The 144,179-nt window shown below is 40.6% G+C and overlaps 4 protein-coding genes across 5 annotated transcripts; 2 read left to right on the top strand and 2 right to left on the bottom strand.

Annotated features, from left to right (window-relative positions):
- Nucleotides 1-8,330: 8,330 nt before the first annotated feature.
- TFPI2 (tissue factor pathway inhibitor 2) lies at nucleotides 8,331-14,705 on the bottom strand. Of its 2 annotated transcripts, none has more exons than XM_038129419.1 (5): nucleotides 14,324-14,705; nucleotides 14,055-14,234; nucleotides 13,402-13,581; nucleotides 12,001-12,174; nucleotides 8,331-9,463 (listed from the first exon to the last, which is right to left on the bottom strand). In XM_038129419.1, exons 1-5 carry the CDS (start codon nucleotides 14,403-14,405, stop codon nucleotides 9,363-9,365), a joined length of 717 nt encoding a protein of 238 aa, XP_037985347.1. In that variant the 5' UTR covers nucleotides 14,406-14,705; the 3' UTR covers nucleotides 8,331-9,362. The 2 variants fall into 2 exon arrangements, with proteins under 2 accessions (XP_037985347.1, XP_037985346.1); XM_038129418.1 differs by having other exon boundaries at nucleotides 8,331-9,466; nucleotides 14,324-14,698.
- A 3,085-nt stretch (nucleotides 14,706-17,790) lies between these two features.
- Nucleotides 17,791-21,374, top strand: LOC119697064 (guanine nucleotide-binding protein G(I)/G(S)/G(O) subunit gamma-11). Its single transcript, XM_038127147.1, has 2 exons — nucleotides 17,791-18,115; nucleotides 20,935-21,374. The coding sequence occupies exons 1-2, from the start codon at nucleotides 18,020-18,022 to the stop codon at nucleotides 21,058-21,060; spliced, it is 222 nt and encodes a 73-aa protein (XP_037983075.1). The 5' UTR covers nucleotides 17,791-18,019; the 3' UTR covers nucleotides 21,061-21,374.
- A 64-nt stretch (nucleotides 21,375-21,438) lies between these two features.
- LOC119697062 (probable acyl-CoA dehydrogenase 6) lies at nucleotides 21,439-102,719 on the top strand. The gene is made up of 9 exons (XM_038127145.1): nucleotides 21,439-21,628; nucleotides 33,691-33,811; nucleotides 73,001-73,130; nucleotides 76,952-77,058; nucleotides 83,006-83,173; nucleotides 88,383-88,556; nucleotides 94,607-94,768; nucleotides 94,892-95,042; nucleotides 101,922-102,719. Exons 1-9 carry the CDS (start codon nucleotides 21,506-21,508, stop codon nucleotides 102,010-102,012), a joined length of 1,227 nt encoding a protein of 408 aa, XP_037983073.1. The 5' UTR covers nucleotides 21,439-21,505; the 3' UTR covers nucleotides 102,013-102,719.
- Nucleotides 102,720-102,883: 164 nt separating this feature from the next.
- Nucleotides 102,884-108,148, bottom strand: BET1 (Bet1 golgi vesicular membrane trafficking protein). The gene is made up of 4 exons (XM_038127146.1): nucleotides 107,958-108,148; nucleotides 106,628-106,743; nucleotides 104,698-104,754; nucleotides 102,884-104,155 (listed from the first exon to the last, which is right to left on the bottom strand). Exons 1-4 carry the CDS (start codon nucleotides 107,974-107,976, stop codon nucleotides 104,000-104,002), a joined length of 348 nt encoding a protein of 115 aa, XP_037983074.1. The 5' UTR covers nucleotides 107,977-108,148; the 3' UTR covers nucleotides 102,884-103,999.
- Between the last annotated feature and the right edge of the window lie 36,031 nt (nucleotides 108,149-144,179).

Below are 144,179 nucleotides of genomic sequence, written 5' to 3' on the forward strand. Positions count from 1 at the left end.
TCAGATCTTTGAACATCTGCATATTTTTAAGTTAACTCTGTTAATTTCAGGTCTGCTGTTAAGATGCATTTGAAATTTCAACTTCCTTCAAAAAATCAGTTCTTTGTGTCCCAGCCTCAGGCCACAAGCTCATTCTGTAGTCTGCATCAAGCAAACTTGGATATCAAAAATATTCTGGTCTTGGGTCTCACTAGAACTGGAAGTAGCAAGGTAAAGGCTGTGTATTGCAGGAATCCAAACTATTCAGTATGTCAACACTGTTTGAAGAGCCACGTGTGAGTCATGTTCTTGTTTGCAAGCTAATTAGATTGCTTGTTTTGAAAGATGGATTAATGAATTAATCACAGGGTGCGGTAGATGTTTTTTCTTGGCATTCTGAGACTGATTTAATATAAAGTGTTTTATTTTTTTTCCATGTATGATTCACTTCAGAATTCAAAACCACATAAAACGGAAATGTAAAAATTATAGCTGTGTTAAAAAATGAATATTATAATCACTTTGGCACAGTCAGTTTTCATTTAGGTTATCTGAAACTGTTGATAGTACCATCAACCATGGAAAGAGGGAATATATGGGAGCTTTCTTGTTAAGAAATCAAAGCTGAATGGAAAAAGGTCTGGTTTTGATTGCACAAAATGTCAGATGGGTTTCTGGTTTGCAAATCTGAAAACAGGAGTGGTTCACATTTTGATGCTTTCTCATACTGCAACATTTATGGAATTTTTTTTTTTTTCAAATCAAATAAATGTTGGCAACTCCTAATATTGCAAAATTCACAGCCCTCAAATTCACATTCAAAAGCAGAAGGCAGCAGAGACTGGGATCTGGCTCAGCCTCTGCCCACTTCTGGCCACTCATTTCTGGCCAATTTACCAAGTCGAGCATTTATATGTACACTTTTCACTTATTTTCCTGTTTTTCAGCTTTCCCATTCTAGACAACTGCCCACCTAATGGGTGGAATTATGCACATCATTTTCATGGTGATCCAAGCCGCTGAGCACTGCACGGTGAGATCCTGGCCCTTGGTACACAAGAAAGGGAAGAGTCTTATGTTCACCAATGCCAAGTTGTGTGATTCTGAGCAGAATATTTAGCAGGAACAATGAACCACCTGGTCTTCAGCCACTTTGAAAATGAAAGGTGGAGCCAGATTTTCAAAGGTATTTACCTTAATAAATAAAGATAGATATAAATGTCCAACGAAAGAGATAAGGTGCCCTAGACACTTTTTAAAGTATTTCCTGGGAAATTCTTGGGAACTCTATCAGGAGGGTTTAGAAAGCTATGCACTTATTAAAATCACACAAATCAAACCTTTGCAAATGCAGTCTTTGTTTCCTGATCCCTTCTGTTTTCACCTTTAGCTATACAAACACTCTGTGCAGATACAGGACTGTGCAGTTCCTTCACCAACAACCTCCTTTTCCTTCTTCTTCACTACTAAAACTGAAGAAATGTAAGAGACCAAAGCACAGACTGCAAAATCTGCATTAGTAGTAAAGGAGACATTGTATACCCCAAACACATCCCATAAAGTCACGCCCTGAGTCAAGGCCAAGTCCCATACCTGTTGATTAGGAAAATAAGCATTTTTCTTGAATATTGACTAATAGTTACATGGAAATTTAGCAGAAATAACACACAAGAAGACTGAGTCCTAATCATGTATCAGAGCATGACTCTGAAGAAGACATTATCTTATTATTGTCTGAAGGGAACATTATCAAACCATAGTGAGTGAGTGCTAGCAATAATCCATAACACTGCTAGGTGTGGATTTAGTTATGCATTGCAATTGTTTTTCACATCTGCTTTGTTTGAAAGCAATAAAATAGAGAAAGCTGTCACCATCATCCACCTGTTCCAAAAGTCTCAAAATCATGCTTTAGCATGTTTTATGGAGCTCTCACTGCTGCTGAGATTTATTGCATCATCTGCAAAACAAAATTGTCACTATTTTATGTTTTCAGTTGTCTGACAGTGAAAAACACTACCCTTTAGGCTGTTGCTGAGTACAGTGGTGCATTTCAAAACTCTATTAATACCCTGTGCTCCCACCTGAGAGTCCAGAAAGCAGATTTTTTAATCTCTTTTGCTTTTTGTACATTACCTACAGTATGACCACATGACCAACAAGCTTACAATGTGGTGCTCAAAGAATATAAATCAACATTGCTCCTTGGAATAAAATATGCAGCTTTTATCACAGACCATACTGTACAGAACAGACAGGGGGATGGATTTGCCAGAAGGGGCAGGGAAGAAGGGCTCTGTCACCAGCCTCAGCGTTCCAGCAAGCCGGATCATGCGGTGGGAGCCCCCTGCTCACTCCTGCTCTCCCTCTCCCCATAGCCACTTCCCCATCCCCATCCTGAGTGATGCAGCCAGGGCTGTGTCCCTGCTCAGGGGTTAGGGTTAGGGTTAGGGTTAGGGTTAGGGTTAGGGTTAGGGTTAGGGTTAGGGTTAGGGTTAGGGTTAGGGTTTGGGTTAGGGCGCTGCTCCTCTTGCTCTGTACCTCTCAGCTCACATCCCTGGCAGTGAGCTCCCCTAGCTCTGCACAGCACTGGGACAGATGCCCTCCCCAAATCAAAGTCATACTCCTAGCACAGGCTCGTAAATGTTCACGGTGGATGTATAAGCACCCTGAAAGGACTCCCAGGCCTTGCACGCTGTGACTTGCACTGGGAATAGAGATTTCCCCAGGTAATGGCAATCCTAAGTGCCCTGAGTGTCCAGAAGTGTGGATGAACTCAGTTGTATCCTTCATTTCTCTGTGATGTCCCCAGAAGACTTATTTGCATTTTCAGTATTATGTTACTCTTCACTTGGGAGAGTCACTCACACTCATAGGAGAATTTGGAGTAAAGGAGCTCAGACCGTCCGGCTAATCAGCACAGAGAGCATGGTCAGGTCCTGTGGTCACTGGCTTTTTCAAGAACATGGGACAGGCAGAGGCTGCTCAAGAGGGCAGAGCAGAAGGAAGTGCAGTGAGTCAAAAAAGGCTCTCCCCTCCTCCTTCCAGCCCAGGATTCCTTAGCCAAGGAATGATCATCACTGCACAACTTGTAAAAATATCTCTTGTGATTAGCAGGGAGCATGCAAGAGCTGGGACTATTTTATTTTCCTCTGATTTACCTTTCTCAAGTGCTTAAGTTATGTCCTACCTCTTTTCTCTTCAGAAAGCCATTTGAACTGTTTGTCTGTGGTTTCTTCACAGAGTTGAGGGTTTCAGCAAAAAATAGTTTGTGGTCATTTTGAGGGTCTGAGATCTGAAGCCTCACCCTCTGCAGCTGAGACTCTGCATGCTCCTCCCTAACACTTTATGGGATGACATCAGGAAGTTATTTTGAGAAATCAGATTTCTCAAAAATGAGAAAAAAAATAAAACCTCCAAGTGCTGCCATACTTAAAGGCATATTTCTGTCTTTCGGGGATAGAAGAACTGCAGGTGTCTATACAAAAATGAGGCAATGAAAAGTTGGATAATCCTCTGTCAGCTCTATTGCAAGTTTTGCAAAGAGCTTTTTTACTGTATATCTGGACTTCAAGAGCAGCTTTCCATCTGCATTACTGCAGAGTACAGTCTGTAATCTTTTTTTCAGTCTCATATTAAACAAAAAAAAATAGAAAATTGGAAAACAAAAAGGAGGTGAGTACTACTTCAGTGACCCATTTACTTTATAGTAAACTAATTTTATTAGAACTTCTGTGATTCATACTGTACAGTTTTGTTTGAGTATTGCTTAGGTTAATCCACACTAGAAGGATACAAAACTGCTCTTATGAAACCAGTTAAGGAACTAATTTTAATTGCCAGTACCAAAGGGGCACTTAGGTGTCTACTAATGTGTAATCTATTGGAAAGAAGAGTATCCAAACTATCTGATGAATTTAAACCACACTAAATTCCTCCTTCAATATAAACTGATATCTAATTATCTGAATATTGTTTTAGATTTTAAAAGAAGTCTTGAAAAAGGTGGAAGGAACAAATCCTTAGAATACCTAATCAAGGAAATACCTTTAATATTTAAACAGATATTTCCCAGTGTTTTTGTAAAATAGGCTTCATAGCAGTTTTAGTTCTAATCCTATTTAAAGACATATTGAAGACATCCACCAGATCCAGCAACTCTGTGAGCACTAAAATGAAGTTTGGAAATTTTTTGTTTAGCCTTTGTTTATTTGCTTGCACCCACTGATGGACACAGGTGAAGTAGATCTCAGGTAAAGCAGATGCATGTGCTGCTGCAGGGGAATGCTGCTCTGTGCAAGATCATGTTTCTGCACTTAAAAGGAGGTTATTGAAGTCTTTGGATTCACTCCAGCTCTTGTTGAAATCATGGTAGAGTCCCTCTGGCTGGCACAGTGGAAATTGTACAGGCTCCTTATGCTCCAGTGCAGCAGCCTGAATCCATGAGAGTGCGGTAAATACTATTTGTCGTCACTTTTTTTCTCATTAGACTTCCCTCCCACTTTTAGAGAAACAAAAAAAAAGGGGGGGAGGGGAAAGACTTGCGAGTTGGGTTACTTTCTACTGGAGGCATTTCTATAAATGTTCTTTTTCAACATCAGTGAAAATCAAGATTCTCCCTGTTGAAAATTACTGTAATGATGGAAAGCTTCCTTCTGATTTGGTTGTGTGGTACATTTTTCACCCTCTACTCTCTTGACTTTTTAAATAACTTTTATTAGTATAATCTAACCTCTTTATTTTGCTTCCCACACAGAGGAAAAAAAAATCTCACAGACAACAATTTCATATGCATTTATTAGACACTATGACTTTTATTACTGCATTTCACTCTAAGCCTTAATATAAACAGGCATTGCCATCTTAGAAAAGCTGCTGCAAACTTCCTGAGCAATGCTCCACCTCCAAAAAAGCTCACTGAGCAAAACCATTGTAACTCAGCTGGCAGATATAGTAAAGATTTGACCTGTAGGTAATATATTAAGGCCTTTCATGGGGATCTGGCCTATGAAGTAATAAGGCTTAAGATTCCTGTATGCTCACCAGCTTGAAGTTTAGCCCCACCAAGTCAGACAACGTGATGTGTTTTGTGTAGCAATTGCATTTAAAACCTTTCACACAACAACAGATAGGCAGTGAATCTGATTTGTCTGGAAGAGCACCAGTTTTGTTCATATTAATCTGAAATTATGGTCAGTTGCCAGTACAAAGGGAACCTTCATTAAAAGTGACTTCTTTTATTCCCACATAATAGACATAATGCTCTACATTTCATAGATTAGTCTTTAACTTGCCTGAACTATCTCTTTTATGAATAGTTCACACATGAGCTAGGAACACTTATTTCTCTGGCATTTATTTGGAAATCACAGCTCCCAATCACACCAGTGGCTAATGCCTTTATGCTTCTTGCTTTTTAAATATCACTGCTGTTCATTAGGCTGTATATTCTATACTTAACAACCCTTCTCCTCAACAATTAAGTAATTTATTAGATACAAGACATTACTGTGCAGGACCACCAGACACTGAAAAATGAGGCTTACTTCAACAGAAGCATGTATTTCTGTGAAAATTGTTGTGATAGTCTTTCTTACTAGAAAGAAAATGAGGTAGATTTTGCTTTCAATAACACTGCTGTAAATGCATAATGATTCTGGCACATCCACAGCATGGTTCCTCCAGATTCATACAGTAATAGCTGGACTGTGTTTCTCTAGGAGAACAGAATTCTTGTCCCTGCCTGGGTCAGAACAGCTGCCCTCAGCCATATGGCTGACTGCAAGATTCAGGATAAAATCTGTCACCTCTGATTGGAGACAAAAGTTTAGGGATTTTTTTTTTTTTAACATGGCTCATTGTTTCTAAAAAATGCTTCTTTCTAAAAAAAAAAGTTCCACAGTTTCTACCTCCTCAACTGACGAGAAGTGACAGAGAAACAGGAATGCTTCTGGTAATCAGAAATCTGACTCCAGGCATACAAGCTGAACTCATTGTCAGTTCACTACTAAAGTATAGAAAGTATGAGAAAGCCATTTATTGGGGCAAATCACTGTTAAAATGATGCGTGCTTGCCATCATGTAGCTTATCAATAAAAAATATTACGTGATTCCACATGAATTGTTTTTTCTTTTCTCTTTTTGACATTTAAAGTTCCATTGAAATATAAAGATGAAGCCAATCTTCTACTCTGGAAATAATTTACAAAGCAAATCCTTGAGTACTGTCACATGATGAAGAATCAGTGCGGATTTTCATTTTTGTAATTTTTATACAGTTCTTTGCATTATATCACTAAGAAATTATCTGGGATTATGGGTCACAATGAAAGTTAAAGAGCAGAGATGTTGCAATGCAGTTTATTAAAATCTGCTTATTCCAGCAACTACTTTTCAGTGGCAGGTATGACTGTCCTGTGCAAATCACTAGTCAGGAGTTTCAGTGGCAGCTTGCCTATGCAAACCCAACTGATTATAATCACTGCTTCCCTCCTCTGCCGTAGAAATTTGCACTGTGACACACTATACCAGATGCTGGACACTGGCTACTATAATAAAAGTTAATTTGCAGGATGGTATGGGCTGCATTAATTTTCAATGTGGCAAAACACTAACAGTTGGCTCAACCTTGAGCCAGTGTTGTTTCATCAGCAAACTGAAAAAGGAAGTAAGTAATGAATCATATAAAGGGCTTTAGATGACAAGTTTAGATTAGTCAAAGTCACAGTAGGCTGAAGGGATGTAAGAGTAACCTAAGAACTCAAAGCAGAGCAGCACAGTGGCAACTGAAATTTTTCGTAGCTAAAGCAAAAAAAACCCAAACAAACCAAGATTAAGGCATTTACCTGGAAACACAGTACAATTTATGTAATAGCTTCAATAAGGAACTGAAAAAATCTACCGTGAGCACTTCCTTTCCCTGGCCCACCTCCTCCAGAACACTCTAGAACCTGCTCACTATGAAACCCTGTGAAAAACATGGTTTATGTTAAATTTTTATATGATACCAGGTAGATAAGGGATTAAAACCCAAGCCTGCGATATTTCACCATATACTTTAGCAGCAAGCCCTTAGGCTTTAAAAATTAGATTTTTATGCAAGTAAAGTTCCTACGGAGCAGCTGCATTACACAGGCTGCTGAAGTGGTCACTGCAGCATCCTGGCTCTTGCTGAGCCCCTGAGCTGGCATGTACAGATGAGTGCCAAACTCTTGGATCCTTTCCAGGACCTGAGCAGGGTATTGCATTACTCAAGGCACCCATTTCTGGATCAAAAACAAGAGTGGAGCTGCTCTCAGATTTGAGGATCCCTTTAAATTCTAGGTGCCCTTTTGTATCCCATCCAAAGATACCCCTATGAAAGTCAAAGACACAGAGAGATAAGGAGTAATAATAATTTCTCAAACATGATTCCTAAGATTATATATACTATATACCCCATGGTGTCGCTATTAAAAGACAGCCATCCTTTACAGTTATAAGCTGTGTTTAAATTGAACTTCAACTCCCTAAACAGGTTTATGTTTTTATAAGCCATGGTCTGAACATGAAAAAACCACAGCCCTAAATGTTTATATTATGTATGAAGATATTCAGAGGACACTCTGGGCTGCTGCTCCAAACAGCACAGCCAAAGTTCACAACCTACAGACAGGGATATAGGCAATGCCCACAGGTATTGTGCCCTGGCTCCCTCAAGGAGTTCATACTGGTCCCTTTCTGTTTGAAGGCTGGCTACCAAGAGGTTTGGCATGGGACAAGCACTCAAAACTGTGTCACATTGTGTGCCACAGTGTCCTCCTTCATCTGCACTAAGCAAGGGATGATTAAAATAAAAAGGGGTTTTGAGACCAAAAACCACAAACAGAGTGATAGAAAGACGATGGCAAGCACAGACAACTGCTTTAATTGAAAATCTGGCAGTGAGAGAAACATCAGTAAGAAAATCAGATCTTGACTAGTTTGCCCATCACGTTCCCTCTCTGAAACAGGTTTAAAGCACATACCTGAATTATTCTAACTGAAAGCCAATGTAATTTCAAACAAATAGCTTGTTACCTGCACAAAAGCTATTCAGATAGTGCAACATCAAACAAGAGACCAGCAGCAGACAATAAGCTAAACTAAGCACTCCTTTGAGAGCAGTTCTTTTGAGAAAGCCATCTGAGCTACGAAACTGCTGGGGATGATTAACAGCAATGCAATTTATTGGCTTTCTTCAAATAAAGACCTGAGTGTAAGGAAATGATTGAAGAGACAACTAAACTCTAACAGAGTCATAATTAACAAATTATGGGCTCCATTACACATATTGGTATATACAACTCATTCAGGATAATGACAGAACAAGCTTTTTTTTTCCACAAAAAGCATTTTATTAACATTACTTATGAATTTTTATTTAGAAAATATTGTAGGTGAAATTAACTGAAATTCAGACATGACTAAAATACAAAATAGAAAAGAATGTGCAAAAGTTTCACGATAGGCATAACCTACCATAAGAAATACAAAAGTGCCTCAAAAGAGGGATTACTCTTTTGCAGAAGAAATTTGCAGAAACTTCTGCTGCTCTGCGTCAACAGCTACTGCATTATCACAAATATCAAAATCCTCTGCAGATGTAATCAGCATAGCTCCATTAAAATCAGTGAAACTATGCTGATTAATGCCATATGAGGATCTGGAATAACTTAGCAAAAATTTCAAATGTCATGAAAAGTAATGGCTACACTTTTATTTTAACACTCAACTAGTTTATTCATTGCCTTTGTCAGAGTGTTTATCAAGGCATCCCTATTCCAAATTCTGTCCTGTGGGATGATCTGTATTTAAATTTATACTTTTTTACTGTTATGAAGGCTTCTGAAAGTCTTTACTCTGAATATTAAAGGTAAATGATCATCTATTTAAATGATAGGGCCAAAGTATGCAAATGGCAGGGCAATAAACCTCTGAACACACTTGTGAAAAGTTCCTTTTCTTTAGCAAGCAGAGGATGCAAAAAAAAAAAAATTAAAATTCCATGGTAGATTTTCAGTGTTGGACTCTTCTTAGTTATAATAAAACATTTGATTTTTCAAATTTTAACTGATTTGCAACAGCTGAAATATTTTCCCAAGGCAGTAGTAACATTCCCCCCATAAAAACATGGAAATCTAAACAAGTCTTTCCAATATATTATTGCAAAGACAACACAGCAGAAGAACCAAATTTAGGTTTGTTCTTCTATTAAACGCAGTTTCTTATAAAAAAGTAAGTTGCGTAAAAAGCAGCTCTGAAAGACAGAACTATGTCAGTATAAAACTTTGTGAAAAATATATTACAAAAGAATAAAGTGGAATCGACAAAAAGTGTTTCAAACATCCAAGTGCACATCAGCTTTAAGACTTCAGGTTATACATCTGAGATTTTTTCTTCAGTTTTCTCACTATTTTTCTGCGGGATAAATTTGTTGGCCTGTTGATACTCGGTTTCTGATTTCCTGCTAAAAAACAAAGGAAGCAGTTAGGGAAACTGAATGACAAAACTGTTACTACTTGTTAGAGTTTTGTTCATGTTACATTGTTCACTGTCCAATAATAATAAACATACGAGAAACTGTAACATGTATTCTGCATTCCCTATTCTCACACTGTAAGGTCGCCAGTGCATTCACTTTTGGCACTGGAATCCTACTTTGCTGCTCTTTTCCTGATCAGCCATCAAAGCCTAATCCAAGTGTCCTGCAGGGACAGCAGAATGGAACTAAATACACTACTCTCTATTAAAAAAAAAAAAAACCAAAAAAAACCCCAAAAACAAAACAAAACAAAACAAAAAACCACAACCAAAGAAACCCACAACAACAACAACAACAACAACAAAAAAAAACAAAACAAAAAACAAACCCAACAACCAAACCAAAAAAAAAAATCAGACACAAAAAAAACCCCCAACCTATTCTTACATTTCTCTGAACAGTGGGACAAAGGTTAAAACACAGCCAGTGCTTGTGGGAGATGTAAAATTATTTGAGCTTCGGCACAAAACTCACAGAAGCTGCAGAGTGGCCCAAGACAGTCAGAGCTAATGTCAGACATGCTTTCAAAGGCTGCATGAATTTTGTGAGAGCAGTTCATAAAACAAGTATTCTGTAATCTTGACTAAAATTCTTTGTCTTTATGCTACCTATTTGCCAGCACGCAGAGCCACTGTGGCCAGTTCCCAATTCTTTTGCTGTCACCCCAATGCATTTGCTTTCTTTTCCAGTATAAACTTTTAAAGATGAAATTAACCACAAACCTTTTCACTCAAAACACTATAGATCAATTTAACAAACAGTTGTATATTTTCAGAGGGAAGTACAACTGAATTCAACTTGAGACTCCAAGAGGTAACATGAAAGCTGCTGAGGAGGAAATAATGGAAGCAGAAGAGGAGGAGTGGCTTAAGTTGCCTGAATTATTTGCTTAATGTTGCTGTGCACTCCCAAGCTCTAGAAATGAATAGGCATAACACAACATTAATCAGCACTAATTATGCCCTTGACTTTGGTCTTCAGATGTACCAAGCCTTACTGAACTGTGAAATCCCTGAGTTGATGAAAAAGCTTGTAACTGATACTTTGCATGTGGCTATCTGGTGCTCTAGTTACAAGACAGACAGCATCTCCTTACCTCTGTCTTACACACACATACAAGAAAAAAAAAAAAAAAGAAAAAGAAAAAGGGAAAAAGACGTGAGGAAGATGAATCTGGCTGGGTGTGGGCAGGGGCAGTGTGGAGGTGAGCGCTGAAGAAGCAGTTTCCTTCCTCCTCTCCCTGAACTCTCCACACTGGAGCCTGGCCCAACCACTTCACAGGTAGCAATGGATGCAAATTAGATAATCACAAGCATCTCAGATAAACTTAACATACTATTAGAGACTCTCTCATAATACAATGGCAGAGACCCACTCAGACTTGTCATCCACAGAAATATTACTGTCATGACTAATGCCAGGCAGTATTTTTATTTCTGAGGACTGTGCCCAGGGCACAATCCGTGCCCCAGCCCTGGATTTCCAGCCCAGAACTGAAGAATCTTCTCCCAGCATAAGGCTTCTGACTATGCAACTTCAATACTGAGGTACTCAGATCTTGTGCTTATTATGTTTAAAACAGAGCTGCTTTTTAGTTTTCCCTTTTTCTTTTTCCCAAAGGCAATGTACATGCTTGATACAGCCTTAAATATTTTTCCCATTAGTATCCATTTTTAATATACTGCACTATGTCTGCTTTCTAAGTGTTCTGGGCAACAACATAAAATTTTCGATCTCTCTCGTTCATTTTCCTATCAAATTAATTAAACTAGAATATTAAAACTAGCATTAGCTGCAATGTGACTGCAAATAAAAGTACAACTGTTTTGATTTTCAAGCACAGTCACTGCTGGTTTGAATAAAAGCATTAAGAAAATTAATTATTCCTAGCTTTCCCCCCCACAGCCTGAGAAACAGCTGACACAGCACAACTGATGAGGCAGAAATCTTTAGTAATGCGAATAAGAAATGTGAGTAGGCAACAGGGAATTGAGGAAGGATGATAACTTCTGAAAATGCAAAGGAAAAAAGTGAATTGATTTCACAACGGACTTTAATCCTATTTAAAACTATCTAGAATAAAAGGGTATCCTAATCAGCGGTCGTGGAGGTACTGAACAGCTTAAAGAATGATTCCTTGTAGTCTCTAGGAAGTAGGCTTAGTCTTTTTGTGTGCCCTCCTCGTCATTTCATTCAAATATGGTGTAACCACCTCATATCACACTGATCTTGCCAGAAGGATTTAGCATTGCCTTTCAAATTTCCCTGCCCTTAAAAAACATAAGAGTCCAAAATGCAAAAAGCATACCCCTGTAGCAAGGCAAGGTGAGTGAAAGAACACTATCCACATACTTCTTACTGGTATGTGGATTTCTTTAACTGCTTGTGACTGACAAAATACAAAAAAAAAAAAAAAAAGAAGAAAGAAAAAAAAATCCCCAAAACTAAAAAACCCTTACCTTTTCTACAGACATTGTAGCAATCCATTTCAGTGACAAAGTTGTTGGCATTTCCACCACAGCCAGTATATCTGAACTCTTTACATGATTTAGTCTTGGTGTCATAGTAATAGCGAGGCACAGAAGAGGAACACAGTCCTTCATCCTTTGGGCTATAGCATAGCAAGGGGCCAGCTTGGGAAAAAAGGGCAAAGGAAAAAAAGAAGAGAGAGAGCGAGAAAAGTTACATAAATGTAATCTCTGTGTGTGGCTTCTTAAAATTGATCCTGAAATAAATTTTGTGTCTAAACAGCTTTTTCCCCTCGAACTGAAACAATTACCGGTAACTTCAGAGACTTTCTACATCTTATTCCTGTGAGCTGTGAATTTGAGAAATCAACTGACCATCCTAGAGAACAGGATTAGATCCCATAAGTGAAATTCATCAGCTATCCCCATTTGTGATGCTATACACATGACAGCAAAGATTTTTACATAATCTTATTCTGTATATATAGGAATATCGCAATAATTTCAGTAGAACAACCTCTATAGAGAAAAAGAAAGGCACAACTTTGCTATGATTTTCCCAGCAAATTCTGCTTGCAGCAAAAAGTACAAATCCAACAACTTTCCTTGAGAGCATGTTTCTTTTTGCCTCAACAAAATTTTATTTTTTTCTGCTGTAGCCCTTTATCAACTCATTGTACGTGCAACAGAAATAATTCAGTTTTCACCTAAGAAAATGCTGATAATCTGTCATCAGCCACAAATAAATGTCATCAAGCACAATAATACTTAGGGCAGTGACAGCTTTTACACATTCTGGTAGATCTTCAAAGAGCCTAGTTCTAGCCTTGAACTAGATATTAATCTGGTGTTCATGTCAAAACTTAGTTACAGTCACCTGCTCATAATTGCCAGCAATCTTATTTAAAGCTCAGATGGAGAGGCAGTGAAGAACCACATGAGGTGTCTCAGTTTTGTGAGAAGCTGAGCTGTTGAGTGCCAAAAACCTGAGCCACCTACCACCATCTCTCAGGCCTGAATTTTAGAAAGGTGCTTCTGCTTTACATTACACTACCACTTCCATGAATGTGACTGCAACAATCTCTGACACATCTTCCTCAACACAGATCTTCAACCTTATTATTTCTCTTCAGATACACCTGTACAGCTCTCTAGAAGTCAATAAATTGATTGGCTATAGCTGTGGGTGTATTTAAGATCTCAGCATTTTTGTTCTCCCAGTAACAGCTATGACAACATATTAAAATTAAAGTTGACAATATAAACATCTGCTTTACACAAGTCTTCAAAAATACCACTGTATGGGTATTAATAGGAAAATATCAAATGAAGTATCATTTTCATATCACTTTCAAACCATCTATTTTATTAAAAATTTGGAACAACCATTACTTTTTTCTGGCAGACAGTGGTCCACACAAGACTGCAAATCTCTGAAGTTGTTGCCATTTCCATAACAGCCACCATAGATGAATTCCTCACACCTCATCGAGCTCAAGTTAAAGGCATATCTTCTTAGATAACTCCTGCAAGGTCCTACATCAGCCTCCATCCGGCATAATTTGGGCACTTCTGCAGAAAAAAAAAAATCCTCCTCTGTAAAGCCAGCCCTTCATGCTTTGCATACAGAACAACACGGTAGTGTAGGCGAAACTGTATTACTTCAGTTGAAGGCAAGTCCCAGTTTGTCCCACCTGCTTTTTTTTCTGGAGGAATCCAATGCATTAATTAGCGAGTAAGTGCAATATTAAATCACATTTAAAATACTAATAGATAAATTCCACAAGTCATCTCTGGGTGAACTGACTCTGTATTTTCTCCCAAAATTGACATCAGCAAGAAGCCGCAACAAGCAGGAGAGTCATCAGTTGGACTCGATCATCTTAAAAGTCTTTTCCAACCTAAACAACTCTAAGATTCTAAGACTCTATGATATATCGGGTGCGTGCAAAGCGTCCCGCAAAGCCAAGCAGCCTCCCCGGTGTGTCCGTCCAGCCCCCTGCCACCCCGGGGCCCTCTGCGGCACTGCCGGTCCCTGGACTCACTCTTGATGGTCCAGCAGCTCTTCTCGCAGTCGTCGAAGGTGAGGAAGTTGTTGGCGTTGCCGTAGCATCCCCCGTAGGTGAACTCCTGGCAGCTCTGCGTGTGCCGGTCGTAGTACCAGCGCGGCACCAGGGCGCGGCAGGGCCCCTCCTCGGGGGGCAGCAGGCAGGCGCGCTGCTTCTCTGCGGAGACACCAGCCACCGGGGCTGAGGCCACCGCGCCGGCGGGGCGGCCCCGGCCCCGCGGGGTCCCACCGGGGGCCCGTTCCTACCTGTGAGGGGGCGCTGGGCCAGCGCGGCGCAGGCCAGCGGCAGCAGCAGCGCGGGCAGCGGCAGGCGGCGGCCGGGGGCCATGGCGAGCGGGCGGCAGCGGGGTCCCGGGAGCGAGCGGCGCTTCCTCTCCGACGGCAGCGCTTTATATGCACCGAGGCGTCTTCCCCGGGCCGCCTCCTTGCGCAGGTGGTGGGAGGGGAAGGTCTGATTCAGCGGGGCAGGAGGTCGCCGCTGACCCGGCCGTCACCGGGGCGCGGGAGGCTGCGCGATGCGGGAGTCCGGGAGCGCGGGCAGCCCCCGCCCCGCTCCGCCCGCGGGGAGCAGCGGGGGGCGCCGCCGGGGCTGCCTCTCCGCAGGGCTGCGCCGCCCATAGCCCACAGGCCTCCGCCCCGGGCTGCGGCGAGCTGGCTGGGGCCCACCCCCCGCCCCACTCACGTTACGGGATGATGCTCAAAGAGCCTGTCCTGTAAGTCACGGCGAAATCCGGGACAGGTCACTTAGCGAAAGCCCCCCTCTCTCCCCCCGTCATCCTCGCCTTCTCCCCCCCTCCGCCGAGGCCGCTCCCTATTCGGAAGCTCCGGGTAGAGGACGGTGGGACGCCGAAAACCAAACGCTGATGCTGCTGCAGGTCCCGATCCAGCCGGATCGAGTAGAGGCTGCTTAGCGAGTGCCGCCGAGACAGACACACGGCATTAGTTTACCTCCCTAGTGTAAAACGCTGATGAACTTGAGAAAATGAGGCATCATCAGAGGGCCTGGACTCTGGGGAAACTCGAGGGGCCGAATGGATAACAACTCTGGCAGTGCAAAGAGGGATGGATTTCAGGAAATACCATGACCTGGTTTATTCTACAGATTGTAACCCCACCAGGCAATGAGGTGTGATCTGTGGGAGGAGGGGGTGAGCAGCAAACAGCACACTTTCCCTCTCTAATCTATTAGACACATTGCATTAATTAGTATTTACCCCAGACTGAATATAGTAAGGGAGATAAGAGTGGCTGCGTGTTAGGCGTGCTCTCCATAGATAACGACAAACTAATCTGATCTCCTATTGTTCTTTTCTGCTCCCTTTACAGTGACATTAGGCCATAGTCCTGCAGGCAGGTACTGCCCTCCATGGGTTGCAATACAGGGCCCTGGAAATCTGTGGCCTGCGGGAAAGAAGACACAGTCTGCATGGGCTGTAAGCAGGAGGCGCTTCAGGGCACCCTGATTACTCCAATTGACTTTGTCACCATGGTTTCTGTGCTTTACTTACGTCGTGGAGGACTACAACCTAGCTTCCTGACATAGTTTTATTTTTCATAAAGGCAACAAAGGAGCAAGTCTAATCGCTACTCCACCTACATGACTTCTGAAAGGGTATAAATGGCACCTCTTTCCCTCCTTTTTCAGAACTGCTCTTTTTTTCAGAACCTCCAGTAGCTAAAGTATAAGTGGGTGCTTTAGTAACAAGAGTCATCATGATGGGATATATCTGCCATGTTTTGGATTCTTATAGCTACAGTGGTTACTAAAGGGTGTCCTCCTTTTTAGGGATTTTGTTCAGCATATTAGGCAGAGCAGCTATATCAAAGCTTATGTTCCTCCAGAAGAAAAGAACCAAGAAACAAACAAAAAAAACCCACATACTTTTTCTATTTCCAAAAGAAAGCAAAAGGTCATCTTTCTAATATTGGGAAACTAAAGTGATTTTAATATGATGTTCTTTAATATGTTGTCCTAGACTGATGTCCTTTAGTTTTCATGACATTTTTTGGAATTGCAAAGAAAGAAATTTAAATACCACTTTAAACAATAGCAGCAAAGTGAATGCTGTAATGCAAACACCATTTTCAATATTTTCAATTTCCTCTGTGCACAGACACGTAGAAATCAAAGTCTGATTTAAAGCCACCTATCCATCAATGCTGCTATTCAGCTTCTCCTTTTCTTTAACTTAGGTAAATATCTGTAAAAAATATATGAACCACAATAAAAAGTTAACACAGCGAGTGGCAGAAACTGCATTACTGACTGCCGTCTGCAGAGCCAGTCATGTCAGCAGACAGGTCAGTGAAAGCTTTCCATTACAAAGCTATGGACACCAAATTCTTCCCACCCTAACTGTGTCAGTGGTGTGCCAGAATCCACCTTCAGCTCACTCCTGCACCCTACACCTGCCTCCACCACATCACATGCTCTCTGCCTCTCCACACCACAATGTTTCTGCTCCCACCAACAGCCCGGGCTGTTCTGAGACACTGGCCAGCCAGCTCCTTCCACCTGTTTTGACTGGCCCAGGACCAGCAGCTGGTGGGATTTGGGAATGCAGCTGTCAGTGTAGGGTATGGGGGTATAGAAAGTGCATACCACCAGCTGGGAAGATGGTAGCCATAGGGAGAGGAAGAGAAACTGATTTTAGTGAACTGGCTGAAGTAAAACAAATAGAAACCCCAAGAGCACTATAGAAGCAGTGCTGGAGAAGATGTAAATCTTACATGCTGCTGACAGCTGCTCACATCTGGTGAGTAGGAAGAGGCTGGAGAAAAGAGTGTGTTTAATGGGAAAAAACAGGGGAGGAAAGAGGGAGGGCTAACTGCCTATAAAGATCTTTGAAGTGGCGGATAACAGAAAGACTGCAAGCCCATTTTAATGGCCTGTAGTTATGTTCTGTCTCAGGGGTCCTGAATTGTGCTTCCATTGCTATTGTAGGGAAGCAGCTGCTAGGATGAGAGCTGCTACGTGCTGTACAAACATGCATGGAGGGACCACTTGGTTTGTAAAAGCATAGAAACCTATTTGGGATCTAGACCTCAAAACTATATGCAACCACAGGAGAAGAATTTCCTAACTCCTTCTTGCATTTTCTGAATGCATCACTTCCCTTATGTTGGGTACTCCACCCCAACACCTGTCATAACTCCATGTGTTCAGAGACCCTTGTGCAAGCCAGGCACAATAACCCTCTAATGCAGTGTTGCAATTCTGCTTTGCAGACACACCTACCAAAAAGTTGCAATGTCCGTCATTGATGGGCTGGCCACTTGTTGAGGCATTTTATATGGGAGCAGTTTCTTCCCCTCTCCAGTCCAGCTTATCTGTCGTGGTAATGCACATGTATTGAGGAACGTACCCATGCACACCACCTGCTTCTGCCTTAGCAGCTGGGGAGAACACAGAGCCCAACGACGACGCAGGTGGCACAGAGCATGAATCATTTCTATGGCCAGGATGTGCATAGGGAGAAGGTGGTGGGGAGAAAGATCTCACTGCTGGGCCAAAAGCCCCAGCCGACCTCGCTGCTCTTGCCCTGCACTGGAGTCGCTGAGGGTGAAGCCAGGGAGGTCAGCACAGGAGGGTCTTCCATCTCCCGGCTCCTGCTGGGATGGCCGGACCTCCCTGTGCTGGCAGGGCCCGTGTCAACGCCCCGGCAGCGGGGCCGGGCCGGGCTCTAATCCGGTTAGGGGGGATTAGCGCGCAGGTTTAAAGGCCGGAGCGGCGCGGGGAAGGGGTGCGGGCGCGCCGGAGAGGAAGCGGCCGCCGCCGAGCAGCGGGGCAACCCGGCCGGCAGCGTGTGAGAGAGCCCGGGGGCGGGCCGGGGGCGGCCGTCCCACAGCCCCGCCACCGCCCGGGGGCTCCGGCCCCGGCGCCCTCGCTGCCCAGACGTAACCTTTTGTCCTCGTTCCCTGCGCGCTTCGGTGGTGTAGACGATGCCGGCCATCAACATCGAGGACCTGAGCGAGAAGGACAAACTGAAAATGGAAGTGGAGCAGCTCCGGAAAGAAGTGAAGCTGGAAAGGCAGCCGGTGAGCGGGCGTGAAGAAGGGGCCCGAAGCTGCCCGGCGGGCGGCGGGGCCGGGTGTGGAGCGGGGAGCGAGCCCCTTCCTCGGGCGGCGGTGCTGTGGGAGCCGCTCGTCCACAGAGCCGCGGTGGTTTTGGGACGGCCGCAGTTTGCACCGACGGGTCCTGCCACCACTTTGGGTCAGGGGCCGGGGACGGCGCTGTTGGCACAGCACCGCTAACACCGCGTAGGAGCGCCGCTCCTTGCCGGGGGTGGCTGTGGAGCCGGGAAAGGAGCGCACCATCCCTGGGATAAAGCGCCCCGAGGGGCTGGCACGGGCCTGCCCGCCGCGGCGGTTCCCGGTGGATTTGGCACCCTCTAACTTCCCCTCCCCTTGAGTGCCTGGCGCCCGAGGCCGTCCCAAGACCGCCTTGCCAGGCGAGGGAGGAGCACGTCGCGCTCCGTTCCCTTCTCCTGAAGGCAGTGCGCCCGGGGACGTGCTGGTGCTAGGGGCGCGGTGGTCCTCCCCGGGGAAGCCGGGGGAGCCCTGTCGCGGCTCTGCACCCTGCCTGGCCCGTAGCCGCCTCTCGGCTGCCCGCGTCCCCGCCCCGCTTCCCGTGCTGGGCAGTGCCCGGGCAGCAGCCAAAGCACCGCCCGTGCCGAGCCGTGACCCAGCCAGCCTTGTTCCATAGATATTTAGACATTTACGCTGATTGTTCCTTTCCACCAATACTTTCCCCTTAAAGGTTTATGGTTTTGTATATCTCCTATAGACGAAAGATGTGCAGAACTGATCTTGCTCCGTGATGAAACTTTTTTTTTTTTTTTTTTTTTTAATTCTGCATGCCAGCAGAGGCAAATTACACCTAAATAAACCCTTCAAATTGGGACAAAAAATACATTTGTATGGGAATCAGTAGCATTAGTCTTGATGATTACATTGAAGGTCTAGGTTTTGCCCCAAGAATAAAAATGCCAGAGTTACATTTTAGCTGTGAGTTGGGTATCAGTGATTGTAGATGTTACAGTATAGTCTAAAGCTCCAGCAGTATCGAGGGCTCAGCATCCAACTAGTGTTGATACCTATATCATCTCTCAGAGATGATTCTTAGACAACTGAAATACATTCTGCAGGATATAAAGTTTTGGAAATAATAATAATAATTTAAAATACTTATCTATGTTTTTGGAATAAACCAAAACCCTAATCGCTTTAGGAAAATGGGTATTTTTCAATTTTCCTGTAGTGAAGCATGCTTAATTCTACCAGTGCATTGTAACAGAAGTTTCACTGTGAGAATGAAATTTGTGTTGTAGTTGTCACAGTCCCCTGGCACCTGTATGTGTGTTACAGGAAATGCAGAAACCACATTACTGTTGGTACCAAAATAAAAATGTCAGCCAAAATTTTCTTGACCCTCACTAACCACTTTATGAAATAAAAAGGAACTGGCCTTTGGAATGAATAAAAAATTCTAAATTTTTTATTTAGATAAATTCTAAGCAGGCTTTTTTTCTTATAAGTGAAAGTGATCCTTCAGTGCTGACTGAAGTAAAACCCTGGTCCTTCATATGCTTTGGCGTGCAACTGTACTGTGATGTTAGGTGCTCCAGTTTGAATGAACAAAGCCAGCAAGGCACAGAAAAACAAGACACGTGTAATGGGATTTGTAGGTCCAGCTTCTTCTTTGCTCTAAGGCAGCTAGATCTTATTTTATGCACTGTTTAATTGGGAATTAACTCTGTTCTTTCTGATGGCTTAAAGCTTAATTTTGCACAGGCCATGCTCTGTTGTTTGTGATGCAGCAAGTAAATTCATTGGTTCTCTTGTTGTAGTTTTACCTTTGAAATAAAATATAGTTAACAGAGGAGGCAAGGGGCCTTAAATTAGAAATACTAATCATCTGGTGGCCTGGCCAACAGCTGGTTCCTGCTGCTGACTCTGCACAGCAGTACCACTGCAGGGCCTGTGGGTAGGAAGGGAGCAGGTGGGGACAGAGCAGGAGTGTGTCCTCAGGCATGACAGGTATTTGAGCATCTAGGGACAGTTTCTGCTGACACAGAGAGCAAGAGATGTGTGTGCATGAGGAACCTCAGAAGCCCCAGACATTCACTTGTGCACTCTCAGACTCCACAGACACCACTACCACATGTGCTGCATGTGCTCCTGTGTCAGTGAACAGAAACTAAACTAACTCTTCTTCTTCATAGGTGGGTTCTATGTAGGCTTACCTACATCAGTGCTAGTTTGGTATGAATGCTATGGGAAGTGTTTTGGTCTCAAAACACAATAGGGTCTTTTATTAACCACTGTTTGAAATAACCCCAGGTAACCAGTAAATAAATTGTCTTTGCTAGTTAGACTCTCATTCAGGGTGTGTCATTGCTATAGTAGAACTGCAAAGTAAGAATTGGTATTCCCACTGAAAAATCATTGCTGAATGTTTTGTTTGTGAAAAACACATAAAGCCATAAATACTTTGAAACTGAATTGAAAGCTACTGACCCTGAAACTATTGACCATAAGTCATGGTGGTGCTGAGGGAGAGTGTGATATTTACCTTAATAAAACAAATAAACTGGCTAATTATGAACACAAGGTTAACTATGCAGCAACGTCTGTTCGGAGTGGCGTTTTCATTCTCAGAGATACTCACATGTTCTGTCAATATCAGGCTGTGAAAAGAGAGGAAGGAAGCTGAGTATGCACGTGCTTAGCACTCTGTGGCCAGATATTTTATGCTTGGTGGGAAGGTGAGAGAGAATACAAATTCACGGGTTTTCTCCACTGATGAACATTTCCCACGGCCGTAACGCAGCCACTTTTCTGTCCTTTTCCTCGAGGTGTCCAAGTGCTCCGAAGAGATCAAGAACTACATCGAGGAGCGGTCGGGAGAGGACCCGCTGGTGAAGGGGGTTCCCGAGGACAAGAACCCCTTCAAGGAGAAGGGAGGCTGTGTCATCGCTTAGGAGAAGGAACCCCGCGCCTGCCCCTGGAGCAGACATTCCTCCCGTACCCGTAGGGAGTGACTAGCGTGTCCCCACCGCCGCCGGTCTGTGTCGAGCGAGCACAGGAGCGGATTTCTTTTTATTTTCTATTTCTCCTTACAAAAATACAGAAACCCTCGCGAAAGCTGCCGAGCCCCGCGCCGGCCGCTGGGCAGGGCCGGCTGCGCCCCGCTCCCCGCCGCGGCCGGCCTCTGTCGCTGCGCGGGGCCCGCTCGCCACCCGCTTGTCGGTCGCTTCATGGCTGTTCGTTGGCATTAAAGAAAACCTGCCCGTAACCCGAGAGCTGCCGTGACTTGCTGCATGGGCGAGAGGAGCGGGAGGAGGGGCGGGGCGGGGTCTGTCGGCGCCCCGGGCCGGCTGCCGGGACGCGGCGGCTGTCCCGGCCTTTGCCCGGCGCGGCGGGGCCATGGCGCTGCGTGGCGGCGGGCGCTGGGCGCGCCTGGGCTCGGCGCTGCGGGGCCGCAGCTCGGGGCCGCGCTACGCCGGGGACACCCCGCAGCACCGCGACCTGCGGGAGGCCCTCCGGAAGGTATCCAGGGGAGAACGGGCAGTGGCGGGACCGCGGGACACCCGGCCTCGCCGCCCCGTGCGGGGAACGAACCAGGGCAAGGGCAGCGAGCCGACAGAACGGCTCGGGGTGTGCTGAAATCAGTAAAGTTCCCTCTGGCAAGGCCAGAAACGGAACCGTGTGTTCCCTGCCTGCGTGTGACCCTCCGGGTGGCAGAGCCCTGCCCGGCGTGTGCTGCCCTGGGCGGAGCGGGGGCTCGGTCCTGCAGAGCGGAGCCCACGGGCACTGTCCCCGTTCTAGAGGCGCACGATGGACGAATAATGGGAGCCTCCTGCAAAACTCGAACGTAAATCAAGAGGAAACGGGGCGCTTCTGGTAACGTAGTGTGTAGCTTGAATGCCAAATGGCAACCTGCAAATAACAGTAGTGCTGGCGAGCTGTGTGTATTCCCTTCAGCGAGGTCAGTGTCACTTGTAGATCTCCGTGGTACTATTCATGGCACCTGCCAAAGCCAGAGAATCAGCCGGTTCGGCTGGTGGGAGCCCTGGTGTGGTGCTCACCGTGGGCTGAGCACCGGTGGGAAAGAGAAATCCACCTTTAACCTGTGAACCGCTGAGAAAAGTGCTGGAGTTCAATACCTGCTGCAGGGCCAAACACCATTATTGTGGCCACCACGTAAGAACAATGGGTTCTTACCCATACAATGGGTTCTGGAGAAGGGAATGTAAGGACTTATCTCAGATAGTAGGCAAGTTTCCAAATTCTAGCTGGTCGTGCAGTGCTCTGCTGTAGTTTTTTAAAAATAGTATGCTCTGGATTGCCAGATACTTTCACGTGAGTTTGGAGCTATGCTGTCCTATCTTTCATGGGTTCTTTTAAAAGTTCTTGCAGAATATTGCATTTCCCTGAATACACTTAATTATTTCCAAATTTCACCTCACCTCCAGTCCACTGTGGACAAAAAATAGTGGAGTTACTTCTGAATGAAGTGATATTTACCTTAGGTTTGATTTTTTAAAAACTTTCACACTTCCAGTGTTAAAATATCCCAAACCCAGTGTAATTGATCAAATTTTCTATCACTGAGATCTCTTATCATCGAGCTTTAGGAGAAGAGGGTGTATCTCTGTGTTATAAAAAAGAAAGCTGAGCAAGGAGGAAAAGAGACGCATGACCTGTCACTTTCTTACGAAATTAGTTTAATTACTCTACATTCCTGGACTCTTTGCAAAGCAGAAATAAGATGATACAGAAAGAACCAGAAGCTGGAAATGAATCCTCCTCCCTCACCTGGATTAATAGTATAGAATTTTGTAGCTAATACCATTGTGTAAAATTTGTGCTGATTCTGTCTGGAGAGAGCCTTCATATACCTGTGTATCTGCAGAGCTATCTGCCCAATGAACTTGTTCCCTGGCATGCTCCTCTTCCTTACCTGCCCAAGAACAACAATTGCATTAATTAAAAATTAGTCTCCTGAAACATAGAGGATGAGGCCAGACCTTGTGAAGGAGGTGATCTGGGAGATTTTAAGTCCCACTTCTCTGTCATGGATAGGTTAAGACACACATTGTTTTGTATCTCAAGTATTTGCAGCTGTGCATTTATTGAGGACAGGGGAAGTAGCTATATTAGTGTCTGCTAGTGCAGTGTTTGCTGCTCTGTTGTGTGACACAATGCTTTGGTTTTTTTTTGGAAAACTTACCCCTCCCTTGTTTTTATGCCCACCATGCATACTGAAGTGCAGATACAGTATGCTCTACCTTGCTGGGTTCAGTGCAGATAATTAAATCATGGGCTAAGAGGGAATGTGGTGCTACATTTATCACATAAAGCCCTGTGATGAATAAATTGTAGAATAAATCACAGTAGACAATATAAACCTGTTTTTTTCATTGTCCTGCTTTTAAAGAAAATATAGTGCTTTTAGTGCTTTATAGTGCATATAGTGCTTTTTTTAAGATTTGCTCAGATCATAATGGAAAAAAAGAAAAATCACTGTTTATGTCAAATCCAGTCTGATGTTGTTCACACAAAGCTTCTAGCAATGAGTGTTTGTTTTGTCTTAAGTTAAGCCTTTCCCCAGTGACTTCAGGATAAATTGAAAAGTGTCCCCAAAGTCTTCAGGAGAGAATGACCATTCAGTATCTGCAACAAGTGTTAAGTATACCTGTTATATATTCTGGGGCACCCTTTCCAGTAGCTAAATCCAGATGTGAGTACCAGAAAAATCAGAGAAATGAGCAGTGCAATTCCATGAGTGAGAACTGGGTTTTTTGTTTGTTTGCATTTATTTTATTTTTTAGTGTATTAACGTACTTTAAATTATCTATAATTTCCCAATTGTTCTGAGCAGGATGAGGAAGAGACTCTCATAATTCCAGGGGGCTGTTTTTAGCAAGGGTATTGAAATAATCCTGTGAGTGGTTTCCTTTACAACTTTATAGGTCACCACCCTTCCTCTTGGAAATTGAAAACGTAACTTTTCCTTAACTTGTTGAACAATGCTTGCAGTACACTGATATCCTACAGCTTGCTTCAGTAATTAGTATAGCTGGTTTGAAGAAAAAAGTTTAACTTATTCTGTGTATGTATGTCTAACAGTCTAACAAAATGTATATGGGCTGCCTATTTGTCTTTTTCTCTGGCATTACTAGTAAGAAACTTTGGGAAATGGTGAAATTTGCCAAATATTTTGCTAGAGTTGCATGTAATATAAATGACATTTTATTTTATGCCCAGTGGTGACTGGGTATAGTTACACTGTGTTGTGTGTCTGTAGGATGAGAATTTCCCCCATGGCAATGAGGCTCCACCAAGGGACACTGCTTCTTTGTTTGCCACTATTGGCTTGTATGTAATGACTTTCTATTTATTAATATATATCTATATATTTTTGCAGCAGTTAATCTCTCTTTGTATTAGTGCATGCAGGATCTGAATTTAATATTGAAATTTCCTTTAACTTTCTGGTAAAATTTCTGCAAAATTTCTGTCAAAATTATATGGCTCTTTCTGACTACCTGCAAAATAATGAAGGGTGAGCATTATTAACATTGGAGCACCTTGGATGGAGTTGGTTTATTTATGATTATAAGAAATCATAAATCCCTGCCGCAGGATGGTGAAGTAATAACTTGTTGGTTTTAGAAAGAATGACTTAAATGCCAGTTTCTCACGAAGTTGGAGGAATGCAGCTGAATCTGAGCAATATATGACTGGCACCTGTAATTTATCATACACCCGAGTTAAAAGCTTCAGAAAGAAAACACTTAGATGTGACACTGGCAAGGCTCACAGATTCTGCACTGACTGCCCTTCTATTTAAGGGAAGCAAAATGTATTCCCAGATTCTGGGGTATTGCAGTAGTCTTTCATCTTGTGTCTGCCAGAAACATCACACAAACATTTAGGGGCTAATCCTCTTGTTGGTACCAAGAATTTTTGGTAGCAATTTATCAGAGAGGAAATCTTCATAATTGAATTTTGTTGTTACTGGAAGAGGCAGCTGGGGTACACCACTGTATTCTCAGAGACCATCAAGTATACCTACTAGTGTCTTACCAATAAATGCTTTTAAATCAGTGTAGGAGAACAGGAGAAGAAAAAAGTGAGGCTCAGTTTATTTAAGCAAGCTCTGTAAAAAGCTTTTTCTCATAATAGGAAAAATGTCACTTTCTGTACAAATGCTTCAGTGTGTAGCAAAAGTGCAATTAAGGCAATTTTGTAGTCAGTGCTCTTATTTGTTACTTGGTGTCAGAGTAGAGCTGACATTGAGATTGAGTTGTGTCCTAACACTGGATTTTTTTTTCCTGTCTCATATCAATCTTAGAACAAATTTCCACTGTATCTAGTTAGATTTTTCAGTGAACAGTTTTTAGTAGGAGTATGCCTAGTGGATATTTTTGTGTCTCAGATCTAGCTATTATATTGCTCTATCATTGCCACATTTGTTTAGGCAATACAGTTATGCATTTATGACAACTAAAATTGTGTCTTAATAAGCATTTTATGCCTGAGGAAAAAACGTGTTGAGACTGGTTTTGTCTGACAGTTCAAATGTGATGGTGTGGGCTGCAGTGAGAGAACTTGTTTTGTTTCTCCAGGGATGTAACCCAGATTCACAAGGAGGACCCAAACCCCAACATGCATGTTGGGCATTACACTCTATCTAATCAGCACCTCTGTGTTGGAAAGTATGATTTGCAGGAGCAAGAAAAGGTGGTCACTTGCTCAGTCCTGTATCTCTTTCATAACTCAATACAAGTAGCCTGGATACTATTCCTGTGGCCCGAGCTTCCTGTCACCCAAAATGCTTGTCCCAGATCAGTGCCTAGATTGGCACAGCACACATTTTTGGTCTTGTAGGACTACCCTGGTTTAAAAGCATCTGCCCTCAGATCCTAGGAAAAGCTGTGCCCTCAGCACTCGCTTTTTCACAAATTTTGGGATCCTCCCTTTTCTGCCATACTGTTGGATAGGGCAGTTGAAGGGGCTGTATTTGTGAGTGTTCAAGGGCTGCCAGGACACTCAAGTCTGCACAGGAGGGATTCGTCTTTGCACCTTTCTTTGGAAAAATGACATAAGGAGGGAGAAGGTGTTGGCTGGGATCATGTGTGTTCCTTCCCAGCCTTCTAGCCTCTCATTTCTCAGGAAATGGTTGAGCAGGGCTCAGCTCCAGGGTGGGGGGGGGCTGCACCTTTCATCTTCTTAGCATGGTGATGATGTGTGCCCTCTCTGCTTCAGCAATGGGGCCCTGAGATGTGCCAGCAGCTGCATGAGGTGGAGGGCACTTCTGCACTCCCTGGTGAACTTTTAGCATTTCAGCAAGTGTTGGCAAAAACTTTGTAGTCGATTCAGGGTTTGGATTTTTTGGTTTCCTTAAGTAAAAACTGTAGTCAGATGTATAGGACCAAAAGATAATCAGTATTAAAATTTCTGAACCAGTAATCAGCCTTGCTTTACCTATTAGGTTTATTGCAAGGAACTGTGTTGCAGTGGAAAGGAAGAAACACAATGATTTAAACAGAAACATGTCTAGATACTGACAAATGAATAGACCAGGCACAATTGCAGAATACTTATAAAGTACATGCTTTTTTTCCCATGGAAAATCAGATTTTTTAAAAAACAGATGAGGACAGGAAGATGAGGCTTTATTACACAATGGGAAACTGCCAGTTCTTACATTATAGGGTTTTTCTCTTCACTGTTTTTTTTTTCCCTCTGAGAAAAGGAATACTGTTCCTGTATTTGGTGATCACTGCAGTCTTTGGTACCCAGTGCAGTAGCAGATTGCAGATTACTTTGTTGCCTGTGGCACAGCTTAATTGAAGGTACAAAAAGGAATTGCTGTGCTCTGATTAATCAGTTTTAACTGCATTTATTTCCCATTTAAGACTTATATTTTCCAGCTATTAGGAAAATTTTCTGTGTTTTTTCCTTATTTAAGCCTACTCAATATTGGTTTAAAATCTGTTGGAAGCTTCTCTGGAAGGTCAGTTCTGGCCACAGCTCTGTGCAGCAGCATTGGAGAAACCCACTTTTTTTCTCTTCTCTGTGATATATTCCAGCTGGCTTGAAGTATCCTCTTCATCCAGTAGGTTTTTTTCTCTGTGTGGGCTACACCTTGTGCTGCAGGCACCAAGTAGAGCCATTGGCTTCTGCATATGACATGTATGAAAAGCTGGGGAAATCAAATGTTTGAAAAACTTTAGTCAAAATTACTTCATTTTTGTTCTTTATTTTAATTAACAGGAAATTCTACGTCTAGGACTTTTTTTCTGCCATGTTTTTTCACAGGGTCATAAAATGGATGTCTACTTTTAAATGGAACTTTTTCAGATCAACCCCATATCATCATGGAAAATGTTTTCTTGGCTTGTTCCAGGAACAGTCTGATGACAGCTCAGGGTACAAAAGTTTCCATATCATCATTGAGGCCCAGCCTCAAATCCCATATGCAAATAGGGCAAATTTTCATTGACAATTCTTGTAGCTGATCATTTGCCCAGGTGTGTCACATGATATATTTGGATGGGTATCCAACTGGGAATATTGAGTAAGAGATGCATATTGTATCCAAATACCAAATCTTCTGCAAGAGGAGACTTGTCTGTGAGGCCGAGAAGCGTTTTGGCAGCATCTGGGACACCTGCTATCTGGACATGACCTCTTGCATAGCAGTGAGTTATACTTTACATAGATCTCCTAGGTGAGCTCCTAACTAATAATAACACATGTTTTTATAGGAGGATTGAGGGCTACCCCCCTTGTTTCAGTTAGTATTAAAAAAATCCGAAAACCAATAATAAAAAAAACCCCAAACAACCCCGCAAACAACCCACCTACAAAGAAAACAATCCCCAGAAAACAGTCCTGCAAAACTTCCTGAAGACCTTTGCCCTATGCTGGTGGTGCATCCTGAAAGAGGAAGCAGTAGGCTGCAGCTTTGCTGTCTAGATTACTGCAGACCACAGGCAAGCCTGTAATAAAGGATTTTGCTTGCCAGAAGAACGTGCGCTAAATAACTTCATATGAGCAGGCAAGGTTAGCACTGCAGGGAACATTTTCTGGCTGCTGTGTGGTTAAATAATATTTGTTTAATGGGTTTATTTTTAGCCTGTTGTGGTGTTTTAAGTCACATACTGCCTCTGCTTCTGCACCCAGTGTCATTGCAGACTGAATAGATTGCCTCTTCTGCTGTGGCGCTGAGCCTGTCAAGTCAGGCTCTCCACCACCATGCTGGGGGATCCAGGCACGTGGGCAGCTCCTGGCTTCTGCTAGGGTCTCCTAGCATGTGTCGTGGGGGCTGGAAGCACAGCAGTGCCATCCATCCTGCCAGTGCTAGAGGGAAATGTCCCTCCTTCATAAATGCGGGAGGGACAGCAGAACATGGCAGCCTGATGTGTGCTGTAGACATTCTCATCAGTGAGCTGCCATGGCAGAAGCTCAGTCTCTCCACAGTCTCTCTAGTAGGGAGCAGCTACAAGGAGCTGACCTGCTTCTCTCACACACCTCTCCCTAGTTCTGTCCTGAATATATTTCCACACCTCAGTCTCCTTTCCCTAAACCTTTCTGAAGGCCTTTCCCTACCTTTCTGTAGAGTATTACTGGGAAAGGATTGTCCATCAAACTTTATTTCGGACTTTGGAAGAGTCTTGAGAGACTCAAGGAGGGCTGTGACCTCCAAACCCAGGAGTGAGAAGAAAAGAGTAATATATTCTGAGAAACTCATTCAGGTGTGCTTGGGAAGCATGCCTTGGGGGAACCAAGATGGAGATCAACATGTGGGAAGTGGGCAGCTGCTCTTTGAACTTAGGACTTTTTTCTTCCACATGTTTTTCACAGGGTCATGCAATGGATGTCTACTTTTAAATTGAACTTTTTCAGTTCAACCCCATATCATCATGGCAAACCTTCCCTAGCTCCTCCTGGGCAGCAGCTGAGAAGACCTGTACAGGCTGCACGTGTGGCCAGTCAGGGGTGCCAGTGGGGTCCTGGCTGCCTTGCACCCCTGGGGTGGGTTTCAGTGTCCAAGTTTGGTAGCGCCAAAGTGTGGCCCATGGGTTTGTTTTTTTTTTGGCATCTTTCTAAAGTGCTACCTTGACCTCAACACAGTGTTGCTACAATGCTGAGGTGTCTCACTCTGCAGTCATTGCTCCTTGTGGTTTTGATTAAAACTGAAGGACAAATGTAATTTTGAAGGCTGTTAATTATTTGCGTTATTTTTTGTTGATATAGAAAGCAAATGAATCTCTGGTCTGTTATCTCCTGTTCAAGTCATTCTTGTGCTAATGTCTAGGTATAACCACTCAAGACCTGTCATTAGTGGTTTGTTGTTTATTTATTTGCTTTTTACATTAAAGATCCTATTAACTGTGTCATCTGTGGTTATTATATCAATAGAGCTAAGCTCAATTACTGTAACTTGATTTAAAGGGGAAAAAAATCTGCTCCTAACAAAATATGGAACAGTTATGTCATAAAATCACAGAATCATAGAATGGTTTTGGTTGGATAGGACCTTAAAGATTATCTATTTGCTGCCCTCCTGCTCTGGGCAGGGATGCTGGACACCAGATCAGCTTTCTCAAGGACCCTTTCAACCTGACCTTGAACTCTTCCAGGGACAAGGCATCCACAACTTCTCTGGGCAACCTGTTCCAGTATTTTACCACCCTCTGAGTAAAGAATTTCTTCCTAACATCTAATCTAATCCTGGCTCCACAGACTCCATTTAGTCTTCTTAATCCAAAATACCTTTTTCTTAGATGTTTTCTTTTACTTCTCTAATAAATTAGTCTAATCTCAGCTGAGGTATAACTCACAGGAAGCTGTAGTAAATATTTGTGTAATTTTTAAATAATTCATTTCTTGTTTCAAAATTCATCATCTTGCTAACAGTGTGCTGAAACTGTACACTGTGCAGCCTTACAAGGGGTACTTAGAAGAGGTATTGTGTGTAGAACTGGTGTGGTCTTTAATTTCTGAATTGCATGATAGAAGGTAAACATGCTGGTGAATAATGAAAACTAATCTTCAATTGCTGTGAAAGTAATGTGTACATACTCTCAGTACCCAAATTAATTCAGGTACAGTTTCTATTGTTGTAGAATGCATTTATTTTAGAATTCAGAATTAAATGTAATTTCTAATGTTTCTGGGTAGTTGCTGATACAACTACAATAGCAGCAAAAATACTGAGCATCAGCATAATGTATTTTTGTTACTTTTCTCATTTAAATAACGTACTAAGTTTCAGTGGAAAATAGTCAAAACTATGGCAGTGATTTGGGGGGAGCCAGAATTTTCATTGCACTTTCCTGAAGAAAAACTAAAGTTACCTGTTTCTAAAAAAAATCTGAATTTATGTCTCTGTCCCCTCTCTAACCCTGCCATGCCATTTCCCCAGTCCTGGGCAGGAAGCCACAGGTGCTGTTTTCACAAAATTTTGTCAAGACAGTTTCTAATGAAAACACTTATTTTTCTTACCATCATTCAACATGAAGTAAATTTGTTGGCTTGATCTGTTTCCGACTGGGCAAGTATCCAGAGTGTTTTTAATAATTCACAGCCGATAACAGCCTTGAGGCCATTTTTTGGAGGCTCCCCAGAGAGAGCAGCCTGAGCTCATGCTGAGATGCAGGCTAAACCAAGGCTGCTTCCAGAGCCTAGTGCTTTAGGTTTGCATCTTTATTGTTCGGATGAAATAGCCTGAGAAAAACACCAGTTCCATACATAAGACTTACTGTGCCCTTGCTGCCAGAAAAAGAACAGTTTTTGTTGTGGTATACTGCTACTTCAGCAGGTGGGAAAGTTATATGGCTCCTTAATCAATTTTACATCCCAAATGCCATTGAGATTTGGCCAGCTAGATCAGGTGAAAAGACTTCTTTTGTGGCTGGGAATATCTGTCACATGATACCTGTAGTATGCAGTGCTAAATATTTCTAGTGTTAGAAGTTTTAAATCTTGTTATAGTTGGTATCCTGGTGATGGAAGTCCAAATGCTGGCACCCATGATTTCCATGTTTCTCATGATAAAGCATATGTAAATAAGCAGACCAGCTGCTCACATACTGCTGAAAGCTTGCTTCTGTATAATTGCCAAACACTGCATGGATACCTTAGGGTTAAAGTTAAGACGCCTACATAATATTTGCCTGCAGTTCAAGAGTAAAATATTTTTCTGAGGGCACAAATGTGAGGAAATAGCTAAAGCCAAGGGAGGGGACAAATCAGATGGTTGAAGTAAGAAGCATTATTTGACCTGTCTTCAGCAAGGTTTTAAGCAAATGTTTAATTTTGTGATCATTCAGTCACTGCTGGCTTGACCCTTTAAAAATACCTCTCCTTGTTTCAATTAGCTTTTCTAGGAAGGGATGACAATATCCAGTAATCAGTGCTGAAGCACCAGCCAGTTGAGGAGTACTGTAGTTCTTTGGGAATTTGGCTTATTTTTTTATGAGGTTGTACTAGGGAAGGTGTTCCCACAAAACCACAGTGAATGGTGCAATAGCTAAGAAGAAACTGTGGCTATCAGTATCTGAACTGTGATTTAAAAAAAAAAAATTTAAAGCCATACACAATTTATGGTTTGTGCAGTGAGGTTGTCTTTGGGGGTTTAATTGTTGTGTCATGCAAGGAAGATTGTGTTTTAATCAATGTGGCAAACCTCACCTGGTAATAAGTTAGTTCTGTTACACAATTTGAGTTTTACGCAAAGGCACAGGAGCAAACCTGCAGAAATCATGGCTTAGTCATTCAGAATCTGCTTAGCTTCAAAGGTACCTTTGTATGTAGGCTACAAAAAAACCTGGCCCAGTACCAGCTACAACAAACAAAACTCTATGTTAGTATATTCACCACATATTTTTGCCAAGATCCATCAAAATACTGGAATAACTTTTTGTACACTCTTTCAGGTATTCCCCTGGGTGTTATCCAATTAGCATTGCCAGATGCTGTTACAGCCAAAAAGGTGTTTCACCACCTTCAACATTGAGGGTCAGTGACTTAGGATCTGAGCATATGGGATGTGGTAATATAGAAGAGAAATATAAGCTCTCCTAGATAGGGTTCTGCCAAGTATTTTTTTACTATTGATCATTCAACCTGTGTTAATCGATATAACAGTGGGAGAGAGATAATAATTACTGAATGAGTTGAACATTCAGTATAAGAGTTTCTCAGAATTTGGTGAGAGAAGTGAAAAAGTGATTTTCCTGTTACCAGCATTCAAGTATGTTTATTTCTGTGGCCAACTGCAAGACAGAAAGCAGCCATATAAGGGCTGAAATTCTCCAAAGAATGTGCAATAAATGCGTAGTTTGGAAGAAGGTTTCGCAGGGTCTCAAGAACACAGCAGTCATGGAGGGAGAGGATTCTATTTCGAGCTCAAGAAATAGCACCACAGGACTTGTTTATTTAGTGGAGAAAGAAGACTAAAAGGAGTAAGTTCTTGAAATAACAAATTCTCTCTTCCTGAAACAGCATAGTAGTAAAACCGTGGTCCCATGTTAAAGGCATTACCTTTCTATTTATATTGGTAGGGTTTAGTTTGTGGGGAGGATGTTTCCTATTCGGACCCCCTCATGAGGCTGACCGAGGTGTGTGGTGCCCTTGGCTGCATGGCAGAAGGAGCCTGTGCCAAGGCCTGCTGTGGGCTGCAGAGCTGGGTAGAGGTGGGCACAACCCAGCTGCCTCATGATGAGCTGGCAGGCAGCAAGAACACACGTGCACACTACCCACTTTGCTCCTTTCCCATGGCCATGGAAATCTGGGACTTTGTGGAGCGAAACATCCAGCTTCTGTGCCCTGAAACCTGAAGGTGTTGCTGAATGTAGTGGCTGTACTGCAGATGTGTTTTGCTTGCAAAGGCTGGAAGGGAAGGCTGCAGCCTGAACACTGTAAGGACTGCAGTCAGGCAGCTTAGGACACTGACTTTTGGAAGGTGTGCAGCACTAGCAGTAGCACAGTCAAGAGTTGCTCAGGGACTAGATTTGGAATATTATCAATTCTGGAAGAAGATCATACTTTTCCAGTACATGTTCTGTCAGACTTGTGGGGAAATCTAAATACAGACATGCTCCAAACAGCACCGACTTCTTTGAGAGTGTTTCAGGCAAAGGGAGAGGAAATTAATCTCTTCTACTTGACTTTCTTGGTACTGTGTATAGTCATCAAGAACAGATCAACGTTTTTTTGCCAAGGTTCTTTCGAGGATAATCCAGATTTCCTTTCCTGTCACTTTCTAGAAACTGTACCCAAAGTGGTAACAAATAATGAGGGAAGCAGCCATTTTCATAGACCTTGGAGAGGCTTAAATTAGCCCTGATGGCCTGTTCTAGTAATAACTGCTACAAGAATTATTTACATTTGCGTGATTACGTTTGTTGTAATAGTTGTGGGTCAGTGGAAAATAAGGATATCCATCAGGAAGTAAGAAAATTAGTGGGCTTTTCTCTGTATGTTGTTTTTTCTTTTTCTTCTTGAATTGCAGTTTTTAGGAGAAAGTAGTCAAAAGTTTTTGTGCAGGATGCCTGTGTTTGTAACTTGTACAATTTGTTTTCCAAATCTAGATCATTGACAAGGAGATTAACCCCTTTGTGGATAAGTGGGAAGAAGAAGGACAGTTCCCAGCACATAAAGTGTTTAAAATCCTGGGACAGGCTGGATTCCTTGGTGTGGATAAGCCAACAGGTAGGCAAGTGTGTAACTCTTGACTATTAATAATGATAGACCCAAAAGATTAATTAGGCTTTGCCCCAGGTCAAAGTATGGGGTTGGAATTCAGTGCAAAGTTTGATTATATTCCTCAGTCACATACAGAGTTACCAACTCTGCAAATACACAAAATAACATTGTTGAGTACTTAAGTTGATATCCTTCTAAATACAAATGTTAAAACCTGTATCGCTGGTTTTTTAAAATTAGGGAAATGAACATCACTTCAATTTTTAACATAAAATCTGTATAAGAACTTCTCTTCTGCATCTAGATACGTATGAAATAATCCAGATCTTCATTAAAGAAACTACAATCCGTAGGCATTGGAAGCATTTTAAGATTTGGCTTGTTGTACTTCCTGAACATGCAACCTCTCCATCACTTCAAAGGATGAGGATAGTGTGGCCTTTGGGCCATTATCCCCTACATTGTCTTTAAAATTCATTATTCCAGCCCATAGAAGCCTGAACAGAACAGGAGGCTGATGACACAGAGAGCAGGGTTTTTTGGTGTGTATGTTTATTTATGTAGGTGACCCTTAAGTCCTGAGGAATAGGAAGTATTTCTGCTCTTCAGCTAAGATACATTCTGCTATTTTTAATATGTGATATAATATGTACTTGTTGTCTTTTAAAATGCTGCTGTTACATGTTCAAGTCAGAATTCTCAGTGATTTTCTTTTACTCCCATTTTCCTACATTCAGAGCAGCCCAAAGTGTTTAACAGTTAACTGCAGATAATTTTCTGTATGGGTTGGCTCACGTAATCTCAGCTATGCCACACCACATCATGATATTGCTAAGGCACAGGGTTCTGTGCAACAAATTATGTCTTTTTATCACTTAATTTCAGAGAAAATATTCCCTTTTGAAATTAACTCAAATTCTTGTTATGTGGAAGGTTGTCCCACAGCTGTTCAGCTGTTAGATCTCAGAGAACTGTTGGGCTGTGATTGTCTGACAAATCCATTTAGGTCTGAGCTGGTATTTCTTTACAGAAATGCTGACAGGTCAAGATTATGCTTAAGATCTATTTAAAGGACAAATAGGATTACTGGGGGAGAGAGAAAACCGCTTCTACTTTCTGCTATAATTGTTTGATAGGCAGATTTGAATTGCATCTCAGAGGGTCTCCTTTGCACTGCTGATATTCGTGTTGGGTGTAATAATGGTGCATTGCATGGCTGGCAGATTTCAGTTCTGCCTTCTTATATTCATCTCAGGGCATGCAGAGGCTTCAGCTGGGGTAAGAAACCTCATTGCTGAAGGTGCTGCTTATAAAACAATACAGAGGTGGGAACTTTGTATAAAGCTTACAAAATATCTGGACAAGAAATAACTGGAGTAAAATCCAGTGAAGGAGGGACTCGTGGAGGTAAAGATGGTACAGAAGGTTGCATGAACTTATTACACTTGTCATACTCATGTTTAAGACTATTTTAACTTTGGCTTTGATGTTTGTATCTAGCTGTTAATATAATTTATTTGACCTCTGAAGCTACATTTTAAAAAAAGGTGTAAAAAATTGATAAAATCCTCAGCAACCTGTGATCCATCTCAGTTCAGTATTGTTGGGCACCAACTCCTTGGGAGCTGCTGTCTTTGCAGCGTTCAGTTGTGCAACAGGATGTCACCAGATCTAGCTTTGCTCTGTAATGGTGTAATGCCACCAGGTACATCTTGAAAGTCCTGAAACTTTCTCCTGATGGTAAGTCAAAGTAAGATGTGTAACAGCACAGTGTATATAACTGCACAACTTTGGGAAAGCCTGAAATTCTTTGTCTTCTACACTTCTATACAGTGCTTAGGCTTGCTGTGTGATCAGTGTATACTGTAAAATAGAATTAAAAGATCCACTTTTATACTCTGCTCAGCCACTTCTGTTATTTAGTTGCTGTGTGCAGAGGAAGAGAAGTCTTATGAAATTTGAAGAAGCCAAGGGCAGCCAGGAGCTTTGGAGGGGTGTTGCAGGAGAAGGGAGATTAAAATTATTTGAGGAGAGCAATTGCAATGCAGAGCACTTGTGAGTTAACAGTCTGCCCTACTTTCTCTTTCACAAACCAAAATTATCATGTTGTAGCTCTTCAAATCCAGATCATAAGACATTCTCTTTAAAAAGCACTGATTTTTTTTAAAGTTAATTCCATTTAGTAATAATTGAAATTTGGAATTCAAGTTTTATTGAATTTGTTTTCCAAAATCATTCTGTCAAGTATGGAGGTTTTTTTTTCCTGCAGAAATAACTTCGAAACTTTTTGATTGAGCAGAAATGGGTCACAAACTTGTTCTGCCAAGATAGAAGGAAACATCTGTTGGATTTTAGATTTGTTGAAAGTAGACTTTTTCCTGTGTAAACACCATTCCCTTTGTGAACAATGAGCTGCTTCATGGGAGTCAGGTTTTTAAAAGAACATGCCTTACATGTGTCCTTTATCACTGGAAACTTTCTCTGTGTGGAGAACTGATTTGGGGCACTATTTGTATTGCAAAAGATCTATCCATTCCCGCTGTATGCAGTTGCAGGCTACAAACTTGAAAAAGCTTTTCCTGTATATTTTTTCACAGTTGTTTACACAGTAGTTGGTTCTAGTGAATATTGGCTGTAGTTCAGGATGTTCATTGGAGGTCATGTAAACATTGTGAGCAAAGCTCAGACATGCACCCATAATTGGAGAATTTTTAAGATCATCAGTAGATTTAACTTACTGTCTGGTCAGTTCTCTGCCAAAGAGTCTTCTCTTTGAACAGTTTCTCTGCTCTGTTTTTTTTTACATGACTCAAAAACAGTGCATATGTTAGCTTTCCTTAGGAAAGTGTTTGTCTTCTGTTACATTGCAAGATTCTTCCTACTACTAAAATACATGGTGAAAAGTGAATATCATTTATGCATAAGAAGTGTCTGTATGCAAAATGTGCATATTTACTTAATTAAGGATTTAGAAGAAAGAAACAACATCCCTATATACTTACTATTCTTCATTTATTGTTTACTGTGTATTTCTTCATAAATTATAAAATCCTGAGTTATTGAGCTACTGCCAGTCCCAAAACTAAGGGCAGAGAATATTAGGGCAGGCAACAGAAATATTTAACCAGTCTTGGTAGTTTGCCATTGTCTGTTTTGCTAAGGGAAGTGGGCAAGACATATTCTTTGAACTGTTCTATGTGCAGATTAGATGAGATACTGGATTAAAAGTGGAAAGTATCTGTGTGGTTATTTGTGATCTTATGGTTTATGAATCAAAGCCTTGGCTGTTGCTAAATTCTAGGATGTATTGCCAAAAATGCAGGCTCAAAATGTACTGTGTGCCTGTGTATGCTGATGCAGATGATTAAAAGTTGTTTTATCAGCTGATGTAAAAGCACAGGAATCCTGCAAAGGATGGGAGAGAAGGGTTTGTGGGAGGGCAATGTTTGCTCTCCTGCATATTCACATGGCATCACTGTGAAACATGAGTGGTAATGATGCCTGCTCTGGGCATTTCAGTAGTGTTTCCCTGGCAGTGCTGTAGGAGTATTTAGTGGAATGCGTTAGCATCTAGAAATAATTATGACAAGTTTGTCCAAATAGTAGCCTTCATTTATTACTGTCAGACACCTAGCAGTGAATGTAGAAAATATGTTCTTATATATTTCAGGAGAGTTAAGTAACTGTGGTATGATTTGCACATGGATGGGAAAGTGTAGTTCTACACTGTCTGTCCCCTTCCTCTACTGCTGGGACAAACGCCAGATTTGGGACTGGAGAAAGTAATAGTCATTACCTTCTTGTCACTTTGGACAGAGAAGCATCTAATAAAACAAAAATAATGTTTCAAGTGTATGATTGCACTGCAATTGGAAAATGATACAATACCTTTCCTTCAGAAAGCCTGTTTATTACAAGTGTCTCTGTGTTGAATGTGGGAAGGGAATATAGATCTATATTATCCTCTAAGGTTAATTCTGTTGTTTTCTTTGCAAGTATACATTTCTCTGGTAAAATGAGACCTTGTGAGAGTTTGGGCATGGAGAATCACTTGGAAAAAGTGTATGGGGTTATTTTTTCCCATTTCTGTAATACTAAGCCTTGTTATTATAGAGAATGAGCATAGAAGGACCTGGGAGGAGCAAAAACTAGAAAGGGATTTAGTAGTTCAGGTGAAACAGGATTCGATGGTAACTTAGAAAGTAAATGGAAGATGTTCAGGTACTTCTGTGGATAGAACTAGGAGGGATATATTTGTCAGAAGTGAATTAATTTACCCCAGACCATTCCTGTATGGCAGTAGTGGACCAGCTGCAGTGCTTGTTCTTGCTTTAAGATTCAAGTATAGCCAGCTGAATCGACTGCTTGATCTTTTTGCCACTTACAAAAGAGTGCAATAATCATTAATATATAGTAGTTGCACTCTAAAGGTTTGCAAGAGAAGCCTTTGGGCTGTGCTTTCAGACCGCAATGAACCTATAAATCAGCACTCTGAAGTGTTTACCAGCTATAATTTATACCTGTATTGCAATCCAGAAGTAATTTTGATAGGCCTTCAAAAAGCAGTAGACCAAACCAGTCACTGCTTCATTTGAATCAATTTGATGACAAGAATTGTGATGTGTGGCAGGGTTTTGGAGACCTTGATCAGATAAGTATAAGAAATATCAGATGCTTATTGGACCTTCTAATTCAGTGGATTGGATTGAAATCTCAGGAAAACAGGGTTTTGTGTGTGTATATACACCTGAGTTTTGTGTAGTTGAGACTTTTTTTTCCCCTCCTGCACTGTTGTGAAATGCTGACTATTCAAGTTCCATCTAGTATCTTGCAAGTGCATGATGAAATTCAGGTGAAAATGGAAAGGGAGGGACAGTTTGCTACATTTCACAGGTCATCAGGTATTTCTGATTAGACAGGGAAATGAGCACTTGAGTTCATCTGTGGCTTTTCTTTAACTGTGAACCTGACTTGGGAAATGGCTGTTTCTTTTCCTCATGGCTGGTTGGGAAATGCAGTGGTACCTCTGGGAATAGCTTGTTCAGCTATCAATAGCAGCCAGAAGAGAACTGACTTACTGAAGGACACCCAGTCTTTGCAGAAGAGATAATCTTCCTTTAAATGCGTTGTTGATAGAGGGATCAGATTAGTTCCTGGGATTCTGCTTTTGTGCTTCAGATAAGGCAAATCCTCACACTCGTGGCTTGCAATGCAGAACACAGCAGTACTTCATGCAGTTCAGGTGTGCTAATAACAATACCTGAGGGGTCAGATGTAGGAATTTCTGAGATCTGGTATGTGTACAGGTTATGTCAAAATTATATTGAGAAGGCAATTTAAAATGTCTCTTTCCTGGAGAAAGTCAGAAGCATCTAACTGGTAGCAAATGCTCAGTTATGTATGTGCAATTAATGCTTGAGTTATTGACACACATTTCTCTCAGAGCAGACCTGCCATGCCAAATTCACTTCTGTGAATCACAGGCTTTGCACAAAGTGTCAGACCCACATGGTGTCTTGAATCTGACTTGGAGCAGTTAGAATCTGAGATGAGAGTGTTACAAGCAGATGTCACTGTTCTGTCCCTGTTCTACTCTGGGATGTGCAGGAGAGTCTGTCCTCTATTGTGCTTGACTTGCCTCTAGTTTTGTAGGAAATTGTTGGGCTTGGGGATTTTCAAAGAGATACATCTAATAAAAATCTGATGGTCTTGATTTTATAATTGTGAATAAGAGTAGAATGTACACTAAAGAGAACAGTTAATATATTAAAGAAATATGAAATAATATAACACCTGAAAAGAATATAGGGTTTGAGACATTATCAAGTAGATATACTGTTCAGGAAGTTTTTATTAGAGGCATCTTGCTTATTCTTTACTTCTGTAGATCAAATAGCAAGACTGTCTCTTGACAAAGCTTGGCCAATGAATGAGGTTATACTAAAACAACCTGGGTATTACAAATATGTCTAATTTACACATCACTGTCTTTTCCTAGTCTCAAGATTCTTGACATCTGTCATGTACATAAATGGCATAATTTAAAAGCTTTCTGAAAGTATAAATGCACCTCTTGTGCTTACATGTCAGTACACATTTGAAGTGTGGACCAACTGTGAGAGACAAAGTGATAATAAAATGTTCTTCCAATCACCAGAATTGTACATACACTGCAATTTAATGTAAGTTTTCTGTTTTACAGAAGAAGTTTTGAAGTAAGACCTCAGTGTCAGGTTTTTTTCTGGTTTTTTCCCCTTTGTTTTGTTTCTTAAGCAGTGGCATGGGAGGTCATTTGCGATAAACAAAGTACTTCTTGCAGAACAATGTATTTCCTGAAGAATGTGTCTGTTTGTTCTCTTTGTGCCTTTCCTGGGTGGCCTAGAATTGCTGATTTCTGTTATCTCTAGTGCAGTAGCTATAGTTTCCCATAAGACTACAAATGCACTCTGTGGTCTTGCCTGCCCTGGGAGATACCTTCAGAGCTGGGCAGCAGGAGCCAGGAACGTGGCATGACTGGAGGAGGGCAGGAACTTCTTGTGTGAGACCTTTGGAACAGCATGACCTCTGTACGTGCACTTCTCTTGAGCCTGAGAGCTGGCAGAAAATGGGCACTTGCCCAGAGCCTAAACCACTTACAAATCAGCTTCACTTGTACACCTGAAAGGGGGAACAAAGGTAGAATTAATGAAAAATTTCCATGAATGTGTATCACAGGAGAAAGTATTTGAGTGACATTTCTGAGTGCTTTTAAATTGTTTGAAGGTGACTTCAGTCAGCATTTCTTCTACTTCCTATACTGTGTGTCAGAGGAAATGAATGGGACTGTTCTTACCCTTGCTTTATTATTCAAGAACAGGGGTCTCTCAACAGAGCAGAAGATCAGTGAGTAATAAGCTTTCTGAAAGGAATTTTTTTTTTCCTTTTTACATTATGTATAACCTGTGAAACTCATTCCATGGAAATCACAAGCAGCAAAGTTTAACACGAATCCTGAGAATGTTAAATAACTGTACAGATGGTGGCACCATCCACAGTTACTACAGGGAGAGTAATTGTATTTCTGATCATCAGCTGCTCACTTAGCAGGTGAATGCACGATTTCACAGCTTCTTGTACTCTGTGGCCTCACCAAGTCCCCCCTGAACAGCACATCTAGCACTTCTCCCTGTACTGGAGTCTAAGCCTGGCAAAAACATTCACAATACATATTCCACTTGATCAGGATCCTTCTGCAACCCAAGAAAGGAAGTCTTTAATTAGTCACAGAGCCATAAAGTTTGGAAAAGACCTCTTAGATCATCAAGTTAAACCATTAACCCAGCACTGCCACGTTAATTTTTGTGCTTTTCTCCATCTTTGTATGTTGGAATGGTTGTGAACATGTTTTTTACAGGTCACTACTATCCATATTTATTTTCTAAATCTTACCACCTGTTTTCAGCCACCTCTATCTACTTGTGTTTCCCACTGAGCCTCATCTCTTTCTATTTCCTTTTTTTCCCTCTTGAGAGGATTCTGGTGGGTCCTTGTGTAAATTCCTTAACAAATTCTATTTGCTGCTTCTTCTATTTTAACTGACTTTGAAAGGACCGAAGGCAATAAAAATGTTTTTTTTCAAAAAAAGTAATGTAAAAGGCCTCTGAATCCATTTTTCTGTTTTTTTTTGGTCTTTGATTGTTTGCTTGTTTTAGGTAGAATAATGAGGGGCTCTTTCCCCTCCCACCCCCTCTTTTTTTTTTTCCCCAAGAGCAATAGCATGGGAGCAACATGCTCTTCCGTAGCTGCTGTAAAAGAACTGTTAGTTGAGTTTGTCACTCAGAGCTGGTCAGGAAATTCTTTCCAGTGCATCCAGATGCTTCCTGTGCACAAGACTGCTGTCATACTTGGCACATGATTAAAAAAAAAATAAAAAATTCACACTGGTTTTAGCCAGGTCCTTTGGCACCATGGAGGGAGGACAGTTTTGCTGGTAGGACAGTGACACTGTGCTTGGGGTTGTTTGGAAGAAAAAAAAAGGAGCATGTAAAATTTCTATTTATTTATTTTTAAAGCCTTACACTAATTCATATTCTGCACATGTCAGGTTCTGCGCGAATAAAAGAAAATAGTTATGGCAGCTGATACTTGTAGCAGTGCTGCATTTAAGAGGAGATTTTGGCATCTTTGTATTCTGGAGGATATTTGTGCTGATCACAATGCATCCTCTGACCTCTTTGTGGATTGTATTATTCTTTTACATGCTTCTGCATGAGAAAGGTTGTGTAAGCTGTACCTTCTGGTTGTTCCTGTAAAACCTGTGCGCTGCTGGACCTATAAAAGAAACAATTATGCACTTGTTACCTTTGGACAGGTCTCACCTGGACTCCCTGGCACCACACTAATGAGATGACCAGATAAACCTGATTCTCTCAAGAATAAATGCAGTTTCTTACGTTTTAATCCTGTGTCCTTCCCAACACAATCTTGGGAATCCCATCCTCTATCTCTGCCCAGGTTGAAGCTGTGTGTCATCAGATCCCATAGCCCCAGAGGAGGTTGTGGAAGGAGGAGACTACAAGAGGAAACAAACACCAGGAGGAAAATTCTTTACATACAACTCATTTTGACAGGAAATGTTTTGCTCCTTCCGGCAGAACTTTTTCAAGATACTAATTTCACTTTATTCCATTTTTGCATTTATTTCTTGCTACAGAGAATCCAGTTTCTTCTCTCCTAGAAGACAGATTGCCGCGCTGCTGTGTCGATCGCCCTCTACTCCCCCGGTAGTGGGGAGGAGGCTGCACCGGCTAGCTGGGAGCACCAAACAGCAGCCTGCAGCGGGGGGCACTACCCCAATGCGCCGGGGCGTCAGGGCAGCGCCTTCGGCAGGAGCACAAGCAGCCACGCGGGGAGCGGCGAGAATAGAAGAAGCGGTAGAAAAGAGGGTCTCCACACGAGGATGCAGTCCAGAGGGTTTATTGTAGGACAACCTCTAGGGGAATCCATGAGGGAAGACCAAGAGGAGTGAAAAACAGCAGTATATAAAGGGGGTGGACACAGACATCGATACATTCCATCAACCAATGAGGGAGAACTAAGGAGTGGGGTGACATTAGACTGACATGGACTAAAACCAATGAAACACAGACTGGGGAGGGGCCCGGGGTTCCTGTCCAATCACCCTCAGGGAAAGGGAGAAGTTTCTGGAAGACTGGGTGTGGTTTAGGGAGATGGACAGGGCCCGGGAGGAGGGGAAAATGTAACAAGTAGGGAAGTTGTCAAGGTAACCGGGGAGGGGACAAGGGCTTGGCAGCTTGCCCAGAACTGGAGGGAACCAACTCAAGGAGAGGGGGAAACCAGGGCTGAACCATCAACATAAGCTTGGGGTTACAAACCGGGGGGAATATCATAAACTGGGGAAAAGTAATACAAATGGGGGGAACAATACAAATGGACCCGAACGCGCACCACAACATCTCCCCCTTTTTTGTTTTGTAAAACGAAATAAAGTGACCCTTAGAGTCCAGTTTCTAAATTTGAGGAGTCCAGATATAAAGTTCCTTGCGTCGAATTCTCAGTGCCGGCGATGGTCTCCGGGACCGAGAACCACTGCGGGTCCGAGGATGCGGCGGCAGGGCTCATCTCCTCGTATGGTGACATCTGGACATCTGGACCCGAGGAGGGGGGAGTGGCGACATAGTTGACTTGTGGCGTTGTGGTGGGCAGGAGACGGAGGAGCAACTTATATATTACGGAAAAACTTAAAGCAATACATAAAATAACAAAAATTACAAGGAAAGTAGTGCAATCAAACTGAAGAGTCGGGGTCCAACTGAAACAAGCGAAGAAAATAGGTTAGAACTGAGGGTTCAGGGGGGGATGGTTCAGCCTGGGGGGCACCGGCAGTGGAGACTATTTTCCGTTTCCGCCTCAAGGCAGATTGGGTGACCTGCGGTGAGGCGTTTGGCTTGCACATCTTCCCGGGGAGGAATGGCTTGACCCACTTCGAAGGGACCCACTTGAGCCCGGCGGGGGTGGATACGCAAGCGTACCCACGACCCCAGGTCACCAGGTCAAAGGGCCCTTCAGTCCTCCACGTCTCCGGGTCCTTAATTAAGACTGGTGGCTTTTCTTTAAACTGGGTTGCGCGGCTGGTGTTAAAGTGCCTCGCGATGGGCGGGTTCAGGCACTCGAAACTGCAATTTAGGAAATTGATGGTAAATAAGGCCCTGGCGAGTCGGATCTGAGGGGATTCCACCTTCACTGCCCCTTTTTGATGTTCTAAGGTGCGTTTGAGGCTCTGGTGGGCCCGCTCAACCACGGCCTGCCCTGTCGGGGAGTAAGGGATGCCGGTCTTATGGCTCACTCCCCACTCCTGCAGGAAGCTTCGGAACTCCCTGGAGGTGTACCCTGGCCCGTTGTCCGTCTTAATTTCTTTAGGGATGCCCAACACGGAAAAGGCCTGCAACAGATGCTTTTTGACATCTGCCGACCTCTCCCCTGTGTGGGCAGAAGCGTAGACGGCCCCAGAAAAGGTGTCCACAGAGACATGCACATATTTAAATCTGCCGAAACAAGGGATGTGGGTTACATCCATCTGCCACACTTCACAACTGTGAAGCCCCCTTGGGTTGGCGCCGGCGCTGATGGCGGGAAGTTGAAAGGCCTGGCACTGTGGGCATGTGGCCACAATCGCCTTCGCCTGGTCCCTCGTCAGATGGAATTGACGGACCAGGCCGGGCGCATTCTGATGGAACCGTTGGTGGCTGAGCTTTGCCTGCTGAAAGGCGTCGGGAAGTGGGGCCATCTCAACAGGGGCGGCTAGGGCATCGGCACGCCGATTGCCCTCCGCGATGAACCCCGGGAGGTCGGTGTGTGACCTCACATGCATAACATAATATGGTTGCTCTCGACGGGAGACCAGATCTATTAATCTCGAGAGCAATTGAAAGAGAGCCATGTTTGGAACCTCCTGCAGGACTGCGCTCTCCGCCCTAGACACAACACCGGCAACATAAGCCGAATCAGTGACCAAATTGAAAGGCTTGGAGAACCTCTCAAAGACCCTGATGACTGCGGCCAACTCAGCAATTTGAGGTGATCCCTCAACTGTAACAACATCGGTCTCCCATTGCTGAGTTTGAGGATCCCTCCAAGTCGCCACTGACTTGTGGGATGCTCCGGACGCGTCAGTAAAAATGGTCAGTGCCTTTAAAGGCTTCCGGCTCTGAATCTTTTTTAGAGACAATTTAAATTGAACATCCTGATTGAATAATTTGTGGGCCGGTCTATGAATCGAAATTTGACCGGTGTAAGAGTCTAGAGCAAATTGGAGAGCCTCATTCTCCATGAGGAGGTGTTCCAGCATGGCCTTTGTCAAATGGCCCGAATTAAGGTGAATTGGAATATGTATGCATGTGAAATCAACACCTGCCAATTCCCGGATCCGGAAGCGGGCCTTCCGGATCAACTCCGCCACCAACTCTTGTGGCCTTGTCATTCTTTTGGACCTGTGGTGGCTGAGGAACACCCACTCTATAATCAAGAGGGGGTCCCTCAAGCCTCGGTCCTTGGATGTTTTCGCTGATAGATCCCACTGAAAGATCAACCCATGGAGGTGTGGCAGGGTTCCCAGAATGATAAAGTTGAAAGGCAGGTCTGCGTTATAACGGTGTGCCTGTCTCTGTGCGATGGTCTTTTGTACCTTTTCCAAGGCTGTGGCGGCCTCCTGGGTAAGGGTCCTGGGAGAACTGAGCTCCTCTCCCCCTTTCAAAAGATTGAAAAGGGGGGCTAGGTCTTCCGTAGGAATACCTAGCCAAGGTCTTACCCAATTCAAAGCCCCACACAGCTGGTGGACATCCGCTAAAGTGGACACTTTGGTATTGATGGCCAATTTTTGCGGAACAATGGTCCGCTTGGTGATTTCCAGGCCAAGGTATTTCCAAGGTGGCATCCTCTGAATCTTTCCTTCCTGAAGCTCGAACCCTGCAGAAGTCAATGCATCGATTGTCAGGGCAAGAGCTGGGTAAGTGTGTTGTCGTCAGGAGCACAAACTAATATGTCGTCGATGTAATGTAATATGATAGCATTTCTTGCTGCCTCGCGGACAGGGGACAGCAAGGAAGAGACATACCGCTGGCAAATCACGGGGGAGTTCTTCATGCCTTGCGGCAGGACTCGCCAGTGGTATCTCTTCCTCGGGGCTTCTCGGTTGATGGTGGGAACCGAGAAGGCAAAGCGAGGAGCGTCGTCCGGGTGCAGGGGAATTTGGAAAAAGCAATCCTTTATATCTAACACGGCCAAATTCCAATTTTGGGGGAGCATGGTTGGGGACGGCATCCCTGGTTGGAGAGCGCCCATATCCTCAATAATATTGTTAATTTGGCGAAGGTCGTGGAGGAGCCGCCATTTGTCTTTGTTCGGTTTCTTGATGACAAAGACAGGGGAGTTCCACGGTGACGTGGACTCCACGATGTTCCCCTTTTTTAATTGCTCTTCCACGAGCTCCGTGAGCGCCTGTAATTTTTGTTTATTCAGCGGCCACTGCTCTACCCAGATAGGCGAATTTGATTTCCAAGTCAATTTTTGGGTAGGGCGCTCTTCAGTGGCCGCTACTGAAAAAGCTGAGGGGCCTTTGGTAAGTCAATTGTGGCCCCCCACTGGGCCAAAACATCTCTCCCCCACAGGGGTTCCGCGTAGTCTAAAACGAATGGGCGAATAGAAGCCAATTGCCCATCCGGCCCCATAATTTGAACCACGCTCTTCGACTGCTTTGCCAATTGGACACCCCCAATGCCCTGGACTCGTCCAGCAGCGCTTTGCAATTCCCACTGTGACGGCCATTCCCTTGCGGGAATGATCGTCACGTCTGCCCCTGTGTCCAACATTCCATTTACCCTGGTGGATTGTCCTTTGTTTGTGAGTTGGCAGGTGAGCCGAGGCTTCCCACGCCCTAGCGTCTGTGACCAGCACACGTCTAGGGTGGGAGGCAAGGTGTTACCGTGCGCCTCCTGCTCACACTGCCAGAACTCAGAGAGGGTAACTGGAATTGCCTGGGCGATGATCTGGCCCTTCGGCAAGAACACAGGTGGGTGGATACAAATGATTCCAATGGCAAATTTCTCTGTGTTCGCTGGCAGCATTCCCGGAATGATGGTGATCTCCGGGGGTGTAAACTTTGTGTCTCCCACTACAACACACCTACATCCGACTCGAAACCAAGTACCTGGTGCCTGAAGCGCGACCATCGCGAGCCTGCACTGTGAGTCTCAGATGTTAATGGACTCGGCCAGTCGCAACCTGTAGGGTGGAAAACAGGAAGATGTGGTTAAGATTGGTAGCGTCTCCATCGGTGAAACAGTCATGTCCGGTGAATTTAAGAAAGATAAGGTGCGGGATTGGGGTCCCCTCCCTAAATTCCCCTCGCATGAGATGTTATTTCCCGCCTCATTTTTGTCTTCGCGCAAGGAGGGGTTGCGCTTGACAACTAGTTTTTTTGGTGTGCATCGTTCCCTGCCATGGATGCCGTCTGCCTCCTCCGAAACTCATGGAACTGGTTCTGCAGGGGGCAGTCGGGCATCCAGTGGCTTGGGTCGCCACACAAATGGCACTGTCCCTGGCTCGGTCTTCTTGCTGGCGCTGGAGTCCGCTGTGCCGCCATCACGTCTCCCCCGAGGTCTGCCGCTTCCGCGAAGGACACCCGGCGCGTTGGTGGTCTTGCTCCGGGGTCCTCCCTGACGATCGATGGTACCTTCCGCTGGCAGACCTCGATCATCTTTTGGATGGTCGGAGGTGGATCGAGCAGGAGACTGAGGATGGCGGCCTTGCAGGCAGAGTTGGCATTCGCGTTCGCTACCTCAGTGAGGATCTCCAGCCTGGCGCTCTCCGCCTGAACCTGCTGTTCAATGGCCCTGCGGAGGCGCTCAACAAAAACGATAAATGGTTCCTCTGGCCCCTGGTAAATCTTTGAGAAGGTGAGGGCCGGTGTAGTTGGTCTGAGCGCCAAGAAGGCCCGTTCGGCCACCTTGGCACTCTCACGGAGCGCTTGACGGGGGGTAACCCTGGCTTGGGTCGCCCCGTCGGCCCAATTCCCAAGACCGACCAGTAGGTCGGTACAAACCGCTTCACCACTTGGAGTTGTGGCAGTCTGGGTATTCTCCCACAAGTCTGGGAGAATATCCCTTACACCCTTTTTCCATGCTTCCTCCCACACTAGAAACTCAGTGGGGTTAAGAAGGCATGAAAAAAGCATCCGCAAGTCCGCGGGTACAACTGTGGTTTCTAATAAAGAGGCCCGAAGGAGCCCCCGGAAGTACTCACTCTCCCGGGAAAACTCCCTCTGAGCCTTGCACAACTCTTTTATGGTGGAGTGGGGGAATGGGGTCCATTGCGCCCGGGTGGGTCCTTCACCTTCCTTCAGATATGAGACTGGGGCCGCAGTTATCAGGAGCGGCGCTCCAGTCTTTGAATCCCCCCAGTCCACACCCCCGGAAACCGGAGCGTGGGAACCGGAAGGCGGGGCGTGGGAACCAGAGGGCCAGGGGGCGGGGCCAGGTGTGGGAACCGGGGCGGAGCTTTGGGGTGGAGTAGGTGGAATTGGCTCCGCCCGAGGGGCGTGCACAGAGGGCGGGGCTTGGGAAGGGGGAGGAGAAAGGGGCGGGTAAGAGGGTGGGGGGTTGGGAGAAGGATTAACATAATTTAGGGCGGGGTTAGGAAAATGAGAAGGGGTGGGGCAAGGATTGGCGGGAGAAAGAAAGGGGTTGTGGGGAGAAGAAGGGTTGGTGGCGGGAAAAACCACGAGGTTGCCACCATTTTGGGCTCCACGGGAGCCATCTTGAGGATAGGTCTGGGGGCTGCCACCCTCAGGAACTGCAGAACTGACTTTGGATCTGACAACTGGGGACTTGGGGGTAAAGGGTTCCGGGGATTGGAAAGAGCCCTCCGAAGTCTGGCCAGGACTCCGGAGGCGGGGGGTCAGGGAACCCTGAGGAGAGCCCGGGAGATGGTGGGAGACCGGCGCGGTGCCCTCGCGAGCTGCTCCCCTCAGGATCCCCTTATTCTTAGGGAGAGAAGGGGTGGAACGGGGGTCCGGGACTCGGGGGCAGGGAGAACACGAACTGGGGGGTGGTTGTTCCCTCAATTTCTGCTTCTCACACAATGCCGTCATAATTTGAAAACTCCAATACACTAATTTTTTATTTTTGGATCCCCCCTTAGCTTCCAATTGTGTTAATTTTTCGCCAACCGAATTCCAAAACCTTATGTCATTGACTAAATCAGGGAAGATCTCTGGAAATTGAGTGAACAACCATAAAATTAAATCTTTTAACTCCCGTTTAACAATTTTAACTTCCCTCCCCCCAAGGGTACCCACAACTTGGAAATAGACTCTTTTCTGGGGGACAGAGAGTTTAACACCCATCTCTGCCCCACGAAAACGAAACCTCGAAGTGAAACAGAAAATAACGTGAACTAAAATCCCCAACCGCCAGCCCCGATCCCACCGAGCCCAGGGTGAAACCTCTGACTCGACCGGACGAAACCGGGAGATTGGGCGGGGGATAGCTAACGAAGGTGGGGAGCTGCAGCTACTCACCCCTGACCAGCGGGGGAATGGGGAAAAACCTCGAGGTCCGCGGCTTCCTCCCGGATCAGCTTCTGGGTGGCGAAGTTGTTGATCCGATCCCCGTCCGGAGCGCCACCCCTAGAACGGGGTCTGCTCACGGAGCGGGGTAGCTTAACGACCACGGAGCAACCGACAGTCCACGAAGGGGAGACGAAACTCCCAACGGGGCCGTTGACTCCTGCCGCGGGGTCCGGTGATCTTCTCGGGCCCCACGTTGGGCGCCAAGCTGCCGCGCTGCTGTGTCAATCGCCCTCTACTCCCCCGGTAGTGGGGAGGAGGCTGCACCGGCTAGCTGGGAGCACCAAACAGCAGCCTGCAGCGGGGGGCACTACCCCAATGCGCCGGGGCGTCAGGGCAGCGCCTTCGGCAGGAGCAAAAGCAGCCACGCGGGGAGCGGCGAGAATAGAAGAAGCGGTAGAAAAGAGGGTCTCCACACGAGGATGCAGTCCAGAGGGTTTATTGTAGGACGACCTCTAGGGGAATCCACGAGGGAAGACCAAGAGGAGTGAAAAACAGCAGTATATAAAGGGGGTGGACACAGACATCGATACATTCCATCAACCAATGAGGGAGAACTAAGGAGTGGGGTGACATTAGACTGACATGGACTAAAACCAATGAAACACAGACTGGGGAGGGGCCCGGGGTTCCTGTCCAATCACCCTCAGGGAAAGGGAGAAGTTTCTGGAAGACTGGGTGTGGTTTAGGGAGATGGACAGGGCCCGGGAGGAGGGGAAAATGTAACAAGTAGGGAAGTTGTCAAGGTAACCGGGGAGGGGACAAGGGCTTGGCAGCTTGCCCAGAACTGGAGGGAACCAACTCAAGGAGAGGGGGAAACCAGGGCTGAACCATCAACATAAGCTTGGGGTTACAAACCGGGGGGAATATCATAAACTGGGGAAAAGTAATACAAATGGGGGGAACAATACAAATGGACCCGAACGCGCACCACAACAACAGATGAGTATTTTGGTCTTTGAAAAGTTTGCTTCATCATCAGCTTAAAGTCACCAGCAGATCTTTAATGCACATGAAAGATGCTATAAGTACTGCTGGATGGTACATTTGAATCTGAAGGAATCCTGAGTTTTGGAGGTGCCCACTGAACATGCTTCAGCAAACTGATTGTGCAAGACCTGGCCTGGCCTGTAAAGTCACTGTATTGTGTAACCCATAAGCAGCTCCAGGGATTTCAGAGTATCATCTTTGAGATGGATCAGAATCTGGCTACCGCACAGATAAATTGCTGCCTGATAAATTAGGGAAGGGAGGGAAAATATCCATTTTCTGTTAGGAAACTGGAAAAACAGTGGAAGATAATGAATTGCACTTTCTCTAAAGGTATTTTTCAAGCAGTTTAGTTAGGTGTCTGAAGCATAAAACATGTAAATGCAGAGGATTAGAGAAATCTTCCAACTTTGATCGTGCTAAAGGTTTGACAGATTTTAATTGCTCCCAGGTTTCAGACTTTGAAACAATCTAAGATGAAAAAACTAAAATGATGATATTATAGGAGATTTTTACCTTTGCAGCAACCATGTCTAGATCTATAGCATAGTGTGGTTTCTGCAAGGAAAAATGCACAGCAAAATGGGGAAGGTGGAGAGGGGGAGGACATTTTATGTTGTACCTTGTGCCTGCATGATGAGCATTCAGGAGGCATCCTTAGGTCTTCTGTCATAGTTTCAAGCTGTCTGGGATTCATGCCGAGTTCTGTGGATAGTCTCTCCAGCATGGCTTTAAAATATTTTCTTGGATTTGGTTAGATGTGTGTTTGTGGTGTGCACAGTCTTCCACTGATGGAATTAGTCAGGTGAAGCTGAATAGAGAGTGGGTACGTGGACATGGCTGGGAGATCTGGGGCTTGACCCTGCTCCCTTCTCCTACCACTCCAGCAAGCTCTGTAATTAGCTTGTCTGTAATGAAAGGGGGGGAAAGCCTCCAGCAGAGTCTTTCCATGTCCTGATGAGAGATGAAGCAGCACATGTGAAGGGTGGTGGTCTCTCACAGTGCTACTATCATCTCCTTTCGTGTCATTTGAATAGAGACACTGATAGTGCTTGAAAGAAAAAAATAGCTGAAATTTTAATGCAATTTTCCCTTCATTTCACTATTTTATTTATTCAATGGGTAGTTGTGAGCTGTATTCTGTAAATGCCTCCACATGCTGAATGATCTAATTTTCCATGTGGGAGTACAGAATAAACTTTGGAACACAAAAGGTTGCATGGAAAGGTGGCATTAATTATACAAAATTACCATCAGAAGGCAGATTATTATACAGAACATTCTTTTTTAACATTATGAAACAGCTTTTAATTTAATACTAAGTTTGAACTGACAACATTCAAAAAAACAGTCACAAAGCTTTGGAGTTTAATTTCTTGTAAGGGAGTATCCTTAGAGGTAGTTGTTGAAGCATACTAAGTAAGTTCAGGGGGGAAAGGAAATTTAAATGTAAGTTCTACTGAGTAAAAATAAAGGAATTTATTGAAATCATTAATTTCTGGTCATAACAGAGCTTGGTGAGAAAAGGTGAAATGGAACAATACCCAAGTTCTTCTCTGAGTCTCAAATATCCACGAACTGTAAATATGAGGGTAGCCTTGCAAAGAACAATACTGCAGCTGGGGGTACTGGTGGATTAAAAGTTGGACACGACCTGGCAAATGTGCACCCATAGCCCAGAAATCCAGAAGTATCCTGGCCTGCATAGAAAGCAATGTGGCCAGCAGGTCAAGGGAGGTGATTGTCCCCCCTCTCCTCTGCCCCTGTGAGACCCTACCTGCAGTGCTGCATCCAGCGCTGGGTCCTCAGCACAGGAACGATTTGAGCCTGTTGGAGCAAGTCCAGAGGAGGGCCATAAAGATGATTAGGACAGAGCACCTCTCCTGTGAGGAAAGGCTGAGAGGGATGGTGTTGTTCAGCCTGGAGAAGACTCCAGAGAGACCTTGTTGCAGTCTTAAGGGTGTTGCAGTACCTTAAGGGAGTTTATGAGAAATGTGGGGCCAAGCTCTTCAGCAAGGCCTGCAGTGATAGTACCGGGAGTAATGGTTCTAAATTACAAGAGGGTAGATTCAGATTAGATGCAAGGAAAACATCTTTTGCAATCAAGGTGCTGAAGCTCTGGAACAGGTTGCTCAGAGAGGTGGTAGATGTCCCTTCTGTGGAACATGCAAGGTCAGGTTAGACAGAGGTCTGATCTAGTTGAAGGTGTCCATACTCAGCACAGGAGGGGTTGAACTAGATGACATTTAAAGGTCTAGCCAAAACATTCTATGATTCTACACAGTTAATTTCACAGGCATACAAAAGTAAACAAAAGCTTACAAAGAAAAGGATTGTCATCTTTTTAATGTATTGTTTAAAAAAATAAGAAAATTAGGCAACAGATAAGAGGAAAAATCAAAACATAACATGGCCACCGATTTGTCTGTGGCTAAAGTTGCAAAATTTGAAATAGACAGTGATGAGGTAAGATTTGTGTTTTGTAATTATCCCTGGCTTTGGAGTGGTACAAGCCATTACAGGTTTGCTTTTTTATCTCTAAATATGCCAACTTGTTAAAAAAAAACAAAAAAAAAACCAAACCAAACCCACACAAATAAACCCTAAACTCCCCCCCAGAAAACAACAAAAAAACCACCCCAAACCAAACAAACCACCAGCCTGCTCCAAGAGCTACACTTCTGGGCTTATTAGAGGCCACCAGTGTAACCAGGTCCATGATACTGGGCAGATGGTGGGTGCCCACCTGGAGCCAGGCTTCACAGCTGGGAGCTGAAATGCAGAGATGGCAAAGTCTGGAGCAAACCCAGAAAATGAACCCTAAATTTGGGAGTCTAGGTAGCTGTGATGAATGTGAGACACAAGAGATTTCTGATCAGGATGGTTTGTGCTTGCTCTCAGACAATCCCGAGGGAGTTACTGTAGTCCAAGACTTGAAAGATCCCAACAGATGAACCTTGTGAAGAAGTGTTTACCTCCAGCATCTCCCAACATCCCTGCTTAGCTTTCGACCACCCTTCCCACTCTTGTCTGTGATGTTTTTGAGTCAAGGTTATTTGTTGGTTTTTTTGGAGGTTTTTTTGGGTTTTTGTTGTTGTTTTTTTTTTTTTTTTGGTTTTTTTTTGTGGTTTTTTTTTTTTTTGTGAGAGTGGTAAATTTCAGGAAAAAAGGTGCATGTTTTAAGAACATAGTAGAAAATGTTCTTGCTGTTCAGGTATCATGCTGTGAAACCACTTGGCAGGGGTGGTTTTATTTCAGCTGACTCTGGAGAATCTGAGGAATGCCACAAATGCATTTTTAATAGTCAGCTGCAATTTTAATAAGTAACAAATTGCAACCAATCAGGACAAAATTTAGAGTGAAAAATATCTCAATGATATGAAGTTATTCTAAAGCACAGGGCCAGATGAAAACACCCACGTTCAACACAGGCTTCGAACTCACTATGTTTGTGAAGCTGAAAGCACAATCAAAACATTGCTTTTCTTTTTGGTGTATGAGATGTGTGTCGTCTGCAAAGGATGAAACTGGAGGGATTGTAGTCAAGATTGGTTTTAAATTGATCCTCTGTTAAAACCATATGTCAATATACATCATCTTCATGCGACAGTATTTTCAACACTCGGGCTGCTGGCTGAGACTTGGATAATTGAATATAGCATCCCTGTTGCTTGCCTGTGTCTTTTAAGCTGCTATAGGTCAAATATCACCTTTCTTTAAATAACCTCTGTGCAATAAAAAGCGTGAGCGCTAGTTATTGGGTTTTGGCTCTATTGAACATCAATGAGAATTGGGGGCATACTTGCAATTTTAGTTTTCTGAAAACTGAGCTTGTAATGAGAGAAAGGAAATTATGTGATAAATATGCTTCCTCTTTGTTTGCCTCCCTAGAACATCTTTCCTTGCTGCATTCTACTAAAGCCTCCAAGCTACCTGGAACCATGTAGCCAGATCAGTCAGTCTGTCCTGGGTGTGTGTCTGCTGCAGACCTTCCCTGTCTCCCAGAATGATTGGATTGCAATGCACAGCAAGGGAATAATGAGACAGGTGGCAATCACTGCTTGCAGCGATTTTAAAGGCAGCATCCTCGCTGACTTTAATAAGCCCTGGATTAAAGGGCAGGAGACAGCTAATGCAACTTCTCTGTAATAAAGGAAAGCTCCCTGAGCCACTCATAGAGATGTCACACAGGGGATGGGCAGATGTCACCATGCCCCCTTTCTAAGTTTTTAAAATTTGGGCAGAGGGATACCTGTGATGAAATTACACCAATGTTACCTGGTCTGCAGCAGTGGTCTTGGGAAGCAAGGGCTGGACACTGAAAGCTGTTTTTATGAAGCTGTGATGTAGTTAGAGTTTGTTTTGGGAAAAAACTCTTACTTTATTAAGTGTTCAGTTTTCTTTAATACTTTGGGATATCACTAAGCTTAGCCAGATTAATATGAGGTCCCAAAGATAACCAGTTCCTGAGTGTCTGAGAAAGTCCTTAATGGGCGAGAGGAGAGACAAGAATGTGTGCCACCATGAAAAGAAATGTAGTGTGAGCTGAAGCTGCCCTTGGCCCAGCTGGGGCAGCTGCATTTAGAGCTGCTTACCCCATGCACCCCAGCCTTTCCCCTGGCTGCAGCCCGAGAGCTGGTGGTGCAAAGCCTGAGCACAGAACAGGGGGAGCAGAGCACGTGGAGCTCAGACAGGATTTCCCTCTACATGATGGAAAAAAACCACCACAATCTAATTACTTTTTGTGTGCTGGGTCACAAGGCAGAGTAGTGATCATCACTGATGCCATAAATATTAATAGAAAAAAATTCCATTCCATCTTCCACTTTCACTGAGGTATTTCTCCTCACTGTTTCTCTGTTTGTTGTCAGGTTACCCACCTGATTCATTTTTCATCTCTCTACGCTTTGCTAATGCAATGTTGCATATATTCAGATATCTGTGAGAAGAATGACTGTACTGTTTTTGCAGGAGTGCTTTTTTTACTATATATTTTGAATGCTGGTAATAGAGTCTTTCTGTATTGCTTTGAGATGGTACATTATTATTGTTGAATGTGTTTTTTTCTTTTTTCGGATATATTATAAAAGCTTTTACTGGTTTGGTTTTTTTAAAAAAACCTTCACAAATCCCTTTTCAAAACTGTGCCTTGCATTTATACATATTTTACACAGCCTTAATATGTTGAAGAAAAATCAGGGGTCAAGCAGAAGCTCACAGATCCAATTAATGAGTTCCAGTAAATGCCCTTAAATCCTTTGAGCATTGGGAGTAGGGCACAAGGCACCTCTCCTGATACTTATTTTCCCTTATTCCTTCAATATTTAATTAGCATAGCTTACTCACTAATTCTCAATGAGTTTTGAAAATATTTAATTTGAAACTAATTAGACCAATTCGCTGACTATTAATTACCCAAACCTGCAGATGTTGGAATGGTAGGAGATCAGTCCATGTGAAGACACTGGGTGCAGTTTTGTATCAAGGCTGAATCTTAGGTGTGGCTGAGCAGACTTAGGCAAATCTCTCCAAATCCTTCTCTGTACCCCTTTTGTCCTTCGAAAGAGGGAGGAGGGGAGTGGCATAACAACCTCAGTGTTGTTCTTGGCCTTTGTCCTGCAGGGAGAACCAGGTCAGCCCCAAGCAGTGGTGTTCAGTCATGTCTGAAACATGAGTCAGAGTGGCAAGACATGTTGCTGGTGCAGAGATGTGCATACCAGGTGTGAGTCTTATGGTACATGGATGTTTGTGTGTGCATATGCATGTAGTGACACATCACAGAGTCACAGAATGCCTCAAGTCAGAACGGACCCACAAGTATCACAGGGTTCAGTTCCCTGCCCCTCTCAGGACTATCTAAAATTTAACCATATGACTAAGAGCTTAATCCAGACATATGCATTTTCCAGTCTTTAAATTAATGAACAGTTTTTATTCTGCCATAATCTTAAGGAATGAAATAATTGTATTGCTTGTGGAACAAGCAATATTTTTCTGAGGCTCTTTCCTGACTGGATTTACAGATATAGGAGTCTGTACAGGAGGTCTTGTTTTCCAGAGGTTCAATATCCTGAAGTAGACATACTAGTTGAAGATACTCATTTGGTAATCAGCAAGTGAAATTTCAGTGAAGCATTACAAACTCTTAAGTTTTCCATTCCTGCTTCTGGGCAGATGGGCATTACTGTAATCTTGCAATAAATGTGTCATGAAATGTGTTACTGAAATTTGTAAACTTGCCAGTTTGATTGAAGTGAGGAAGCTTGCTCATGCTTCATAACTCTTGTGGTTTTGTATAAGCATTTCTTAAGCAGTCTCAAGTTGTCATAACGAGCATGTACCTGAGTCTCTTTGTTACTTCAGTAAAGACAAGGAGGCTTGAATCTCACTCTTAGAAGAATAAAAAAAGGAAAATTATGCTTTTTTCTTTTACATTTTCCAAAACAATGCTGTCCATTTTTCCTGCTGGAACCTTGGTTCTCACTTGACGCTTTAGTCTTGCATCTTGCTGAGTGTTTGGATGTGACTTGTTAGCAGTGGACTTGCAGGCATGGAAGCATTGCTGCGGGGTGCTGTGCAAATCCTGCCCAGCTAGTTGTTTTCCCATACACCTGCAACGCTGCCAGGTAGCAAAAGGTGTGGGTGGCAGAGCAGAGAGCCTGTCTGAGAAACCACCATGCAGCTGTGGGGTCTGGTCATGCAGCCAAGTGGAATTGGTTTTTTCTGTCTGTCATTTGTTCAAATGGCAGCATGAACCCCGCTTCTGCCTGATTAAAGTCAGTGCAGCAGTAAATACTGCAGTAAATAATAGGAAAATACTAGCAAGATTTATTTCTGTTTATTATTGTTTACAACACAATAGGTGTTCCAAATGACTGCAGGTACCCTGAATTTTCAGAGACCCTCAGCTGCTGTTAAATCACAGTCATGCACTGGGACTTTCAGTGTTTGTTCTTCCCACTGACATCAAAACTGTGCCTGCTTTCATGCTTGTCTCCCAACCTCCCATTGCAGGAGGGAATGAAAGAAACAGGGCTGTCTCCTGAAACACATAGGAGATGAAATGTATCTTATTTTCATGAGAATATTCATGAGGAGCTGCAGACTGAACAAATCGTCTGTAGTGTAAGGGTGCCTGCAGTTTCTGTCACCCTTCATATTTGGATGACAGTAAGATGACTTACTTGGGGTAAAATTGGATCTCCATGCACTTGGTTGCTCTAAATCCCAAGTAGCAATTGAGAATATTCTTAAGTAAGGTGTCTTTTAGTCTGTTATCTAGAATTAATTCAGTGTTCATTACTGGCTAGGAAGGCTGTGGTCAATTTGTTTAAAACTGCAGAAACAACAGAGCCCTTTTCCTGGCACGTGCCATGTCTAGTGGCAATAATAAAAAAATAAAAAAAAACTTAGATCAGTTTTTAATTTTTTAACTCACCTTAGTTTCCTATGATTCTTCTGTTTTTCCCAAATACAAAATACTGAAAAATTACCATTTTATATCCTGCTAGAGATGAGTAATGTATTTTATCTAGTTTAATTTGGTCTGTGATCTTGATTTATTTTTTACCCATCTGTTAATCAGCCAGAAAGACATTTTTGAGATGTCTCAAAAATGACTGTTGGGATAACTTTGCTGTGGTGCTGGACTGCTTCTGCCAGTGAAAGACGTAGGTTCAGTAAGTAGCCCTAAACCTTGTTCTGCTGTAGGAGTTTTGCAGTTATCCTTTATGTTTAGCAGAATTTGATCCCATTCTTTATTTTAAATATTTGTTTTCTTCTTTCTCTTTGCTACAAGGCTTCTTTTCTTTCTGCATCTGTTTACCACTTGTGTTGCAGAGGTCATCACTGTAATTACCAATGAAAGCTCAAAAAAATGGAAATCAATCTTTTCTGCATTTCAGGGAATTTTCATCTACAACTCTTAAGACACAAACTAAATTAACTGCATATTTTACAAACATTGAGGAGAGATTTGGAGTGGAAGCTATTAACTGGGCATGTCTTGGCCTGAAAGTTTTTGGCAAACTAATGAGGTCAAGGAAGAAATTAAGAAAGCTCAAAGGATTGATCTGTAGGACCAATTTAAGATCTCTCCAGTTGGGCTATGGAGTGATTAGAGTCATGTGATTACAATGTAAGTGTCTGGCATAAACAAGGAAATGAGGATCTCTTTAGGACAGTGGAAGAAAATTAGAAATACAGACTGAAAAACTGCCAGCAAATGAAATGCTGAGATTATCACTTTTCACCAAAAGTTGGAAATCTTACTGGTGAAGACATACCAGTTGTATTGATGGAGAAGATATACTGGGACTCAGTCTTCTGGGACCTTCTGTAGAGGTTCTTGGCCTTCTTTCTTATGTCTTCACATCTTTATCATCATTAAGAGCATCTTTATAGAAAAGACAAATATAAATAAGTCTCTTTTTAGTGAACAGTGCAAGAGTATGAATAATGGAAGAAAATCAGATTGGTATTGCTAATAGGCAGCTTGTCTTCAGAACCTCCATACATTTGTTCAGAAAAAGTGTTTATTAAACAATTTCAAGCACATTTATAAGTTTTTTTTTTTTTTGTCTATAAGCAAACAGGCAAAAAGACCATTTCTGTCTGCAAATTATTTGCTTTACACATTTCAATCACATATATATTTATTTTATAAAAAATTTTTGCTCTGTGTCTTTGTAAAATAAACCTTGCTTATATCATCAGTGAAAGTAGTGAAAAATGTTCAGTCATTTATCATGCTAATGAGAAAATAATCTCAACTGTAAACAGAAAAAGATAAGTAAGGAAACCATCAGTCTTCAGTATTCATGCTGCTTCCTCTAGACAGTTTGCTAAGTCACATTGAAGTTAGAGAGTGTATGCCATGGAAAGACTTCTAAAGCAAATTTTGGGGAGCAAACCACCAAAATCGGTGTGGTTTTGTTCATGTCTTTTGTTATTCTGTCAAGTAAAAGACTCAGAGTATTAAACAGACAAATATGAAACTTCTATATAGAGTTTGGGTATGGGACAGGAGGTTTTTCATGCACATCTAGTTTGGTTTTATATTATTCAGACAGCCCTGTTGGGATTGGTGACACTCATTAAAGAGTGTATAGGGTGGCCATTAGAATTGGAAAAAAGGGAGCATTAAAGTGGAAGCTCACTTGCATGCCATAAAGGTTCTTAAAGAGCTGGTGTAAATTTTACAAATTGATTTTAAAAAGTTCTAATTTCTAGTAATTAAAAGTGGGGACTCCCTGTGTTGTGCAGGGAGATAGCATAACCAGTGAAGTACACTGTGGTATAATTTAAAACACTCTGCCACTTTTTAGTACTGGTTATTTCGTAACTCTTCTGTTGCTCCAGGCAGTTGTGATTGTATGTCTGAGGGACGGGGAAACAAACAGCCAGAGACAAATTATGTTGAGTCTGGAATAACAGCACAGCTGCTGGCAGCTCCACAGTGTGAGGGACGTGGCTGCTCCAGGAGTCAGAAGCCCTTCTTCTGCTGATTTCTGCTTGCAGATGGGGCAGTGGTTCACACTTAGGGATAGTCTGTTATCTTCAGACCAGTCCTCACCATGGGATAACGAAAATGAAAGTCCCAACTGGTAAAAGCCCCAAACCTTTACCTTTACCTGTTTGGGGCTGCAGTCTCTGTAGAGCTGTGAGCCCTCACCCAGGTGTTAGGTTTGTCCTGTACATGCCTATTTCCATGGGGGCTATTCTTATACCAGACAAGATTATGGCATGGCAATAAAAAATCTTGGTCTTTTAAAGCTGAGTTCCTCTGAGTGGTGGAGCTGGGTTGTTTCTCTAGTCTCTACCTGCCTCCAAAGAAGCTTTTTCTTACTGTTTGCTTTTTCCAGGAGGAAACTCCAGTTAAAGCAGATACCAAGTTGATTGTGAGGATTCATATTTCCTTCCACCCCTTGCTTCATTGAATTATGTTTAAAAACAAAACAATTTTATTCTTAAACTCCTTTCTCCCTTGTTTTTTGCAATGCTGAGCATCACTCTCCCCAGATGTCTGCCTTCCTTTATATGCACTTCCCTGAAATCTTTCCTCTGTTGCGTTCCTTGTTAATTAATTATACTACTCTCAGCTTCAGGGTTTCTTTTTTTTTCTCCTTTGGCTTCTTTGAGACTGTGATAAAATCCCATAACTTGTGTATCAAGAGACTTACTCTTTTTACTTGTCTTAGTTATCTTGCAGCATCTGCTTTGTCATAGAGATCAAAAACATCACAATAGTAAATTGTAGGCAATGCACTATTTCCAAATTACTTTGTCCTTCCACATCATCCTCTTCCATGTCTTTTACTAGTTTTGTAAATCCTGCTGTCATCACTAAGGGGAAAAAAATTCATCTTTTCAGTAAGTAGTAAGGCATTTAAAAAGAAATTTCATAGTACAATACCAGGGCTGTATTGCCTCACTGGCCATTTATTTTGAAGACATATAAAATGCTGCCGTGCTTATGCAAGGAGATAAGAAAATGATGGTAGATGAATGGGTAAATGAAAGATAAGAAGTACAACTTTTTGGCCTCTCTCTTCCTTAGCAGGAAAGACCTGACAGCCTGTAGTGCCTTGTATCTCCAAGTGGAATCTGACCGTCAAGACATGGGAAGGCAGCAAGGCAGTATGGGGAGCTGAGGGCTTTTTGCTTAGCAATTGGCAGAGCACAGCACTGTGGCTGTTGTTGACAGCAGTTGAGAAACTTAGCTAGAGGTCAGATTAAAAAAAATAAAAAATTGAGTCAACAGGGAAACAGTTGGAATAATTAAATTCCAATATGATTAGTTTTTGTATAACCTTGTTGCAGGTTTCTCCATTGTTGCAGCAATTCTCCGTTGCTGGCAGGCTAAACAAAGAGGTATTCTGATCCTGCTGTAAAATCTGTATGAATTTGGTTTGGATTCTTCCATCTTTTCTGTGTTTGTAATCAACAAAACAATCAGATCATAAGGCCCATTCATCTTGCTGAGATATTCCAAAAACATCCTGAATGTGGGATAAAGAAGATAAATCTTCATTGGCATAGGAAACAGGACTGAGTGAAGCACAGTGCCCAAAGCTGCATTTACACTGATAAAGACTTTTCATTGAGGAAGAAATTAGGGAGCAGTTTCACCCCAGGTTAGAATGGAAAGCACAAACCAGAGAATGGGATTTGTCTGAAAAGCTGGCATGGAAGGATATACTGAGAGATAAAAAACAAAAAAAAAATCATATAAAAGATTGTTGCTTGGTTATTCAAGCATTTTCATCTTCAAATAAGAGTGACAGTTTCTTATATCTCTCATTCCAACACTGTACAACTTGCTAGTTCTTCTCTTTTCCTAAAGTTTTAGCCTAAAGTTCTCTGGAAGCTGACAGGCTGCGCACATCTTTTCAACTGCAGGGCAAGATTAAACAGAACTCCAACAGCACTAACCACTCCAACAAAAAATCAGAAGCAAGCCAAATCTCACAGAGTGAATTGCAAATAAATTGCAAGTGGAAGACATTTTCCAGTGATGAAACATTGGTGTGGGTGACCTCAGTCTGCAGCAGCATAGCTTCCAAACAGCAGTTTCACTAAAATGGTAAAAGGTTGGGGTTTCTTTTGTGGGATTTTCTATTTCTTTCCATGGCAATACTTCTAGCATGTAAGAAAAATGTATGCAACAGGAATATGTATCTAGTTTTTCATGTAAACCTCCTTAAAATGCTGAGAATAGTGACATGGTTTGGTTTGAAAATGTAATTGCTAAGGTCTGTCTTTTATCATGCTATTTAGGTGAATTTGTATTTGCTGCATTTTTGTGTCTTGCTTTAATTAATTACTCTCAATTCATACTTTATCAGTGCTACTCCAAAATTTTGCAAACAGGATTAACCACAGTTTGAGAGAGATTTCAAACAAGAAAAAATTCTTTCTTGATGCTTGGTGGTGTAAGGAAAACAGAAACTCAATCATTACAATTGTACCATGTTTGCATAAATGAGAGTAAAATAAATAAGCTCTTTCTTTTCCTTTGCTTCTATGTTGGAGATTTTTGAGATAGAAGATATGCATTCATTCATGTTTTACTTGTTTTATGTTACCTGACTTGAAGTGATGAGACTGTAGCCTAGAAGATGCTGTGATCTTTCCCAGATGGAAAAACTCATGTCACTTCCCCCTCCTTTTTTATTGCTGTTGTTGGTGTTGATGTTGTTGTTTTTTGGTTGATTGTTGATTGGTTGGTTGGTTTGGTTTAGTTTCTTTTTTAATGGAAAGAGAATTCCAGCTTTTCAAGCAAGGAATTGTTCATGTAAGTTTTCATTGTTTCAACGATGTATAGCATGGTCTTAAAGCTTATTGCTAATTTTTAATGTTCAGTATTCAATGAACAATGTATTTGTCCTTTCCTCAACTATTTTAAACATAGGGTGAGAGTTGAGCATAAATTGATGCCTTTGGTGTGGGCTTTCTCATTCTTTATGGTCCTGTAGAATGAGGTAGTTGGGAAAAAGGAGGCACAGTCACTGCTGCTTTGCTCACCGTAATTTGCTGTTGCCAGAACCACTCAGTTTGTGCCTACCTGATGCTGAAAGATGCTATGCACTGGACTAATCATAATGAGATAGCAAATTGTTCTTAAGGAGGAAAAGGATTATAATAATGCAGCACTTATTACTTATAAATTGTAATACATTTATTATAATTTTATCTGAGACACTGCAGATGCTTCAGAATGGGTCACATTACAGATCCTTATATATCACTTTGTTTCCTCAGCATCTCGCTCTGCACTTTGATCATCCTAACACTGATGAAAAAGCTGTTTTGCACCCTAGAACAGCTGCCCTGGCTCTTGGACAGTTTATAAGGACAGTCTGAGTCAGTGTGGGCTTGGTGTCTCCACCAGACTAAGGGTACTCAGAGATGTTGACCATGCTGTATTTTTGCATGACTGTGAGATACAAGATGTGTGCTGGAAATGCATTTTAAGCCAGAACCATTCCAGGACAGACATCTGCACATCTGCTGCCTCTGCTGTGCAGCGTGGAAAGCCCACAGTGTCTCAGCTGTGGGGGAGCTCCAAGGGTCCAGCAGCAGTGGGCTCTTTGTGTGTCATCAGGATGATCCCCACAGTCTCAGCCACCTCCTGTGTCATGTGCTGCCCATAAATGAGGAAGCTAATTTAGCCCAGCACCTCTTTAGGGTGCCTCTGAAATACTGGAAAGCTTATCAGCAAGCTCTTTGGAGATGTTTTTTAAGAGTAACAAGGAGGTGATGGAAAATATTTTTCTCTCTGAACAGAAATGTCCAGGAGACCACATGAAACAAAGGATTCATCAGCAATCTTACTTGCAGTGGCTGCACAGTGAGATGGCTCACTGTGATAAAAGGTGCCTATGGTAATAAAATCCTCTTCAGTTCCCTTTCTTACAGGCCTGTGCTGCCCACTGGGGTCTCATGGCCACAGAAGCCGGCAGTGATAGATGGATGCATGTGAAAATTAGGCATACCTTTTGTGACTATTGAGTGTCCTTCTAAAATAGTGCCTTTTATGAGATGGAAAGTTACGTAACTCAGAAACATGACAAGGAGCCTTAACATATTAAAATAATTTTCTGATTCTGTGTTTTGTTTCTGGAGATTCTTACACTACTTGCCAATAAATTGCATGGTATTTTATTTCTTATTTCAGATGTTTCAGTTCCTCATTTAGAAACAGTACACATAACACTGTATAAACACCAGGTGTCTGATGGATAGTTGCAAGTGCCTTAAAAATTCTTTGCAATTAGATGGATCTAATGGAAAGTCCATCATACAAGACCAAGTAAGAAATTAGTAGTAATATGTAGTTTTGACAAAAGCTTTTTCCTGCATTAAAAAGCTACTTTTCCCTCCCCCATCATCCCCACTTTTTGTCTACATGTAGGTGTGCGGGAGAGATAGGAAAAGCATGATGACTCTGGAAAGTCTGTGTCCTTGGGAGTGGAAGGTGGAGGGGACTCCAGCCTCCATGGTTTGTTGGTTGGTTGTTTTAATTTGATAGGAAGGTGGCTAGATTATTGGCTAGATTATTGAGCCATGAAGATAATAATTCAGGTATTAGCCAATACTTCTAAGATTATTTTTAAATATCTCCTGAAATAATTTCTGAATTTTTATGAAGAAGGTGGAGATTTTCCCCTCAATAAAAATTGTTTTCCTTCTTTTATTTTTAAATATAAATATTTTAAATTTAGTTTCAGGGACATCCCATAACAAAACAATACATGTGTTAATTTAATGTAATTTGCCTTTCCCAATTTCTTGGAGAAAACAATGAAATTTAATTCCTTTACAAATTTACTGTGTGATCACACATTCAGTATGTTGAATATGAAATACACATTTATTGCTATAAATAACTCTAGAGCGATATTTTGAGAACAAGAATTTGAAATAAAATTTGTTGTGCAGCTACTTAAAAAAAAGTAAATTACTGAGATGAGTAGTGAACCCTTCTTGAGTTCCTGAATGCTCTGTAAATATTCAGAACTGGGAGAGGTCTGACTTTAGTCTTAAGTGCTTAAATAACAAGTGGTGCAAATGCATCCTTACTGTAGACTTTAATTTGCTATGGCTAAATCTATATTCTATTTCTGTTGTAAAAAATTGCAGCTAAACTGTAGAGTAAAAGGGTACTTAACTCCTGGGTGCATGAATTCTTAGGATCATTAATTCTAATTCAGGTGGGATTGGGTATCAAGACAGGTAACAGGGATGTTCTGGGGGGAGGTTTTGTTGGTTTTCTGAACTCATCTCATCTTCCGCAGATACCTTTAGCCATGTCGTTGTTCCCTTTTGCCCTAGATTAATCTCTAGGTATGTTATGGACCCCAGTGTGTCACACTGGTAATTGTGTTTGATGTGATTTTAATTGCAAGCTGTATTATCATTTTATCTTGTCTGCAGCTGGGTGCTGTTATTCCCCCTTGGAACAACCTGCTTTTCTTTGGTTTGCATGCTGATTTGTGACTGATTTCAGAACCAAATCTATAAGAAGAAAAAGATAATCCTGATCAATAATAATTTCTTGGAGGAGACAACATTGTGTGATGAAATGCTTATAGAAATACTATAACACTCTGATTAGAAGGTTATTTTGAAGAAAATAATCTTGAATGGGGAATTTTTTTTGTGGTATGCTTGCACTGTACTGAAAATCCTTTTGTTTTTGGCCAGTAATACATACAAAGCACACCCTCCAATGTCAGCATAAATAAAAATAGTAGAGTAGCATATTTCACACTGGAGATAGCAGTTCAGATCAGAATCCTGTTGTGTCAGCTCTTCTACAATCAGAGAGAAATTATCTGTTTCATTATACAAATCTTAAGGACAAGGATGCACACAGAATCATAGGCAAAAATGAGAACTGAGCCAGATATTTGCAGCTCTAGAATATGGTTTAAAACATTGATCCACATTCCTTAAACCAAATAAAAGTTGTCAATGAAATTTTTTCTCCATTAAAATTATCAAGAATAGAGAAAGCATGGAAACATATCAGTTTTACTGAAATATTGACTTTACTGGAGAAAATGAAGGGAAAGGCATTGTTCTGATATTGCAAAAATGCTTTCATTTTTACCCCAGAAGTGGTTTTTATTGTGATCTCTCTTCTGTGTGTTCTTAAAAAAAAACTAAGGTCGCCTGACAGAAGCATACAATTTAATGTTATAAAAATACTCGGGTTGTTTCATTTTTATTTGACTTTTGTTCCCTGTTTGAGATAAAACCCATCGCCTTTCCTGGAAAACTGCAAATTTGCATTTTGTCTCGAAGACCTCACCACAATCCATTGCTCAGATCTCGAAATTCTCTTTTGCTAACAGAAAGCAGTTTCAAAACCAGTCAGGTTTCTCAACAATCACAAATACAGAAGATGGTCTCCTTTGGTTTCTGCTGTTCTTGGGAGCTGAAACCTCTGGAGGTGCTCCAGCAGCACGACGGGCTGTCCCACAGAGTGATTGGGAGCTGCCAGAGACAAGGAGCCGTGGAGCTGGTGGCCCCAGCCCTGCCCACGCCGGAGGCTGTGTCAGCATGCAGATGCAGATGTTGCCAGCTGAAGAGAATGTATAAACAAGGAAATTATCTAATGACAGAGAGGGTGCTTCTGACTGCAGCATTCCTTGATGGATGTCTCTTTAATAATCTTTTGGCTGTGGCTTTGCTGGGACTATGCTGACCTGCAATGTGGCAGGCATTCTAGGATGGCATGTTACCTTTTTCTCAGTATCTGACCCAACATCTCAAGGACTTAAGAAGTCAGCCATGAATGGAAATTCTAATGGAAATTAATTTAGTCCTTTAAATCTGTGCTGATAAGGAATTCCTGTGGAAACCTCCTGCACTGCACTTCTGTTCCAAGTTTGCTGCTACTGAACTAAAACCCCTGTGCTAGTCAGGCTAGCTCCAGAGCATGTCTGAAGTTTATTTCATTATTGACTGCACACACAATGAAATTTTTGGTTTTTTTAAAGTTATTGCAAATTAACATTTTACAAGTTTCTCCCCCTATGCCCAAAATTAAAATTCTCAATGTATAATTCCATTTGTAGATTGCAATTTTTGGAAAGTGTGATCCAGTTAAATTTATGTCTTTGGGTGTGACATATTAAGTGTCTAAAGTTTTCATATCAAACAAATGTGAATTTCTAGCAAGCTATTTATTATCTTGGACTGGAATAAAAGGTCTTGTAGGGAAGAAAATTAAACATAGCTTTCAGCTGATAAATATTTAGCCTTTGTAGTAAATCTTAGCGTAGAAATTTTAATAAGTAGCCAATGTAATCAACCTGTAATCCTTAAATCATTTAGTATTGCTTCTCAGCTTATTTATTTATTTATTTATTTGGAACTCAGAAGAAACAAAATGATGTTTTTAATATTGACTGTATATCCTGATACCTTAAATGAATGAAAGTAATTGCATGCCTGAAAGAAATAAAAGCAGTAAGTCTGCTTTTTGTTCATCGAGAGCCACAAAACTGAGTATAGTGACTCCTTTTCATCCAGCTTTTAAAAATTCCTTACAAATGTACATACTTGTAGTCAGTCCTGTTACTCATCTCTCTGTTGTGCTTAAATTGGGGTATGTTCTTTGGAGTATCTCTGTCGGTTACCCATTGATAAGTCGATTTCCACTTTCTTTCCCTGTTGACCTATGGATGGTTGAATGTCTGTGCATTACTATATGTTCCTTATACTATCTATTTGTGCATTCACACTTAAGATCCTACTGGAAGAAAATTTGCCATGATGCAGAGTAACATAAACTTTTTGTAGGAATTTGTGGCAATCCATGTGAGAGGATGAGTCCTGAATAGAAGCACCAGCAACACATAAAGGTGACATACCTGCTTCATCCTTGTACAGGTGTGGGACTAATTGTTACCTGTTCAATGTGAACAAGTACGTTTAAGACAGCTGAGCAGCTGTTCATACATTTTGTTGGGAGGAAGAGCACATTTTACATGGGGCTGACAGATGCTGATGACAGATTTCGGTGCCTCTGAGGGCTGACTTATGGCTGTGTCAGGAGAACTGCAGTGGACAGTTGTTGAAGGATTTGATGCAGTGGTGGCCTGGTCATCAGAAGGGTGGCTGCTTTTAAGCTGGATAGAACAAGCATTCACTGCTGGATACACCTGACTCAGAGAATTTACTTGAGCATCTGCAAGCAAAGCTTGGGGCGGGCTGGTAGCCTGCTGGTAGCATCGATGTACGTAAGGAGGTTGGCAGCTGTTGCTGGTTGACTGATCTCAAGCAGCAGGCAGGTTGCAAAGGTGATATCCTTGAAATTCATTCTATGATTCGTTTGAGAGCTTACCCAAAGAGAATCCCAATGAGAAGTAACACGGCTTTTCCACTGAAGCTCAGGAAAGGTGATAGTCAGCCTTTATACTTTTTGACTTCATTTTTCTATGTGTTTGGTGTTTATTTCATTTACTTTATGCTGTGGCATTTAGTTTGACTGACATTTTCAAATGTACAGTAATTGAGATCTGTGCTCTTTAACCTTAAAGAAAAAGCTGTAAGCTGTTTCGATTAAATTCCAATCCTTTGGAACAGATGTTGGATCAGAGCTGAGTGAGGTGGAAATAAGCTCCATTTAAAACTTCAGGTAAAAGACAACTGAGGAGTCTGTGACCGGGGATTGCTTAAAGTTTTTCTCTGGCTTGGAGCTGATGCAATAGCTGGTTCTGGGGGCTGTGTGCTCTTTGGATCTTCTTTTTCCTCTTCTTTTTTTGGCTACTACATCTTTTACATTGTTAACATGTTGACATGCTAACATGTTATGCTGCCATGTGTACATTTTATTCTATTGTACTGGGCAGCTTAGCTTTTCCTCCCCCATAACATTGTTTGTACATGTTTTTGGGGGTTCGTGTGATACTGTTTTTAAGAGCTCTGATAACCTTCAGAGTTTGAAGTTTTATGCAAGTGTGATTACTAACTCAACGTTACTGGGTGATTCTGCATAACCACTTAGAAAATGAAGAAAACTTACACATTTTGGAGAGATGTTTTATAAATCAGAGGGTAGCAAGTGCAAGTGTTGGCAACTTGGTGATTTAGAATATATTGCTCTGGCTTTTTAAAGTGTCCTATACAGCTTTGAACTCTTTTTAAATGTGTCCAATTTAAAGGAATAGGTTAATATACTGACCATGGTGTGGTGGGTTCATCTTTGCCAACCACTAACTCCCTCCCCCTCTTCAACAGGACAGGGCAGAAAATAAAATGCCAAGGCCTGGCTGTGGAGGAAAGTCAGGGAGACTGGCCACCAGTTACCATCACAGTAAAAAGCAGACTTGGCTGCGGGAAAATTATTTCATTTCCTGCCATTTAAAGCAGATTTGTGTGGTGAGAAGCAAAGGCAAATTAAAACAAGATCTTCCACCATCCTCTTCCCAGGTTCATACTCCATTCTTCATTCCTGACTCACCTACCTCACTCCCCACCCCAAGTGACACAGCAGGATGGGACTGGGAGGTTGTAGCCAGTCCATAGCACATCCTCTCTGCTCTTCCTTCCTCCTCACACTTTTTCCTTCCTGCAGCTTGGGTCCTGCCCACGGGCTGCAGTGCAGAATCTTTATTTATTTGTATGTTTCTGTGCTCCCTGCTTTGGGCCTTATATTTTAATTGCTTTGTGGATAAGATAATCCAACAATGGATAAGATATTATATTTGGCCATTTAACAGCTGGAAGTTGTGCTATTGTCATCACAACTGTAACAATTTGAACATAGCTGAGTTGCCTCTTTCTACCTGCTTTCAGCTATAAAAGCAATAGTGCATTAGACATTCTGCCTAGTTTAATCTACTTTGTGCTTGTTTATTTTAATTTTCTTGCAATTAAGATTGGTAATTTAGCCAAACAAGTCTCTAAAGGTCCCTCATATCATTTTAAAGTAAAATGAAATATTTACCCCAGAAATGTTTTACATGTGAATATTTAAATATAGTTTTGTTATTCTTGATGCGGAGTTTTTTTGCTGTGGGTTTTTTGCTGTTTATTTTTTGAGATTTTGTGTGTGTGTGTGTTTGTTTGTATGTTTTTTTATGCATTTAAATCTGGATCTGATTTGGTTTCTTTCACTATGAATTTTTCACCAAAAATTTAACCAAAATTTTTTGCTCCTATGTTAGGCATGGTGTTTGCTCTTCTGAATTAAAATTTAATTGACCATTTAGCATTACATCATAGTACAGATACTTCCAGGAAGTGGTGTTTGTTGATGAGACTGGCGAATACAAACCTACTACCACCAGCATATTGCCTTTTTTTGCAAATAAGAGTTATTCCAAAAAAGAGTAAGTTCTGTTCCAAATAAAAATTTAACATTAATTTCTTAAAACTTTTACCATCATCACTGAAGCAGATGAAAATAAGAGTGGCTTGGTGGTTTTGTCTCAGATTGCGAGCTGAGTCCCATGACATGGAGGGAAATGTGCTCAGACCAGCCCCAAAATCACTGTCTGGAGTACTGTCTGCAAGCACCAGGCTGCCACTAGGAACTGAGGAGAAAAGGAAATTTCTTTGGTGCTTGTAGCCAGCACTGCCTGCTAATGCTGTGTGTGACACCACTGGCAGCCTGGCTCAGTGTGGAGGGCCAGTTGTCCAAAGAGATGGGACACAACTGTGTTTGGCCACAGCCTAAGTTACCTGAATTACCAGGGATATAATGGCACAGACTGCACTGACAAATCAATCTCCACCTTGATCAAGTATTTGGGGCTCAAAAAGACATTCCCTATCATTGTCCATCAAATCACTTACATTTCGCCATGAAACTTTTAACTTCTTGGCTCCTGGAACAGAACTGATGAAAGCTTAGGTGTGGTCTGATTAATGGTTTTACCGTTTGCTTCTGCCCTTCCTGCCTGCATCTGTGGTTGTCTCTTCTGTTATCTATCCCCAGATTATAAAATCTTGGGATTTTATAATCTCTTTGCCTAGCAGGACTTCCCTCTCCCCCTCCAGCTCCCAGAGCTTCATTCTGCTCCTTTACTCCCTTTGGTCAGAAATTCTTTCATTGTCATCCCTTTAAAAGTTGGTCTTTTGCAGTATTTTCTTTTGTGTACCGCTTAGTAATTTATCTCAAATGAGAGCAAGAAGAATGTGTTATGTGGTAATACACTATGGATTGTGGTATGGACAAAGAATGTCTCTAAGTTGTGTACTTAGATAAAGTAGCCCTTCTTTGGATCAGTTTTGTGCATAACATTCCTCCTGGGAAGTTACTTTGGATAAATCAAGAAACTAAGGTTTTGATCTGTGAAATTTAAGTGAAAGACAGGAATATAACTGCCTGGTAGACAAAACTAAAGACACAATCAGTAATAAAGTAGTCTGGAAATAAAAGCATTGACTAATTTAAAATAAAATTTTAAAAATCTAATGAAAAGGATTTGTGAGGTGCCAGAACTAAGGTTATCTATTATAATTCTGCTATAGATCCATACCAAATTAGCAAAATCTCTCTCATGACAGATATCTTTAAATAGTCTTGCCTTTACGTGCACATACATTCCTTACTGCTCCTCAGAGCATTTATTTATTGATGGGGGCTGTGTAAAGGCAAGAAAATTAGATTATCTGTTGTATTAAACACATTTCCATATTGCTGATGTTTCATTATACTCCTTATGCTCCTTGTAGGAACTTTAATTTTGTGTGTATTTTTAAGAAAAATTCTTTTCAAGCAAAAATTTGGAGAAGTAGTGGTTTTTTTTAATTCTGACAGTCTCTACTATTCAGTATGACCTAAGGAGAAATGTTTTTTGGAAACCGAACTTTATGCTTAGCCTTTCCTATTGTGTTTTTCCTTTCAGCAAAGAAAGGATGCACAAAGATAGGTTTTGTGGGTTTAGGAAACAGATGATAGCATGCAAAGCCCCATGTTTACATGCACTTTGGTGTTTTGACCTTTATTTAATGGTGTGTTTTGAAAACTTCAGAGCAGGTCAGTGAAGGGTGTGCTCAGTGTTTGAGGCCAGCAAGTGAAAACAGGCAAGGGTCATCTGCCCCTTATTGTGTATGTGAGGGGTGAGGGTTTGTATCTATTTATTTGAAATTTTCTTAGCTGGCCTTCAAAGGAGCTAAAAGAAAAAAAAAAAGAGGCCACATTATCTAATCAAAGCTGCTCAGACAACTAATGACGTCAAGTAGTAACCTTAACCTTCATTTTCTCACCGTATTTCCTTTGGACTATAAGCTATTTAGTACAGCTGAAAATTACCTCATCCATCATAGCAATGTAGCCTTTTTCTGTGCTTCACTGTGTAGTGGGTTTATCAGCACTGGGCATGGGAATGAGGTGAAGAATAATTTCTTCATTAATTGAATTTGCAGATTGGAATGTTGGGGGGAGAGAGGCAGCAATGGGCTGTGCTGGCACCAGGCCACCACCCCAGCTTGTCAGCTCCCTGTGAACAAAGAGTGCTTTAATCACTGCACAGACCGGGTGCAGGGTATGGAATAAATGCATTCAGTACTGCAGTTGTGTCTAACATGAATTTTGAGCTCCAGCAGTAATTTAGAATAGAAACATGACCTGTGTGTGGTCATGCTCCATGCTGACTTGGCTGCTGTGTCTGAGAAAGATGATTGCATTGTGTGATGAGAGTGGGTGTCAGGTGTTATCATGGGGAAATAAAAGCACTTATTACCTTCTGGTGTGATTTGTTCATATCACCTTGCTGTTGGAAAGAATAATTTTGCCTTCTGGAATCATTTGCAACAGCATGTCACTTCTTCCTGTTGTTTCCAGTGAAAGTAATGAGGCTACTTAGGATACTCAGAGGTGACCTGATGTGCACATAGATAATTAGAGCAGGTGTCATTCTCGATTCAACTACTCTCAATGTTGTAGAGAATAATGTGACACTGCTTTTGTAATTGTCAAATACTTAAAAAGCAGCAGTTAAATGGCAGTTGGCAAGTCCTTGCAGTAGCAACATCTTTTTTTTTTTTTTTTTTTTTTTCTGTTTTTCTTGTTGGTTCTGCCAGTCTAGAATGTGAGAATCACAGATTTGTTTTTTCCTCAGAATATGGCGGCATGGGTTTGGACTTCTCCTATAATATTGCATTGGCAGAAGAGCTGGGAAATATCCGTTGTGGAGGTATCCCCATGGCCATTGGAGTGCAAGTTGGCATGGCTACCCCTGCTCTTACAAGGTAATTTTCAGAAAGTTTGGTTTAGCCTAAAACCCAATTGTCATGAGTAAAAAAACAATACTGTGTAGATTTACTGCCTGGTTGCTACTCAGTAATGCCTGAGGAAAAAATCTACTCTCTACTTCTCTCAGTTTGCTTTAGGGGAGAAAATACTTTCTCTTTTTTTTTTTTTGTTTATGCTAGAGTTATAGTGATTATATGTTAAAACATAAACCTTGTTGAGTAGTAGATGATATGTTTACAAACATGAAATATTGGTACCACAACCAATTGAAAAAATTTTAATTGCAGAATCCAATTTGTTTGGTTTTGTCTTTTTTCTTATATCCCAGTGCAGTAATACTAAGAATGCGTTTAGTTGTAATGATTAGGACCAGTCTAATTCTGCTTTATAATTTACTTGCTCTTTTTCCAGCTTTGCAAGGTGTCAGTCCTAAAGTTGTAGCACATATATCATGCTTCCTAAATATGCCCATTCTAGGCAATTAGTAATTTTTCTTTTTCTCATCAGCTATGTCAGTGTTCCCATTTTAATCACGTACTATCATTTAGGCTCCTGCATTTTCTTAATCTGATTTGTTGTGGTTTTTTCCTCCCTCAATAAAAGTTACCAAGTTCTTAATGTAGGAGTTTTGCAGATATTCTGTGTCCGAACAGCAGTTCTTAAACTAGAGTGGGGCAACTGGCTGATCTAGCAGTTTGCCCCTGGAATATGGATACACCTAAAATTCTGGAGGATGAGGGTGGGAATTAAATTCTAATAATTATGTTGAAATTGGGAATTTCTGTGCACTAAACAGATATACAAGAAGAGAAGTTTTACTCAGAAGAACATTTTAGGGATTTTTAGATAATTTTTAGGGGGTTTTTGACTTTTTTTTTCCCATTCTGAATGGAAATGCCTGTAAATCTACTGAAGAGTCTGGAATATAAGCTCTCTTCCCTTGACATTTGCTTATCCTGTTGTATGTGTGACTTTGGAGGTCTCATCTACAACAAATTTTTCTTAATTTTCTTCTGCTTTGTGTAATGCAACAAAAGCTTGCTAAATGCATGGAGTTCAGTATGCTTCTTGCAACAGTGGCTTAGCTATAGTCCAACTGAGAATAAGAATAGCATTTTAAAAGACTTCAGACAGCACTACCTTGCCCCCATGACAGCCTTTTATTCAGGGGTTTAAAGAAAATCTTTGTGTAAAAGAAAATGGGATTTTGTTTCATTGCAGTTTTTTGGCCTTCTGTACTCTGTTCTGCTGTAGTAAAACACTGAAGTTATGCATATTTGTGCTAGTGAAATCCTAAAGTCGAAGTTCTTGGAAAATAAGAGTGAAATTGTTGTTAACTTGATGAAATCTTTAATTGAATTTGTGTCTGCATTATTGAATTATTTTCCCCCACTGGGTATTTATACAGTACAATGTCCCCGTACCCCCCATGTAAAAGTGAAACTTGGTCATGAAAAGAGAAAGCTGGTTGCTACAGGAAATTTTGCCTGTGTGCATCTTTACCTCGTGCTGTGTAGAGGGAAGGCCAACTGCTTGTCCTGGGTCATGGATCCAAATGGCACCCATGTCCTGGATGGTTTCTTTAAAAGTGTCTGTGTACTGTGGGGATTCTAAACACGTTCGTAGAGATAGGTCAGATTTTGCATCTTGGCTGTGCATTGTTGCACAAGTCAAACAATGTGGGAATCAACCATCAAACCCTAAAGAAGCCTCTGTAGCTCTTTGTTGGCTTTCATAACCTTGGGCTTTGTTCAGCATTCATCCAGCACATATTGAGTGTACCTACAAACTAACTCCATGAATGTGATTCCTGTAATTCCCAGAATCCCTTCTGTGAAGCAGTAAAGACTTTCTAAATTTAAGAACTAAATAGAAAATGCTTCGTCCACATTGATCTGACCTTTGATGATTTGGAACATAACTTTCTGCCAGATCCTCAAAATGCTTTCAGATATACTACTGCCCTTCTTGCTTATAAATAGAGTGGAGAAAGCAGCTCCTAGCTGAGGCAGTGAATAATACGCATTTCCCAGAGCTTATAGACATGCCTGTGTCACATCAGTAGTGATATCAAATCAGTTTAGAGCTGCTTGTCTCAGCAGTAGGCAGTGAACTTTACTTTTTTTTCCACCGTGTTGTTTATAGGCAAATAGAATGCAAATTTAAGATGGTTAGAATTTTACAAAAGTGACATATTTTTAAGACAAAAGCTAGCAGCTGAGCAAGAAGCTAGCTGTCTCCTGCAAGGCATAGAGACCCACTATCTTCTGAAGATAGTGTTGTCCAGCCTTTTTTTTTTTTTTTATTGCAAAATAACATCTTCTATAACCACATTTTTGGAAACAACTGAACTGTTTTCTGGAACTCAAAACAAAGAAAGGCATCAAACCAAAAAGATTATTCTAAGCAAAGTTCTTACTGTGAAAATCCTCTGTTGAAATGCTAAAGGTTAGCAAAGTTTCAAGCATTAGAAAGCATTGCCAAAAATCACCGCTATCTGCTCTCATAATCTGTTTTTCCATGTTGTTGGTTGGGCTGTTTAGGGGGGTTTTTTGACTGATGAATGTGCAGCTAGCCATACTTGATCAAGCCCCATGCAAAATTAAAAAACAAAGTTTGCTGCCTAATAGACATGGGTCCTTTGTTCCAGTATGCTAGAGGAAAGAGTAGGCACTCCAAACTTGCTTCTTGTATTTATTTGGGATTGCTGCTGTGATTTTTAGCAGGGACAGGACTAGGAAATTGTGTTCCTTGTGCACCAAATGGAAGTGTCTGCCAAATCCCAGTCTGTTCTCTGGCTGTCCCATGTCCTTTGTGCCAGGGTTGGTTAGGGGGGATGACTTAGTCTTAGCTTGAATGGCTCCACTCCTTTTGAAGTACTGGGACAATGTTTTAGAAGGAGGCCCCAGTGGTGATGATGACCTGAGAAGCCTCACAACAACAACAAGGAGGCTGAGGAGGAACTGGAATTTATGGATTCCTGTACACATAAGACATTTCATCACCCAAGGAATTTTTCAGTCGCACAAGAAAGGTCCGAGAACCAGACCATGAACTCACCATTCACACTGCAGGAAGAAATCAGTGAATCTTAATTAGGACAAAATCAAGTGTGAAATGAGATGTAGCCTATCTTGCATGGATACAGTCTTCTAAACAACAGGAAAACAGCGTGTGCCTCTTAACTAAATTTAAATACAGCCAAGTGAAATTTTTGTGTTAAAATACCATCCACAGTTTGCTGTTTCCTTTTTTATTTTTGTGGAGATAAAAGAACAGCTGGAAGAAGCATTAATGGATTTTACTGCATGATTTAAATGTAGATGTGAAATATAAATAATTTAAATACAGGTATTTGCAGATGGTGGCCATCACATGTCAAAAGTTTTCAGTCACCACTAAAACCTGGAAAAGAGATGGTGCAAAAAAACAGAGCAGGTCTTCCATCCTGGTGGTTGCAGAGTAGTGCAGGAGCATTGAGAGGAATCCTCAGGGGTTATGTTTATTTAGATCTGGAACTTTTAAAGCAACAGTCATGAAGATAGATTTTGGCCATCTAGACCACACATTTCTGTGGGAGTAAGATGCCTGAATACTTTTTAAATCTTGTTTGAAATGATTGTGACTGCACTTCTGTTGAAGACTGAATCTCAGCTTTGGAGGGTATTTATTCTGTCTTTTGGCTCTGGGACAGCTTTTACCTAGTCATAGGAAAATTGATCACTATGTGGGTAGGACAAAATTTGTAACTAATTCCTGAATAAAATTTACCTTCATAGGGTTTTAATATCCTGTCTTTTTCATTATACTCTTGCAGGTTTGGTTCTCATGAGTTGAAAAAACAGTTCCTTGTGCCAACTATAGCTGGTGATTTTGTGGCTTGCTTGGGAATCAGTGAAGCTGGAGCTGGCTCAGATGTCGCAAGTAAGTTAACCTAGCAAACTGTCAGTTTTAGAGAGCCTGGTGTTTTAATGGAAAGAATCTGTTTTTCCTGACCCTTCACTTTGCCCCCATCCTTTGTAAGAAACAAAGGAAGGAAAGTCTGGTGTGGTGAGGGCAAAAATTAACATTCCAGGAATATAACACTTCCTTCTCATGCATCCAAAATCAATCCATTTTATCATATTTGTCAGGTGAATCAATGGAGTAACCTTGTATAGGCTGAGCACAACAGATTAATGCAGCTTTTATGCTGGCCCCAGTTTTCTTCTAGTGCTGTTCTGCTCTGTCCAGGCTCACCGCTGGCAGGAGCACTCCAGCGCCTCATCAGCGGCACAGCCACCTTCAGTCGTGCAACTCTAGATGTACTGACAGGGAACAGAACCCGTTCAGCTGGACTAGAACTTGGGCTGCCTGGACAAAGACCTCTCCACTGAATGGGGGAAAAGTACAGAGTCTCTCTGTTCTGAAAATGACGGCATCCCTTTCGGAATGATTTCCCCTTGTTCATCCTTACTTCACATTGGCCCCTTCTGTCATTCCTGGGAAGCAAAAATATCTCTCAATTGGTGATTGCTTTATTTAGCACTAATGAAGAATTTGAAATGTCAAATCTATTATCTTTATGATTTCATTACTTAACATGCAACTGGTTTTTTTTGGTTTAGTGCAAGAATATGTTTAGAAACCAGGACAAATGAAACTACTATTCTGAAGTGTCTGAGGCAGTAGAAAATTTGAAAAATTAAATCAAAACATATACAGAAAAAAAAAATACGTCTCCTCTGATGATGAATCATGGACTTCATGGAAAAGGGAGTGATAAGTGACCACTTTTAGAGGTTTAGTTGTTGGACAGACCATGGCCAAGTTGACCACATTGTGTTCTTACAAATTACTGAGACATCTTCCTGCAGACAAACTTGCCAAGTATGACAGACATTTTTTATCCAAGGAATCCTATATCCATCTCCGTGACCAAACTCCTGTTGTTTTTTTCAAGGCAAATAGATAAACATCCAGGGCTCGAGCAAGGTTGCAGCAGGTAGATTTCAAGAACGTTAATGTGGATAATGAAATAATGGGACTAAATCTTCCTGCATATTTTATTGCTGTTTTCCTTTCTGGGTTAATTGAATTTATTAATAAGAAGAATTCAATAATTTAAGTAGACTTGTTTATTAAATACTACTTATTAATAATACTTAATAATTATAAATAATAAAATTAAAATATTAAATTTCAATATAATTAAACTACATTATTGCTTGTTATAATTTAAATATTATTAAGATTTAAATAATAAATCTTATAATAACACTTAATAATTTATTTAGTTATTAAAGTAATTATAAATTTGAATTTTGCTAATGTAAGAAATACAACATAATTTATTTTAATAAATGCCTTTCTAGTTTAATTAGATGACTATCAGAAAATTCTAAATAGGAATTTAATTTTTTGGATGCAGTGTTCCAGATAATAAGTAACACGAATATTCTTTCAGCAGTATCTTGTTTATCATCTAGTTAAAGGGGTATGATACACTTAGATGAATGTAGTTAAAAACCAATTTGGAATCAACGAGGATTATTTACTGAACCTATGTCGCAGCTCGGAGACATACTGCAGGATGAAATGAAAATACTTTTTTCCCTGTCCTCGAAGATTTGATCCATGACATATCTGCCAAATCCAGCTTACAGTGCTTCTGAAGGGCAATTAAATTGATACTTAAGTATGAGCAACAATAGCTTGTGTTCTGAGTTGGCCCAGCTGTAAAGGAAACTGAGGTGTGGGAAGCTGCACTTGGTGCTTCATTTCATTGCTCATGCTGCTGGGATATTTGTCTCCCTAAGAGAAGTGAAGGGACATGGCAGCTGTTCACATGTGAAGGTTGGGGACATGCTTCTGCCATGTGAGCCGGTATATTTTAACCTGAAGAATGACACAGAGTAAGGTATCTCTAACATTTTTTCCTGAAGTCCCAAAATCACTGAAGGTGATATGAACACAGAAAAAAAAAGCAACTTTTACATGAGAACTGAAATGTGCCTCAAACTAATTTATTCAGAATTCAACAGAACAAAAAGCACTGTGTATGTTAGTCTAATACGAAATTCATGTCTATTTGAAGGAACACTGTCTGCTTTCAAGTGTGGTTGTTCTATATTGTCCACAGTAGTGACCATGTGCACCAAAACTAGCACAGAGTTGGCTTGAGAAGAAAAACAGAACAGTACAGATGGTACAGAAAGTGTCTTTAATTTCAGGATTCTGGTACTACAAAGCATAAACATTTGTGCCAATTTGAATTATATTATCTCATTCTATCTCACTCCAATTCCACAATTTATAGAATGTAGTCTGTGGGTATATATAAAACCACATCATGGAAAACACTTTTCTCACACACATCCTCTATCTTCAGGTTGTGTTCAGGTATCTGCAGCTAGTGACACTGCTCATGTTTACCTCTTCAACATAAATACCTTGCTCCATTTTTTCTCAGTGGAATCCAGCCTTTCTGCTTTTCTGGATTGAGGTTGTCTTTTCTGAGCATAAAACCCCAGAATTTTACATGGTGTCTATAATGGCCCAAGTACATTTCCAACCCTGGAAGAAGTATTACTCTCCAATACATGATGTTACACAACAGGTTGCAGACTTGGGAATCCTGTGATTAACTGTGGATTATCCTCATTACCAGTTTGCTATTGAAACATTGCAGGATTTAGCAATCACTTTTACTACATTGTGTCTGAGTACTTGCACTTACCATGTTGAATTGGAAAACTCAAGATCATTCCTTTCTTGCTGGGCCATACTTCAGTTGTCTGTGTTGGTGATGTCTCCCAAGTTTGTGCCACAGAAAAATTTAATTAGTGGATTCCTATCCTTTTAAAAATCATTAATGCAAATATTCAGTAGGTTTTGTCCAGAGACTGATATCCAGGGAGGGGCTTAACTAGTACTCTCCCTGCACATCAGAACTTCTTCTTTTTATGTGAACTGATTCAATTTCTGCTTTGCCAAGTTCCTTATGCATATTTCCACTTTTGCTCTAATTCTTACATTTTCAAATTTTAACTCATAGTTACCTAGTAGTGTTAATTTCACTTGCTTGGGTCCAATAGGATTTTTCTCTAGAAAATCCTATTTCATAATAAATCAGGTTGGGTTTAAATAAGATACCGTGGGTAAACTGAATTATCATTTATTTCCAAATATATTTTGAGGCTGTGCAGATTGCCAAAACCAGCAAGCTCTGTTTTCACTAATTGCAGTCTTTCTTGTAGTTGTTTTTCTTTGTCAACCATATTTGAATCTGTCTGTAATGTCCTGTGAAATATTTCTTTTTTTGAAGTATCCTCTATATGCCACATTTTTTTCCTGTCCTCTTTTCATTTCTGTGGCTGAAACAGTTTTGTTTGCCACCACAATCTTCTTTGATTTTGCTGGTTTTCATCTGCTAGATTCAACTAGTTCAACCTCTTGCAGTACTTACGTTCTAACCTCCAAATTTTAGCTTACTTTCATGATTAATCTTGTTTATTTCCTGCAAGTCATTTCCTGGTGTTTGAAGTGATTATTCATTCAGTTAGACTTGAAGGTATTTCTTTAAAGTTTTGAGGTTTGTTTTTTTTTTTTTTTCCTGTGCTGATGATTTAAATTTAAGATATGTGTTCTTCATCTTTTACTTTAAGGATGTGTGTTGCCTATCTTTGACTGTAATACTGACCTTAAAAGTTGAAGCCAACCTTACCTTTAGTCAGATCTATTTAAGTGCATGGCTGGACTCGTGTGCAGTAGAGAAGAAAATTGAAGCTTGAGTACGTGTGATTTGAACAGTGATGTGACCAGCCCTGGTTGCTTATATGGCACCAGCTGTATCATTCATCTCTGGTGATGCCTTGTGCTCTTTCCTAGAAGGGCTCCTCAGAGAATGCTCTGTAAGACGTTGTGAGGGTCAATGGTGCGTGCCTGCAAAAATGAGTTATGGAGCACCCACTGAAGTAGCCTCCTCCCAGAGATATGCTCTGTCAGGAAAAATAATTAGTCAAATATTCCAAATTATCTTCATAGCCATATTCCTGAGTCCACTTGACTATAGTAAGTTGTTAAGTAGGTTTCAAAGCTTGCTATATTTTAAACATAAAACTTATGTATTGATTTGATCATCTTTCATAATCATCTCTAATTAAAGAGAATCAATTCTTCACAAGATCATTTGAACTAGTTGTTTCTCAAGTGTTTGAAGCAAACTGTGAACAACTGAATCTGGAGTACTTGAACATTCTCATTAGTAAGGCATTTGTTCTTTAATCTGTATTTGGGTGGTCAGGCCCCTGTGACACCGTGCCTGCAAGAACTATTTACATTTGTGGTAACATCACAGTGCTCATTGTTCCTTTGCAGACCTTCTATCTAATCTCTTCAGTAGTTGTTCCACAACAAAGGGATGTGTGATGTAAATCACTGTGTATGCTCCCATCCTTGTCACACCATTTCAGTACAGTCATATTTCTTATTCCAGCTCTTGTGTGTCCTTCCATTATTGTTTAGTCTCCATGCATATGAATGTCCAATGTCTGTGTCGATGTATTATGAGTGCCAGTACTTTAGATTACTTAAGCTTCTTGGCATTCATTATTATACAGATTTCATATCGAGTCCCTTGGACAGATTTGCCACAGTCTCTTTATTGGGTGAATTCCTCTGTGTCTGCTGGTTTTATCCACATGGTTACTGTCCTTTTCCCTTGCTTACATTCCTTTAGCCATAGCTATATCCCATACTTCCTTATTTTATATCTTATATAATTTTCTCCCATCATTTGCCTTCATTAACAAGAAAAATTTTCAGCCATGCTGACCTCAGTCCCAGTTTATCTCCTAAATGAAGATCAGATACTTGGGTTTGCTTTTGGTTTATGTTTAGAGCCCCAGGGAAGAATGTGCATGTGCAGACTGAGGTGATTGTGTATGAAAGTGTAACCAGATGACTCAAACATGCCTGCCCACTCCACTTGGTGTCTGACTCCTACCCTCCCAGTCGATGATCCCCCTTCAGTGGATGGTCGCTTATGGATTTCATATTCTTGTTAGAGTCACAGGTGCTATTAGGAGTGTGGCTGGGTTCTCTTATACAATCACCTTCTTACAGCTGGATATCTGTTGGAGAGTCTTCATCAACTAGGGCTCTTGTCAAAGAAGTTCAATTGCAGGGAAAAGAAGGGAGCCCTTTGGAAACTCTGCTGGAGGATAAATAATAACTCACGATTCTCTCTGGTGGTCTGTTGCAGCTAGGGCTGTTTGCAGCATGATGTGAACCATTGCAGATGAAAATAAGATTCTTTTTTGCCAGGGTGTTTAACTAGCAGGTGTTTAGAACTCCTTCATGTCCGGACACTCATTGCATTCAGACTTGGCCTTCAGTAGTTTACCAGCTTCGAACGTATTGCAGTGCAGTGACCAAGAGCATGCAGGAAGTGCATGTTGGTTTATGTTTATGCATTCACAGATACCAAGGCTTGTGTTTGTTTAAGTCATGACTCGGGAATTAATGGCCTCCTCAGGACTAAGGTACACAGTAAGAGAAACTCTGAATAGATCACCTCACAGTGAAATGCTTCTTTCCCACGTTTTTGACTATCAGATTTACTTAGGAAATTTTCTGCTCTCATCCACTGGGATGAAGACTCCATTTAAAGGGAGGTGGGAGAGGTGGTCCTGTTTCCCTGGCTTGCCTTCCAAGAGTTTTCCAGACTAGTTTGCCTTATGGCCTGGAAGAGTTATTGGGACAGGGGAATATGAGGGAGAACCAAATAGTTTTCTGTCTGAGAGCAAGGGAGTGACCCTGCCAGTCATACCTGGACCGATATACCCCTTCTTCACAAGAATAACCCTTCATTTCCTGTGTTTTGAAATAGATATCAAGACAACGGCTGTGAGAAAGGGTGATGAATATGTCATAAATGGTGGTAAGATGTGGATTACGTCTGGGAGCCAGGCAGATTGGATGTGCCTCCTCGCAAACACCAGCGAAGGACCTCCCCATCAAAATAAATCTCTCATATGTCTGCCAATGAATCTACCTGGTAATAACACAGAACTCTTTGTCTTCTCATTTGATTTTATTGGTGTTCTTTGTGTGCCTAATACATGAAGGAAAGGTGTTTAACCAAAAATATATTTAGAGAAGTTGTTCAGACACATTTTCATGGCAATGATTCATAACCTTATGAAAGTAAAAGGATAAAGAGTTTAGAGACTTCAAACTTGGGAAATACCTCTCAAGCCTGGTGGGCTTGCTGAAGAGAATTGCAGGCATATTCAGAGTGTTTCATGGCTGTGCTGTGCTGTGCAAAGGGATCCTTTCACCAGGGCACTATTACTAGTTAAATTATAAAAATAGTCTAAGAGTTAAATGTGGGCTGGAGTGAAAGATTCAAATATCCTGGAAGTAGGGACTTGGTTTTGAATAGGACTAGCAATTCAGGTGAAGACATGGAAGAAATACTTCCTGAGGTAAGGCTGCCAGTTTCAGTGGTATATCCATACAGTGTCTGTTCCTGGGTAATCTGCAGACCTCACAGAATACATGAGTGCTAAATGCATAAAGAACATAATCCAGAGAGGATGCAGTTAAGACTGTGCTGATGGGGATCTTTTGCAGTTTTGATGCCTGTTCAAAAGTTTTAAAATCTTTTCAGTTTTACCTCATTTTAATATTTAAAAATATGCAACATATTAATTCATGCACTATATAACATATAGTATATTTAATACTTAATTTTAATGTTTATTTTATGCAAACAGTTTAATACAATACAATTTAATAGTTATTAAATCTAGAATAATGTATATTAATGTAGTTACATATAGGATATTTATACTCAGGGCTCTTTTGTTCATTCAATTCAGAGTATTTTACACACAAAGTATGTGTCATTATTGGCATTTCATGTAGGAACACCACCATAGCAGTGAAGGGAATGTCTCTATGTTCACTTAATGGATTACACTGAGAACAAAACCCAGGTCTTCAATGTTGCAAAAGAGGATGATGAGAGCTTCTTAAGGGAATGTCTTTTAAGTGAATTTAAACGTGGAGTAAGTCAAGCAAGTGAGTTGCCTTGGGAATCAAGCAGGTTCTGAGTGAACTGTGAGCTTCTACTACTTCTGCTCATGCAAGACAGGCTTTTAATGGAAGCTCATGGAAGACAGACCCCAGCTGCTTCACTAGTTGTGAACTTCATCCTTATTGAGGAGCGATGAGCAAACATGTAACTTACAGCCAGAATTGCTCTGAATTTCCAGGTAAATTCACTTATCAGCCATCTGCTGATAAATGAATGAAGTCCTTCTTGTGATTTTTCATGAAAAGGTCAGAATGCAAATGCAGTACTTCTTCTCTGAGATCAATCTTCCTAAAACAACAAAGCAGCTGACCCACAGTTGGTGGCAGATAAAATACACAGAAAAATTGAATTAAAGGTTTTCAGCTACTTGGCTTATTTCAAAAAGACACTAGTTGTCATAGCTCTAAGAGAGGGGAGATGTTTGATCCCACAGCCTACACACAGACCTTCTTTACCTGCATTAAATAGATTTAGAGTAGAAAATATGTCTGAGACACCTTATTCTGATCTGCAGAAGTGTAGAAGTCTTCCTAGGAACAAAATTTGTGCTCCTAAAACGTGTGTGTTTTAATTATTCTATGATGATACACATATTTATCTCCAAAGGGGTCACAGTACCAAGATTGGTGACCTTTTGAAATGCAGTATTAAGACTGTTGATTGTGCTCTGTGGGTGAGTCATATCAGAAGTGAGATTTTTCAGGAAACTCCATCTGGTTTGATACATCCTAAGGATGTCTGTCTGCTAAAGATTGTGCTCCATGGAGGGCGGCAGACCAAGGCTGTACCGGAAGTATCTGGAGGACATCACGGAATGATGCACTCTCAAACGTCGGTGGATGTATGTGTGTCAAAGATGAAAAACAACTGCAGAGGAGAGCAAATGTGCTATGTTTGACTCAGCTCTGCAGACACCAGCCTATATGGCTGGGTAAGGAAAGACCTGTGGTGTATTTTTGCTAAAAATCTAAGTTGTTTTGTATTTATATTGTGTGGTGGGAAAAAAAGAGTGAAAAAAATTCCAAGTCGGAAAATGAACTATTAATTTCAACAATTGATAGTTTATTCGATAGACAAAGTAGGATTTGCTTCTTCTAATTTTACGTATATATACTGTCTAATCTGGGCTGAAGCAAATCATGGTCTAGATTTGACAGACACTGCTGAATACATTTCTCATAAAAGAAGTTTGGATAACAGCACCATGGATCCACAATGGATAGATGTCCAAATCAGGTGAATACTCCTCATACAATAACGATGTCTTTAAAAAGCAGCTGAATTTTTCACATAATAAAAGAGAATCTAGCAAGTTGCAAAACATCTGTGTGTAAGGTATATAGACAAATGGCTTGCAGCCCTGATGTGACAACTGTTTTGTCCTGTGGTTTGTCCTCTGAGTCCTCAGATAGCTCTAGGGGAGATTTCAAGGAGGAGTTAATAAGGAGAAGAGCAACTATGAAAAGAGAAAGAGCATGTTTCTTGGATTGCAATTTCAAATGTGTCTGTTTTCATTTGTAATGACACTAAATGGTGTCAGGAGAGAGCAACTGCCTTTTTCTCAAGATAGAATACAGGAAGTAAAAGAGATTGTCAGAAAGCTGGAGGAATGGGAGAAAATGAAAAATCAAAGATGCTTGGGAAGAACTGCCCAGGCAGAGAAATAGCAATCCATCTCAATGATAGTGGTGCAAGTAGCTCAATTGGCTCTGTAGCAGTGATTTTAGTAATTCAGGTGCTTGGCCTTGTTAAATTCAGATTTTTGAGTTATTGTGTGTAATTTATTTAATACAGACAAACACCAGGAGTTATCTGGGCCAGTTATTTCTACTGCTGCTGCTAATTTCTCATTTGTAGTCCCCCTTAGGAAGAGAAGGTAGATAATTACATGAAGGGAAATTTTGATGCCCCCATAGTGGCCAAAGAGATGATTTTGTATGATTGTCTTCCACAATGTAAAGCATGTGCTAGCCTCAGAAGGGCATCCCATGAGACTGATGCAGCCTGGTCTCCTTGTGGGTGAGAACCATGAATTAAGAGCAAGTGAAACTGGTAGGGCATGACAAAGGGGGATGTTGCAGGACTCAGGAAAATTGAACCACAACCCAATCTGGAAGAATTACAGATAAAAGTCATCAGCACATTTAGCTCACTAACCAAGCCTGTAAGAGCTTTCTTCAGTAGTATTTGCTGTATGTGGATCTGGGAAGTAAACAACGGGATTAATTTAGCAATGTAATAATGAACTGGCAGTGGTTGTGCTGTCTTGAGAGTCCTTTTAAGCCACCCACTAACAAGAGCAGTAAGTGCATCTTCATATGGGCGAGGAGCAGTGATTGCATAAAGCCAGTTGGCTTTAGACCATACATGATCTCTGCAACTCTCAAAGAAACCAAATAGCAGTATTCCAATGGGAAACAATGTTCCAGATTTCATCTGAGCTTCTAAATTGCTCAGTATGTGGTTATTTAGCTCTGTTTTTAATATGGAAACACACCAGAAATGATTTTTTGGCTGACAGATTACAAACTGCTGGATAATTTTCAATTCAAAAGTCAAGAATTTTTACATAGCTGTCCCAATTTTACTCCTGCATTGATCATATATCAAAGCCAGTCTTTCTAATACATAATCTGTTTACAGCTTGGTTGGTGGAGAAAAAATTTTGAGTGGAACTTGTGGAAGTGTATGTGAACATTGTTCTCAGAGAAGTCTTGGCATTTGTAAATAATGTCAGTATTTCATCTCTGTGAAGAGATGAAAATTTCCAAAACCTTTTTAGTGCAGAGAGAGTAAATTTGAAGGAAATGACTGCCAACTTCTTCTGCCTACAAAACCAAAGTAATTTTCATATGTCTGAAGGCCTTCTGTGAGTAAAGGGTGAGATGTCTGTATTAGTTCAGAAAGAGATGTTTTCTGAAAGCTCTGAAAAATAGCAAGATCTGAACAAGTACAGAGGGACCAGAACAACCTGTGTGGTGACCAACCAGCTTCTACTGAGCCATGCCAGAGAGTAGTAGAGGATTGAAAAGAATAAAGAGGATAATAACAACAGAATACCTTCTCATCACAAAGCTGGTTGGAAGAACTTGGACATGAGTAGTAAAAAGCTTTGGTTTTCTGGCAAAGATACATATGCTGAGTTGGAGGACAGTTTTGCTACACATACAGACTTGTCAGCTGTAATTAACGTGTTATGCTCAAATTCTTATGCCTGGTTGTTGTCCTCCTTTTGCTTTTGAAACGTTCTTGACTTTCACCCTGAATATTTGAATTAGCTCCAGATCAAGAGGGAGATAAAAGCTGAAGACAGGAGAAATGCCACAGGAAAACAGTGGGTGCCTGTTAAACTCTCATGGCACAGGGGTAAGCCATGCTTGCATCTGAACAACAGCAGGGAAAACTTGTAGCTATGAAAAAACAAACAACGGGAAGGAGTCCTGCCTAGGGTGATGAGGTAGCTGAACCCTCATGTGGCCAGACCTGAAGGAACCAGGTTCATCTTCAACAGACCAATGCACATGGGGTCAGAGTCAGTGCTGTATGGAGAGGTCTGTGGGGAAGCAAACCCTCCTCACAAAAATACACCCATGAAAACTCAGAGTGATCACTGTACCAGAAAAAATCAGCATAGGTTAGGAAGGGGAGGATAAATGAAGAAGACAGGGAAGGAAGAGGATTTCCAGGAGGAGAAATACTCTTAGTTGCAGCTTAAAATATAGCTCTGTTTTTGTCCTTACTGAATATTTGTGTACTGTTTCATAGCAGTGCAGGCACCTGGCAAATACTGCCAAATTGAATTTCAGCATTTTATTGTAATGCTAGATAAAAATCAAACATAAACAAATAAATATCACATTGTTTGAAGACTTGTGTGGAGTAAGATTATTATGACTAGTAAATATTTATTATTTGGGGATATAATGAAAAGTGGGACTTTTACATTTAAAGTTTCTGATTTGCTGGTTTAATAAAGTGGAAAAACCTTTTAAAATAGGATTTGGGCCATTTTACCCCGAAATACTGTTATGTTTTTCCTGAAGGTAGGTTGCACTGTTGTCTTGGAACATACATTCACATCTGCAGACTTTTCCTTCTGAAAACCTTGTATTTATTCATAGTGCTTCCATTTTTTGCGGTCTTTCTCATACACCTTTCTCTTCAGGCATTCATGTTGCTAAAAAGATAGACAAACTGGGCATGAGGTCATCGGACACAGCTCAGATCTTTTTTGAAGATGTAAGGGTCCCCTGCAAGAACCTCATCGGTGAGGAAGGAAATGGTTTTACATACCAGATGTTGCAATTCCAAGAAGAGCGGCTGTGGGGTGTAGCCAGTGGTAAGTCATCATTTGTGCTTCTGCAGGGACACAGGGGTCACTCTTCACATGACTAACAGCACTTTTCTTTTCTTGTAAGTTGCAATGACTTTTTAGGATCTGTTTCTGAAATCCGTCATAGCCTGGATACAGACGACATTCTCTTTCTGTGGAAAAATTCCTTTTTCTGTACAAAAACCTGAATCAGAAAATATTTTGTGAGCCATTGCAGAGGCTCTTTTTTGCCTTGTTTCTTTTTCATGTTGCTGCTGTGCTAAGAAAATATGGCATCATATTATGTCTATTACAAATATAGTGCAAAGGCTATCAAAATATCAGCATAAAATGGAAGGATGGTGACTTTTCCTGTACTACAGTGCATTATGATGCTGATATGCTGATAATGGATTTTAGAAAATTAACTTGTTGTCTGTGTAAAGTTAAGTGGCTCTTGCAGGATGTCAGAGCTTTGTTTTGCAAATCTGTTTTGCCTCTGTACACTTTGGACATAAGTGGTACATTCCTTTCCCTGAAGTTATATTGTCACAGAGTTTATGTTACTCAGAACTCAGGCTGTACTCAAATCTATGTATTTGGGTTATATGGATTCTGGATATTCCAGGAAACCAGATCCAAGTCTGAATTGTCCACATTCAGCCCTCAAACTTTCTCCCTACCCCTCAGTGTTTAGTTCTTCAAGTTAAATATAATGTGGTTCACTGTAAGAAGATTGGTCCTCTTTAGATTCCAGAATTGTCTAAATAATGTCATTGTATTCATGCTTCTGTGCATTCCCTGTCTGTCACTGTCTGTGTGTAGCTGGGGAATTAAGCATTCTAAGAAGTGGTGTTTTGATTCAGTGAACAAATAAAAAAAGCACTTACTGTTTTGGCTTCATCACAGACCAAATATTTTGGAGTTCAAATGCCTTTAAAAAAATCATTTATTGAGACAAAGTTCTTAGTTCAGCCTGAGATAAATAGTACATATGAGAGTAGTTTTAGGGAAGGGCAGGAGGTTACACTTGCAGAGGATGTCACTGCAGACTCAGGCAAGCAGGAGTTGTGATCCTACCACTGCTTCTGCTTTAATTGAGGCACATAGAGACTGCAAGGATGTGCATTGTGCATTGTTATGCTCAGTTTGAAGTCTAAATTAAACAAACCATAAGAAGCTCTGGGCTGCAGTGAGACTCCCCAGGCAGCAGAGTAGCCGGCAGCATTAATCACACCCCAGGCAAAAGTGACGCGCACTGACAGCATCAATACACAAGGCCTGGCAGGTTAGATCACTCCTGCTAAAACCACGGGCAGCTTGGTACTGTCCAGTCTTGCACAACTACCTGGCTGTCACTGTGCTCTGCCAGGAACTGGGACACCAGGTTTCAATTCATTTTTTTGTCCAAAACAACACAGCAGGAGCAAGTGAATCCTTGCCCTGGATGAGCAGCCTGGGAAGGGCTTCTCTCCTTGCCTGTTATGGCCAGGCAGGGGCCAGCAGGAAGAGTCCAGGAGCTGGCCAAGGAGAGGGAGCTGCCTTCTGCAGTGGCTACTGTGTAAACCTTGCTGGACCCCCTGGGTTTGCTTTTTTTCAGCTATCTGATATAAAATACATAAAAGCCTTGGCAGCAGGGACAAGACCCATGGTTTGAGCCAAGCTGCAAGCTTCAGAGATCACCAATTGTGGTAAACAAGAAAAAGAGTAACCAGTGTTCAGAAGGGAACCCAGTACTCAATGGGTACAGTTTGTTGTATCATAGCATCTAGAGTTGTTATCTTCCAGTCCTGCAAACAGTTTCACATGTGTTCAACCATGACTGCTCAGGTGAAGGCTCAGATGTGTGAAACTCTTTAAGTGCCTTCAGTAGTTATGTGATTAGGTCTGCATGTTTAATCCTGGTCTTCACTTCTGCCTCTCAGTAGGACATTTCTGTTCCTTCCCAGTTCATGGCTGTGACATTGAAAATCAGCAATCTGCTTTTAAATGATTTAGGGACCAGTCCTGGGATCCTCACTTTAACTGCTTCCTTTAACTTGAAAAAGGCAGTAGACTTGTCTGTTTTTCCTTTCTGGGTGTTATTTTGTTGTGTTTGGGGTTCTTTGCTCTGTTTCTCTTTGTTTGGGGGGGGGTTTATGTATTTTTATTTTCAAGTATCACATGCTCTAGATTTCTTTTTGTTCATTAATTGTCTTCTTTGTGGCCAGTATCTTTCTTCACTTGTTTTTTTTTTGGTTTTGTTTTGTTTTTGTTTTTTTTTTTTTTCTTTTAAAATGTATTTTCAGTCAAACAGGTTTAAAATACAAATAGAAAACTAGCTTCCTGGAATTGCAAAATTTGCTCCCAGGTGTGGTCTCTTCTTCTGAGTGTATCATCAAAGGCATTGGTCAAAGTCACTGTGTTTCTTGCTTCGTTGAAAGAAAAAAGGTGCCACATGTCTCCCGTGTTGTGGCACTTGGTAAACACAATCTGTTTGAGGGCCTGTAGCACTGATCACAGGAAAAGAATGTTGCTATGGCAAAAAAAGCAAACAGTTGTCTTGTGAATTGCTTAACTCAGAGTCAAAGAGGGAGTTCAGTGTGCATGTGAGAGCAGAATGGCACTTTTCTAATGAATTCTATTTGCTCCTGCAACTTCAGTTTTATGAGCACCATTGAGTCATGGCCAGTAAGCAGGATGACAGATCCTTTTGCATGGGCAACACACGTCCTTAAGAATCAGATTGCTCAGCCTAGAGCTCCCTGTATATTTCATTAGAGCATGATCAGTCACAACCTAGGAAAAACATAATTAATTTCCTTTTCTTTTGAGAGGAAACAAAGCAACAAGACAGTGTCTTTACAGTGAACAGAAATTTTAAGTGCAATAATATAAGTTGGATGGAGATACGAGGAAAAGATTATTCTGCATTGGCAACTTCAAGTGCTTTCACAATTCTCTGCTGTGTGGTAGGCCCCGCATTCCTTAGGCTGCCCTAGAGTGACATTTCCTGCATTGCTGTCAGTTGAAACCCATGGGGCTAATTTTGTCTGAGGATGTGGGGAACATTGTATAAGAAAAGGAAACAAATTCACCGAAAAAGAGGGGGGTTCCTTATTAGAATGGCATTTCTCTGAAGTCATATGACTGGGAAAGTGTTGTGTGCCTTGTTGAACATGGCTGTTGGCTGCCATGGTATTCATGATGTGCTGCATTTTGGTGCTGTTTGCTACACAGCCAGGCTTTGCCATATTAGAGCTGTGCTCAGAGCTCTGAGTACCTGTCATCAGCATCACAGAATGGTTTCGGAAGGGACCTTTAAAGTTCATCACATCCAACTCCTCCACCATGGGCAGGGACACCTTTCACTACACCAGGTTTCTCAAAGCCCATCCATCCTAGCCTTGAACATGTCCAGGAATGGATGTGTCTTGGGGCACCCACAACTTCTCTGGGCCACATGATCCAGTGTCTCACTACTCTCATAAGACATTTCTTAGAATCGTAAAATGATAGAATGGTTTGGGTTGGAAGGAGCCCTAAAGATCATGTAGTTCCAGTTCCAAAACATTCTTCTTTTTGTTCAATATAAATCTACATTCTTTCAATTTAAAACCAGTACCCCTTGTCCTGATACTACAGGGTCTGGTAAAAACTCTGTCCCCATCTTTCTTATAAGCTCCCTTTATAAATCAAAAGGCTGCAATAAGGCCTCCCCAGAGCCTGCACTGCTCCAGGCTGAACAACCCCAACACTCTTAGCCTGTCCTCATGGGAGAGGTGCTCCAGCCCTTTGATCTTCTTTAGTACCCTCCTCTGGACCTGCTGCAACAGATCAATGGCTGTTTTGTATTGGGCTCCAGAGCTGGATGCAGTACTCCAGATGGGGTTTGGGAGAACAGAGTAGAGGGAGACAATCATGACCCTTGACCTGATGGCCTCTTTTGAAGCAGCCCAGGACAGTCCTTAGATTTCCTCTGTTTGTTTCTGTGTGCAAATGAAAGTTCCTGAAATAAGAAGGGCAGTAATGGCAGCAAAGGAAATAAGAGGATGGATCAGCAGGAGCAGGAAGGAGGCAGTGAATTGGAGAGGTGGACACTATAAGAGCAGTTTTCCCAGAACCCCAGTCTGAGCTATGATGTGTGGTAAAGCCTGAGCAGAGTTTGACCAAAGTCCCTTCATGATCTTTAGACCTTTTGCAAGCAGGATCTGAACAGTTTCTGTCCTGTTTCTTTCCACCTGATCTTGCTCCTGCCTCCTCTTTGCTGTTTCCCATCCCCTCTTTCCCTGGTGCTGGATGCTGGGAACCACACAAGCCATGCTGGAGCATCTTGCACTGACAGACCAACACAAAGATTAACCCCTTGTCTTTATCCCTTCCACCTCCCTTCTGCTCTCCTAGCACTGGCATGTACTGTTTAGTTTCCCTCCCAGCTCAGACCGTGCTGTATTCTTCCCAGATTTCAGTCAGAGGGAAAGGAACAAGTGATGCCTGGATACTCCTTGCTCTTTCCTTCCATTTCTCAAGCTGGAGACCATAGATATACAAGTAAAAAAGCTGTTGGTGTTATACCTGCTACAGTGTTGTGTGATATTGTCCTTTGGAAGAACAGTATTTCTGTTCAAGAGATGTTCCTGAAAACATTTATTTATTTTCCTGTCTAGAAAGCCAGCATTTGGGTGACAACATAGTGTGTTAACACAGAAGAAACGAGGACATTGCTGTATATGCTCTACTGAAAAAATAAGCATTGAAGTTAGTTGTATGAGAAAGGAGGGGAAAATATTTAGGTAATGAGAAAAGCTGATCACCCTATGGAATGTAGAGACATCATGTGAAAAATGGTGCTCTGTGGAAGTGATGGTGAATGATCATGGCAGGGGAAACTGGTGGGATGCAGGGTCTACACAGGACAGCGGTACAGAGATGAAATTTAAATAGCAGTGATCTTGAATACAAAGCAAAAAGGTACGTGGAACCACACCAGGCCCTTGCTTCCCAGGCTCCTGCAAGGGACTATCATATGAGTAACTCACAGGTAGGAAAAGAGATTTCATACTAGTCCAAGGCTTGGGTTTATTTTGCATTTTACATTCAGAGTTTTGTGGTTTAGACTTTAAATGCATATGGATGTGGATAAGCATATTTTGAAAAGGGAAAATGTGACCCTTCTCATACAGATAGATTTGTGAAATCATGCCCTGCTGCTTGTCATAGTAGCGTGAGTCCATATTTGCCAAACAAAATTCTCCACACATTCTGTATCTGCCGTTATCCCAGCTACCCTGCAAGGGACTGATAGCTTAGTCATTCACTTCAAGGCTGGTTGCCTTGGAAGAGAAATTTTTCCCTTTTTTTTTCTTGTTTAAAATGGGATATGTCTAAGTTTGCACAAAAAGCAGCAGCAAACTAGCTCTGTTTTAAAGCATCGTCTGCTGCCTCTCCCACCTGTTCTACAGCAGTACCCTATTTTCATGCTGTTTCCATTAGGATAATTATTTAATTTTTTTTTTTAAGGTCGGTGTGAATTTTTTCTTCCCTATGCTGCTATCACAGAATACAGACATAATAAGCAGTCTGTTTGTGTTCCTTGATCTTAGAATAGGTTTCTGCCTTCTCCCTGAAGACTTCCTTCAATTTACATTTCTACAGCCTTCCTCACTGAGCACACTACACTGTCTGCCTTCAGATTTTTTTTTCCAGGATTTTAACAAACCTTCAGGACACAGGTAGCAGGGAAAGTAGGAATTGCCACAAGCTTTTGCTAGGGCCCTAAATGAGACAGTAAGCATAAAGTTTACCTCATCATGTTGGTACTGCTTTTTATGACTCTCCCTCTTTCCTACCCACTTCTCTTCCCTCTTTTCCAGGTTTTGGCAGTTTAGGGTTTAAGTGAGATAGATGTCTTCAAGGTACAAGGAAGTACCAGTCTCTTCTCAGAATTAAAACTTGACCCCAAACTGAATGTACAGAACAATTTCCTTTAAAAAAACCTAACGTGTTGCTTGTACAATGTGAAAAAAGCTTCTTTTTCAACAAGAAGCTTAACAGATCTGGCTAAAATCATGTCTTGTTCTGTGCTTTGTTTCTTCCAGCCCTGACACCAATGGAAACTATTATACGAGAAACTATTGACTACACACGGCAGCGGAAGGTGTTTGGCCAGCCTGTCCTGCACAGCCAAACCGTGCACTTCCGCCTGGCCGAGCTGGCAACCGAAGTGGAGCTCCTGCGCTCGCTGCTGCACCGCGCCGTGGGTGAGCTCCCACATCTGCTTCCCAGATGTGCTTCTCTTCATGCAAAGAACCTTGTCAGGCTAAAGGAACATGGGGAGGTGACTTCCAGAGTGACTGCTTTTTTATCTCTTCTTTTTTCTTTAGCTCTCTATGTAGAAGGCAACGATGTGACAAAATTTGCTTCCATGGCTAAGCTAAAGGCAGGTCGCCTGACCCGTGAAGTGACTGATAGCTGTCTCCAATTTTGGGGAGGAATGGGATTCACCAGTGAAGTTCTTGTGAGCAGGTTTTACAGGTAAGGGAGTGATGAAAATACAAAATGGCTTTAACTGAAATTTAGCCTCTTAAAATGTCCCATTAAAAATTACCTACTTGAAAAGAGCAGCAGCTTCTCACCAGTGTGAATGGTCTTGTTCCTCTTCATAGCATGTCACTGAAGTGGGTTGTGGATGAAAGGACACCCAGTGCAATTAACTTTGGGTAGACGTGTCAAAACTTACTATTCTGTTGCCAAATCTTGGCTTTGCATTACAGTTGTAAAGTTTGAACTGCCCACAGGTTAGCCTAAATGTCAAATGAAAGAGGAAAACTCACTATTTTGCCTGATGATCCTCTGGTATCTGCCAGAGTAGAAAAAAAGGGTGGGAAAATTGAGAGCTACCAACCAGTGACTTTTTCTCTTTGCTTTTTGTTTGCTTGTAAACTTGATTACAAGAACAGAAATAAAACCAGAAGCTTTCTTCTAAAATGACTAAAAATCAGCTTTATCTTTTTCCCTGGATACGTGTGAATCTGGAGCTCCCCACTTGGCTTCTGCAGTAGTCTGTTCTGATAGCAGTCTCCACCCTTTTAGTCACACTAGACACCATGTGAGACATGTAAGAGATGTAATTGCTTTTAGAAAGTTGTTAGATCATTAAAATGGTCCAGAGGCCTTTTTGCAAATTAATTGAAGTCACTTCAAATTTTAGTCTCTATTTACTTAGAGCAAAATTCTCCTTAAGGAAACAGTTTTCTTGGTATCTGGCCTCAGCGTCTTATATTCTGTAGAACGACCAAAATTGACCTTGGATTCTCTTGCAGTAACAGCTTTCTGTTCAGCCCTTATATAGACAATACCTTATCCAAAGTTAGCCAAATCAATGGTTCAGTTAGTTGAAAGTTTTGGCAAATGTGTCTGTGTAAAGTGAAAGCAGAACACTCGAGAAAATCTGCAAAAAAGCTTGTTTCTTCTTAGGTAGGTTCAGTTACTCTCTGTTTTTAATAGCATTTTATGAACAAGAATGCCATTGCAGTAAGTCAAGAGATCCTCAGTATTTTTGACGAAGGGACTCCTGAAATTTTCTTACAAAGGTACAGACTGCTTTATGATGGTGGTTTTAAGTCAACTGTCAATATGATGGTTTTCCTTGGTGATTTTTTTCACAGACTTATTTTATCAAGTAATGGTCACTGGTGATAGAGATGTTAAGAGCTACTGCAGTAGACAATCTGAATAAAATGAATCCCTGTCTTTGCAGCACTTACTGTAAATTATGTAGTCTGGACAGATTAATGTGTACACGCTTTTACATAGTTTTGTTTAAGATTTCCTAGCCCAATATAGTAGTGCTAACTGTGAGCAGGGCTTTTCTGTGCGGACTCCAGAGTGATTTCCAAGTATAACAGCACAGTCACATTTTTCCTTAGAAGAAATCCAGTGTTTCCTGTTGGTATATACAGTCAGCTGGCTAAAGAAATGTATCTTTCTATCTCTAAAACAAATACTGTTATAAATGAGGCTAAAGACAGTGTGATATTTATACTCTGAAATTTTCTATGAATCAGTAAAATTCCACCATTGAGTAACCAAAGGTCCAGGAAGGGACAAGGAGAGTTTTACCTAAATAAACAATTACACGTTCAAGATAGAATCTTGTTAATCTGTAACAATAAGCAAAGCAGCAGCTTCCCTAAAGCCCTGCGTTTCAGTACAGCAGTCTGAGTAACCATTCACGTCACTGTGATGTTTGTCCAGTAGCAGCAGTATAACTGCACAGCAGGACATCTAGTCCTAATGTTCAAACATTTTTGTAGCATAATCTTTATGAAATTCCCAAAGAGATGTATGTTAGTCTTCAACACATTGGGCTGTTACTCATTCCTCAAAGAACATACAGCACTACGCATAGTTAGTGCATGAAGTCTCTGAATTTTAGTTATTAGGGTCAGTTAGAGATCATAAACAGAAACAGCACAAAACTGTTTGCCAACTTACTTTATTCATATCTGTCATTTAATCAGTAACATTTAAAACTTTGTAGAACAACTGGCATTTCTTAATTCTATTCTCTGGAAAGCATGAAGAGAACTGCTTCATCATGTAGGTGTCTATACTAGGTTGATTTTATATATGTAAATGTCTCACTTGTACAGAATCTAATAAGAAGAATAGGTTAAAAACACACACAAAAAAAAAAAAACCAAAAAAACTTAGAGCCCAAATATGAAAAGGTTTCATAGAAAAGTACAAGCTAATATAAAGCCCATAAAGTGTGGACTTTCCAAACTGTACCCTAATAGCAGGATTCTCGAGAAGGAAAGCACTAGCCTGGAGTTAGGCTTATTTATTTTTCTCTCCTCTATCTGAAAGGCCTTAAAGACATTGAGACTTGGCAAAAATCTATTATTGAAGAAACCCATCATCTATATGAAAAACCCAGGTTATGAGAGATAGAGGAAAGAAAGCTTTCAGTATCAAGTTTATTGCAATTTCCCAGATTTCCTGAGTTTTAAACAATTTCAGGTAGTGATCCATATACTTTAATAGTAATTTTGTGCACTTCCATTGTTATAGGAAGAACTTACGTGGTCTTCTTAAAAGAGTTTGGTTTCTTTGGTTTATTTTTAATTAAGATTGCTATTAACTGCTAAACATCATGTGTAACTGCTTCTAGTTCTTACAAGTTTTTCTCTTGTTCATTGTGATGGGGAGAATGCTATCATTTCTTTACATGCTACATTGTGAAAGACTCAAGAAAGTAGTGAAAAATATTGACTACTCATGGGAAATAGAAGTGTAAGTAGCATTGCAAATGCATAGCTGCAGAAGAAACACATTTTCATTTTCTCCTCAACTGTCAATGTAGTTATTGCAATATGAAGGTCTATTTGTAATTGAGGATAGTTAAAAAACAAACTTCTGTATAATTTTAAGTAGTTTTTTTTATAAGTAATGTATTTCCATCTGGATTTTTTTCTTTCACATATTTAAAAAGTTAGTTCAAATACTTCATTCAGTTTCATTTTTTATTTCATTGTTTATAGTCTTTCATTCTTTATAAAACATGTCCAAACTTGAATGAGTCCAGACAATTGGGGGCTTTAATCAGTTTTTTCGTTAAAGTAATTTAACGAAATTTGTTTGTACCAAACAAAATGAAACCTGTCCATTTCTGCTGACAAAAACAATTTGCTTTGAAGTCTGTAGCTAACTGCTGAGACAAGACTTAATACCAATTGCTGTCATCTGCAAAACAAAATCTGCAGTTTCCACCTTTTTCTGCAGAGGCTTTGAGACAGATGCCTGTCTACTACTTTGTTTGAGTTTTATGAGTGCCTTGAGAAGCAGTTTAGGAGATGAAGCACATGACATTTACCTTTAAGATAGCAAATCAAGGCAGGTAACTGTACAGTGATGACTTTAAAGTACAGCGATTCTCAACTCTCTGTTTTATGCTCAGAGCAAGCCAAGGTGATGCCCATTCCTTCACCTTGGCCTTCAGAATGTCCAAGGGGGAAGGAACAGGGTCATGGGAACTGGCAGGCATGGCTGTGGGCTGTGCCAGCCTGGTCAGAGGCCAGCTGCACTGGGTGGCACCAGCTCAAACTCTTCTCTCTAGAACAAAGCCTCCTTCAGACTCTGCTTAATTTGGACAGCCTATAGGTAATCTAGCTGAACCTGAATATGGAAGGAGTCACAAAATACTAGGCTTGAGGGTTCATTACTACCTTTTTTGGAGAAAATTCTTGCCAGTAATAAAACCTTAAAATAGTTAAAACCTGAAATCATGAGTCATGAGGAAGAAAGGGTAAAGGTTTTGTAATCAAGTGCAGTTTGTGCTGAAAAGAAGCAGCATTTAAAATGGCCAGGGAAGCAGTGATACTCTCAGCCATGATAAGGCTTTTTACCAATGACCTTCTAACCAGGGAAGCGGAGAGCAGCATCTCTGAGGGACTCTGCCATGCCAGGCTATTAGGGGAAACCAGGGCTTAAATCACCAACACTCACTTTCTTCCCCCTGACTGACTGGCACTGATCACTGCCAGAAAAGGGAAAAAAAATTCTTAGTTTATTTTGGCAGGAAGTTTGAAGTTTTGTGAAGACACTTGCATCATGGATAGTGCAGCAGGCTCCTCTCAGCTTGTTTGGGAAGAGAAAGTGCCTCAATCCAATTCCATATGGTTTTCCAGAGGAGAGCAACTCCCAGAGCAGGCCCAGCTTCTCAGCTGTAGGTAATAAATGGTACTGGAAGGCACAACTGCAAACATGATCACATTTTACCATCTTGAAGCTACAGACAGATGTAGTGTGCCATGAGCTGCATATAGCACATTACAAGATCTAAAAGTTTGGTTGTGCTGTGAATGGGTACGTGTCCCTGCTTTATGGCTGGGGAAATCGCACACAAGGGAGAGCTCAGACTGGGATAAGGACCGGCCCCAGTTTTCAGGGAAACTGGGACCAAAAGTTTTAGGGGCAGGGTAACAGACATGGTTTAGCTTGTGCAAAACAAGGTCCAAATGTCACTCAGGGTGCAGAGGGGTCAACACCAGCCAACAGAGGAATGTTAAACTGCAGACTATTTTGGATTACACTATTCAGAAATACATTTCCAGGCTGTAAATTAGAGGGTTCCTAATCATTAGAACAACTTTGTTATCTCATAACCTTCAAATTAGGGTAGTCCAAGATTAAAGGGTGCTTTTATCCTTCAAGCAGTGCTTGACACATTTCTGAAGCCTGTATGACATGGCTTCTATGGAGTTGGGAAACATGATTTGACAATGTGGAGGGCTTTTTTTTTTCCTGTTGCTACCTAACTAGAAGTTATAACTCACCTGGATTGAGTTTGGTGGGTGGGAATGGCTCCTCACCCTCTCTCCTAAGTGCAGTTTTTAAACTTGACATTGAAGAATTTTTTGCTTTTATTCATTAAAACATGGATTAATTTTTACCATTTATATCTGTCAATGTGGTTGACTGAAGTCTTCTAATCTACAGTGAGTATTTGAGACACATAGGAATTCCTGAATGTAAGGAAACTCTTCACGGGGAATATTTTAGAGGGATAAAACACAATAGTTCGATTTCTCTCCTTCCTCAGGTTAACTCCCACTGTCTAAAGAAAACAGCATTCAATGGCATTCAACAAGTAGCTAGAGGTTTGGTCCCTCAAAAAGACACCTTTACAAACTGCCTGGTGTGCTGCAGGCTGGTTCCTCATGGTCCTTGGTCAGGGGAAAGCCACACCAGGTTGGTGCTCACCTCAGCAAGGCTGCAGGTAGTTCAGGATGTGCTGCTCTGTCATCTGGCAACCGAATGGTGATGCAGAAATCAAAAGCAAAATGTTACTGTGCCAGATCAAAAGCCTTTACAGCAGTAGCCTAACAATGTCCCTTACAAAAGCAATCGAATTCCAATATTTACATATATTGAAATATTTATGTGCTGTATTAATAATGCATTCTTGATATAAGATAAACTATCAAGCCATAAGCATACATTTAATAACTGATATAGAAGCTGACTTCACTATGTGCTCTTTCTCAGCTTCCTTACAGAGTTTCTGGCAGCATAGTTAATCCTGTGGTTTCATTTTATGATGAAAGCAAGTTTCTTTCCTAGTAGAGGGCTGCTGGATTGAAAAAATTTGTCTTTTGTCATCTTAATCCACTTAACAGGGGGAAACCTGTCCTGTCTCCCCAGAGGAGAGATCAGCATTAGTCACCTGGCTGTAGATTCTGTACGAAATAATCTTTACCTCACCTATAAAGACAAAAATAATCAGCAAATTTGTAAAGCTACACGCAAGCACAAAACATACGAAAGGTGTTCTGGTTTCTTGAGATGTGTCTTTATACGTGATAGCCTGACTTGTCTGTCACCACCAAAGCCAGATCTTACCACTAACTACTTCTAATTTCATATATACAAGCCCCATGTGCCCAGGATTGAAGCTGCAGAGGATTTCTATTGACATCACAGAGTTCTGAGGATTAGTTACTTGCTGTTGCTACAGTGAAAATGCCAAATGCTGAGCATTGGCAGGGGCTTTTTGCAGCTTGACAAAGCAGACAGCACCGCAGCACTAAGAACAAGCAACCTACCACGGTTCCAGGTCTGCTGCCTTCAGCAAGGCCCATAAGGAAGGTGGGGAATCTTCAGGTTGCTAAGCAGAGGTAGTTTAGAATTGTTCTGTTAGTTTTATTGGCAGTGGTTTTTTCTTCTCCCCAGAGGTAAAATATTTGTGAGTAAAATTGCTCAAGGTTGCAGTAGTGAGCCCCTGGCTAGCACAGGGAATTTAGGCAATACTGTTAGGGATGACTTAGTCATGGTTATGGCAGGTTTTAAATGAGTGTGATTAGAAATATCAAATAAAGAGTAAATATTCTTGTAGCATTAATTTTTAAAGCACGAAAGCTCTATATAAAACTACACTAGAATACTATACTGATCTTCTTGTAATATACTATGTAACATTAAAGAACTATATAATACTAATAAGGCTTTTACCAGATCTGACATAGTCATTAGGAAAACCTGGATTGGTTAAAAACCTTGAATGGAAATTGTACCCTTTCTGTGCAATTCTCCAATACCTCATGTACTGGTTGACTCTTACCACAGTTAAGCAAATTTAAGTGCTGCAATGCTTTTTGCTGCAGGCCCTGGAAAAGCTCCCTCCCCTCCTACAGTTCAACTGCAGGCTTAGGCACCTACAGGTTTGGGACAGGCTCAGCAGGGGTGTTGTGGGAAGCACCACAGCCCACCTGCCCAGGAGCCAGTGGATGAGGTGTTCTGCAGATATGTGGCATTCGTATGCAATGTGTAAGTAATTCTGGGCAAGCTGTCCAGCACAGCACCATCAGAACAGCATGAAAATGTTTAAATCTACCCTTTATATTTCTGCAGGGACTTGAGACTGATGTCAATAGGAGGTGGCTCAGATGAAACCATGCTTTCCATCATATGCAAATACATGGACATACTTCCAAGAAAGTGACGCATCTGCACTCTTCCTTGAAAATTAAGAAAGCAAGAGCATGACTTGTGCTGCACACTGAAGGTGTACAGATCAGTAATTCTGCCATCAGAATGCACATCAAGGTCCTTCACCACTACCACTCTGTGTTTTCCAATGTCAAATTTTTGTTGATATGAAGCACTCTGAAAGCTTGCAGCCTCCTGCATTCTATTTTTCAGTGGGTTACCTAAATTTTCCAATGACCCATGCTAAGCACACATAAAAAAATATGTTCTTTAATCAAGCTTTATCTACACTTCACAGCATCTAAGCTGACAATTACGAAACAGAACTTCCATATGAATGGAAGCTATGTAGCTTAATCTCACTTCAGTATAGCTTTGCTTTCAAGATGAATAATTATGGCACAAATTATTCCCTGCCATAATGAAACCCCAGAACAGTGCCTTTCCTCTCAATTACAGCTACCTTCCCTATCTTTCACTTTTAGCAAGCAATCATTAAAATGAGCTCTGTCATCTTTGCCAAATCCATATCAATTTGTACTCCACTCTGTCATGGACTTTTGGTGATGGGAGTAGTGTTAAATTTTTATTTGCAGAATTCTACAAACAACTGGTTAAGTGTATCTGAAGCTTGCAGAGGCTGAACTTCAGCAGTAATGTACCATGTTGTATGCGTAATTATTAAGTAAAATATTAAAAATAAACACATTATTATGAAAACTGTGCATAATTATTTAAAGTCTTCCTAAAACAGCCATTTAAGCTGGATGAGGGAGCCTGTATTATTGATTAAAAAAATAAAAATTGCCTCTTAAATACAGCACCATTTCCAAAAAATACACTGGTATTCTACAGTAGAAAAAATGTATATAAACAGCACTAGCTAGGATAATACTACAGGACATTTTATTTGTAAGTTAATAGTTGGTCATTAATGGTAACACATCATACAGTATTTCTAAAAAAGTTTTTCAAAAACTGTAGATACAATTTCAATATCTAGCAAACTTAAATTTTTTTTAATGTTAAACTCAGCAATGTAATAGCCTCAATGATTAGAAACTACTTGGTGAACCAAAACTAAGTCTTCAAAATAAAGTACCCTAATGTGACTGCACCTCTAACAAATGCATCATAATGTACTTATTTTATATTAAAATAAAATTCAAAATATCTGCCACTGTATTTCAGACATCATGCACTGTAGATTTAGGGACTATCACTAATTGAAAAGTAAACATACTAATAGTAAAAGTTCAAGTGATTCAATTGAATCATTTCAGTTTTAAATACTTTAAATATAAAGAAAACATTTTTACTGTGTCCATATTGGTTGGTCCCAATGATGAAAGGCATTTGCTTTGAAGAGTAATGTGTAAACACGATCTGTCACATTTAAATTAAAAAATAAAAAATCCAGTTTTAAGTAACTTTTTGCCAAAACACGCAGTTAAAGTTACTTAAACATTATCAGATCTAAACACAATAGTAATTTTTGGGGATGCCACTATTACATTTGCTAGCTTCAGGCCAGCCTTTCAAACTCCACAGGTAAGATCTATTTAGAAAGATCCACATATTCTTTGTGCTCTTGCAAGTGAAATTACTACATGCCTGAAACTGGAGCTCTAATTTAGAGCATGGCCCAGAATGAAAAGCAGAATGAAAAAGAAAGCCTTGAAATTCTGCAATTACTTCATTTTCAAATAACCACTGTTCTTTTAATTTTTTCAATCAATTCTAAAAACTATTTTCCCCTAAAAAAAATCTATCCCACTATGCTAGCTGTTTCTGCATATTTACAAATAATCCCCCCAAAACAGGGGATGATGGAAAAACTCTGATACATTAAGAAAACTATATATAACTTCGCATTAATTGTTAATGCAATTTACAACAATTTCACTGTTTTATCCACCAAATGTGCCACTTTAAATCAATGTCTTCATTAACTAAGACTACAGTTGAAATTATACAATGTAAACCAGAGGTAACATGCATCACCTCAGTTTAATAATCCAGTATATCACAAAAAAAACAAATAATGAAAAGAGCATCATGTAGCATAATAGCTTTGTCTGGCTTCCTCTGGAGAGTGTTCTCAGTCTGCCCATAGTTGCACCTAGAAGTCCACCCGTAGAGTCAAAATCATTCTCCTACATTTAAAAAAGAAACAACCAAGCAAACAAAAGAGCAAAAAACATGTTACTCTGAGAACCAAATACCCTTACAGCTCACTAAATATAGTTTTCCCTGTTTTTTCAAAGTTTCAAAAACTAAAATTATTTTAGAGGCAAAAATTTTCACCCATTTATCCAGTGCTATTATTACCCCAAGCCAAAGCAAAGTGTAAGCAAAAAAGACATTTCTGACTCCTTATTTTTTGCTTCTTTCTTCTATTCTTGAATACAATTACATATGGAAGTGCCTTTTAAATGATACTTGACATTTGCTATTAAAAACCTATACTTGTATCCAAAGCATAAAGATCTAGGTTGTGCCTTAAGAGTAATGTATTTGCACATCTTATCTTTTTGAACAGAAATACTGATACTGCTGACAAATCAGTCACATGTTACAGTCAACAATAAGCTGTCAAAATTTTAATACTAATGTTCATACTAAAAACAGGATGCTTTACATGATTAACTTCTAATCCTGACCCATATTTAAAGAAAGGTAGTTATTCAATACTTACCATTTCTGATAACATTTTATTCTGGTTTTTAACTTCTGTTCCAATTTCAATGGAAAGCTATCAAGACAAAAACCAAAAAGTATTAAATATGAATAATCAGTTAATACACATATTAGAGAACCCAGCAGGAAATACATGACATGACTAGCATTTTCCTCAGTGAAAGCAATACCTGGTTATTTTCAAAAAACAAAATAACCTGCACAGTATTCTATCAATAACCCTTAGGGAAATAAAAGACTTTTCATCTGACTAGATGAGTCTAAAGAGTCACTGGAAGTACTCAATGCTCCTCTTCCCCTTTTCCAGATAATGTCTTACTTGAATTATTGGATGGACTTTAAAAAACTCAAGATCTAGTCAAGTCTGAAGTAGCAATTACCCATTCCTGGAACAAGTGTTAAAACTGCCGGCACACAGCAGAGAGAACCATGAGCTATGGTTTGACTCAAAGTGTTGCTGGAGTTGACAACTGTAACCTGCAAACACATCTCTTTTGACAAGCTGCTGCTGTGCTATAACCAGGAGGACTTTCTTCAGTGAACTTGTGTAGCCCTTCTCTGCTTTGTGTCACAGAACAAAAGGAGGAAAGCTGCACTAGAGCCAGTCCTGAGGCAGTGACCAGGGCCAGCAACAGCCTGGGCAGAAGCCTGAGTCAGGTCCCAGGTCAAGCCAGAAAGTAAAGTCAGGTTAGGGCTGGAATCAGGGAGGTATGAGACCAGGCAGAGCTGCAGCTGCAACATCACAGAGGTGGGAGCCAGCCAGAAGAGCCTTGGCTTAAAGCAGCTCTGGAGTTAAACAGGGGAGAACTGACACTTAGTGGCCTTGAACAACCTGCTCAACTCCTGGGATGGAGAGAAATGCACTCCAGGCCCCCACGCTTTGGATTAGCCAAAACCCATTTGTTTTCACATGTCAAAACTTGAGTCTCATTATCTTGTACTGATGCATTTCAATCAAGAGTGAAACTGATTTTACATGAGGCTTCTTGGATTATGTGAAGGCTATTCCATATGCCAAGATTATCCCATTGCAGTAAAAGACAGAATTCCAGGAAGATCTCCTTGGGCCACCATGAACTGCTCTGTTGGCATACATGGATTTTGAAATTTAACATACCACAGCAGGAGACAAGAAATGAAATTTGATAACAAAGGTCAAAGCTCTTTATTTACTCTTTAACTTGCTCCAAATTCTTATTCTAAACCTGTTTAATTTCTCTTTGAGACTAGACCAATTTTACACAACAGTATTAGCAGTAAGACTTTGAGTGAGTTCAGGCTTCAGACCTAAAAAAATCACTGGAATGTGCTTTATAAAACTTAAAGCTTTTAAGAACAAGAAATCCAGACAACTTTAATTTTAGAGCTGTCTTTCAGTTAGACGTGTTTGAAAGAAGTCCTCAATCTCTGAAAGGAATCAGAATCATCACCAAACCCTTTCTTCAGAGGATACTAGCATGCTATTTCTAAGAGCTGTTTTCACATTACATATTCTTTGACTGCAACTCCCATTCCCCGTTCCCCTGTACCCCTGAGGGTAAAGAAGCAGAGAAAATTGGGAGTGAAGTTGAGCCCAGGAAAAAGGGAAATGTAGTGGCAAGCCATTTTAAGTCTTTTATTTCTCACTACCCTACTGATATGACTGTCAATGGATTCATTTCCCCAAGTCAAGTCTGTTTTGCTCATTATGGTAGTTGCTGAGCAATCTCTCCTTGCCCTTATGTTGATGCATGAACTTTTCATTGTGCTTTTTCCTCCCTTGTCCATCTGCCTGAGGAGTGACAGAGCAGCTTTGACAGTCACCTGACATCCCACCAGGCTAACACATCACAGTTTCAAATTTCTGTTTTAAACTAAGTCTACTGCTTCCCTGGTTCATATAGCTGAACTTCCTGACTGTGGTGACACCCCTGCAGTTAAATACGCACCGATTTAATGGCACTGACTTTTGTGCGCAGACTTTCTGTTAACCTGTCGTTCTCCTCTTCATAAACACTGTATCCACTGTTGGTATAGCCATAGCTCCCCGCAGCTGCTCCATCACCTGTAAACACAACAGTCAGCAGGCATGCTTCCTTCAGAACCCCTTGCGTAAACATCCACCCCCTCTCCAGAAACAGCACACAGCTGGGTCGCCTCTGCTCCAAGCCAGAGGGAGCTGTCAGTCTGCACTCTCAAATGCCCACTTCTTAATGATACACTTCCTGACACCTCTCTTGATTCCCTAAGTAGTGCTCCCAAGACTTGTTTTATTTCATGAAAATACTACTGCACAATAAAAATCTGAAGTGTAGGAGAAAATCCAGGGTAGTGTCAGACACACCTGGTTTAGCCCTAAATACTTTCTAGGAGGAAGCCCCAGAACTCAGTCATACACTCCAGAGGTGTAAATGTCTCCTAAGCTTTACAGGGCCATCACAGCACCCACATGGTTGTAGAACATGACGTGGGAGTTCAAAGTTTCCTTCTAGTCATCAGCATGACTGCTGGCTGAAAAATGAGGCCTAAGCTGCTCAAAACACTCAGCAGGGACTCTGCAATGATTTCTCAATTTGCACCAGATTGTATCTAATAAATTTGTAACAGTTGGGATTCTTGGTTTTTTACTCCTTAAACATGGCAGGGAAACAGAGAAACACTTAAAAAAACCCCAAATGAACAATTTCTGAATTTGTGAAGGACTTCACAGAGGAGCAACAAATCTGCCTATCCATGGGAACACGGCTCAAACTAACATGGTATTAGAACAACTGAGCAACAGCACAACTACATGGGGCAAGACTATTTACAACAGCATGTAGTGACAGGACAAGGGAAATGGGTTTAAATGCAATATTAGAAAAGAATGCTTTACTGTGAGGGTGGCGAGGCACTGGAACAGGCTGCCCAAAGAAGTTGTGGATGCCCCCCATCCCTGGAAGTGTTTGTTCAAAGCCAGGTTGGATGGGCCTCTGAGCAACCTGGTCTAGAGGAAGGCGTCACGGCATGGGGGAACGGGGGGACCTAGATGGTCTTTGAAGTCCCTTCCAAACCAAACCCTATGATTCTACGACAAACACAAACCTAGCGCTGCTCCGTAAATCCAGCAAGGCCAGAAGGAGAGGCAGAGGCAGGGCTGACGGCCTTTCCCCGTCAAAGCTCCCGAGCCCTGCCACAAGCCCGCCCGCAGGGCACAGCTCCCCTCACGCCTCCCGCGCCCCCAGCCCTGACAGGGGCCGGCCCTGCCCGTGTCGAAGCCCGGCCCGGCGCCGCGCTTACCCAGCCCGGCACGCCTCATGGCTCGGCGCTAAGCTGCCGCGGGAGGAGCGGGACGAGGAGAAGGAGGAAGAAGAGGAGGAGGATGCGGAGGAGGCCGGGAGCGCCGCGGGGACACGGCGCGCTCGGCGCGGCGGCCCCGGACCCTGCACCCGCGAGCGCCACGACAGCGCCGCGCGCGCGGCCCGCTGGGTGCGCGCCCGGGGCGCGACGGGGCCGCGCGGGGACTGCTGGGGGCTGTAGTCCTGGGCCAGGGCCGTCACAGAATGCCAAGAAAATTACAATTAAGTGCTGAGAGGAGCTTTTAACTTTTTTTTCCCCCCTCCACTGTTTATTTAGAAGTAAAAAGCGTGCCACTGCACCATGCAGAAGTTTAGACTGGAAACTTGGACATTACATTATAATTGAATGTGATTTAATTTTCTTTTTCAAAGATAATTTCTCCTTCATTCTTTAACCCCTTGCAATGCTTCAGCACATATGGGTTTTTTCCTGCTTATATGAAAGATGTGACTCACTCTACACCACTGAATTCAATTTATTTGCCCGGATGATACCAGAAGGATTTATCAGTACTCCAATGTAAAGCAAACACCATTGAGTCCGCTCAGAATTTGCTGTATCAGGTGTGGTGTCCACTGGACTAAAGAAGCTGAACTGCCTTTTCAACTACAACAGGCTGCCTTTTCATTAATTGTTCCGGTGTTTGTCTTCTGGTAGGAACTAGAACCCTCAGTGTTGGACCAGCAGCTACTTGCATTGTACAAGTATTTAAACACAGACCACAGCTCCTTCCTCAGTGAGCTTGCAGTACACCAGGAGTCTTCACCTAGGCAGACAGAGTTGTAGAAGGAAGAGGAAAATAGTTATGGTTAATAAGAAGGCCCATGGCCTCTTGCTGACCTCCTGTGTAATTGCTGTAAGACATCCCAAGTCTCCAGTGAATAAACCCACAAATACTTGCAGCATTTTTTGATCTCCATTTGTGTAAGTGCTTTTGAGACCTTAGTCTTGTATCTGTCCAGGTTCTGGACAGATGTTGAGAAGCTGATGATTTATTTACTTCTCTGGCACCTCTGGATGCCTGTGTCTCGAACATTACAAAGCGTAAAGTTAGTTAATGCAGAAAACCACTATTTAATTTTTTATAATTTAAGCAGTTTATCCTAAATTTCATTTGCCCTTCTAAAACAGAAGAGAAGGCCAAGGAGAAGAAATGAGCTGCAGAGCTGTCCCCTGTAGTGCTCACTGTGAAGCTAATCTCCATGGGATTCTGCCTGGAACTCAGCAATTCATACAGGAATTGCTAGCTGCCATTATTGATAACTTGAGACTTGATTTACAGCAGTTCAGGGAAATGTGTCAGTTGTTTCAAAGATGGGAAAAGTGCTATCACCAGACTGAAGCTCAAAGATGTAGCCCTTTGAGGTAAAACCATCCGAAGTTCACAGGCAGGCCCGTTTTTTACCTTGCTGGGGCAAAGAGGTCTCTTAAAGGATTTCATGCTTAGAGCAGCAAAATTTAGATGTTGCAAAATGTACAGAAAATGAACAGATTCTGAGAAAACCTTCTTCCTGAGTGCTTCAGATTTGAACTAGGGCTCTGTTAGGAGCAATGTCCTCATTATGAAAATTTTTGAAGAAGGGCTAGTGTGACAGTCTATACAACAAATAATCAGAGAGTTAAAACTGAAGGTTTAGGAGGCAGTAGGAAATGTCTTTTCATAATTGCTGGCCTGACTTTCTCTCTCTTTGTTAGGTATAATTTTATTTACATTTTTGTCTTCATACACCATCCAAGAAAATGATTGCATTTGGTGACATTGCTGTATGAAAAGATTTGTCTTTACAGTATTGGCATATTGTACGTCACCTTTTTCTTTCCCACATGACTCATCTTCCATTTTTCAGTAAACATGGGTTTATACATAACTAGGTAAAATGTATATCTCTTGACAAGGATTGTAGTTATTCATGTTAAGGGGCTCATTTTTCATTTTCACTGACATTTTCTGCAAAATAAAATCCCAATTAACCCCATGTAACGTGTTCACAACTCATAGTGTATAGCTGTATAATGTCCTTATGCTGTTGTGAAATAACACCTTGAGTCTATATGTAATTTACAAATACCACATTTATTCTACAGTTTCTTACAGCAAGGCATGAAAATGATACTGACATGATTAATGTTTCAAATCCATTTTAGTCATACTGAATTTATGATTTTTCATACACTGGAAGTCCCTCCTAGGAAAGTTAGTAAATTCTGTAGATCTCCTGTCATTACAATAAGGAAATCACGATTCCATCCCACAGCAGAAGCTGCACACGGAGGTCAACTGGGTGTCATTAATATTCTCTATGTTCATGTTGCATTTCCATGGAACAGCTTGTAATCATGTTAATGATTTGACAGAACACATCTGTGCAATAAATACAATTTTTCTGTCAATGTGATTAACTGTACTGCTGCTGCCTTTCTGGCCCACTCCCTGGCAGCTCCCTGCATGGAGCCCTGAGCTCCTCAGACCTGTAATCCAGCTGTGCATGGGTAGCTAGCAGGTGTGGCTGCAGCTGTTCCGTGGCATCTGCAGTTCTTCCTGCCAGGAAGCCTAAATGAGTAGTCAGCAAGTGGTTTTAAATGAGTGACTCATCGATGTTTGGTTTACCAGTGACAACATACAGGAAGAAAAAGCACATTAAAAAATAAATAAATAAATAAAGCCCACAAGCTTACCTATCTTGCCAATGTTTTTACAATCTTTTAACAGTAGCCTGCTACAGGTGTGTCATTGTCAGAGACCCTGCTGAGGCAATGTGCATGTCAGTCTCCTTTCCCCAAAATATTACTGAACAATTTACTCTTTAAAAAACCAAAAATTATGTCTTTTATAAGAAGAGCATTCCACACATCCTACCAGCTGTTCTGTCACTGCTACCATTTTTACTGACTCTTTACTGACTTCTACTGGTTCTCTTTAAATTAAATTAGATGAATACATTTATATAGCAAACAGCCCACAGATTATATTAGTGGATTACTCCATGACTCCACTGCAAAAGCAAAAGCAATAAAAAGGAAAAAAACCCCAAACCTACAGGGAATCTGATTCAAACATCCTGTTAAATGAGTCTTCCAATACACAGCTGAAAGCCCATGACTTTCACTAACATGATATAATAATGCTTTTAATCACATTCTTAAATAAGTAACAAGAATTTCAGTGGTTTTACATGTTTAAAAACAGATTTTTACAGTCTTCATTATTAACTTGCTACTTTCAGCAATTATAGATTGTGAAAACAGCCTGACTAGTCACAAGCATCATTAGCAAGTTGAAAAGCAGATGTCACACAATATAATGTTTAGTATCAAATATTTCAATATTTCAATCAATGTTTTGTTAAGCAGTTATCTTCAATTATTTAAAAAAACACTTGCTAGTTAAATCTTGATCCATTGTGCAATTAAGTAACAGCTGATATTTCTAAATAAAACCAAAACATTATTGACAGAGAAACATTACAAAACAACAGGCTATTTTAGTTAGCCTCAATATTTCAAAAACGAGTAATGTCAGCATCTTTCATCAGTATCCTTTTCAATTAATATCTTAGTTTGTTCTAAGACTATTTAGCAGATGAGAGCTCTGAAAATGCTTCTGTTCCAACAAACCCAGTGAAATCATTCAGGACTTTGCTCCCATGTTGTTACGCTGACAAAACTGATAGTGGGCTTAGTATGTCACGAGCCTTGTTCTTCCTGGTTGTATTCTCCAAATAATGCTGTCAAGAAAACCAAATCCTATGTAAAACCACACCCTCTGTAAGACTTTAAATGGCTGAAGGAGTCTGCTGCTCATTGCCACCCAGACTGTCAAGCAAAGAATTAACCATCCAAGTCACCAGAGGAATTGTGTGTGCAGTCATCACGAATTCTTTAGTGATGAGACCATATGTAAATCACTGCAAGTACCAACAAACCTGCTGGTGTCACCCATCATGATGATTCGAAACTTTATTAAATACTGCAAAAGAGAACCATGGCTGTTTCTGGTCTTAAAGCAATTCCATCATAGCTGGCACTTTCCTTCTGGAATAAGGTTTGGACTCATTTCATCTCATTTTGTATTCTAACTAATTTTTTTTATGATGTTATTTTGATAAGACAGTTATCAAGTATCTGCCTAAATAGCCTTTTTTTTTTTTTTTCTTTAGAAGATAACCAAGCAGATATCTACCTGGACAAGATTCTGAGAACTCCTGCAATCTTTTATAAAACCATGTTGCTGAGAATCGGAGGAGCTTCCTCGAATATATGCAATCGTATTTATCCCTGCCTAGTCATCCTAAGCCTTTCCATACACAAGTTCAAAGGATCATTAACACTTTGCAGCTATAAAGACTTCCTATCTGATAGCTTTGCATATGAGTATAATTACAAGTTGAAAAATCACATAAAACTTATCATAACATTTTACAACTCAGTAAATATGCTTAACGTTTTACAACTCAGTAAATATGCTTAGAGCAAAAATTTCCAGTTTGTATTTATATAAAGTTGTGATGGAACACTTTCCTCACTATTCTCTTGTTCCTGATTTCAGTATCATCTCCATTTTACAGTCATAGTTGAGGTCCCTCGGGAAGCTTGGTTTTTCAGACACACATCAGCAGTGAAGAACCACCTGGGGGAAAGAGAAACAATATCTGTAGTTGCATCAGCAGAAAGTGTCTTGTGAGAAAGTTTGGTCTTTTTCACCTTTACAACACTTTTAAAATTTGTTAGCAGTGAAGGCATCTTTCTTCTCACTTTGATACAAGTTGTATTAGGGAAGTATTGAGCTTTCTATTTCCTCATGCACCATATAATTTAATTATAATTATTATTTACCTAGTTGCAAATACTGTGATTATTCTTATTTTCTCCTTCAGTTGCTTTTTAGTATCATAAACTGCTCTGGCTCCTGTTTGATTCTACAGGGAACACACCCAGAAATCTCTGCTGTTTTTTTATAAATTTCTTGTCAGTTCTGTTAAATTACATCAAAATAAAGAAGAGAGGTTATGGATGCAACTGCTGTCTCCCTCCTAAATTTCATTACACAGGGCTAGAATCAAAATTTACGGAAGTCATGGAGAATTTTTGTATTGACTTTGCATCAGGCTATAAGTTTCTATTAAAAAACCACCTCTTCTGATTATTTATCTCCCAAGTAGTGTATGCTGTGTAATCTATGAATAATTCCAGTCATGATTTCTTTCTCTAATATTAAGGTACCACTTCTGATGTCAGCTTTGACTGGGTAATAATATCAGCTGAGTGAGTGATAAGAATTCAGAGCCATGACAGAAGCCTGAGCATTAATAACTGTAATGTCTAAAGAGGAGGACTAATACATTTAAAATAAAAAGTGGAAGTCAAAGTAATTTTTCATTTTAGTAGAAAAAACAAATGGAGCACACAGTCCCAATCCTCCATTAGATGCAATTAAATAGTAATTTGATGATTTGTGTTATGTTTATTTTGACCTTTCAAATATGTGGGAAAGGCTTTCACCAGTTAAAGCAGAGAATTCAATAAAAACAGAGACTTTGAGCATGATGAGTTTCAGTGAAGGGAATGCTATTTTGCAGACTTACAGAGCATTTTTCTATCGGATATTTTTCAAGACAAATGGAGCAGACATCATGCTTGTTTGTCCAGCAAGACAGAACTGAGAACGTGAATCAGGATTCCTGGATGTTGGAGATAGCTTTGTTCTACCTTTGTGCTTGGCCACTGAAGAATTACTTGAGAAGGAAAAAACAAACCATCATGTTCTTCCTCCCTAAGAGAACTCTCTTTAGTCTTCTCATGAGTCAACAAATCATGCACAAACCAATTTATTTGATGACTAATTAGAGAAGCTAATGCCTGAACATAAATCTGCTAAAGCTCTTGCAAGCCACCTGTTATCCAGAAAGACCATTATAAGCAAATTGCCCATTCAAAGCACCTTTATAAAGATCATTTTCTTAGAGTGCTGCATGGACTGCAGCAGCTGGGTTAATTACCTGTGCTGGACAGAGCACAGTGCTAGTGGGAAGATGTGACTTCCTGTCCCATGGTGATTCATTCTGTTTTCTTGTGTGTTTCTGCATAGCACTACACTGGGCTACAAGAATATATATTTAGTTTCTGTATTTATATTGTTTACTTGATGCAGTGAAGAAAACTGGAGAAAGAGTAACATTGTTCTCCACAAAGATGCCTCAATGACCTTCTGTGAAAAAGCTATTTGAACTTACTGAAAATCTGAGCACAATATCTAACTTCCAATGAAACTAAAAAAAAAATTACACATTTTTTTATGGCATGGGTCAAAGACTGAAGTAATTAAAGTGCAGAAAGAATCACTGTGTTTCAGAATTAAAAGTCATAGGTTCTCTTCATGGTTTTCTGTAAATGTAGCTAAAATCAAACTTAGGCTATATTTTATGCTCCACCCATGAAGAAAGATTCCATCTCCTGCAGATCATTCACTAACAGAAATAGTATTTATTGAAAATAGCTTGAAAAGTCATTGTCCCTTGTGTGGTCAAAAAGGACATGATTTATGAGTTAAAATTAAATTATACTCTGCACATCTACGCCACCACACACAGACCATCTACATTGACACCAACTGTTCTTAGAAACCCGTACTTGGACAATAACCACTACCCTCTGTCACTTCAGGGACCATGTTAGGCAAAAGGTCTGGAGATAGGGGTAAAGGTTTCTACCCCATTTAACCCCAGTTCAAGTGCATGAAACCTGCATCCCATTGTGGATGGCTTGAGGTCCACCAGCCCATATCCAGTGGTGGGTTGCTCCTTGGTTCAAGGTCCACCAGCTGGTGCTTTGTTATGGGTTGGGTCCTGGCTTAGAGCTCAAAGTCTGCTGGACTGCTCTTCTGTCTTTAACTCTCAGTGCTGCCCTTGTCCTGCTGGAACTCCATTCCCTGCTGTTTGACATGTGACAAATTAAGCATGACTCTAAAATACTTTTTCCTTCCCTTTTATGCTTTGCTCAGGAGACCTTATTCAGTTTGTCCATCCCAGTCAACACCATTTGATATCCCTGCTGCTCAGATAATCCTTGAGTAATCTGTATTTCTTCATAGCTGGGTAAATATGGGTTGGTGTTTTTGAATCCTTTTACCTAGAATCCAACTAATAACTGGACCCTCTTACCTAAATCTCTTCCCTGAAATTCTGAATCAGGGGAAAGAATCAGGCTGGTGGTTTCTAGAGAGTATATTTTTCTGGAAGGGTTCAGGAAGGATGGAGAAGACACTAGACATAACAAACTCCACTCAGAGAGATGTTCCTGATGTTCCTGATTCCAAATGCTAATTATTTGTACTTCTTTTGGAAATTCATGAAGTTAAAATACAAATGTTAGTTTACTAGAGCGATGCTGAATGTCTATATACTCCACTGGTGTAAAAGAAAATGAAGACAGCGTATCTGAATTTCATACTCATGAATCTTTAGTTACAAAGATAATTTTTCTTTAAATGAGATTACTAGGATAACCTCATTCATTAAAATAAAATTTGTTATCCAATATGACTGTCTTTAAATTATGTATTCCATATATTTGTAAAAGCTATGCTTTAGGAATTACTAAATGAAGTATACTAATACCCCCGTTAGAATCCCTGTTTCCTGACAGGATACATGGTCATGGATCTGGCTTCAAAAGTTCCTCTGATGGCTGCATAAACTTTAGACCACGTTCCTCTTTCATAGGAAGATCAGCATAGATCACAGACCACAGCAAAAGCAGGGATGATTCTGGCCACACGATCATGTTTTACAAGATGCAGTTTTCTGTATCTTGACAAATCATGACCAACTACAATGTGACTGACTGTATATTAATCACAGAATATCCTGAGTTAAAAGGGTCCCACAAGGACAGGTCCCACAAGGATGAGGATTCCCAAGAATTACACCACATACCTGAGAACATTGTCCAAACGCATTGCCCAAATTGCTTCAGGCCTTTTCCAGAGACTACAGTCCTTAAGAAATTAGTAACAGAAAGAAGCCTGGAAAAAACAGCAAAACTAGACAGCAAAAAAAAGACAGGTCTGAGGCACCTGGTTCTTGTGCCTAACATTTGATTGGCACATAGAGGTCAGCTGATTCTGTGCCAGATGTCAGACTGGAGGACTAGAGCCAGTGCTGTTGAGCAGTTTGATGTAAGTGCGACATACCCAGCGTGTGTCATGTGTGTGCAAGTCAATGTGCGTGTGCACATGGCACGGAATCCACCTCTCTCGGATATGACTCATGCTTTTCATTAATCACAGGAAACACAAAATATCCTGGGCCAAGTCTCCAAGAAAATCTTGGTGATCTGCCAGGAGAGCAGGTCTGGCTCTAATTCTAGGTTTGTGACTCCTAACATGGTGGTACAAGAGAAGTGAGACTCAGTGTGTGCTCACATGCTGCTGCTGGGAAAGGGGCAGTATTTCCTCATTGCTCTTGCAGCACAAAGTGCAAATGACAGCTCAGAAGATGTTCCTAGAAAGTGATATGCAGGACAGAGAGGGAGGATGATTGGATTCTAAGCTTGGAAAATAAATTCTAGGATGGAGCCAAAAACATCTCTGTTCCTCTTTTTCCCCGTCACTAAAATGTTAATTTCTTGCCAACGATGTTAAGAGGTTTATTTAATCATTTTTACTAATGTGCTCTAACGCCTTGAAATGGGGCTCAGGAAAGAAAATTGTTATTCGTTGTCAGTGAAAGAATAATGTCCACTATTTGTGTTGCAGTAGGAACAATTACCTGATCTATCATGGAGATCACATAGGGAGACATAATTCCTTCCTCAGAGTCAGTGGGAGAGGAATGACCCTTTTTTGCATTACAATAGAGTAAGATGATATGGTTCATCTTGTATGTTTTATAAAAAAGGCATGACAGCTCTCCTAGATGCCTTATAACTTTTATGATCCCTGGAGTATTTTATCCTACTGTGAGCATTAAATTTATGCCACATTTTAGCAACAAGGAAGCCATTTGAAGAAAAAACATTTAGAAGTGCAAACTGAATAGAAATACCTGAATATAACATAGTCTATAAAATATATATTTTATATATGTCTTTGTAATAAAGTAGATTTTTTTTTTTGCTAGAAATAATGTACATTTGATAAAAGAAGCTATATGCTCTGCTTTAATGTTGTTGCACTGTAATTTCCAGTTTTATGAAAAAGACACAGAATGTGCAGGCAAGTTTGCAAAATCATGTTCACACACATCACCAAACAGCCATACACAAAGAGCTTTTGTGTTAGGCTCTTCAAGGTCGTGTTTTATTATGGAATAGATACAAATTCTATGTGTGCACTTACTGGTAATAAGAATCTATTCTGAGGAATCACATAATTTATGGAGCAAAAGCTCATAAAGAAATATTTTATATCAATCACCCTTTAACAAATTCATAAGGCTTTCTGAAAATTTAGATGAAGACAGTTAAAAATAAGCAGATTTGTTCTATTGTATACTATGAATTGATTTTTCAAAGCTTTCTCCTGACCTTACTTACATCCCCCACCCAATGATTGTCACAAAGAGGAAATTCATATCTCCCTTATGGCACTGCCAGCAGGGAGGGAAGCAGCCAGCAGCATTCAGAAGGATCCCTGCACCCTGATGTGCTGACAGGTGCAGGTGTTTCTACAGGAGGAAAACTGAAGACAGAAGAGCTGCACATTTCTTTGCTGTTTGAGGTTGAGCTTCTTCAGCATCAGCTGCTTGGGTGCCCATGGCAGGGGTGCTGGGATGAGCACTCTTGTGTCCAGTTTTGGCCAAGTCAGCCAGCAGCCTTGGTGCTGGCCCTAAGGAACAGAGAAAGAAGGAAGGGGCAAGAGAGGGACCTTGGGAGCTGCCTGGCATGTAGTCTACTCCAAGCTTTCCTGTGAGCAATGAAGGCAACGAAACTTTTTTTTTTTTTAAGTTTTTTTTTTTTTTTTTTGGTGTAGCCTGAAAAGCTTAAGAACTTGCAAAATACCTTTCCCTCCACTAGTGTGTTATTAGGGTCTTTTTCACTGGTCAGGTGCCTGCAGGGCACTTGTGGGAATTCTAAACCAATAAGGCCAGAAGCCTTTTCAAATTCGACAGCAATGCCTAGGGCTTGTGTTCAAATGGATTCAGGGACAGAATGCAGTGTCACTGGGGGATTCCTGGGATAAGACTCCTCTCCTGGAGAAGTGATGGGGAAGAAGGGAGAGAGGCCTCCTCAGACTGGAAGAAAATATGTGGAGGGGTAGAAATTACTTAAAGCCTTGTGCATGGTTAGGACAAATACAAAAGCAAGGAAGTTATGCTGTCTAGGAGATGTTCTGAGGAGCTGATATATTCAACTGTCCCTACCCACCAGAATTCTCAAAAGATGTTGAATCCTGCTGGACACTCACCCGTAAGCGATGTGACAACTGTAGGCAGCTAAAAATGAGAGTATGTTCCTTTAGGGGTGACTTTTGCTAAGAGTTTAATTACATGAGTTGTTACATCTTAATTTTGATGTTCTTTGATGAACTGGTTTATACAAAACTGGTTTTCAGGCATCTCTTATATGAACTTTGATAGTAATAATTTCTAGCCGAGGCTTTTAAAATAGTCCAACTCACTGCCTTCAATCATTTAAGAGCTCTTTTTTTTTCCTAAGACTCTGAAGAATATTACCTTGAAGTCAAATAAAATTGTTTACACATACTGTGAACCATCAGCAAAACAATTAAACCTTTTTTCTAGGAGACCATAATGCACCAATAGTTAAGACTTTATTTAATGGAATACTAACGAGGGTTTTAAATGACATTTAATGGATTTGAAAAGATTATTTTCTTTCCACAGCTGAATTATTAGTAGGTTTGTACTGAGTTGCAGGGTATCATTATTATTTTTACATCAGTAATGCCTTTCTAACCTCAATTAGCAGGAGATCAGAAGCCACGGTCTGAATCTTTCACTGAAATGCAGTTGTCAGCTATGTAAATGACTTTATAAATACATCCCAAAAATGGAAATTGTTTATGCAAATTAACCTGAACCACAGATTGGAAGTATAAGAAATAACTTGGTGGTGTTGGGAAGCATTGAAAAGCTTGGAGATGAAATGACTTGGAGAATCAGCTGAGTTCCACCACAGGCAGGAAAGGAGACCTTGCTAACATTTTCAGGAGTGCCAAGGATGGAGAAGGGCATCTCTCCTGCTCACCCTCTTCTCTTGTAAAATATTTTTTTCATTCTCAGAGTGTTTCCTCTCATGTAAAAAGAATCATAATTTTAAATATATCCCCATGACTGGAAAAACCCTACTACAAATGGAAATAGATTTAAAATTAATAACATTAATGTTTCATGCTCCTTAGTGGTAGCTGGCTCTTATAAAGATTTGGAAAGAAATATAAAAATCCTTGAAACCTTTGAATTATTTGAAAGCTGGTAGACTGGCAAAAAGAAATGTAAATTTTTTTCCTCCCTTCAAAAGTCCTGAATATTTGCTAATATTTGCTATTTTATCCATTATATTAAAGACTTACCAAGAGCGTCTGCTCTGAATTTGCTTTACTTGTTGGTGATTAATTTCTCACATACTGTCACATGAGATGTTATTACTCAATGTCTTTCAGTAGGTTAAACTCAGTAAAATCTGCAATTGCTGCTCCTTGGACAGTTTTTATTTAGGCTGTGTTCATACATCTTGAGTGGAATTTCTGACCCAAAAGGTATTAAGACCTTAAAGAGCACAGAATTTTGATCCTGAAATGAAAAAAATAGTTGAAAGAGGATACGAAAGAGGATCAGAAAGATGTCTGATGTGAAGCAGATTCAGGTGTTAATTTTAGCTTGTACTTATGTAATAGTAAGGATGAAAAGATACACCTTCCTCAATTCTAGCAGACACGTTTCTCTTCTGTGAGGAACAGAGGACTCTGTTCCAGATACTTCCTTGAAAGATTTACTCATTCTTTTAAACTGCTGATTCAGAAAAGCTGAGAACTTTGTTAAATGGGTTATAGTTTCTGTCAAGATACATAAAAATAGCAAACCATAGCTAGTTTAGAAGTTGACAGTTACAGTAGCCTTGCTAGGCCAGTGCTGCTTAATAGTTATTTTTTCATAAAATGTTTATCTTCTAACTTTTTTGTGAGCATTTTGAAGAAGTTGTCAGTTCACTGTTAAAATGTCATGTTGATGCATTCCTTATCTTTAATATGAAAAGTTTCCAGATAAGCTGAGATATTGCATCAAGCAATACAAATTATTTGTAATGTTAAATTTGCCTAAGTATCGAAAATAGGAAGGGACCTCTGGAGGTGAACTGGTCCAACCCCAAGCTCAAACAGAATCACAGCCAGAAGGCTGCCAGGACAATGTCCAGAAGGGTCTGAAATGTCTCCAAGGATGGGGATAATGTATTGATTATCTTGTGTCTCTTAATGACTCTTTTAAGCACTCTGAAAGCAGGCTTAGCACTTTTGAGAAAGCCTCAAGGACACTTTAGACTACTTGAGAGCTGTGAAATGCACAGTGATTACACTGCTGTACAGAGGGGTTACCTGAGAGTCTGGGCTGAGATTGCTGAATCTCAAGTGAACACACTGGAATGGTTCAATTATGTCTGAAGTTTAATATTTGCCTCCTACTGTGTTTCATATGTTTCACTGGGAGAAATCTGCTGAGGAATTTCATAAGCAGTTCTATTTTTTATTTGAGTTTTCAATTGTATTTCCAGTGCAGCCTTTTTATCAAACACACAGCAGTTTGCTGACAAAATTCACTGCTTCATTTCAAATGCTCCACTTATCACCTGGTTTCTGCTGGATGCTTTATCTATTTTTTAGAAAACACTTAATCTGAGATACTAAAAGCTTTCTTAGTACTGATTATGTATTGGTCAATATGGCAACAAGTAGAAAGCTTGCACACATCTATTACACTAGACAAATATGGCAATCAAAAAACTTATTTAGCAGCAACTTCTGATAGCTACAAGAAATAACACTGATTCTAGGGCAGAGGATTTCGTCAATATGAAGAAATAAATAGCCCTAAATATACAATTCTTTTGTATGTAGTTTATTTTCAGCTTTTCATAAACTATGTCAGTTGAGTTTGTCATTTAATAATGGCACATGGAGAGTAGAAATCAAGCTGTTAGGCTTGTTTTTTAGCACAGAATTAGAGCACCTTTTCTTTCATTTGACAGATTTGGACCTTTTCTACTGTGTGTATAGTATCCTAGCAGGGGTGTGGCTGTTACATCTCTCATAAACAATTGTTTAATTGCCATCTGCTAACTCACAAAGATCCATGGACCACAAAGATCCACATGGTCAGTGGAAGTGTTAGAAGTAAAAATCTTGCTGAAAACTTATAATCACATTTTCTCACATGCCTCCTATGAAATAAACTGGCAGAACTGGTGCAGTACTCCCCAGTCCAAAGATTAGGGGGTGAGGTGGAGTATCCTATGGTTGTGTCAGCACTGACCATCTAATTTAACTCATTATGTTATGCTCTCAGTTAGTTATGAGCATGCTGGTCTTTGGATTTGCACTAGTGCAATCTCTTGAGCTCTCACACACATTCAGAAGTGATAGCTAAGTGCTGCAGAATGACTCACACAAAGCAGGAGAAGGCAATGCTGGACCAGCAGCACCAGTGAGGGTGCAACAATGACAGCACAGAAACCACAGAGGAGGCTCTGGGAGCAGTTTCTGTGCTCAGACAAAAAAGGTTTGCTTGTATTACCATAGCTGTGACCTATACATTCAAGCAGTTTGCAAACTAACCTATGCATGGCTGTATGTCCAGCAAGTGAAAAGGGTTTCTGGGGCTGTTGTCAGGTCACCCACAAAAAATTAAGGGGTATAATTCAGTTTGACAAATACACTTAAAATGAGCAAAAAGCCCCAAACTGGTACTTGCATAAGTAATTGAATTTTATTAATAATATTCTGAAGGAGTTTTATGAATGATTAAAAGAGAATTAACAAAAACCATGAAAAATCTCTTTCTGGTCAGTATTTCATAACAAAAAAGGCAACAATAATTATTTATTAAAATGAGCACCTCAAAGGTGATATATTTACCTATGGACAGTTGAAAGGATGTGGAACTACATGTGTTCTACAAAGTCCTAAAAAACTACTGACAGAAGTAATTATAAACATAGATTGTACTATCCTAGACACAGGAGTGAGAAAGTTAATCTTCTCATCTATGCTGAATACAGATTTTTTTTTACTGCTACTAGGTTAAAAAGGAAATACATTGTTTTCTCTGTTAATATTTTATATCTCACTATTTTACACATCAGAGATATGCATAGATATATTGTTAGAGTCCACTAAATATTGGAGGTTTGTGTTCATTTACTTTGTGTGGCTTTTCAATGCCAGTTCAGTGTTTGTCCAGTAAATTCAGCAATCATAGCTGATTTACATTTGTATTTGTACTTGCTCAGGGCCCAGGCTGCAAATCTCTGTTCTGTGCTTTACAGAACTATTGCAGTATTGCTTCTTGGTGTCAAGCTTCCACATTCAAGGCCAATTAATCTGTGCTGAAACAATCTCAGAACATGTGAAGAATGTAGAAGGACACATGTATTTCATATATGAGCATCTAAGTAAGTGTTTACAAATATTTTGTCGGAAAGACCACTGCTTTTCTCAACTGTAAATGTAAATTATACCTTATTTATCTAGGGTTCACTACTTTTGAGGCCTTTTTCAAATATTTTGTAGAGTGTTAAATGTCTGTTCAGAGTGACCATCAAGTTTACTGCACAGAGCATTGCTCATGCATCATCACACATTGAAGTGAGTGTCTGAGCCTGCAGGTGCTTGGAAGGCTGAAGCTGCTCTGGGGTGGATTGGTTCATCTTCAGTCCTTCCACAGGGCAGGTTGCAGCTGTGTCTGAAACATCTTGCAGTCCTAATAATTTCCTTCACGTTGTGTGAATAATGCAAGAAACTCTGGTATTTCTGCATTGTGGTGGAAAATAAAAGAATATGAGTTTAATAAGGGATATTTTTTTTTTTAAGTGTGTATCTGAAAGAGGGATTTAGACAATATTTAGCTTTCAAATCTCAAACTGCAATTTCAAGAACCTCTCCACAGCTTCTGTCTCATAATGCAGGCACCTAAACTCCTTAGCCCCCCAGTCCTCTCGACTTTTAAGGTCTACTCAGACTCAGAAGCATTTCGGCTTGGACAAGGCTGACCTCCTCAGGATTTTTCAATTTAGAGATCAGATAGATAAGGCTTTTGGTGACTAGCAGCCAATCAATACCCCAATGTGGCTACTTCTTTTGATTGCTATACGGAATACTTAATCTCATATTACCACTCATAGGTTTTATAGCAAATCTAATGCAATTCCTTTTTTTTTCTTCCCCGCCTTTGTGTGTTTTTATCCTCGGAATGATTTCTGGATATGTTTACCAATAAATGTGATTTTTCTACTAAAATACCATTTCTTCTTCAGTAGTTTGAAAATATTAGCTAATATATGAGCTCACAAAAAGGTTCCTTCCTCCCACTTTTTTCTTAGTGATTCTTGTTGATATTGACAAAGTTTTTGCTCATGGACTACAGGTATAATTTTTGGTATTCTGACTTTTAATATGCTGAATCAAACATAGGCAGTAATCATTATGAAGACAGCAGATTTCAGTTATGAAAAAGTGAGTTGCTGGAAGGGTGAAACCTTAGTCACACTGAAGGAATCCACTAGATGTAGAAGTCCCCTTGTATATAATCTTCATTCCAATTTGGGGTATACACCAGCAACTGACTGTAATAAAAAATTCGCTATCTTGGATGTCTCAAGGCTTGAGAGCTCATTTAAAAAAATAGATGCTTTGAAGAATATACATAACAATACCTCAAAGTTTGAATGAAAAAAAATGCTAGTTAGGATCAAGACTGTATCTTCTCACAAAGTCAGAAATATACTCCACATAAACAATGCATATTTCTGTCAGCCACTGAAAGAGAATAACATTTACTAATTTGGTTGAATCCACCACCTTTTTCCATTTCCTTTTAACCAAATAATATATTTCAAATTTGACAGCTCTCTATATTATGATCTTGAACACCTTCCAAAATCGGTGGGCATATACTAAATTTTAAGTGAAGTCTGACTCAGAGGTATTTTTTGTCTCATAAATGTTTGTACCTTTGGGTAAGGGAAGTTCTAAGTTATGACATTTGTAAAGAAAAATGTGAAAATAGCTATTAAAATCATTCTTCATGTAACTATGTTTAAAAAAAATCTGCTGTTAAGCTACCATATGGGTAGCTTTCACTTTCAAAAGAGATGTCTTATTTTTGGAAACAGAGAGGCATTGAAAAACCTTATAGAGATGGTACTTTTGTTTTCTGTCATGTGACTGACTCTAAATCGATAGTACTATTATAGAAACATCCTCCTGTAGATTTAAAATGTTGTAGAAATACCAGATGGTAATGGGAGCTGATTTTTTAGAGAAAAAAATTTGTTATTTAATTCAAATGAGAAACCATTAAAATATGGTTATTAAAATAAAAGAAAAAACAATAAACCAATAAAGTCCAGCTTTTGGGAGTTTGGGATTTTGTCTATGTGTATGTTTTATGAATCCATGAAATAGCCTGTGCTTTTCCTTGGAGCATTAGGTGCATGTTTGTGATTACTGAGCCTATTTGCTTTCTCATCAATGTACTTATGATTTCCAGGGTGGGGCTATCAGCAAGTTGTTAGGAGCTAACAGCAGCTAAATTAAATACTTGTAAAGAGCCACATGGGTCTGCATTTATTTGGAACAGGTGCTCTAGAGAGGAAAAACACAAGTCTTGAAGAACTCACAAGAATTAACATTGTGTAGGTCTAGAAGTGCTGAGTTTACCAAACCAATGCTGGGGTTCCTCACCAGCTCTGTGATTTGGTCCCTTCCAGCTTTACCTGCTTGGTGATCAGAGGCAGCAGTGCTGTGGTTGTCTGGTGACTGTGTTATGACTGCTCTTCTTTTGCCACAGGAATGTGTGAGAAGTGCTCAGTCTCCTGACTGTTTCCAAGTGTCTAAAACTGAGACAGCTGGTTGTGGGTGGGAGTTTCCAGGGCTGAAGGTGAAGCCTTAACCCTGTTTTATTTTGGTTTTCTTTCTATTTTTTTTTCCTCCTGGGTGTACTGCTTCCCTCTCTATTAGCAGAAAACAGTATGGAATATAGGACAAATTAATTGTTGCCAAATTTCACAACTTGCATTCTGGACTAGATTCAGCTGACTACTAGCTGATGTCAATTCTGACTCTAGATTCTATTGTAAACAAAAATCATACAAAATCTGGACTCACACTTTCAGTGTTCATGATGTTCTGATGTAGCCCGAACTGAAGAGTGGTTTACAGCTTTAGAACCTGATCAATGTCTGCAGTATGTCCAAATAGTGTGCTGGTGGAATATTACTGACAGTATCTGGTACGAGTTCTATGGATGCTGTAAGTTAAGCACATAATGTACAAATCACTTGTTCAGGCCCATTTAAAATGTCACAGGGAAAAAATAGAATAAAATTCAGAAACAGAGAGTTCCCATCTTTTACCAAATAAACTAGATTATCTGTGATTAGGGAAAAATAGACTACCTTCAAACCAGATATTTTTTTTTCTGGACTGCTTAAGAATAATTTGTGCATTCTTTAATAAAACTGAAAGATGTTAATTTTGTATGCTTTCATGTCTTAAGATTCCAGTAAAAACAGTAAAGGTGAATACTGAATATAGGGTGAAGTGCTCAACTGAAACTAGCTAATGAGGCTTAATTTAGGACATTATGTTTGGTGCCTTTTCATAAAGTCTTTCTTTGTTCTTTTGAGCTGAAAATCTTCCTTTTTTAACCTCAACTAGATATTAATAAAAAATAAAACACGGCTTGGAAATGTACACCCCATGATAATTCAGGCATGCAGAGGTGTGCCTGCAGTGAGATATACACGACCTCAGCAAGCAAAGAAAAGATCTGATTTCATTTGCTCTAGTCAACAATGGCTGTGAATCCACTGTGGTTTGGGGCCTAATTAGATGATTGTTAATTGCTTAATGTGTTAAGGAAAAGTTCATGATACATAAGAGAATCTTCTGTTGCTTATTTCAAAACCCATGAGTAATCCTCAAGATGAGCAGTGGGACCACGGCTGACTCAGCTCTATGTAGTGCCTATAAACACATAAGCAAAGCAAGAAGCTGATGAATTATTCTGGGGAGAACTCAAAGGGAAAGTGATTTCCTCTGTTGTTAATCAAGACAGAGCAATAAATGTGGCCTTGCTTTGATTTGGTGTTCCTGGTATACTTCAGGTTTTCACTGTCCTCTATCATCTTCTCCTTCAACATCTGCTTTGTGCTTACCCTGCCAGCCATCAGCTAGAAAGCCTGTAGACTCTGGCTCTTGTCAAACCTGAGAGTAATTATAAAGTCCTGGATACTTTTTAAGCCAGAAGAAACTAAATCAAAGGTAGATTAAGGCCATGGGAAATCCAGGAGTTGTGGCAGAAGCTTGTCTTGACCAGAAACCTGGATAGAGGGAGGGATAAATTAGAGGATCAGAGCCTCTGGTGGAAGTAGAAAATGGTTCTTAAGGCATCCCTGGATACAGACTGGTGTAGGGTGAGCATTCCCATGATGACATTTAAGGAAGCAGAACAGACATCCCCTTAAAGAGAGAAACTTTCTTTTTTTAATTCCTTTTCTCATTTTGGAGGCAGAGATGCATAAGGGTTTCCAGAACTGAGAGGCAGGAAAAAAATGAGTTGGGGTCAAAAAACTGTTGCCTAACGTAATCCTTGGCGTTTTTCCCTTGTTCCTAAATAAGTTGTAATTATAGCCTGACTTATAGAAGAAACAACTGTTTGAAACATAAAATAGCTGAATCCTGGTTTACAGAAATGTCAGAAATTATGTATTTGATGACCTCAAAACATCTCTTTCAATGTTTTATTATTTTACTAGAATTAAATACTTTTAGCAGAGTGCACCAGCTTTTATGGGTGCAATTTTCATTTTAAAAATACTTAGAGTTGGAAATAGATAGGTTGCTTTTTTAAGATCTCTAAGTGTGTTTGAGTATGTTCTACATGGAAAAGACCATGTGCCTTCTTTTGCTACAGAGCTCATAACAAAACATCACTATGTTATCTTCAAATCCAGAGGATGACAGAAGTTAATGTTCAGATTAGAATATTTGAAATCAGCTTGTACTTAGATCAACTCATTTATGTACTGTGCTGAAAATTAATTGTTGTAGGTTTTATGCCAGTATTGGACAGTATGGCCTGTTGCTGACCTTGCAGAGCCAATAAATGGAATGTTTTTATTTTTCTGAAAAATTGTATGTTTGGCCTGCTGAGTTCATAGGAAGGAAGCAATGTTTTGCATCTCCATAATAAGTTTTAGTAGTACTTGACTGTTTGTGTAAACAATTTTGCTGTTTCTTCTGCTGTAATTTCTTCTCAGCACACATCAGTGGAAAACTGTAATTTAAGAGTTCCTACTTCAAAAGATACAAAATTTCATAACATTTGGTGTTCTGTTAAATATAGAAAAGCCTCACCAGGAAGAGCTTTACAGTTGACACAGTTACAGCTGCAATTCAGACTCACAATTCAGTCCAGTCAATATCAGAAATTACAAATCCAAATTCAAGTCTTCCTACAGGCTCCTGTGAGAGCACAACTTCATCATCTTTACTCACCTACTTCTCACTAACACTCTTGTAGACAACCCTCTACCTGAGCAAAGCACTTCTTGCTTGTTTATCAGCATGGGCTGCAATACAACGTGGTTTTTTCAGTGTTTCCCCCTTCCATGCTGAAGCATGGACTCCTGCAAGTCATCATCTGGCTTTTCTAGCTTTCTAAAGGTGCCTTGCTTGAAACCTATATGAAGAAGTGATTTTTCATTGTGCTCACCACTCTGTAACAAATGCAACCTCGACTAAAAGCGTTAGGCTGATTGTGCTCTCAGCAGCTGTTTCATCTGAACTGCACTTTCCCAGAGATCACTCTCGGGTCCATTCTATCACCTGTGAGACAAAGAAGAGAGAGGTTCAAGTAATGAAGCAGTTCAAATGTCAAAACACATTTTGGCAAGGCAATTGTAACTGACTATTTGCAGAGTTCATGACCAAACGGTTACCAGCAGTGGGAAAAAAAGCTACTGAGATTAATCGTTTCCTCCAAACTGTTTAAGATAAACAATTCTAATGTCTCTGGGAAACAGTCCCCTGTGGCTGTCTGTTTCCATAAGCTTTCAAAAAAATGGCCCGAGTCTATTTCACCAGAAAATCCTCAATTTTACTGCCAATTGAGAAAACTCCATTAACATCAGGATAAACACCCTTGAGATTCATTGATGGCTGACAAAGCTGTTAGTGTCTATTTAGAGTAGAAACACCTGGTCTGTTTTGGTTTTTATATGCAAAGCACTGAAAGCATAGCTAATAGATTAAGGTGCTCAGCATCAGGGCAAGGCAGGCCTATTAGGAGTGTGCAGAATCACTGATGGCTTACTTTGCATCAGTAAACACCATTTTATGGTAAAATTACTTTTTTCAGTCAACATTATCTAGATATGTGTTCTATTGGTGACAAAGTATGGGACTTAAAGAGAAGGTCTTGGTAGTCACAAAACTTGATTCTCCAAAATAGTTTAAAAATACTCGAGATCTAACAGATTAATCAAAAGACAAAAAGGGGATGAGAAACAGAGCTGATCAGTGCAGTCATGCAGCAAAATTAATACCCCATAAAGAAAATATACTCCAGACCTGTGAGTAGAAAGCAGTGCTCTGTTTCCTCACCAAATTCTTTAACCTTAGGTGCTCATTGCCCATGAAAGTCATTACAGTATTTCTAATTCTAGAACTGCTTTATATAGATACTAATGGTGTAAGCAAGCCTAGTAGAGGCCACTTAAGAAGCAGAATATCTTCCTTAGCTGCTCTAAACAAAAATACCAATATCCATTGTCGGGTGGCTAAGAGCAGCACAAGCTGAGGACCTTGTGCAAGTGCAGTGGGTTCTTGTGTGGAAGTTTTGACCCCATCAGGAACTAGAAGGATATTGAGTGTCACTCTGCTAGTGGCTAAAAAGATGTCTAACTTGCCTTGCTTTACTGGCTCAACTCTTTCTTGAATTTAAATAGATGCTGTTTTCTTCCTAGCAGTACTGTAGAACAACAAAATAGTTGTGATGCCAAATTTAAAGACTAACTGAAGTGGTTTTTATACTGGAGCACTATTGTGCAGAACTCAGCAGAACATATTAAATAGACAGCTGTAGTCCAAAATTCCATATACTTTACTTCAGTCACATCCTGGAGAAGTTTGTTTCTCAATTGTCATAGAATGATGAGCATTCCACATTTTCAGGTTGCTCAAAGTCCCATCAAAACTTTCCTCAAATACTTCCAGGGATTTGGGATCCAAAACTTCCCTGGACAACCTGTTCCATGGTCTACCACCCTCAGAATGAAGAATTTCCTACTGATATATTTTCTAAATCTACCTTCTCTCAGTTTAAAGTAATTCCTGCTTGTGAATTACCACTACATGCTCTTGCAGTAATTGTCTGATCAGTTAATAATGTCATGATCCTTCATCCCTTCAGTTATGTGCTACAGGTGACAGAATACTGGGAGGAAGGGATTGTTGTTTTGTTTGTTTTGTTTTCTGGTTTTTTAATGTGTTCTGACATGTATCAGCTGAGGCATCTTAGAAATTGTAAGCCATTCAGCATCTTAAGGGAAATCATTCAAAAGAAAATTGGTATTTTAATCTTATGCTTCTTACAAAATAGTGAATGTTTGTTTAGGATTCCTCACAGAAATTTAAGCAAATAAATATCTGAAATGCTCCACAAATAAGAGCAAAGATAACAGGATTTCAGTTGCATGTAGGCAAATTATTTCTGTGTGTGTAATGACTGCCTAAACAAATAGGCACTTGAACATGCAAGTGATAATTATGTATGGTAATGTCTTGTTATCTACCAAACCACGCCTCTTGCATGAGTAAGTGCTTTTTGTGGAGGAGCATATTTGTGTAACCTCTGCAAAGGGCCTTTCCTCACTCTTCTCTCAGCCCATGGGAAGAGATTGATTCAGCTCATGTTATTGGGTGCTTGGTACTCTGCAGCTTTTGCCTATCTGATTCAATTTGCCTGGTTTTGATAATGAAGTTCCCATTTTTCAATACTTTCTGTAGCAGTCTTTCTAAAGAAGTTTTTTTCAGTTTTTATTAGGAAGTAAAGAAAAGGCAAAAGGAAGAATCAGAGGTGCAGGTTCTACAAAGCACTGAGGAGTCCCTGTAAGGACCTTCTGTCTCCACTTAGGACAGCATCAAGTAAAGTAACAAGCCCTCAAATAAGTCATAACACAGTCAGAGCAGGAGAAAAGTGGGGAGGGGGCAGGTATGGTGCCCACCATACCTTAAAGGAACAGGTGATTCTCCTGTCACATAAAGGAAACATCTGATGGGGAGCAGTAGCTGCTAACTCCCACGCTTTTAAACCTTTTCTTTCATAATAGGCCAAATCTACTTCAGTAGAGTACAATTAACTGAGTTATGTCGTTGTACTTCAGCTCTGTGGAGAAGGACCTGGGAGTCCTGGTGAACAAGAAGCTGTTCGTGATCTAGCACCACTCTTGTGGCCAAGGAGGCCAATGGTATCCTGCTGTTCACTAGGAAAAGCATCAACAACAGGACCAGGAAGGTAATCCTTGCGCCCTAGTCAGCCCTAGTGTGGCCACGCCTGGAGTGCTGTGTCCAGTTCTGGGCTCCTCAGTAGAAAGGGGATCTTGAGCTGCTGCGGAGGTTGAGCAGCAGGCAGCAAAGATGATTAAGGTACAGGAGCCTTTCTCTTATGAGGGAAGGCTGAGGGAACTGAGTCTGTTCAGCCTTGACAGGAGACAGCTGAGACCTCATCCTTGTCTATCAGCATTGGAAGGGAGGGTGTCAAGAGGATGAACCAGGCTCTTCTCTGGTGCCAGGCAAAAGGACAAGAGGCAACGGGAAGAAAAGGATGCACAGGAAGTTCCACCTGAACAGGAGGAAGGACTTTACTGCACCCGTCCGAGCCGTCCTCCATCCAAGTGTCATCCTCCATCCAAGTGTCCACCTCCATAATGAAAAGACCTTCCAGTCCAATAAGTCCCACTTCTTCTAATACCCTTCCCTAATTCCTGTGGCCTCCCTGCCCCACTCCCACTTTCCCCTTTGCCTTTCCATTGTTCTATTACCCCTTTTTTATGTTCCCACAAATTTCTACCCCCTTTTCCCCCTTTCCGTGGCGTCCTTCCACTAATCCCTTCCCCCAAAGTTCCTTCGTGATACCAGAGGAAGGGTGATTGGGAGGGAAAGAAAGAAAAGCTTCCCTAAAGTAACCATCTTTTTCTTAAAGTTAATGATTTCTATTTGGAGTTTCAGCAGACACACCACCACCTACACTTCCTTGTACAGAGCCAATTACAGCCAACAACACTGCCTCAAGTAGCAGAGAACCAGTCCCTGCTGAAGGAACCTTCTCCTGAATCAGTTTCCTGATAAACTATGCTAAGAAAACCCTGCATCCCTCCTGCCAGCTCTAAGAAAATCTGTTTGGACACTGGGGACTCAAAATTGTTTGCATTTTGAAAATTGTCTTATGAGCATTTTCGAATGTTTTTGTCATTTTGTGTGGATTCAGTTGATCCTTCAGAGAAGCTTTCTTAATAATATAAAAAAATGGGGAATTGTGGAGACCCTGGTGGCCATTCCCTGGGCTAGGGAGACAAAAGAAGTTCCCCGCAAAAAGCTGTTAGACCCCATTGGCTCCTTCTCCTGTTCCTATGTGTGTTCCTATGTCCCTGAGCCACTCCTCCCCATTCCCTGATTTGCCCTCATCTCTTGTACTGCCCCGAGACCAGGGTCAGCCCCCAGGCCTCTGCAGAGGGAAAGCTGGACCCCCCATGCGTGTGTGCCTGGGACCTGATCGTCTCACGGCGTGGCTGAATTAAACATCTGTGCATATTATGCAAAGGTCCTTTTTGCTTCCTTACCCTGGACTATGCTAGTAGCAATTCAGCTTGCTACACCCACGCACTGCAATAGACTGTCCAGAAATGTTGTGGAGTCTCCCTCACTGGAGATATTCAAGAACCATCTGTACACAATCCTGTGCCTTGTGTTCTAGCATGACCCTGCTAGAGCAGAGAGATTGAACCATTGAACCACCCACTGTGGTCACTTAGCCTTACCCATTCCCTGATCCCGTGGTTCTGTGATGAGTAATGAACTTCTCTGTCCTTAAAGGAAAGTCTGCTGTAGTTGGAAAACTGCATCGCACATTAAATTATTACAGATTAATGAAGTGTCTAACTTTAGACTCAAACAAGCCAGATAGGCCCTGAAAGTGTTCCGTCATCTCTGTTAATAGTTGCCTGTACAGATCTCACTCTCCTTGCCCCTCTCTCTCATCTTAGTGATATTTGCACCTTTCTTCACGTGTTAAATCCTGTGCTTGTAAGCTTTCTAAGAAAGCTCTGGGTCCAGTGTGCCTTCTGGTGGTGCATTGCTCTCTTCTCACAACACTTCCTGTGATTCAGTATAAGATTCTCTGAGAAGAGAACATCACAAAACATAAACATTTATACAGAAACCATACTTGAGTGTTAATGCTTCCACATCAGTCTTGATTGCAATGGTTCTGTAAAAGTAGGACTGAAGGGATACTTCTGTCTTGCAGAGAAATTCTGTTTAATTTGAATGTGGACTGTGGCTTGGTGCCAGTACACAGAGCTGTTTTGCACTGCAATGAAATATAAAAGAGGACCTCAGCTGTATGAAATTGCTCTGGCCTCTTCCACTGCATCATTATAGGAAAACTGAATTTGGAGGGAAACTAGTTAGTGCAGAGACACATGGAGGCTGTCTTCTGTCATGTGTTAGAACATTTCAAGGTGGGCTTCTCTAAGACAGGGACAGCTGCAGAAACCATTTCCTTCCAGAAAACATCTGCAGAGAAAAGTAATGCAGGCCTTTGAACCTGGTTCTATTTCAATGTTTCACCTTCCCAGGTGCTTCATAGTACAGCCAACAGAGTGAACTGCCTCAGAATAAAGAAAATCTTACAATGCTTATTATTTTACAGCTATCCATAGAACCCTCTTAGTGATATGCATGTTGGATGTGTTTAACAGGAGCAGTTAATCTTTATGTTCTCAGGAATATTTTCAAGAGTATTTGTCTTAAAGAACTGCTACATCAAATGATTATGTAATGCCTACAAAAGCAATTGACAGCAATATTTTAATTAGGAATCCCTCAATGTCATGTTTCAAAATGATGTAGTAATCATTACATTACAGTTTTTTCCCCTTTATATATAGCCTCTAAGAAGCTGAATAAAAAAAAACCTACTACTGGTAACTGCCAACAACTTGGCATTTGTAGGAGACTCAGCCTTAATTCTGTACCTGAAGGGTGTTGGTGACTTGAACCAGTCCTAGGTAAGTAAACCAATTTCTGGGCTATTTAGGAGGCTCTTGGAAAGTTAATTTTGAGGGCCTGACACTGAGGAGTATCTGATGCTATTTGGGATGAGGAAGAGGAGGAACACTCTGAAAGGAGCTCCTGTTGGCTCTGAAACAGGATGACTTCCAGATACCTTTCTGTCTTTGACAGGACAGGTTCTTCTGTTGCCTAATTTATCTAATGATTTTAAAATCCCGGGATCTCTGAAAGGCAGTTTTTGTCCATTCACAATGGTACGAAACTTACCAATATAGTTGGTAGAAGATTTTTTTATATGAAGACTTGAAGTAAGCATAAGTCTTCTTTGCTTTGAGATACTATTTCTGACAGCTTACAATAAATCTCAGAAAAGTGAATGATTATATTCCTGCAGTGGTCTCTTACTATTCATCTTAGGAAGCATGAGTTAGTAATTTTGAAGCATATAGCATTCATTCTATCCATCCAGGTTCTGTGCAGCTCTAGAGAATACAAAAATATAGGTCTTTCTATGGTGCCAAGATATAAAAGAAGCTAACTGGAAAGCTGAAATAGCATGGATTTAATGGAGAGAAACATCTGAATTGAACTTGTTCATATTTTAGACACTGCATTTAACTTGTTACTGTGCCTTCTTTTAAACATGCATTCTAACTAATGTTTGTATTTGCCCCTGAGGTTATTCAGCCTCAAGTGAAGTTAACAGCACACAAAGATCTAAGGATCATTTTTAACCTTTATATTAATGTTTCTTTGCTGCCTGATGAAGCCTCCCTCCAATGGAAAACATTTGCTTCTAACAATTCAAAATCAAATCCCAAATTGTTATAGCAGGCCTGAATCAATGCACAGCTGGAATGTGAACACCACAGAAATGTATATGCTGAAATGTCTGGAGGGGGCAGAGGAAGCCAGGAGCCTGCTGCTGGATTCTCAGCAGCCCACTTTGTGTCCAAGCATGCCAGAAACCTGGGGACTGCTCTCTGAATTTTCTGCTTGAAAGTGCATGAGGACTTGAGACTAGAATTCCTCTCTCTCTCCCAAACACTTTGCTTTAATGCATCACACCAATACCACTTGAATACCGGAGACTGGCACTTCATATTTTGCATCCTAGTAAAATCAATTGTTCCTGTGTTTGATTTCATTTCCTTGACTCCTAACCTCCTAGTAGAACAAGAAAAAGTTAATAGTTGACTATGTAGGCGGAAAAGGGGGATTTATGTCAGTGGAGAAAGTCTTGAAATGAATCATTCTTCTGACAGAAAACAAGAAAACACTTTTCAAAAATTTCAGTTCAGTAGTTTAAAAAGTATTTATATATACTGCATCAAAATAAATTTGTACAGTGGTCAAATATATCTTGAATATTAGATTCTTAATTTCCTTAGATGTTCATTGAGTTGAACTATCCCAAACAAACCGGTAACAACTTCCCCACTGGAATATAATTTCCTTCTGCCGTGTTACATTATTTGTTTCATTTTGCAAAAGAAGCATCTAGCTGGAGAGTGACTGGAGGCAGACTACAATGAATCTTCTAATATTGTGGCCAGTGATACATCTGCTGTGGATATAATTTGAGCACAGTGGAATTTGGAATTATGTCTATACTGGAATTGAATTCTTTGTTTTTCTTTACATCAAAACTTGCACTATGTGATAAAATATAGAGTATAACTGGGCTGGCTTTCTGGGTTTTATCTTCTTTGTCCTCCAGTACTTAGTTTCATTTGAAACACAATTCTACTACTGATAATCTCAACTGCAAGAAAAATCTCCCACTTAGGCCTTTGTGAAGTGTGACATCAGCTTTTATTTAAAGTTCAGCTGAGGAGGAAAATCTACTTTTTAGTGGAAACTGAAGGTAATGTCTGATTTTTCCTTGCTGTTAATAGCACCACCAACTGTCTTAGTCTGGTCTTTATATAGCAAAGTTTTGAGTTTTCCAGCAGCTGACAGATGATGCTTTCACCACCCCTTCAATGCTGGAACAAAACACATGAAATTCATCTGTAAAGTAAAATCAAGGTCAATAACACAGACTGACTTGGTTTAGTGTACAGCTGATTAGAATTTTATGTCTGTTCTATCTGAAAATGGTTAAAGAGAGAATCTCATCAACAAAGCTCTGGGGGATGGGGAAAAATTCTAGATTTATCATTCTTAAAGCTGAGATGTCATCCGGTCCACAGAGGCAGCAGCCCATACTAATACATGACATGAGGAGACCACATCATGCTTTTATCTTCTTTCTCTTATTAATAAAACATCTATATATGTTTTCTCCATGTGTACAGGCTGCTTGAAAACAGTACCCCTTGGATCTTGGCCTATCTTGTGAAATATTGCCTTGTATTGCAAATATGGGTGTTGGGAACAGTTATCCAAGTTCCAATGGTTTAGCAGGCACCATTGCCTGAAATCTGATTACATGCACTACCATTGCTATAATCTCTTCCCCATGGTGCAGTTTTCCCTTTCGTATTTAAAATGCAATAATTGTATTATGAGTGTTGTTTCCAAACTTATTTGGTTTAATTTAGTTAGTTTCTCATTAGCTCTGGATCGGGACCTTGCTGCAGTACTGACTCTGCTATACTTCATTTAATTAAATTTAATGCAATCTCTTTGTTTCCCCAGAGGCTAAACAAACCTGCAGCCAAAGACTCAAAATAAGAACAGAGGGCTGCTTTCAGGTCTTGAACTAGACTTAAAGCACGCATTGCATCTACTGTTTAGTTCCCTATCTCTCCATAGTACTGCATGACCCCCTAACCTGGCAGCAGGAAGCCAATCCAATTTAATATGAGTAAAAAAGTTCTTTCCCTCTGGACAGCTAATAAACTGGTTTTGTGCATGTTCTGGGTTTTCTGCTTTCCTTTATGCTTGGTCTTTACACATTCAAATGCTTATTTTAGCTGAAGATTTGGGTTTTGTTTGGAACATCTGGCAAGGAGATGTGGCACTGAGCAGCTCCACAGAACATGGGGCTATTCAGTTAAATCTCATTTCCACATTTATGTGCTGCAATTGTTAGTTTTCTGACAATACTTACTGGAAGAGTCTGACCTATCAGTTTTCTTTCCATTTTCCAGCATAAATTGAATTCTGCCTTTCCAATGAGTTCCTATGTTTACCACCATTACTGTGGCTCCATTTCCTATACAAAAAAAAAAAAAAAAAGAGAGTAGTTTTCATGCCCTGGGAGATATCCTGCTGTTTCCTAGGATACTTTTCACAGAAGCTCAGAGATGCCTCTTTCTGCAAAAGTAGTATTGCTGATTGCCCACAGGTAGGGTGAAAAGCATAAAGAACAACTGGTTTGAGCTGAAGACCTAGGGGAAACAGTGTGAGGAGCAAATCTGCAGAATCCGATGCTATGGAAATTTGTGCCCATTTCTCTTTCCATACCTGCTTTTCAAAGCATCACCAGGTCCTATTTGCCTATTTTTACTGCACAGATGCACACAGACACACACTACAATAAAAGAGTCCTAAATGGCAAAATAGGTGTTCAAGTTTCACTTGCTGGACATGTTGCAGCAGGAGATCACTGTGAATGAAGCTCCTCAGGAACGAAGCAATTATAAAGAGTGAACAAAATTAGCATTTCCTCAAAACCATGGGGCCTCTACAAGCAGAGAAGATGTGAAGGCTATGTGGGGATGTGACTGGAGGTAAAGAGAGAATACAGATTCGCTGTTCCTACAGGCCAGATGCTCAGAGAAGGTTGAATTCCCTCTGCTTTGAGGAATACTTGGCTTTCTGTTACATCTCACAAGTCACTGTCCTCTATTTTCACAGGTGGCTTTCATTCAGTTGTAAGAGCCAACACAGAATTAGGTGAGAATCTGGTTAAAACCTCATTTCATACACAAGAATTACATATTCCTCTGGATGTTTCTGTAGTGGTTCCAGGATCTTTTGCCTAAGCTTCAATTAGTATAGCTTTGTAATAGTACATTTCACCCAGAATTACCAAGGGTTTAATAAAATATGCTCTATGGTTGTGTTGTGATGTACTCTAGGGACTTTTAATTAAAGCTGATTAAGAACATTCCAATTAAATTATATTCTGTTGGATTATGCATATTCTACAGCATTACAATGTTTCTTTTTATTTTTCCCAGGAGGCCAGGGAGGCTTCAGGGAGCAGGCTGCCATGTGGTGTAGAGCCAGCCTTAGCATTCCAGCCCTTCCCGAAAGCAAAAAGTCTAAAGTGGCAGCCCAAGAGGATTTGAACAAGGCTGCCAAGACTGCAAGTGTTCCTGGCTGTATGGAAGGAAACAGAGAGAGAGAAGGCAGTCTCCAGGAAAGGGAGGTCACTGTCATTTTGAATGGCTGAAATTAATCTTTTCAAGCCTCATTCTGTAATGACAGTTTGTAAGAGTCTTTCTGATGAAAAAACTGTTAATTTTTCATTCTGGAATCTCAGACTTGTTTATTCCAGCCAGCCCTCCTCTTTTTCTAATACACAGAGGAGTGGAGGCATTATCGGTGTCTTTAGCTTTTCTAAAATTTCCTGGGAAACATAGAAACAGCCAGCAATAAAGACCAGCAGCTATTATCACTGCTTTCTGTTTTGATAGGTGTACAGCCCCTGACAGTACACTTTTAAAAAGTTACCTACCTTTTTCTATGTGCTCTGAAAACTTCTTTTAATGAATGGATTAGTCAGTAATGATTCTTGAACTGGGTTGCCTTGGACTAACAAACCACTTACTCTTTTCTGCTGGGCTGCCTAGTAGGAAATTGCTAATAAGGGACTTAGAAATATAGGAGTCTGAGTGTATGGAATCTTACCATGCTCCTTCTTCAAAGGGACGTCATGTAATCCTTGCTTTCTTCAGCTTCAGTGGGGTCACTCCTGACCTTACATCAGCTCTCACAGTACCCTGTGCTACTCTGCTGTCACTGAGTACTAATTATGGCAAATAACCCCACAAATTTCTACTAGAAGCAAGGAACATTCATGCATTTGAAAGTCACTGTACTTGGATGCACTTTAATTATGCTCTATATTTGCATTTTTCAACTTCAGCATCTCACTAATATCTCAGTTTATAAATGTTAATCATCTTTTTTTAAAGACTGACAGCAAGCCAAAGTTACAGCTGACTCTATTCAGGTGTCCGGGAGCAGGTCCAATAATTATAAAGAATCAGAGCAGTGAGCTCTACTTATAGACATAAATTCAAAATAAATATAGAATATGAAAGAATTATGACTTTGAGAATTGCTGCTTTTAAAACTAGCTAAGGAAGCATAACCTAGTGCTCAAGTGATAAGGCAATTACTGAATATATTGCATGCTAAATGGCTGAGCTGAATTCAGAACTTGGAAATTTTTTCTTTTAAATCCTACTTCTAAAAAGTAAAAAATTTCCCTAAAAGAAATCTTTAAAACAAGAAACATAGTTTCTTTAATTAGTTTTTAACTTAGGAACCAAGATGTTTGTGACTGAATCCTCTTTTTCACTGTCTTTAAAGAAAATATTTTTATGCCATTATGAGAAAGCTTCCACTGTCTTTTATCTGAGAGAAGATTTAAAAAAAAATATTGAAAAGGCTTAAAAAGTGTGAGAAGTATTACACAGGTGTACAGAGGCAATAGTCAAAGTCATCCCAGTATAGCAATAATGCTTAAAAATATGCTGAATTTAAGCAGTAACTTAATTGGATCAGGATGAAAACTGGTGTGTGGAGCAAATTCGGAACATACAAAGGAATTCCTAACCCCCTCATACTGTTTGTATTGTAAGACAAAGTCATAGTACAATTCTCAAAAAAACAGACATAGGAAAAGAAACACTGTCAGAACTTTCTGCTTTGGGAGTTACAAGGGATTTGGAATACACTTTTGTTTTAGCTTTTCACAAAACTCTGGCAACTGCTCGAGAAGTAGCCGTGGAAACAAAGCATGGTGAGTAAAACAAATTGTAAGGGCAAAGCCTGTCCAATAATATAAATCATTTAAAAGACCATTATGTATTTAGGAAATAGGTTTTCTTTTTAAAATATACTTTGCAATAATGACTGCAGCATTGCTACATGAATATATTAACATTAGACTGATGATTAAATGTGAAACAAGCTTTAAAAATTTTTGGCTATTAAAGAGCAAGATACATTAGAGGATGGAGCAGGAGATTGCCAGAATGACATTAACAGTCATCTTAAATGGCAGTTTATGCAAAGACAAACCTATACAATGTAACAAGGTAAATTGCACTTTATTCACTGACAAACTTCAGCAGGGATTTTTTGAATAAAAGTTTATTCAGCTTAGATGTTTGGAAGATGTCTCTTTTTCAGGCTGTTGGGTCTTCTGATATTTTCAATGTGCAGAACTGCATAGTAGTCATGGGTTTCTTCTTACAGCTGAAAGTACCTCCTTTCTGTTTTGCTTTTAACATTTTTAACAGCTGTTAGAACCATTCAAGGGTTTTCTCTGTTTCTTGAGACACTGAGATCAGAATTTCCACCCTGTCTTTCTCTTTGGTTTTATTGGGTTTTTTTTATTATTATGAAAAGTAATCAGAGTATTTTGAATAACTTCCAGGGAGAAAATTTGGATGTTTATGAGAACTCAGATGGAGCTGAGGATGTCCACTCAGCAAATATTGTAAGTGTGCATGGCTGTAGAGAAGAGGAAGGCACATGGGTTTGAAGCAAACACTATTGTGTTAAGCACAGATCAGCCACCAAGTTTCTTGAGCTCTGAAACTAGGAGCGGCTTTCATCTTGCTTAACTTCAGATATAACACTTTCCATCTAAGCTAATCATGCTAAGGTCAGTTTATCATCAAGACAGACAATTAGGTATACTCTTTTATCACCTACCATGAGATGAGAAAAGTTGAGCCTCACAATCTAGTGGGGAGATTGGACTCTCTACTCCCTTCTGGATGTCCTTTGGGCTCAGGTTAATGTAGTCCAATTACTGCCTCATTTTTGCCACCAAGTACAATTAGGCCCACCCTCATTGCCAAGTTCTAATTAATGAGACATTGAAATAGCCAACTGTCCTGCCTCAGGTTGGTGTCCTCTGTCATAATGTAAGATAATGCCTGAAAAGCCTGATGTCTAAAGGACGGGATATTAGCAAAATAACCCACCCTGCTGTGAGAGGTGTGATGAGGGAGATCTCCCTGGTGTGTGCTGTGAGACCGATGAGCTGCACACAAATAGCACTCTGCCAGCTTTCTGAGGCATACCCACAGATCATGGCCTCAGCACGTCAACAAGATGTCAGGAGATTCATTGGACCGAGAATGAAGGCTCTGACAACTGTCATATGTATACTACAAGTGTATTGCTGTGCTCTTGACTGAAATATTTAAGCTCTGAAATACTTTCTCCCACTTTTCCTAACACATCTTGGGCAGCTTTGTCATGTGTCAATTACTACTTAATTCAGTTTTATTTTACTTTGCAGCCTATGGATGCCTTAGTTTATTACACAGCCTTGTGTAATGTCCTTGATGTATTGTTATGAGTACTTTGACTCCACCTGTACCTGATAAGAACTGCTATTCCATTTACTTTTCATTGGGAGGACAGGTTTTGTTTTTTTTAATACAAGTGTTGGGCATTTGATCAGACAATTAAGAAAACTTGGAACAGAACATAATGAGAGACATGATGGTCTTTAGGTTGTCTGCTACTCTTGGTGTGTCAATTTAAAGCTTTGTTATATCATAAGGTCACAGCAGAACGCTGTAACTTTCCATGTAACATCAATCACAGGACTAATCAGCATTAACTCCTTGCAATAATAGCACATCTATTACCTGTGGAAAAATGTCTGACAGATTTGTTCTTGTTTAAGATTGAATGGTGTTCCTGGGCAATTTATGGCCATTTGTTGGGATTTAAACCCAGATGGAAATTAAGCACCACACACAGCCCAATAATAAAAATGTGGTAACAATTATAAATTTTTATAATGAGAATGAAAAAGGAAAAAAAAACAAGTGATGCGCAATGAATTTGCTCACCACCCACTGACAGATGCCAGACACCCCTCTCCAAATCCAGATCAGCCACCCTTCCAGGCAACTCCCCCCAGTTTACATACTGGGCATGACTTACTATGCTGTGGAATATCCCTTTGGTCAGCTTGGGTCACCTGTCCCAGCCTACTACCTCCCAGTTTCTTTTGCCCACCTCCTCACTGGCAGAGCATGAGACACAAAAAAAAGTCCTTGACTTATGATAAACACGACAGCAAAAACCAAAACATCAGTGTGCTTTCAACACCATTCTCATTCTAAATCCAAAACACAGCACTGTAACAGCTACTGCGAAGAAAATAACTTTACCCTAGCTGAAACCAGAACACAATTACAAAGTTTTTGTTCCCTTCTCTATCAAAATAAATAGATGAATAATTAGTTGAGAAGGAAAAAGTTTGTACCTCTGAGAAAAGACTGAAAAGGCAAACACCTTATGTAGGCTAATTTAGGTACTGCATACGCAGTGGTATGAGTGCATGAAAATCTATATGGAAGGCAGTAGTAATAGTTTATTAGTGGCTAAATTTTGTTACAAAAGTGAAAAACCCTGTAAGGATTAAGGAAGAATGGGAAGACAATGCCACTGTTGTTACCTTATATCAAGGGACTTAAAGGATATGTAGATGACAGCTCTTTAAAAAAAAAGGCTTCAGGACCCCAAAAAGAGACTATTCCAATTAGGAGTAAGCTGTGAGAAGTACATGCCATACTTAATCATATTAGTGGATTCTCATATTTAGAGAGTACATATTATGGGTTGTTATTAACAGTACATTTCAAGTATGCTTCAGCCAAAAGCAGACCATATTTTCAGAATTTCTGTTTTAAGGCCCAGTTCTTGCTGTGAAGAAAAAAAACATCATTTCAGGAAAAATGTTGACAGACTTATTACGAAGGCTTGAATTAAAAAACAAAGTAAATCAGGAAGCAAGTACTCTGTGTCCTCAGATTGCCAGCCCTTTACTCTATGACTCCTGGAGAGAGCCACACACTGAGATAAGTAAATCTACTTTGAAAGCAGAAGACACAGATGAAAACTTTTCAGTTTAAAGAGTTGGAACTCATGAAGGGCCTTGGAAGTCTGGAAGCAGGTTTTTTGATTACAGTGATAAATGCCTTTTGGTTTCTAATGTGTCATATTCACAACTGAATGTAGTTTCATTTCTCTTTGCAAATTCCTAGAGCACAATTTGTGTATGCATTTGTCACTGTCACTGCTTGGGCTCATTATAGTGCAGTCCAAGACAAGTACATCCTCTGTCTTGGAGGTCTAATTCTTGCCATCATGGACACTTCTGGTAACTGGGGTAGCCTTGGGAAGAGCCAATGGTTTTCTCTTCCATTTACTTCCATCTCTGTTAGCCATGATATTGGTCTGCTTGTTATACCTGTATTTCCCTTGAGGAAAAAAAGTCTTATGTATCCTACCTTGAATAGTACACTTTCCTCAAATAAACCCATGCTCATTTCTAATCTTTGCTAATTTTCCACTTGCCAACACATTGAGCATTTTCCCCTTGTGTTTTCCTTCTTGTTGCTTTCATCTTCTACTGGAATTTTGAAAATACTATCACCTAGTATTCTCTTGAGTGCCTGAGATATGCCTTTTGTCTTGAGTGACTTGAAAACAGCCTCACCCTCTAGAACTGATAGTACATAACTCTAAATGGGGATTTTCCCAATTGTGGAAGACTGGTGTTTTCCTGACTGCTCCTACACCTGTTCTTTTTTAATTGTGAGGAAAATAAATAAAATAGTGTCCTTCTAGGTAATTCCTTTCACTTGAATTATTAAACCTCATATTGAAAATTATGCAATTTCTCCATCAGGCAGTTTTCTTTATGCTGGAGCCCACAAGATGAGAATCAGTGATGTTACATTTCACACTGCATTACTCAAACAAGTGAAGTGTCTCTTGTGAACAGCTCGACTTTCACAATTTTGAAGCAGCACTGTTAATGCCCAAGTGGATTTTTTATTTCAGCTTTTCCAGGAAGTCTTTCCATTCTGGAGTTGTACTCCTGGCTTTATTTTTTCTGTCATCTCATTTTAAGCTGAGTTCCCCTTTGTGCTCTGGCAGTGGCTGCAGCTCTCCAGCTGTCTGCTTCTCGTTTCCTCAGTGTCCCATGGAGAGCTTCAGGCACAGTAGTTAAGTGTTGGAGGTCAGTAACTTCTTACTGCAAAAATACTGAATGTCAGATTGTTCCTCAAAGAAATAGAAGCTGGTCCTTAGTGCTTCAGAAGAGTTAATTTTATGGTTTCCAGTCCCTTTCCTGTCTGTCTCCTTTTGGGCTGAGAGGCTTCTGTTCAGAACAAGCTGAGCCAGTCGCTCGGGTGAGATTTTGAGGATCAGTGTTAACATTTTAATTTGAAAAGTGTTCTTCATTAACACAGTCCTCTGCTTGGTTTTTGGTGTCTTTTTCTCCCTAACAAGTATCATGGAATCAGAGCTTATGTGTTTTAACTGTCTCTTCAGAGCTCAATTTCAAATAACAGACCATGGCTCTGCAGTTCCCTGCATGACAGCTTTCAGAAGGGCTGTTACATGAGGATACATACATAAGGCTGTACATGTATTTCGTACATCCATTATGTTGCCTTTCAATGGCAAATTAC

Source organism: Motacilla alba, chromosome 2, assembly GCF_015832195.1.
Source record: "Motacilla alba alba isolate MOTALB_02 chromosome 2, Motacilla_alba_V1.0_pri, whole genome shotgun sequence".
NCBI classification, from domain to species: Eukaryota; Metazoa; Chordata; class Aves; order Passeriformes; family Motacillidae; genus Motacilla; species Motacilla alba.

Excerpts from the sequence above, each read along its gene's own strand:
- TFPI2 (XM_038129418.1), bottom strand. The coding sequence starts at position 14,405 with ATGGCCCCCGGCCGCCGCCTGCCGCTGCCCGCGCTGCTGCTGCCGCTG. Across the intron at positions 14,235-14,323 it reads GGCCCAGCGCCCCCTCACAG|AGAAGCAGCGCGCCTGCCTG; the intron begins GTAGGAACGGGC and ends GTGTCTCCGCAG. Across the intron at positions 12,175-13,401 it reads CCACTGTCTGCCAGAAAAAA|CTGGCCCCTTGCTATGCTAT; the intron begins GTAATGGTTGTT and ends TTTTTTCCCAAG.
- LOC119697064 (XM_038127147.1), top strand. The coding sequence starts at position 18,020 with ATGCCGGCCATCAACATCGAGGACCTGAGCGAGAAGGACAAACTGAAA. Across the intron at positions 18,116-20,934 it reads TGAAGCTGGAAAGGCAGCCG|GTGTCCAAGTGCTCCGAAGA; the intron begins GTGAGCGGGCGT and ends CTTTTCCTCGAG.
- LOC119697062 (XM_038127145.1), top strand. The coding sequence starts at position 21,506 with ATGGCGCTGCGTGGCGGCGGGCGCTGGGCGCGCCTGGGCTCGGCGCTG. Across the intron at positions 73,131-76,951 it reads GCTACCCCTGCTCTTACAAG|GTTTGGTTCTCATGAGTTGA; the intron begins GTAATTTTCAGA and ends ATACTCTTGCAG. Across the intron at positions 94,769-94,891 it reads GCTGCTGCACCGCGCCGTGG|CTCTCTATGTAGAAGGCAAC; the intron begins GTGAGCTCCCAC and ends TTTTTTCTTTAG.
- BET1 (XM_038127146.1), bottom strand. Across the intron at positions 104,755-106,627 it reads AAGTCAGTGCCATTAAATCG|CTTTCCATTGAAATTGGAAC; the intron begins GTGCGTATTTAA and ends TTGTCTTGATAG. Across the intron at positions 104,156-104,697 it reads ATAAAATGTTATCAGAAATG|GAGAATGATTTTGACTCTAC; the intron begins GTAAGTATTGAA and ends TTTTAAATGTAG.